Source organism: Bubalus kerabau, chromosome 12 (genome assembly GCF_029407905.1).
Source record: "Bubalus kerabau isolate K-KA32 ecotype Philippines breed swamp buffalo chromosome 12, PCC_UOA_SB_1v2, whole genome shotgun sequence".
In the NCBI taxonomy this organism is placed as follows: domain Eukaryota; kingdom Metazoa; phylum Chordata; class Mammalia; order Artiodactyla; family Bovidae; genus Bubalus; species Bubalus kerabau.
This window is the reverse complement of record NC_073635.1, coordinates 34394162-34537847: the sequence shown is the minus strand read 5'-3', so window position 1 is coordinate 34537847 and position 143686 is coordinate 34394162. Positions and strand designations below refer to the sequence as shown.

The 143686-nt window shown below is 44.0% G+C and overlaps 4 protein-coding genes and 1 non-coding gene across 11 annotated transcripts; 2 read left to right on the top strand and 3 right to left on the bottom strand.

The window, feature by feature from the left end:
* Nucleotides 1-18769: 18769 nt before the first annotated feature.
* On the bottom strand, nucleotides 18770-22173 carry AMER2 (APC membrane recruitment protein 2). Its single transcript, XM_055541853.1, has 2 exons — nucleotides 21281-22173; nucleotides 18770-20992 (listed from the first exon to the last, which is right to left on the bottom strand). The coding sequence occupies exons 1-2, from the start codon at nucleotides 22023-22025 to the stop codon at nucleotides 20109-20111; spliced, it is 1629 nt and encodes a 542-aa protein (XP_055397828.1). The 5' UTR covers nucleotides 22026-22173; the 3' UTR covers nucleotides 18770-20108.
* A 36253-nt stretch (nucleotides 22174-58426) lies between these two features.
* On the bottom strand, nucleotides 58427-78864 carry MTMR6 (myotubularin related protein 6). Of its 4 annotated transcripts, XM_055542531.1 has the most exons (15): nucleotides 78725-78864; nucleotides 75025-75141; nucleotides 73469-73631; nucleotides 71895-72052; nucleotides 71590-71718; nucleotides 70014-70148; nucleotides 69268-69381; nucleotides 67815-67947; nucleotides 66924-67033; nucleotides 66393-66518; nucleotides 63857-63906; nucleotides 63222-63422; nucleotides 62708-62839; nucleotides 62480-62606; nucleotides 58427-60627 (listed from the first exon to the last, which is right to left on the bottom strand). In XM_055542531.1, the coding sequence occupies exons 1-15, from the start codon at nucleotides 78746-78748 to the stop codon at nucleotides 60367-60369; spliced, it is 1980 nt and encodes a 659-aa protein (XP_055398506.1). In that variant the 5' UTR covers nucleotides 78749-78864; the 3' UTR covers nucleotides 58427-60366. The 4 variants fall into 4 exon arrangements, with proteins under 4 accessions (XP_055398506.1, XP_055398503.1, XP_055398504.1 ...); XM_055542528.1 differs by lacking the exon at nucleotides 69268-69381; XM_055542529.1 differs by lacking the exons at nucleotides 58427-60627; nucleotides 69268-69381 and adding an exon at nucleotides 60689-61249.
* Nucleotides 78865-84858: 5994 nt separating this feature from the next.
* On the top strand, nucleotides 84859-118916 carry NUP58 (nucleoporin 58). Of its 4 annotated transcripts, XM_055542523.1 has the most exons (15): nucleotides 84860-85195; nucleotides 89977-90116; nucleotides 93237-93386; nucleotides 94016-94153; nucleotides 95754-95864; nucleotides 97505-97529; nucleotides 98512-98577; nucleotides 98920-99094; nucleotides 99738-99817; nucleotides 101847-101965; nucleotides 102321-102403; nucleotides 104491-104692; nucleotides 110077-110175; nucleotides 111719-111814; nucleotides 113236-115338. In XM_055542523.1, exons 1-15 carry the CDS (start codon nucleotides 85089-85091, stop codon nucleotides 113403-113405), a joined length of 1761 nt encoding a protein of 586 aa, XP_055398498.1. In that variant the 5' UTR covers nucleotides 84860-85088; the 3' UTR covers nucleotides 113406-115338. The 4 variants fall into 4 exon arrangements, with proteins under 4 accessions (XP_055398500.1, XP_055398501.1, XP_055398498.1 ...); XM_055542525.1 differs by lacking the exon at nucleotides 110077-110175 and having other exon boundaries at nucleotides 84859-85195; XM_055542526.1 differs by lacking the exons at nucleotides 110077-110175; nucleotides 111719-111814; nucleotides 113236-115338 and adding an exon at nucleotides 118535-118916 and having other exon boundaries at nucleotides 84859-85195.
* A 6669-nt stretch (nucleotides 118917-125585) lies between these two features.
* On the top strand, nucleotides 125586-127610 carry LOC129624120 (craniofacial development protein 2-like). Its single transcript, XM_055541852.1, is given in 2 exon segments — nucleotides 125586-126214; nucleotides 126217-127610. Coding segments are annotated over 2 exon segments (1329 nt in total). The 5' UTR covers nucleotides 125586-125859; the 3' UTR covers nucleotides 127191-127610.
* A 5796-nt stretch (nucleotides 127611-133406) lies between these two features.
* TRNAG-CCC (transfer RNA glycine (anticodon CCC)) lies at nucleotides 133407-133479 on the bottom strand. Its single transcript has one exon. It is a non-coding gene; the product is annotated as a tRNA-Gly (tRNA).
* Nucleotides 133480-143686: the final 10207 nt, after the last annotated feature.

Genomic DNA, 143686 nt, shown 5'->3' with positions numbered 1-143686 from the left:
CCCCATAGACGGCAGCCCACCAGGCTCCCCTGTCCCTGGGATTCTCCAGGCAAGAACACTGGAGTGGGTTGCCATTTCCTTCTCCAGTGCATGAAAGTGAAAGGTGAAAGTGAAGTCGCTCAGTCGTGTCTGACTCTTCGAGACACCATGGACTGCAGCCTTCCAGGTTCCTCCATCCATGGGATTTTCTAGGCAAGAGTGCTGGAGTGGGGTGCCATTGCCTTCTCTGAGATAATGACTATAGACACATATAATTAACAAAAACAGATAAACTTGGGTGGGAGGACACAGAATAATTTCAGGATACTAATTTCCTTAAGGGCACAGAGAGAAGGATGTGGTGGCAATGAAACTGAACGCCGTGTGACAGGCAGGACAGCAGGCTCTCCTCCTGCACCTCTAAGGCTCTCTTTAAACACAGATATGACACAAACATGGAAAACTAATTAACAGTCTAAAATGGTTGTGGGCACTTCAATGTCTGTTACATTTTCCTCTGAACTTTTCTGTGTATTGAAATTTTTAATACATAAAATTTTAATTTATGTTTAAACATAAAAAATTAAGAGAGTGAAAGTGAAGTTTGAGGACAGAATTTGAGGGATGGGATCTACCATGAGATCTACCATGAACTTTCTTCTCTGGGTATTAAAAATATTGGAGCAGAGGGCAGTCTTGTCAGAGCTGTGCTCTAGGAAAGATTGTTCTACTATCCACATGGGAGTGATATGAAGGAGGAGGGCTGGAGGCAAAGAGATCTGCTTGGGAGTTATTGAAAAATGCCCACTATAAGAGATAGTGTGCAACCTACCACATTAGTTAGGAAACATACACATATTTGCTTAAAGTAGGTAAAGCATCATGCTCTCACTCTTTCTATGATACATACTTAATTCCACTCTTATCCTTTGATGTCACAGTCTCAAAGTTATTCCACAGGGATTATGGAACATTCACTGTCCCATTTCACCACCAGGATCAATGTTTCTTGACTTAGCTGTAGATCTTTGAAAGAGAAGACTTCGTTATTGTAGGGAGTGAATGAGAAAAAATGTGACTAAGGGTAGAGAGGGGATCAAGAATCTAGAAACATATTTGCTGTGATTAAAAATACCCTAAGGGGAGCAACATAAAATTAAAACTGAAAGCAGAGTTTGTGGGAATTACATGCCAATTCACTGGTGGCCCAGCTATTTTAAGCACTGGCTTTGTTAGGTGTGATTAACACGAGCACATCAAATCTAAGAAGGACTCATCCCAACACCCCCTGTTCCTCCTTGTTTGGGGATCATTGCAAAGCGTGCCACTACACTTTCCCCGGGAGTAAACGTGCCTGCACAGAAAGCCTTGAGCCATGTCTGCTCCAGTCTGATCTGTGTGTGCCCAAACAAGGCCCTCCATGAGCAGGTCGGGAATTTCCCATAAGCCAGTGCACTGTTGCTGACACAGATCACTTTATTAATACATCCTGGTAGAAGTGTCTGCAGTGGGTGTATTTCTACCAACATTTCTGCTTTCTCCCCTCAAACTCCAAGTGCTGCTAAAAAAAAAAAGAAAAAAAGTCTCATTACAGTGCCAATGGACTCAACTGGGCATTTGTGCTATCTAACCTCAGGGTCCTTGCACAATCCTTTAATTCATATTTCAGTCACCTCGTCTGGGCCCCCACTGGCTGTTTCAGACTGTAGGTCATCTGAAGTTCCTCCCACTCTCTGGTCCTGACAGCAGAAGGCTTCCCTTTCCCTTTACTAAGGACATAGGAGCCCTCTTTGTGCTAAAGCGGGCTCACCCGTACTTCACACTGATCACCTGCCTCCTCGGCATCAGCCTCCTGCTCTTCCTACCCCTTTGAGGATTTGGTTTGACGTGGCTCTTGCAGTCTTTAGGGCTGGAACACAGGACCCAGAACTGACTCTTTTTCATGCTGAAACCCCTCAGCCACATGACTGGATCAGAGGCGGTCACATGTCCTGGGGGCTGGCCAATCAGAGCCATTCAAATCCCTAGGCACAGCAATGGGTTCAAGGATGAGCTCAAGATCTGAACTGGCCTAGTCCAGGCCAACGCAGGACTGAGGCTGGACTTCCAGGAGGAAACCTCTCCTCTTGCCCTGTGCTTGATCCCAAGAGGAGGAGCAAGTTGCCAGGGACTGTCAACTGCACTGAGAATTGGAGCCAACATAAAGGAGGGAGGGAAAGAAGCCAGCTCTGATGGCCTTGTCTGAAGTCCTGATGCAGCCCTACCTGGGACTTGTTTTTTTTTTTTTTACTTTATATTGGAGTATAGTTGATTATCAAAGTTGTGTTAGTTTCAGGTGTCTAGCAATGTGACTTAGTTTTACACATACACGACATGACCAGCAGCTTTCCTTTCCACCTGAGCAGGGTTTCCTGTCCCTGTAGTTAGACAGGCCTGACTGGTCCAGCTGATCCAGGGCTCCCCCCACTCCCCAAGGTGGCCCCTGCCCTTCCTCTCCAGGCTCCACACCCCCTCCTATTCACTCCCAGCAGGCACCTGCCTCCTCCTCCTCGGAGAAGAGAAAGCACCAGGCACAAAGAAGGAAGAAAACGAAGAATAAAGGAAGGGAGAGAGAGAAATGGAGAGAGACAGAGGGAGGGGGAGGGAGGGAGTAAGGGAGGGAGGATACAGAAAAGAAATGAAGATCACTCCCCTTCTTCCTGAAGATCAAGCTATCACCCCTTTCCTTTACTTCACTTCATGTATTTGTTTCAAGAACATTCTGTATCCCCGCCCTTCTCATCTTCCATTCACTCCTCAGCCTGCTGCAATTAGGATTCTGCTCCCACTTTCCCGACATGGCCAAGTTCAGTGACCTAATTCCAACATCTCTCTACTCTGGAACAGTGATTCTGCTGATTTATCCTCCTCAGAATGGCCCCTCCAGCAGCGCCCTCCCCCCCACCCCAGAGATCTCACTGTTTCTCTCTAGGGCTCCCTCCTCCTCTCTCCACCCCTAAAGCCAATAGGGCAAAGGCTTTTAGGGATGACAAACCTGCTGAAAATTGGACAGAACCTATGGTTTTCTTTCCCTAGAAATGTGTGCTTCACACAGTATTGGTCAAGGTTGTTAGAAACAAACAAAGGGTCTTCTTGGGCTACTTTAATCAGAAAGACTTTCCTAAGAGGTGGGAGTTCCCATAAGGGTTGGGAGGGTGAAACTTCAGGAACCTGAAGCCACACCCCGAACCCCTTTGCCTCTGCCTCGGAAGAAGGAAGGCTTACAGACGGAAAGCCAACACCAAGGTGCTGGCACGAAATTGCCACCATCTCTGGCAGGAACTGTGCCAGCAAGGGGGTGCCTGCCCACCACTCTACGCTCATATCACTCTGTCCCAGATCAATCACTTGTAAGGCTCACGGGGCCCTAAAGGTGACCCAGTTTCTCATCAAGGTTGTTACAGCTCCTCTCACTGGCAGCACCTGAATCTCAACCAGAATCCAGGCTTTGACTGGGAGCAGGAAACGTTTCCATCATCCCAGCTCTGCACAGGAGGAGGGGCTGGTGGGGGAGTGTTGGCTCATCAAGCACCTGGAGCCCATGTGCGTGTACATGCAACACCCAAAGACCAGTTTGAGAACCACATTTTAACTGTTAATGCTTCCTAGTACCTTAGTCAGGATCCTGTCTTTGGTTACAAGAGTCAGATCATTATTGAAATCAACTTGAGTAAGAGAGGGGATTTATTGGCTCAGTCACAGAGCGAGCTTGGTCACACTGTGTCTGTGAACTTGGGCACCAGAATTGCTCACTCATTCAGGTCTCTGTCACCTCTCCACCGTGCTTCCCCATGTTTCTCTCAGGTATGAGCTCCCTGCCACAAATAGGAGATCTCTTCCCATGTCCCCAGCACCAGAGTAACCCTGGCAGACAAGGAGCCCCTTTCCCCAGTAGTTTTAGCAGAAGACTTAGGGTGATACCTCAAAGGACCAGGGAGCCAGGCACTCCTCCTGCACCCACCATGCAACCAGGGACTGCTGAGCTCCTGAGGAGTGTGTCTGGGCAATGTGTCCAGCCCTGGGTCCAGAATGTGGGGCTGTCTCTATATCAGTCAAGTCAGGCTGATAGGCTGGCGTGGAGATGCTCCCCTAGGAAACAGTACATTGTTACCAAAGTGGGGAGAGCAATGCTGGGAAGGCTAATTCAAGGGCTGTCCATCACACCAGAATTCTGTCTCCCGCCTCCTGTTCCACATTCCTTCTGGATAACCTCAACTACTTCTGTGATTTCGAGTGCTGCCTTGATGGAGGACCTGCTTCTCTGATCATTTTCATCCAAAATTCAAGTCACTGAAGGATATTGTCCACAGGGGATTTTTGAGAAGGGGAGGGCACTGTGGTTTCCTTTTTGGTCTAAGACAACAATAAACAACACCCAGAAATGACTCCCACCACTTCTGATCCTCTGCTGGAAATGGGATTACATGTATTCACTAGTGGATAATCCAGTTCACCTTGTCAAAAGGGTGGACATGGGTGTTTTTGTCCATATTTTTAAAATATATTCATTACTGCTTCTCCAGGAACAGAACTCATTTTTTAAATTTATTTATTTATTTTTGGTTTCACTGGGTCTTCACTGCTGTGCACGGGCTTTCTCTAATTGCAGTGAACAGGGGCTACTCTCCAGCTGCAGTGTGCAGGCTTCTCATTGCGGTGGCTTCTCTTGTTGTAGCGCATGGGCTCCAGGCAGGCAGGCTTCAGTAGCTGTGGCCTGTGGGCTCAGTGGTTGTGGTTCCTGGGCTCTAGAGCACAGGCTCAGTAGTTGTGGTGCACAGGGTTAGTTGCTCCATGGCATGTGAGATTTTTCCCAGATCAGGGATTGGACCTGTGTCTCCTGTATTGGCAGGCAGGCTCTTTACCGCTGAGCCACCAGGGAAGCCCCAGGAACAGAACTCTTAATCCTTGAGATCTTCTATTGAAATATTTAGTCATTTCTCTCACTTAAAAACATATTAAACTTGTGTGTTTATTTGTGTTCACTGTTACTCATCACATGAGAATCTGCTAAGATTTATGGTGTTGGGGATGTTACAATCTAACAGTTCATGGGGGAGGGAACAATATAAATGGATTTTTCTGATATGAAATAGAGTGGATAACTGAAATTATAGACACTTTGAGTTTCCCTAAAATATGAGTGACTCTCACCTGAGTCTGGGCACCTCCTGACTGAGGATAGCTGGACCCCATGCTTTTCCCTTTGAAGCCCCTATAGAAAATGACAACCTGTCCACGCTCCTGTCATGGAGGAAGTAGGGATAGCCTGCGGACAACCACAGGGGACTTGGTAAAAAAAAAAAAAAACATTACATTTTCATCATATTATACAGTTATGCCAAAAAAATAAGATAGGAAGTATCAGGGAAAATATGTAACGCTGATTTTCTACAAAACTTTTCAATAAAATTTCTTCAAGAACTTAGCTGAGAAAGTCCAGGTTGCTCTCCTGGATGTGGTTTGTGTCTTTCAGGGTTTCAGCCTTACTTGGCTCCACATTTCTTTTCAAACCCATGACAGTCACCATCAGGGAGAAAATGTGTTCATGCAGATGGGTGATAAAAAATTGAAAACCATTTTGCAAAGCTTTCAAACATTTATAACGGTTGAGATTAGATTTAAAAAGTCAAGAGCTCAGCCTTTTCTTTCATGATGGAAGTTCTCAGAAGAAGAGCAAGTGGCTTTTGAGCCAAATTGGACTTTTTGACACTAACAACTTTGAAATGTAGACGCTCTCCTTTGCTTGTCTCATGGGTGTGAAAGCAGCCATGCTGGGGGCAGTTACTCTGCGGAAATTGTCCTCAGTCAGAAACAGACAGAAGCACTCTAGGTGGGTGGACAGACAGCACTGGGCCCACCTTGTCTCCTCTACCCCAAATCTGACTGCACGCTGGGCTGTAGAGCCCAGCTCCCTGCCCTTTCCAGTCCAGAAATGCCACTTCATAGCTCCACCCTTTGTCCATCAAATGGGCAGCAGGTGACTGAGCCTGGGTCACCTTGCCTGCTCTTTCTATCATGGCAGGGAGCCCAGGTTTTCTCATCCACCCTCAGACCTGTGGGTACCATATGATGATGTCATGACCCCCATCCTCTGCCCCAGCCACACCCTACAGACCTCCAAACCAGAGTCTGGTGAGTCACTCCAGACATTGCCAGGCTGCCCAAGGGCTGAGGGGATCTGGTCCTCCCAGTGGATCTCTGAGGACTATCCAGTTAAAGCCATAAGCAATAAATCTTTAAAGGCTCAGAGAAAGTCTCCTAAAATTAACTCAGCATCAAGCATAGCTGGTAGATCAACTAGGTATATAAGCTATAAGAACATAGCATCAATTTTTATTTCTTTTATTATAGATAACATAATAAAGATAACTTTTGATAAGGTTTTATTTGGGGCTGATAGAATCGAGGCTTTCTTTTCATTGTGTCCTTGCAATGCTGCAGTCCACTTCTGACAACTGAGCAATTTTGTGCTCTTTCTCTGCTCACCAACCAGGAGGCTATACCAAGAAGTCCCAGTGTACAGGGATTTGATTGGGGCTCATTACATAGGTGATTCAGTCATTGGCCACGTGGTTGAACTCAGTCTCTAGCCCCTTCCCCTCCATGGAAGTCAGGAGGATAGCTCATATCATGGGGCTCAGAGCCCCAACCCCCCAATCACATGGCCAGTCTTTTTGGGTGATCAGTCCCCATGCTGAGTCAGCTCATTACATAAACTCAGGTGCAGCTGGAAGACCCACCGTGAACAACAAAGACACTCTTATTCCTCAGGAAATTCCAAGGATTTCAAGGCTATCTCCCAGAAAGGAACAAAAACTAGGCATGTTCTTTATACAACAATCCCTGACTACACTAGTTTATCAGCACAACTCTCAGGACAAGCCTCCCAGATAAAGCAGACAGTACATTGATTTTTCCCTAAAGGAGAACAAATGAATTGTTGGGAAGGTGATTCCGGGTTAAAGATCAGTAGGCAAGAAGGTTATTAAGAGAACAAAGAGCAAAGAGGATAGTAAGAAAGAAGGAAAGATTTCAACCAAAAACATAATCTGAAAAGAAGAGATCCATTAGAAGATGCAAGTCCTTGGAATGGGGAAACTTACACCATGGGGAAAGGTGGAGCCAAGTAGGGTTTCATCTGTTACTGCTGTTTAAAGACCTATAGGAGGGGGAATCACTGTTGGGAGGTCAGGACTCTCTGAAGCAAAAGTCTGGGCTTGGACTCGCCAGTGGATGGGTCCCCCACTGAGAAGAAACTCTAGGACACACACCAACCAGACACATCCTGGTGAGTGTGGCATCAGGCCAAGAGTAAGACACTCTTGGTGAGTGTGGCATCAGGCCAAGAGTAAGACAAGATGTGACAGGAGGCTTGTGAAATGCAGTCCCGTAGGCAGAAGAAAGGTTTAGACACTTGTTAAGAAGCACATTGCCATCTGGAAATAAGTATGTGACATAGATCAATGAGGAATTGGTGTCTTCCAGGAAACACTGAGGGGCTAGCTGCTAACAAAGAAAGATCTTTCTAGATTCTCACTCAGTTCTTGTGTGCCCAAGTGGAGGGCCTGGGAGATGAGCAAAGACAAGAAGCAAAGATGTCAAATGTATAGGTTCTCATTTTCTTTCAAAGTGAGAAGCTTGAGAAATAACCTTCAGTTCAGTTCAGTCACTCAGTCATGTCCGACTCTTTGCAACCCCATGAACTGCAGCACACCAGGCCCCCCTGTCCATCACCAACTCCCGGAGTTTACCCAAACTCATGTCCATTGAGTCGGTGATACCATCCAACCATCTCATCTTCTGTCATTCCCTTCTCCTCCTGCCCTCAATCTTTCCCAGCATCAGGTTCTGTTCAAATGAGTCAGCTCTTTGCATCAGGTGGCCAAAGTATTGGAGTTTCAGCTTCAATATCAGTCCTTTCAATGAGCACCCAGGACTGATCTCCTTTAGGATGGACTGGTTGGACCTCCTTGCAGTCCAAGGGACTCTCAAGAGTCTTCTCCAACACCACAGTTCAAAAGCATCAATTCTTCGGTGCTCAGCTTTCTTTATAGTTGAACTCTCACATCCATACATGACTACTGGAAAAACCATAGCCTTGACTAGATGGACCTTTGTTGACAAAGTAATGTCTCTGCTTTTTAATATGCTGTCTAGGTTGTCATAACTTTCCTTCCGAGGAGTAAGTGTCTTTTAATTTCATGGCTGCAATCACCATCTGCAGTGATTTTGGAGCCCCAAAAAATAAAGTCTGACACTGTTTCCGCTGTTACCCCATCTATTTGGCATCAAGTGATGGGACCAGATGCCATGACCTTAGTTTTCTGAATGTTGAGTTTTAAGCCAACTTTTTCACTCTCCTCTTTCACTTTCATCAAGAGGCTCTTTAGTCTTGCTGCTACTGCTAAGTCGCTTCAGTCGTGTCCGACTCTGTGCGACCACAGAGACGGCAGCCCACCAGGCTCCCCTGTCCCTGGGATTCTCCAGGCAAGAACACTGGAGTGGGTTGCCATTTCCTTCTCCAATGCAGGAAAGTGAAAAGTGAAAGTGAAGTCGCTCAGTCGTATCCGACTCCTAGCGACCCCATGGACTGCAGCCTACCAGGCTCCTCTGTCCATGGGATTTTCCAGGCAAGAGTACTGGAGTGGGGTGCCATTGCCTTCTCCATCTTTAGTCCTTACATTTGTGTCATTCTGTACAGACCATTTCCCTGAAGCTGGAGATCTTAGTTGTGTCTATTTGGCATAATCTTCACTAAATAGTAATTGCTTCCCAATGTCTGGACATTTGGCAGCTGTGTTACCAAAACACCAAAGGGCTTCCCCAGTGGCTTAGTGGCAAAGAACCCACCTGCCAATGCAGAAGACATAAGAGATGCAGGTTCAACCCCTGGGTCACGAAGATCCCCTGGAGGGAGCAAGGCAAGCCACTTCAGTACCCTTGCCTGGAGAATCCCATGGATAGAGAAACCTGACTGGCTGCAGTCCCTAGGGTTGCAAAGAATCAGACACAACTGAGTGACTAACATACACACAACCCTGTTTTACCCCAACGCCTGTCCATGTGCCCCATGCACAGTGAAGCCAAACCATTCCAAAACATGAGGAGTTGGGTGCCTGTGCCTGAAAAAGCCCAAACTCCCCAAAAGCTTTCATCAAAGCCCTTTTCTAGGAAAGGTGAGGGAGGGGCATGATTAATTGTTATAAACCCCTTGCTATCCGATCCTTTATTCTTGAGGTCAGATCATGGTCAGGTAACCAAATGTTAGTCCCTGTTTGGACAAGAAAAAGCCAGGTCCCAAGCACAGCTGTTGTCCTCCCAGGTCCCGGTCCTGACTGAGAGGAGGAAGAGCTCAGCTGGCAGCTCCCGCAGGGCAAGGTCCCCAGACCCTGCCAGCTGTCACCCCTGAGGGAGACAGGCTCCCAACCCAACAGGCCCTCGGACTCCTCAGGCAGCCATAGAGTGGAGGCCAGGTCCAGAAGGCTGCATACTATGCCTATGCTGTGAGGTGGCAGAGGCAGGGATGGGGAAAGAGTAAGCACTTCAGGGTCTGGGCCCCGGCCAGAGGGCGGCCCTGGCAAGGGCTCTGGAGCCCCGCAGAACACAGCCCCCAACCTGTTTCCTGGGCTGCCCCAGCTCACCTGCTGGCCCTAGGCCAGGTGAACCAGAAGGACCCCAGGAAGAACGCTGGGGTCCGCCTCTTACCTCACTCTCCTCTTGAGGACCACTGTTCCACTGACGATTAACAGAATGGGCTGCTAACAGTCGCTCCTTGACAGGTGGTTGCCCGTGGGAGGGGCCACTGCAGCTCCAACCAATGGCTGAGCAGGACCACTAACGGTTGCTTCTTGACAGTTGGTTGCCCGTGGGAGGGGCCTGAAGCTCCAACCAATGGTTGAGCAGGACCAGTAAGAGTCCTTAGGTAACCATTGCCTGGTAATGGGGAGGGGGTTTGTAAAGTCAAGCACCAAAGTCCACAGTGCTAAGTAAGGTCTGGGCACCACCACCGTCTATGCCGGCTGGAGACTCAACATTTGTGTATGGGTACTCAGTCAGTCAGTCATGTCCAACTGTTTGTGACCCAACATTTAGATAACTGTCTTGACCACCATGGGTCTTGAGGCTGCCAACTTAGCAACCATCCTTGATGTCCTCCACAAAGACAAGGTGTCGTCCCTGAATCTCTCCTAAACACACGTAGGCTTTTCATTTCAGAGCCATGTGTCTCAGAATAACACACTCAGACCTCTCTCCTTCTCGGCAGGCTTCACTCTCTTCATCAATTAAAGCAAGTTCTCTGTTTAAGAAAAGTTCAACTCCAACCCATCAAGTTTTAATTTTTATAAATCTCCCTTTTAGAAAAACAGAACGAGCTAAATTAACATATACAAAAATATGTATTATGTATTTGACACGTGCCTTTCTGAAAGTTAATCATGGTACAACTACAGTGTAGATTAAATCTCATTACCCTCCTTTTATAGAGCAGGAAACTGTGGCTCAGAGAAGTTCAGCAAAGTGCCTGAATTCACACAGCTGGTAATTGTCCAAAGTGAAAGTGAAAGTTTCTCAGTCATGTCCGACTCTTTCCAACCCCATGGAGGTAGCCCACCGGGCTCCTCTGTCCATGGGGACTCTCCACACCAGAATACTGGAGCGGGTAGCTGGTCCCTCCTCCAGGGGATCTTCCCAACCCAAGGATCAAACCCAGGTTTCCAGCATTGCAGGCGGATTCTTTACTGTCTGAGTCACCAGGGAAGCCTGGAATTCAAATTGGATTCTGTTTGATTCCCAAACTCTGTCTCTTTTTACCAACCTCACCACCTCAGAGACTTTAGGAAAGGCACAGCATCCCTGCGCTTTAGTTTACTTATTGCCTCACGAAAGAGGAATTTGGTTTGTTCTTGCGAGGTGACTTCTGTTGAATTCTAGGAAAAGCAGGAAGAGGAGGGTCGAGGACAGCTGGGAGAAGGGGGAGCAGACAGGACGGCGAAATGTTGTGAGTCTCAGGTCTCACTGTTTATGGCTTTGTGTCCACTTACTGTGATTCTTCTTTGTGACGAATCACAGCTCCCTTTGGAAGTGTATGCTCATTGTGTTCTATAGATAAATTTGAGTTTTTCTTCTTATTTAAGACAAATGTAAGCAACTGCAGTATGGACAAGCCCATTCTAAGAGAAGTAGACTTTCAAACAATCTAGGCAGACTTGAATTCTTATTTTTCAAAGTGGTGCAACCTCATTATTCATCACATTAAGTTTCAGAAGTCCTTGGGTTTGAATTACTAGTCAGATTCTATGAAAACATACCCCTCAAACAAAACTGAAAACAGCTCTTCAGAAAGATTCTAATTCACTACTGCCTACAGTCACACGCAGCAGGTGAGTCCAACTCACAGGGGATTATAAGGAACAGAGATTTTCCTAGTAAAGGCTCAGAAATCAGATCACAGTTAGAATAACAAACAAGCTTTCCAAAGGCATTTGCTCAAGCCAAACAGTAACGTTTCACCTGTTCACAAAGTGTGGAAAGAAATATGGGCCTCCTGTTGGTCAAACGTACACACTACACTTAGCACACATGCACCACATACCCCACACATATACACCACACACACAAACTGCACCCACACCACACACACATCACACACCACACACACACACCACACACATACACTATATACACACACCATACACACCTCACACACTTCACTCATATCACACACACCACACATACACACACACCTCACATACACACACACCTCACATACACCTCACACATATACACTACATACACACACCTCACACATACTATACACACCACACACACACTACATACACACCCATCGTACACATACCACACATACCATACACACTTCACACACACCACACACAACACCACACATACTCCCATCACATGGTCATTATTGTCATCACTAGTATAAACTCTAAAAGTTAAGAGAGTGGAAATAAAATTTATCCTGGAAAAATAACCACCAACAGAATTCATGTTTAATGTAAAGAAGCAACAAAATTTATTGACTGAATTAAACACGTTTAAAATGGCAGTGCTGTACTTTCATTTTAAGATGTTTGAATGAAGAAAAGTGCTATTAGTCCAAGCTTCTTACATTCATTAAGAGTGACTATCAAAACCAGCAACATGCACAGTGATACATTTGCACGAAATGGAATTATATCAACAAATATACAAAATACCCAAAATAAAATATTTACAGGTTTAAAAATATAAACATTGGTTCATCTATCCCATTAAACCATTGGAGAGGAGAAAAAGAAAAGACCCTATTGTTATTTAGAATCCTTTTTAAAAACAAGTCTTAAAAACATAGAGTAATTTTAGGAGACAATTTCTGATGTTGGGGGAGTTTAACATTCTATTATAAAAATAATATCTATAAACCTACTAACAACTTTCCTCCTGTGCACAAAAATAATACAGCCAAAAGCTTGTCCTCAGAGATACGTTTGACTTTCAGGAAAACTAATTTTAGAAATATGGAGTTTCTTATTTGGATTTTCTTTGTCTTTATTTTCAACAACCTGCAATTCCCTATATTACACTGAGATATTTTCTATAAATAACTTGGGAAAAACTGAAGTTAGCAATGAGCATGGTATGTAGCTGGAGTCCATTAAAAGATGACAGGAATTTATTTTGTCTATAACATCTAAACCATTTCCCCTGATATTCTTGGAAAAAAATACCACCATCCGATCCTTCATGTTCATCTAAATGTATACAATGTTAGACATTATTTTGTTAGAGTTTTTCCTCTTCTATTTAGAAATAACTCTATAGTGGGGCATATTTGAGAAGGTTTACTAATTCCTCCAGGCACCCTGGGTCCATTTCATTTTATGACATGATAACGAGTCTTTCCTGTGTGTCAATTTAATGCCCCTGTGTCATTTGATCAGTTATTTTTAGTATTTTCTTTTTTAGTGTATTAGGCAGGGATCTGAGAAAATTTATTATGCCTCTAACAACCAGTGACCTAGGTTATGTTTTATTAAAAATGATCTCACATAGTGCAGAAAGTTACTCTACCTAATTATTGAATAACTTCCAAAAATTACCCCAGTTTACTATTCAACACAATGATCACCTGTGATTAAATTCTTTCACTGCTTCTCATTAAAAAAGCATTTCATCAAGCGTGAGCAGCCCATATGTGAATAAAATAATCTCTTTAATTGTGACAGTGATGCATTTCAAAATGATTTTCCCTAAACACTGACACTTGCAACTTCACAGAATCAGAGTGAAAGAAAACAGGTTGTAACCTGCCAAATCTGCTATTGAAATTGCTTTTCTTGGTTTTCATTATTGACAAAGCAGTCATCAGATTATAAAATCTGTATGCAGTAATTGGTGGATATGGCCTAAATTTTTGACTGGCCAAGTGAGGAAAAAAACAAAAAACAACCCTGCTAGCTCCAAGATCTTCCTTTCAGACATGCGTGTACAAAGACCATCAAATAATTAAAAAAAAAAAAATCAAGTCCACTTTTAACTGAAACAGTCATCCTTTTAATGATATCCACCATCATAAAAATCTGGTTTGACTCTTGCAGTTCAGAACTTTGATCAGTTTCTTAACTAAATCATACATAAATTTAATCAGATGTCTAAAAGAGACTTATAATTAAAGCACAAGCAATAGAGTTAGATTTCGGGTCCAGAGTTTGTCAGTGGCTCGCTAAATTGCTGCCATTTTCCAAAAGGAAAAGGTATTTTACCTTTTCCTCCTCCATAGAACAGAACCAAGCCCCACCTTGCCTGATTCTTGTGGACAGAATGTCAATGAAAACGGAGCACCACCTCAGCTCATAATAAATGCACAGCATAGGTTTAGACTTAGAGGTGTGCATGAAATATTAGCTGAATTAATGAACAAATTAGAAAATCCAGGCCAGCATTCAATGAGCAGAGACAGAACGTGGGATGTACTACTTTCGAAAGAGCCAGGAGTTTGTCTCTGCAATTCAGAATCATGTTGAGGTGGGCGTCACTCCACCAGCTACTAGTTCAACAAACAACACAGGATACCCAGAACCAGCCTAGACTGGGCTTAAAGTAGAAAAACAAGTGGAACGTGCTCAGCATGACTGAAATCCTATCAGAGCAGAAGTATCACCATGACAACAGAAGAGAGGTCTGTCTACACTTTTGAAGTTAATCCCAAGAAGGTGTGGATCCCTCCCAAGCAAGGAGGATTGTCTGACTCTAAATGGTACCCAGCAGCAGCCTTCCCCCAGAATGATGCTGAATACCACCATTTCGGACACAAAACCCATTCTCAACTGCATGACATGCATGAGCTCTTTCTCTATTGAAAGTGAGCTGTTGATGAGATTTAGCAGTTCTTAGCGCTTGTATTACTGTAAATCATTAAAGAGTGTCTATCCTTGTCCTGGGTGAAGAGAGAAAAACAGAGGTATGGATGGAATGAATGGGATAGAAGTAAACCAAAAGGATGAATTAGATATGCTCTGTGAGGGAGGTAATATCTCTTAACCCACATGGCTGTGAGAGGACTGAGTAAATATTTATAAAGCTCCTGGAAGGAGCTGGCATGAAGTAAGTACTCGACAAATGTTAATTGTCTGTATAATTACTATTTTTACTTTTAGAGGAATATGTGTGTGCGTGCTAAGTTGCTTCATTCGTGTCTGACTCTTTAAGACCCTGTGGACTGTAGCCCGCCAGGCTCCTCTGTCCATGGGATTCTCCAGGCAAGAACACCAGAGTGGGTTGCCAGGCCTTCTTCCAGGAAATCTTCCCAACCCAGGGATTAAACCTGCATCTCTTATGTCTCCTGCACTGGCAGTTGGGTTCTTTACCACTAGCGCCACCTGGAAAGCCCTTTTAGAGGAATATGTTTGACTTAATCCATACTGCCCTTGTTCAATCTCACTGCATTCTGCTCCAACCCACAGACTATCAGCAAAATAAATAAATAAAAGTATAAATGAAATAAAGGTGTTTCTAATGAATATTAAAAATGTCTGATTCCAGTACAGCTATGTGTGAACTCCGAACTGAATGGGTTTTTATTAAGCACGAGATCCAGTATAAGCCCCTTGAATACGTGTTGCATTGAGTTAATATCAAAATCAGATGTGCCCACTTTGAATTCTGAAGGCTTATTGGCTATTTTAACCTTTTGTTTTTCAGTTTGAGAAAGAATTGCTTTCCATAATCATGAAATGATCATTCTGAATCAGTCCTTAGAAACATTGTCTGGGGAGATAACTTTCCTCGGAAGTGGCTAGTGTTGCAACAAATTGCCTCCTCTCCATGGTCCTCACAGTGAAAAGGCTGTGAGAGGCAATGCACGGTGGCCTTCAGACAACCTTCAGAGCAGGACAGGGTCTGCCCTGAGGAGGGACCACATGCCCAAATCACCTGTTATAGCCCCCTCCCTTCAACAAGTATTAATAAATGTTGGCCTCTGGTTTTCCCACCTGAGAAACCAGGCTGCCCTGTTAGGCTCTGGCTCCTAAACTCCTTTTAAATATTTGTGCGTACAAAATTTAAGACTCCTAAATAAGAACTGTGCTGTTCATCCCTCAGTCTGCCTGGCTAGTGGAAGGGAAGCGAGAATTGGGCAGGGGTATTTCAGTTTCTCCTCTTATTTCACCCAGGTACTTCTAATGGGCCATCCTCAATCACATATGAATGTGAGAGCTGAACCATAAAGAAGGCTGAGCACCAAAGAATTGATGCTTTCCAACTGCGGTGATGGAGAAGACTCTTGAGAGTCCCTTGGGCAGCAAGGAGATCAAACCAGTCAATTCTAAAGGAAATCAACCTTAAATATTCATTGGAAGGACTGATGCTGAAGCTGAAGCTCCAATACTTTGGCCACCTGATGTGAAGAGCTGACTCATTGGAAATGCGTCTGGTGCTGGGAAAGACTGAGGGTGGGAGGAGAAGGGGGTGACAGAGGATGAGATGGTTGGATGGCATCACTGACTCAGTCAACATGAGTTTGAGCAAGCTCTGGGAGGTAACGACGGATAGGGAAGCCTGGTGTCCTGCAGTCCATGGGGTTGCAAAGAGTCATACATGACTGAGCGACTGAACAACAACAGCAGTGGTAAGAAAAAACAGGTAACTGTGATGGTTTTCCTTATGCTTAATGGTGTAAGATTCTTGGATTAATTTTTTATCAGTGATAAGGGGAGCTGAGTATACATGTGAATGTAGAAGGCAAGCACAGGGGGCCACATCCACATAGTCTTAATGCAAGAGAGAAATCTAGAATGTGAGTGAGGACCGAGCTCCACTGTGCAAGTGTCAAAACAGGCGAACACGCTGAACAGCATCCCAGTACTGCTCCCTGAGGTCACCACGGAAACAGGATGGAAACCAAAGGAGAGATCAGAAAGCTCGCAAACCAGTCTCTTCAGCCAAAATTAACTGTAAAAGGTCGCTGAAAATTAATCTGACAAAGAACGTAAATAACAGAAACTCAAAGTTCAGCCAAAGACACCGCCAACCCTAATACCATCTTTCTACTCTGACAACTGTGAAGGTAAAGGGTTATGTGAATATTCATGCAAGGGCCAATACCTGAAAACTATTGCTGAGACTAATGAATAAACCCTTAAACTCCTGAGTCATCACTTTCATAGACATCACACAATTTGTATTTAAATAGGCAGATAATTTGTGGGAAATGGAGCTAAAGGAAGTCTTTAATGTTCTACATTCCATTGTTGTTATTAGATGACATAATGCAAATCTATTTCCTCTAGCGATGATTCAAAATGCTCTAGGGCTAATGGAAGCAAGAAAACCTTAGTAAGAAGCACAGGGGTTCGAACCACACTGCCTAGGTAACACAGATGCTGAAGTCAGGCTGTCTTTGTGCCAAGTTGTTAAAATGACTGATAAATGGAGGGGCAACAATTGATTTGGACCTAGAGGATGAGACAGTTGGATGACATCACCAACTCAGTGGACATGAGTGTGAGCAAACTCCAGGAGACAGTGAAGGACAGGGGAGTCTGGCACGATGCAATCCATGGGGTGGCAGAAAGTCAGACATGATTTAGCAAATGAACAACAAAACAATTGATTTGACTTTTTCCTACAGAATTTGGCCAACTCTTTGACTAAAGGGTCTCAACCAACTATCTTAGCATCATAGATTCACAGGAAAGGTGTCAGCAGCCCATACCCAATCCTTTCCTTTAAAAAACAGCAACTATGGCCAAATTAGGTAAGAGCATTAATAATTACTGGAATGTAAATCTACTAAAATTCTAGAATACAATCTCTATGAACATGACTAAGAGAAAGTAGCCCTTGGCACAAAAAGGCATGACAATCCCTTGTCTGTGGTTGGAAAAGGTTAAGACACAGCTCCCTACATTGGTCTTGATTTCCCATCAGTGACTGAGGCCATTTTATTCATTGCCTGAATCTTTCATTTGACTAGTGTGGATGGAATTCTTAAAGATAGTTTAAAAAAAAAAGGAAAATATATGGGAAAATAATGGAAAAAAATAGTTTAAATCCTGTAAAAATGGTTCACTGACAGGCAAAGGGAAATTAAGGTAAACTTTGCTGACATTTTTCTTTGCTAATAAAAGAAGACCCAACACAGAGGTACAAATGTAGAAACAAGTCCCAAAACTGTGAAAGCAAAACTAGTTTGTTCCAGTGCTTACAAAATAGATAAATAGGTTGTCCTCCTATTACAATATTCTCATCAGTCCTTCAGGGCTTTCTACCCTCCCTGTGCTACTGAACAAACAGAACTCTGTCAGGGATTCAGGCTGGGGAGACTATAACCCCTGCGAAGATGCACAGGAAGAAAATAAAGATCCTTTGTTTTACAGCTAGAAATAAAATTTATGTTCCCTCCCCTTCACTAGGGGGAAATGGACATATTTTGAGTCTAAGTAGTATGATCAGCATTGAATCTAATTCAAATCCCTTTCTCAAGACAAAACTAATCTCTAAGACATCTCCAAGTTCATGGTGAACGCCTTTGTCTGTTGGTTGTGCACAGCTGAGTGCGTGAGCACGTGTGAGCTGCTTTATGAATTCCTGGTGGTGTATTCAGAGTGCTTAAGGCTATGTCAGCCTACGAGAGCTCATCGACAGACATAGGAAATTAAATATTAAAACACTACTTTGAAATAACATTAAGGATCTGACACAACGCAAGAAAAGCCAGTAATCTGAATAATAAATAAATTCAGTCAATCTCTACCACCTCTTCTAATGGAGTCATTGCAGGTTTAAAATGGGGAACAACCTGCTTTGTGCTATTGGCTAGGATTTTTATCCCTTTGATGTCTGTTTATTTTGTGACTTCTTTCATATTATTAAAATAGATCTTCATATACTTGCCTTATTCTTTCTTTTATAAAACAGAAAACAAACTTAACAAGCATGTACTATCAGTTCATTACTTAGGGAACCTCCCTGGAAAATGAGAGTTGGAGAGAAGCGTGCATGTCTTTTATGTGTGTATGGTTTCACTTGAATACGAATCTCCCCGATACCATGAACCATCTCCTAATAGAAGCTCTGATCTTTTGATTAAATACACTGAAATGTTTCAAAGAAGATATTTTATAACCATTAGACCCTAATAGCATTCTAGGAAAGACTTCAGTTTATCATTCAAACTATTGAGGCATATGGTAACCCTTTCTGAAATAAATGCTTCATCTAAAATAACAGAAAACACACATATAAGTAAACCACTTTTCAAAAATAATCTTGGCACACAATGTTAACGATACATAAGTTTCCCAGTGTCATATTCTTAACATATGTGGCTCAGTCCTAAGACATAAAGAAGTCAATGAAAAAACTACATTTTCTATTGTTTTTCTTTACGTGTTCCTCGTTTTGGACTCCTCATACTGAGACACGGTTGAATCCGAAATTTTTATAACCAAGGTAAAAATCTCTGAAAACCAGGGTCCAGGGTGAGAAACAGACTTTTACCCAAGACAAGGCATTCCTTTGGGACATCAACACAATAGATTTTTTTTTTTCCCCTACACTGAAAGGCAGAGAACCCTTATAAAACAAAAAGAGAACTGCTTCTGTTTACAGTACATAAAAGAACATCAATGGTTTGGGAGCGGTTACGGTGTCTAGCTATAAAACCAGATTTTAAACTGGAGGTTACTGACAGATTATAAAAGGTTAACAGCTGGATAATCTGTAAAAGATGCGTTATCTACACATGAAAAGGTTACAGTTCATAAATGCTAAAACACTGTCTGTTGGCATTTAGTGAAATCTTGCCCTGGTCCTCATCTCTGCACTGGGTGGGGAAATAAAAAAAGAGAGAGAGAGGAAAAAAAAAACAACCCTGCTCTGCTGAGGTTTTTATTTCTCCCCAAACAAATGATCTAAATAAACCCACCAAACCCAAACTCTGTGATCATTTAGTGGTAGATATATATCTATTTGCATACCTAGCAACTGAAAGTACAGCAGGTTTTCTGCCCATCAGTCCTGCCTCTGCTCATCGGGTAAGTACCTGGCTCTTTCAGCTTTGTAGGTGTTTCCCACACAGTGATACAGCAAAGGGTGTTTTTTTGTTTTTTTGTTTTTTCTTTTTTTTCCCTGGAAAGGAAAAGGAAAATAAGGAAGTAAAGTGTCAGGAAGAGGAGGGCTCCTCTCTGGTTCTTCAGATGGTTCCTGGAGGCCCGCTGGATGGTGACACAGCCAAATATCATGGCATGATGCTTCCTTAGGTTGGGTTGTCTTATTTTCTGCAAAGGCAAGTAAAGGTGACTTCCGAACGTTCGGTGCAATAAAGAAAAAAAAGAAAGTGGGGGGGTGGGATTTTTAAAAAGGTTAAAAAAAGGGAAAAAAAGTGCTTGAAAAGAATCCTCAGGAAATTATCTGAAGGGGGAATCCCGTTGTGCAGCATTCCCCTGCCTGGGGGCAGAGCTCCTGGGTCCAGGCTCTGAGTGGAGACTGTCGGCAAGGCCTTTCTCTGGGGATGCAACATTTGTCCTAGCAGTTTCCAGACAAAGTTGTATTCCTCGACATGCGACCCCTCCACCTCGGCCTCGGAGACCTCACAACTTTTTGGCACTATCGTGGCACGCCGCGGCCCGGAGGGTGGTCCCAGCCAAGCCCCGGCTGCTGACCCGGCGGACCAGCACCTTGGACACCGGGATTTTGGTTCTGGGCAGCTCGCTCCTGGCTGGTGGCTGGTGCACCACCGGGTGGCTGGATGGCAGGTTTGCCAGATGCTTGATGCTGACCGGGATCTTGGAGTCCTTCAACAGGCTCCCCGGCGTTCGCAGGGGGCAGGTGATGGTGACCGGAGACACGGGCTTTAACCGGGACGAGCAGGATGTCTCCTCGCTGGCAGTGGGGGCGGCGGGCAGGGCCGCGGGGCTTCGATCCGGCTCGGCGGCGCAGGGCTCGTGGAGCGCGTCGCCGCTGTCGCTGTCCCTGGGGAGGCCCGTCTTCCTCGCGCCGCCGTCCTCCTCCGGCCTGGGGGTGGGGGAATCCCAGTAGCCCTCGTCGCTGTTGGGGACGCCTTCCTGCGGCTCCTTGTCCGGGTGCTTGGGCTCTTCCTTCGGGGGGAGCTCCGTGGGGACCCGGTGAAGCCTCCGGCGCTTGACCGAGGACGCGTCCTTGGTCACTTCCGCACACCTGGCTTCTTTGGGGGTCTCTGGAGCCACCTGCGCGTCGGAAGCCGCCGCCGCCGCCGGGGCCGCTCCTCCCTGGGGCCCCTCTCCCTGGTCCTCGGTCTGGGACAGCATGTCCCAGAACTCCTGCAGGTACGAGTCGTCCGCCTCGGCCGGGCTCGCCATCTCCTCCCCGCCTCCCTGGTAGGCCACCACGCCCGGCGGCTTTGTGGCGGGGCCCGGCTGGCCCGGCCCGGGGGCGTGCTTGGCACAGCCGGGCCCGGCCTCGTCCTCGGGGTCTGCGATAATATCTCCGCAGCCTGTAAGAGAGTCAAAGCTTTTCAGTGAAGTCACGTCAGAAAACATCAGACAAATACGATCGGCCGATGGGTCGGAGGGCGGATCGACCGAGGAAGGGTCGGGGGCGGCGGGAGCGCGGCCGCCTTTGGAATCTGCCCGGGGCACCGTCTCTGCCGGCGCAGCCCCGGGCCCCGCGGCGTCCTCGGCCGGCCGGCCCTCCCCGGCGCGCGGCTCGGGCTCGGGGGGCGAGCGGGGCCGCTCGGCGCGCCGCCCGGGCCCCGAGGCGCCCTCTCCCGGGGCGCAGGCCGGCTCGGGCTCCCCCGCCGCGGGCTCACCTGCTGGCTCCGGCTGGCGTGCGGCCGCGGGCGCCTCCTCCTTGACGCACTCCAGGCTGGCGGTGAGCGAGCCCGGCCGCGCCAGGCCGCCCGGAGCCCCCGCGCGCCCCGCCGGCGCCGAGTCCTGGGGCCGCCGGTCCTTCCTGCGCCAGCGCACGCCGCCCAGGAGCCCCCGCAGCCCCCGCTTTTGTCTGCCACCGGCCTTGCCCGCATCGGCCTGCTCCGCCCCGCCGCTCTCGGGCCGCCCGTTCTTCCGCAGGAGCGAGAAGAAGCTGTGAGACTTGGCCACCGAGCCGCCGGCCGCCGGGCCCGCGCCTCCCGGGGCCGCCCGGGGGGCCGCGGGGCCCGGCCGCGCCCCGTCCCCGCCGCCCGCGCGCGGCTCCTCGCGGCGGCCGCCCTCCAGCGCCAGAGCCTCGGCCAGCCCGTCGTGCGTCCGGCTGCGCACCAGCCCCGCCGGCCCCGCGCCCTTGCCGTCCCCTTTGTGTTTGACCCCGAAGATGCTGGGCATCGCGCCGCCCGGCTTCCTCTTCTTGAACAGTTTAAAGGCGGCCTTGTTGATCTTCCCCGACGGCGGCTCGGCGGCCGGCGGCTCGGCGGCGCGATCACAATGCAAGTCCATCTCTACCGCGAGGGTCCCGGCCGCGGCCCGCGCCTTCCTCCCGCAGCCCCCCGCGGCCGCGCGCCCGCCGCTGACAGCCGCGCCGCGCCCGCCCGTCTCCATGGCGACGCGAGCAGCCCGGCGTCAGCGCGGCCCCCGCCCGCCCGCGGTCACCCGCGCTCTGCATCCGCCTGCGGAGCGCGGAGAGGGCTGTCTCCCCTCCCGCCGGGGCTTATATAACGCCCTAACCCACTTCGCGGCCGGCTCGGCTTTGTCCTGCGGCTTTTTTGCGGCAGAGCCGCGAGCTGATTGCAGAAATTAAAGGCCAGTAATCTCGGAATGCAAATTCCATCCTGTCTCACCCACCTTCAGAATCCTCCTCCTGGCTCGCTCTTTCCAGAAGCCCAGTCCGAGGATCGAAACCCCCACATGGACAAAGAAAGCCACGCCAGCACAAAACGCGGATCTCTCCCATCAGCCATACTGGACTTCATGACTCTTCATGCCTTTCCCACACGCTTCATGTCCCTCTTTATCACGGGGGTACCAAGTCCGGCTGCCCAGGTGGCTCAGTGGTAAAGAATCCGCCTGCCAGTGCAGGGGATACAGGTTCGATCCCTGGGGGGGGGAAATCCCCTGGAGGAGGAAATGGCAACCCACTCCGGTATTCTTGCCTGGAGAATCCCATGGACAGAGGAGCAGTCCATGGGGTCACAAAGAGTCAAACATGACTGAGCAACTGAACAACAAACCACTACCAAGCCCTCCAGGCACAGAGGGTATCTGTTTACATCGGTCTTGTCCAGTGTGGAGCACAGTCTCCCAGGGGATATGGAGTCTGTGTTACTGCAGTTCTGATTCTTGCCCCAAAGGCATGGGCCATCAGTCAGATACCAAAAAGCAACTCTCTGCCATGCAAGTGCAAGTTCTGCGAGGTGGAAGTTGACTGGTCCGGTGGTACAACCTTGTCTTTAATCCTAGACTCCAGATACTGGGGCTGAAGTCACAGAAGCCGTTAGCCAGTCTGACCAAGCTAAGGATAGAGCACTCAGTTTGAGACTCTCAGGCCTCCTCCACAGTGCTCCATGGAGTCCAGGCTCTGCCCTCTCCTTTTCCATCCAGCAGGGCCCAGGCATGACTCCTGCTGCTGCTGCCAGCCCTGTTCACCATCTCTCAGGGCTGGTCTGTAGCCACCTCCCCTATGGGGCGAGAAAAAGCCTGGCAGGGTCCCTGAGTACCATTTGGTCTGGCTGCTTAATCTGGGAAAAGGGAAATCTTGTCCCACATAACAGCCCAATCTAGAGATCTTTGCTATGTTCTGACTTTGAAAGTGGCTGCTGATATGGTAATCTTGTCACCTGACTTGATGATCCTTGCTGAGGGATTATTAGCAAATAAAGAAGAAAACTGGAGAAATGCATGAGGAATCATTTGGGAGCCCACCACTGTCATTGCCACCATCAACACCATCAATTCTTTTCTCAGGTGTCTTCCAACTCACCTTTGCCCTGGTTCTCTATCTTAGTGGAGCCGCCAGAACGTAACGTGGAAAAGGCTGGGTGAGGTATGTTGGCTTCAAGCCACAGTGGCTGCCAGTGGCTGCCAGAGGACCTGCCCCTGCCACAGCATCCCTATTAGGGAGACTGAAGGCTCTGTCCTAAATTTGCTTCAGGTCTTTAAAGGGATAATGTTTAATCAGTGAAGTTTGAAGTGATCCTTGACCTGGGACAAACACCTCCCATCCTCTGACCATTTAGTTGCTCTGGACCCCAGCCCCATTGGAAATGCCAGCTCCCCATCCTTGCCCCCCTACAATTCCACCCCATGATGATCCTCCGAGGTGAGCATCAGAAGCCCTGTGATGTGAGAGAAGACCCTCAACTGTGCTCCCACCTGAGGTCCTTGTTCTGGGGACTCTCAAGGAGAGCCCCAACTTTGCTCTGACCCTCACCCAGGGTCCATATCCCAGGCCTGGCCCTGCCCTCCAAGAGATGTCGAGGGCCTTTTGTGAGGTGAGACCAACAAGGTGACATGCACAACTGCCAGGAGAACACGAGTGGGTGCCCCTTGCAGGAATCCTGGCCAGGGGGGTCCCCTGCCCTCATTCCTGGGGGGAGGAGGGGATGCTCTGGGTCAGGGCTGGCAGGATGAGGGCTAGAGGGGTCTTGGCACAGAGAGTCTCAAGCTAGATTGAAGTCCTTATGTTTTCTTTATCACATTTTGGTTCCTGATGGCTTCCCTGGTGGCTCAGATGGTAAAGAATTCACCTGCAATGCAGGAGATGTGGGTTCGATCCCTGGGTTGGGAAGATTCCTGGAGAAGGGAATGGCAGCCCACTCCAGTATTCTTGTCTGGAGAATCCCATGGACAGAGGAGCCTGGCAGGCTACAGTCCATGGGGCTACAAAGAGTCCGACACGACTGAGTGACCAACACTTTCACTTCACTCTCATTTTGATTCCTGACTTCCTCGAATATCAGCTTTCACTGTGGATTGATAGCTGTTCTGAGTATGTATGTATTCAGAGGAGAAACTCATTTTTAATGAGTAAATGCAGGTGTAAAAAGCCCAGCATGACTCGTGATTTTCCGCATTAACCGGGTGCACAGCTGGGGCTGCTGAGGGGACAGAGGTCAGTCTCGAGGAGCAGGAAGCCACAGGGGTTCTGGAATGGTCGGGGAGCTCAGCACACGAGCTGGTCTGGGCGCAACAGGTCTTCGCTCAGACGACGTCCCCTCAGCCCGGGCCCCATGGCTTTGTACCTGGATCCTGGAGCAAGAGTGCCCAACAGGAGACCAAATGAAAGCAAAATGAGTGCTTCTCTGCAATGCCCAGGGGCCCAGGCGCAGGAGCCAGGCGGCAGGGGGCAACGCTGCATTTGGGCAGTGGCCATGCCTCTCTGGTGGCTTCTGGTGATGGCTGCAATCATAGCGTCCCTCGGCTTCTAGACACTCTGTGCTAAACACTGCCCCCATCCACACAGTGTTGTCTGCCTCTCTTCTTATAAGGGCATCTGTCTCGTGGGTCAGGGGCCCACCTCACTCATTCCAGCAAGATCTAATCTTAATTTACATCTTAGTCACATCTACAAATACCGTTTCCAGTAAGGTCACATCCCCAGATGCCAGGGGTTACGACTTCAGCATGTCTCTGGAGGGACACGACATCCCCCGGGACAAGTGTTTTCAGCAGTGCTGACAGCACCCACCACACCTCGGTTCTTCAGCTCGGTCACCAGTACCCTGGACACAGATGTCCACGTTGGTGACTTCAAGTGGGGCCTGGGCTGCTCCCACAGGTGGGGGCCTTTGGCAGATGTCAAGGTCATGGGTGGCACTTGTGGAATTCCCAGCAATGAGGGGACAGCACCCCTGCCAGCCAGTGTAAGCAAGAAAGTGGGGCTGGGCTTGATGAGTAGGTCTTGCCATCTGTCTGTGATACCCCCGGGTTATCCAGGGGGAACTTAACCCAGTGATTCCCTTTTCCTCCTAGTCTGCTGTCTGGCTGGGGCTACTCTTACAGAACATTCAGTGCAAAACAAACACAACATTGTTAATCAACTGTACTCTTATATAAAATAAAAAGTGTTTTTAAAAAGAAAAAATATTCCACCCCAGATTGTAGGGTGGGGCAGGGTCTCTCCAGACTCTTGACACCAAGGTGGCCAAAGGAGAGGCCAAAAACAAGCAGAATGAGGTCAGGTAGCAGAGGGCAAGTGGACAGACGCCAAGCTTCATGCGTGGATGAGCGCATGTTGGGGAAGGCCAGGCTTGGCCGCGGGAACCATCTAATCCTGGTGGGGATGCAAACTAGACCAGAGTTCAAGGTGTGGGCCCACAGGTGTGCATGCAGAGGTGAGACACAGGAATTCACGAATGTGAGCCTGGAGGGGCTGCAAATGACCAGCTAAGCCCAAGCCCCTGGCTCTTCACTGAGCTTGTGCGCCTGGCAAAGGAACTCTGCTCCGAATCAGCTTCCCGCCAGGAAGCAGTATCACACATGGGGTAGGTCCAGCCTTCTAAGCAGACACAGGTCACCTCCAAGCCCAGGTACACCCTCTGCTGTCCCTCACTGCCACCTCTGCTGGGGGAATCCCCTCGTCACTACCACACGGAGGCCTTGGGTGGTTGTTGACTCCCTTTCACGTCCGTCTCAGCGATTCCAGAAAGCTCCCCTGCTTCCCCCACCCCTGCCCCATATGATACTACCTCATCCTCACCTGCCAGGATGGCATGGGGACACACACAGGGACGCTCAGCCCATGGGGTGTCCTAGCCCCACTCCTTTGGGGTTGACCTGGGTGCAGGGTTAGCCACACGCTTCAAAGTTTATTTTGCAATAAACTTAGCTTCTAAAGGTGAGTCTTCTCTGTCCTTCCGCATGTCTGCCTACCTGCTCTAGTTTGCCGGCTCTGTCCCATCCGCTATGCACAACATATAAACAGCCGCTCTCACGCTCTGTCCCAGCGCGTCTGAGCGCATCCCTGAATAGGTGCTGGCCGTCTGCATCTGAACCACTGCTGCTGTCACCTGGGGTAGTGTTGCCCCGCCCCACCCCACACAGCTTAGGATTCCTATGCACGCTTTCCACAACGGCGGGGACCCCAGGTCCTCTGGGTCTCTCTGAGCTGCCGCAGATTCCCACAACACCGTCAGGCTGTTTTCCACCCAGCATCCATCATCTTGCCCAGGGCCCACCCCCCAGAAGTGGGCTTTGACTTTGGGGAAGCGAAGGCTGTGAGGACAGTGAAGGGTGTGGTTCTTCCCCAGCAGGTATGCGGCTCTATCAACTCAATCAGAGGCTGATGAAGCTCTTTCTGGGGCCACCGTCTCCCTGTTTTGAGTCACACAGGTGAGTGGGTTACTTCCCGTGGTGTTCTAGGTGTTACTTGGAATTGTGCTGGCTTCTAAAACAAATAGCTCCCCAAATATCATGACTCAACCCTATAGAGGACTACTTCTTGCTCAGCCCCCGAGTCCTGGGCGGATGTTCAGGTCATTGGAGGAGGTCTCCTCCACAGGATCTGCAGGGTCCCAGCTGTCTTGCCCCCCTGTCTTCTCTGGGGTTTGGTTGCCATCTGCATCCGGCTGATGGGAGGAGGGGAAACACCCTGGGAGAAGCTCCGACTGAGACACAGTGCATTTCACTTCCTTTCAGGGTCTGTTGGTGACAACGAGGCATGTAGCTGCATCTAGTGACAGTGAGAGTGGGAGATCCCGTCTCAGCCATGCCTGGCTGCGTGCCCATGACTGTGGAAGGAGAGAAGAGATTCAAGCGGACAGCTGGCAGGATCTGTCACCCATCCACCCACCCCCAGCCATGCGAGGAAGGAAGCCTCCCACCCCCAGGGGTTCACCTGCCTTCCTGCCTCCTCCTCCGTGAGCCGTGTGGGAGATCCCAGGACCTCTGGGCCCACACCCAGTTCTCATGCCCTGTAGCCTTCTCCTTCAAAGAGAATATTTTCTGTTAAAAAACAGTTGTATCTAGAAAATGTTCCAAATGGGCTTCTCAGGTGGCTGAGTGGTAAAGAATCTGCCTGCCAATGGAGGAGATGTGGGTTTGATCCCTGGGTCAGGAAGATTCCCTGGAGAGGGTTATGGCAACCCACTCCAGTATCCTACCCGGAGAATTCCATGGATAGAGGAGCCTGGTGGGCTGCAGTCCAGGGGTCACAAAGAGTCGGACATGACTTAGCAACTAAGCAGCAACAACAATAAAATATTTGAAATAGACTAAACTAACCACCTGACCATGGTTATCTTAGGAAGGGTCCCCATGCCAACTTAGCTGTGTCCATTCAAGTTTATGGAGCATCTACTGTGTGCCTGGAGGTTGGCAGAAATCAAGCATGATGCCAGCCCTGGACACTGACCACAAGACTCATCACTGTGACCCTTATTCAGTATGAAACTCTCCACTTGGCCAGACTGACATGACCTGGTTCCATCTCAGTTGTGGACCAGTGATGGGGCCTTGGCAGTTTGCATGTTAGATTTCTCTCCTTTGGGGGAAAAGAAAAAAAAAAAAATCAAACCCTATGTTTACCTCCAGGGTGGGTTAATCCCCAAACAGCCCAGCCCAGTGCTTGTGCCCAGACACTGGCCCCTCCTGGGCTCCCTCGCTTGGGGCTTAGCCCCTGATCCGGCTTCACGCGGTTCCCATTTGTGTTTTCTTTGCCATCCACCACCACAAGGGTGCTTTTTTCAAAAGACAGACATCTCAGCAGATGAATTCATTCTGGGATGTTTCCCGGACACACACCAGTGAGCTCATTAGCCCAAGCTAATACCAGGAGGCTTTCCCCCCTTTTTTCCTTTTTCTTTCTTTTTTCCTTTTAGTTTGCAGCAAAGAGCAGGACCACGTGATCTCCTCCTCCGGCTCTCACTAGTTCGGGCAGCCAGGACTAAAATCACCCGCAGGAAGGGAGGGCTGGGCTTTCTAAACACGCCTGCTTCTTAGGAGTGTCTGCTTTTGTTTAGCTGATGACAGAAGCACATACAGGAGATTTCTAGGTCAGCTACTCTCTGCTCTAATGAAAGAGAAATCGAGCCAAAGAGCACAGCAAAACCGTGGCCCGGCTTTCTGGAGTGCCTTGTCTGATTACCCAATGATTACGGCTCAGACAAGGCAGGGATTAACCCCTGAGGTGGGACAGATGGGGAGCACTCTTAAAGCACCCTACGGGGGCTGCAGACTGAGTAGCAAAGTGACCACCTGTCCCCGTCTCTTGGGTCAGCCTGTCCTCATTTGGGGCCCCAGGATTGCTGTCCTTGAGGCCCATGTGTGAAGCCAGTGACTGCCCCTGGCTGGCTCAGGACCCCTGCCCTCCTGTGTCTCCGTCCCCATTTTCCACTCTACCCTAGAATGACCTAGTAGAATTGTTCAGCTGAACTGCCAGTGACTTGGGGCTCGGGGCCTTTGGGACCAGGGCTGGGACACTTTATCAGATTGTAGCGGATGGGATGGTTTCCATCCAGGCCTCCTTTGCTTTGTGAGCTTCTGAGTGGGCAGCTCCTTCCTTTCCTGCCCTCCAGGGGCCACCTGGGCTGCTTTTGTGTCTCGGAAGCTAGGGACGCGTGAACTGAGATCCGTTTCATGTTTTGGGCCTTTTTGCTCCTGCATTTGGGAGGTCAGGACAGTCCGTACAAGTCTGGGCAAGGAAGTCCAGGGTGACCGCACAGGCAGGAGGTTGCTCTTAGCAGCCCATTCAATAATCAATAAACTATCAGACTCTTTGATCCTATAGAAGTGGTGATGTGACCTCGTGAGGATGGGTCCAGGAACATTCATGCTTGATGAGAAGACATTATAGGAAATTGAACATGTTGGGTGATCTCAAATTCGTAACGATTTAGCCAGATGAATATTTCTTTCTTATCTCTCTAGCTCACGTCCGCTCGGGAGTAGTGCATGGAGCAAAATGAGGGCCTCTTCCACTGGAGACATGGGACAGAGGACCTCAACCCTGTGACCAGCAGCCCACGCACAACTGCAAGGCCCCCAGGAAAAGGGCCTCTCATTCCCCAGGCAGCTCACTCCTAGTCTGGAGATTCCATTAGAAACATTTTTAACAGAGTTGAATTATTTTGTATCTTATTATTATTATTTTGTATCTTCCATCCCTTCATCCTCATTCTACCCCAAGTTTTATGGAACAGGGATTCTCCTGTGTTAAATTATTTAATCCCAACTGTCATCACATGTTTTACAGAAGAAACTGGGAGAAAGAAGTTTCATGATTTGCTCCAGATCAAATAGCCAGAAGGTGGCCAAGCAGCTGGCTCCAGAGCCTAGCTTCCAAATCACTGTCTGGTATAGTTATTACTAAATAATGTTTCTCTCCAAAACCTTTGTTGTTTAAAACAAGGCTCATTGGATTGGCTCAGAATTCTTTGGTTCAGATATTTCAGCAGGGCTTCGCTGGGTGGATCTTCTGTCCCGCTGGTACCAACTGAGGTCCCTCGAGGACTGCAGTGTGATGGCACTAGAACTGGCAAGGACAAGCTGAAAGGTTCCACATGAATTTTGCCAAATGACAAGTGAGTGCTTCTTTTCACGACAACTGGACCCCCAAAGCAAGCATTTCAACCTGCAAAGGCAAAAGCTGTATGCTTGCTAAGACCCAGAAGTTACCTGACCCCACATCCACTGAATTCTATTGATTTAACAAGTCTCAAGGCTGCCCAGCTTCAAGGGGAAGATAACCAAACTCCACCGGTTTATCAAAGAATGGCAAGGTCATAACACAAAAGAACAGGTGAGGTGAGAGAGGCCATCTAGGGTGTGGCTGTCTAGGGAAACACCGTCTACCAAAACCATGCCACCACACTGCATCTAGAAGAGAAGTTCATGCAACTTTCAAGTGATACCTCTCCAGGTATGCAAAACTCTCTCTCAAGTCTCTCTGAGCCTTCTGTTTGTCAGCTTAGCCTTCTCCTTCCATCAACTGTTCCTTATAAGGATGGGACGCACGCTGTCCTTCTCTGACACACCCAGAACATAGTGTCTGGTTCCAGGCTGGGTCTCAGCTGAAGGACCATCATCCGTGTGTTATAGCTGTGGATGCTGCACTGGGAATTGTACACTCTCACATGGCAGTTCTGTCACCTGAAATTCTCCGTCCCCATGTTGTACTTGTGCAGTTGTTTCCAGGGACCCAAGTTAAATTCCATCTTATGAAATCCAGCCTGGCCCTCTGATTCATGCAGCCTTTCTGGATCTCCATCTTGTCTGCCACTGTATTCACGCCCCTTCCCAGCTTTCAGTCAAATGTATGTTTGATTCACAACTCACCTCCTTCTTCTACATCTTCTGCTACATGACCAACAAACCTACTGGCCTGTTCAGAGACAAGAACGAAGCTCTGAGAACCACCACTCAAGCCCATGTTACATGTTACAATCTAGCATGAATCGGCAGCTTTGCAAATGGATGGGGCAGTTGCTCGGGGAGTTTGGGCTTCAACCTGCCCTTGCTTCCAAGCCACCTCTTTCCGTCCTGGCATAAGAACCACTGCCGGCAGTTTGTTCAGGTTCCACAAACTTCCTGCTCCATGACTTCCCCCAGTGTGCAGCACACGGAGTTTAGTTGGTCGGCCTGGATGCTTTATGGAGCCCCTGTGGACTCCTGGCGATGGCAAATCCTCCCCTCCCCCAATCATCTCTTTAGTATCCCACGCTGGACCCCTGCCTCACCTTGTTCACCTGCTGCCTTGTCTGGACGTCACCACACTGTCCACCCATCTCCAGCCCTTCAGAGAGAACCTCGGGGATGCACTCATGGAATTAATCACAGCGCCACTTCAAGTCTGATCCTCTTAAGAATTTGGGTCAGCAGACATAAAGTTAGAGTAGCAGGTGCTGCCAACTCTTTTCTAGAAACGTGGGTTTCTGCTCCCCTCAATGAGAAGGGCATAGGTTCTCCCTTCAAGCTGCTTACAGCCTAGTTCAAGGGCGCATGCTAGTAACAATCATATATTTTAAAAAAGAATATAATTGCTACCTTTATGAGGGTGGAAGTGAGCCATGACAGGGTTTATAAGACAAATTACTTCTACTTGAACAGAGAAAAAGCTTATTGGAGGCAGTGGCACATGGAGTAAATCCTAAATATACGCTGAGCACTGGCAGAGATGCAGAGAGATGGCTTCTGCTCTGCTGCTTATAAGCCTATCTGTTCACAGACATTCTTGAGAATGGCCAGGTGACAATGTAGTAGATTTCTTTAACATGCTGCTACCATTTGATCTAGTGCTGGGCTCCTCTGGTGGCTCAGATGGTAAAAAATTTGCCTAAAATGCAGGAGACCCTGGTTCAATTCCTGGGTCTAGAAGATCCCCTGGAGAAGGGAATGGCTACCCACTCCAGTATTCTTGCCTGGAGAATCCCATGGACAGAGGAGCCTGGCAGGCTATATATAGTTCATAGTGTCACAAAAGAGTCAGACACAACTGAGTACAAAGTCCAAGGAACTCATCCACACACAAAGATGTTCAAAGTGTTATTAAAATGATATTGCTGTTAAATGGAAGGGCCTCCCCGGTGGCTCAGTGGTAAAGAATCTGCCTGCAATGCAGGAGACCAGGTTTGATCCCTTGGTCAGGAAGATACCTGGAAGAGGGCATGGCAACCCGCTCCAGTATTCTTGCCTGGAAAATCCCATGGACGGGGGAGCCTGGAGGACTAGTCTAGAGGGACACAAAGAGTCGGACGTGACTTAGCCACTGAGCACGCATGGAGGCTGTTGAATGGAATGCTAGGCAACCAGCAAAAGACCATGGTAGATGTAGACCTGACCTCAGCTTAGGGACTTAAGAGGCCCTTACTTGCTGACCTAGGTATCCGATTAACATGTTCTGACTCTCCACAACTGATGGAAAGGCAATGCTTTCCCGATAATTGTGTAAATGATCAAGTATTTCCTTCCTCTCAGATGCTTTTTTCTGTCTATGCCCCCTGTCTGGGGCTGCCCAAACTCAGCTTCCCCAGTCCCCCAAGCACTTCATGCTTTGGGTGACCTTACTGTCATTGTGGGGATGTGCAAAGGGGCTCAGATGAGGCCACTGGGCACCAGCCCACTCTCAATTCCCTGGCGCAACAGACAGGTCAGTCCCCATGCTTCTCCAGAGCTTTTTCCCCAAAAAGGAGGCAAATTTTTCCCTAGAAGGAATTCTTGTATCAGTTGCTAATAATATACATTTCTCTCCTTACATTAGTGTGTGAGGAATTTCTCGTGACATGGGAAAATGCTTATGATAACATGAGCTGTGTGGGTTAGTCGCTCAGTCATGTCCGACTCTTTGTAACCCCTTGGACTTTAGCCCTCCAGGCTCCTCTGTCCACGGAATTCTCCAGGCAAGAATACTGGAGTGGGTAGACATTCCCTTCTCCAGGGGATCTTCCTTATCAGTGTGTATATATAATCCCAACCTCCAAATTTATGCCTCCCTGGTATCTTGCTGTCTTTATGTATATCAAAGATATAGAAAAAGGTGCTTACCCAGTAAATAATCCCAGCATGCATGCGTTATGTGCAAAACACACTTACTAGAGACCTCAGCCTCCTTCCTGAGTAGAAGGGTGTGGTAGGACCTGGGAAGAGAGACAGAGAAGCAACCAGAGCTTAGACGGTAAGTTGTGTCTAGTTCATTCCACAGAGCAGGGCCAGCTTCGTGGCATGGCCAGAATCACAGGGCCTTTCTGGCTAATGGCCCATCGTTGCATCTTGAAATTGATAATACTTTTTGCACAGGGGAGCCCTGCATTTACATTTTGCACTGAACCCCACAGACTCTGTAGCCAGCCCTGCTGCAGAGCTCAAGGTCCCAGGAGTAACAGAGAAGGTCAGTGGGGTCTCTCCTGGAAACATTGTTGGCAGCAGCACTATGGGTCCAAGCGCCAGGATCACGGGGTGTGGCCCCCTGGGTGGCCTCCAGAGATGAGCTTGGGGAGGGCCAGGGGCTAGCCAGACGGCGGGTGAGCTCTCCTTTTGAGGCCGGCGCCTGGGAACAGCTGCTCACTCTGCCCGGTTGAAGAATTTAGCTGCAAAAAATCTAATTTGGAACTCCCTAATTAAGCTAATGAAGTCAAGTCATTTTAATCTGTTCTCGGTCCAGTCCTGTGTCTAATCCTGGAATAAATAGATAATTGAGACTTTGTGGCATATGTGTCCTTTTTTTGTGATATGTGAGCCAGGCAACATCTTATTCAATTTTTTTTTTTAAACGTTTAGAAAAGGAACTGATTTTCCTTAGCCTTGAGTGTTTGAGATGAGGTGAAATTGCAGTACCTTTAAAATAAGTCAATCATACACTCATTTTACATTTACTCATGACTACGAACCAGTTGTGCCCAAACAGTCCCTTAGTCCTGAGAGACCCTATGAGATCCGCAGGTTTTTCTTTTTTCTTTTTTAACTTTATAATATTGTATTGGTTTTGTCATATATCAAAATGAATCCACCACAGGTATGCATGTGTTCCCCATCCTGAACCCTCCTCCCTCCTCCCTCCCCATACCATCCTTCTGGGTCGTCCCAGTGCACCAGCCCCAAGCATCCAGTATCGTGCATCGAACCTGGACTGGCAACTCGTTTCATATGTGATTTTATACAGGTTTCAATGCCATTCTCCCAAATCATCCCACCCTCTCCCTCTCCCACAGAGTCCAAAAGACTGTTCTATACATCAGTGTCTCTTTTGCTGTCTCGTACACAGGGTTATTGTTACCATCTTTCTAAATTCCATATATATGTGTTAGTATACTGTATTGGTGTTTTTCTTTCTAGCTTACTTCACTCTTTATAATAGGCTCCAGTTTCATCCACCTCATTAGAACTGATTCAAGTGTATTCTTTTTAATGGCTGAGTAATACTCCATTGTGTATATGTACCACAGCTTTCTTATCCATTCATCTGTTGATGGACATCTAGGTTGCTTCCAAGTCCTGGCTATTATAAACAGTGCTGCGATGAATATTGGGGTACACGTGTCTCTTTCAATTCTGGTTTCCTCAGTGTGTATGCCCAGCAGTGGGATTGCTGGATCATAAGGCAGTTCTATTTCCAGTTTTTTAAGGAATCTCCACACTGTTCTCCATAGTGGCTGTACTAGTTTGCATTCCCACCAACAGTGTAAGAGGGTTCCCTTTTCTCCACACCCTCTCCAGCATTTATTGCTTGTAGACTTTTGGATCACCACCATTCTGACTGGCGTGAAATGGTACCTCATAGTGGTTTTGATTTGCATTTCTCTGATAATGAGTGATGTTGAGCATCTTTTCATGTGTTTGTTAGCCATCTGTATGTCTTATTTGGAGAATTGTCTATTTAGTTCTTTGGCCCATTTTTTGATTGGGTCATTTATTTTTCTGGAATTGAGCTGTAGGAGTTGCTTGTATATTTTTGAGATTAGTTGTTTGTCAGTTGCCTCTGAACAATCAATGTTCATACATACAGATGTCTCCTGAAATGGGCTGAGGTTAGCGGAAGAGAGGCCAAGCCCTTTCTCTCTTTTGGCCTGGAGTTCTACAAACTAGGAAAATTCACTCATTACCTTTAAACTGTATCAAATTATTTCTCTGAGACACACACATCTTCATAATGTCAGGAAAACCTATAAAAACCAGAGACAGAGGGACCCTTGGTTTCATCTGTCCAGCTTCCTGCCAATCACGGTTCCTCCTTATGACAAATTCCTACCTTTCCTCAAATAACAGAGATGAAGTCATTCTCTCTCCTTTAGAGCTGATTGCTTCATTTTCTGAATTTTTTAATAGGAATCCAAACACTATGCTAGTTACAGGCATCATCTATTTCTCTTTTTGTGCTCAATTGCTCAGTCATGTCTGACTCTTTGCAATCCCATGGACTGTAGCCCGCCAGGCTCCTCTGTCCATGGGATTCTCCAGGCAAGAACACTGGAGTGGGTTGTCATTCCCTTCTCCAGGGGATCTTCCTGACCCATGGATCAAACCCACGTCTCCTGTGTCTCCTGCATTGCAGGCAGATTCTTTACCTGCTGAGCCACTGGGGAAGCCCAAGGATCCCACATGCCTCCCAGCATAAAATAAAACAAGACAAAATCTCTCTGCCGGACCAGGTTTCTATCACTCCACTGATAGAAAGCAAGTAGCATAACTGTGTATTTTGGAAGGAAGATGTCTCCTGTGTGTGGATGCTCTGAACAAACAATGGCTTGTGTCCAGCCTTCTGTGTGACCCTACGCAGGCCGACGGAGGGCGAGTGGTCCCCTAAATGAGCACTGTAATCAAGACTAACCTGTTAGCTCCGAGTCCCCAAGGACCCCAAAGTGAGGAAGGGCCAATTCAAGGAAGACAAGCCCAGAGGGGGACCTTCCGAAGCCTGAGGATGGAGAGAGAAGATGGAGGGCAGAGCTGCCTGCAGGTGGGAGCACCCTATGGACTCCTCCATCATCCTGCGGCTCCCCCCAGCGACACTGGACTCTTTCAACCGTGGACAGCAGGGACCACTGCCCTGGTTGACTGATCCAGGGCACTGCATCTCCTACTGGTGACCACAGAGTCCTGGGCTACCTCCACGCTCTGCTGCCCCTTGCCGGGGATTTGGACAAAGGCTGTGAGGGTAGACAACTTGGCGAGGGACACTGGCCCCCAGGACAGAGGCTCCCTGGCCGTCTATCTCTGGAGAAGCCGCTGAGCTTCCCTTTAGGTGGACAGAACCAGAGGGTTTTCACGAAGCTTTGAGAAGGAATCCTGGGGGACCAAAAATAACAGAGAAAGACAAATAGCTTTTCTTTTCTATTTTAATATTTGTCGCTGAAGAGCCCCCTTGTTTATAACCCTCAGGGCATGTGCTCAGCTCCCATGACAATGCCACTGCGGAGCCAAAATGTGAGCTCAGACGCATTGTCAACCACAGATGTGCAGCGGGGTCTGGGCGGGGGCCGGGGGGAGGGTGCAAAAGGAGGGGCTGGTGTCAGCTGAGCACGAAGCAGTGGCACACTCTGTGCCGTGGACCCTGATCACTGCAACGGTCCAGCTGGGGGCTTTTCACGTGCGGTTGGAGAGCCCGCAACAGAGAAGATTCTGGGAGCCAAGAGGAGAAAACAGCTGAATTTGGGTGATGAATTGAGTCTGGTTTCATAGAGAGACAGGGAGCTTCTCTGCAGTCAAGGCATTTGCTGAACAAGAACGCGTTCCTGCTGTTGGCCAGTGGACACGTCGCAGTGTCCTCTGGGAGACGACAGATGCCCAGACCATATTAATATGTAAGCTGATTAAAGATTTGTAGTAGCTCAGTTTAACCATGTCACTAGACTCACATCTTTTACTTCTACTTTAATTTTGAGGTTAAAATGAGAACCGTTGTGAAAACAAGCATGGAATTAATTTCCTGTCATCTTTGAGGAGGAATGTGACATCAATACCATTGCTTGCACGGCAGGGCTGTCTGACTCGGTGAACGCCGAGAGTCAGGCACTACGTTAAGGCTTTGGAAGGGTGACTCTTCTAGTGACAGAAGCTTCCCATTTATTTTTATCCCATTTTGTTGTCTGTATTCACAGCTGAGCTGCAGATTTCAGAACAGGAATCAATTTGTCTGCATCTACGATGCCTTGCACAGTGCCCCAGAAGCACACAGTAGTCACTCAATAAATACTTGTTGAATGTACGAACATGAATGAACACAGTTCCCATGAGGCGGGGAACTACGAGGCATATTTTTAGGTCAGAGTTCCCATCTTCTGCCCTTAAAGTGAGCAACCTGGTATTCCAGATGCTTCCGTCACTAGGAGAGGTATGCTTCTAAAGGCTTAACATAGGGCCTGACACTAGGCTTTCACTGAGTCAGACAGCCCTGCCGTGCAAGCGATGGTACTGATGTCACATTCCTCCTGAAAGATGACAGGAAATTAATTCCAAATGGACATGAGTTTGAGCAAACTCTGGGAGATAGTGAGGAACAGGGAAGCCTGGAGTGCTGCAGTCCATGGGGTCACCAAGAGTCGGACACAACTGAGCAACCAAACAACAAAGGAAAGAAAGATGATTTTTTAAAAGCTCATACAAGGCTGACCGACTTAACTGACAAATAGAAGTGTCTCACATTTGCTTATGTATTCAGTTAACGGACTTCCCAGGTGGCGTTAGTGACAAAAAACCTGCCTGCCAATGCAGAAGACATAAGAGATGTGGGTTCCATCCCTGAGTTGGGAAGAGCCTCTGGAGGAGGACATGGCAACCCACTCCAGTATTCTTGCCTGGAGAATCCCATGGACAGAGGAGCCTAGAGGGCTACAGTCCACTGGGTCGTAAAGAATTAGATATGGTGAGGAAAGAAAATAAATAAAATATTTGACTGTAAAATTATTAATTTCTGCTCAGTAAATATTACTATAAATAATGTGAAATGAAAATTATAACCTTACAAAATAAAATGATAACATCATTAAAGTTTAAAAAACAAATCACTTAAAAACATGCTAAAATGTTAACATTATAACATTTATTTTCGACGTTCCAAATGTAATCTCCCCATTGTGGGGATGAAGTACTTCCATCACCACAATATTCGCTGGAACACAAGCCACCTTTCTCCAAACCACCACCGTCAGCAGGTCCTCCCGTCTCCATGGAGAGGGGAGCTGAGGGAACCAGCAGGATGCAGAGCCCATCTAGGTTGAGCTCTGCATCCTGAAGGAGTGCAGCCCTCCACACCCAGAGCCGGGCTGCCTGCTGGCTCCTCCACCCTCTCTGGATAAGCCTTTCACAAAGCTCTTCCCTCGGCTGTGGTGCTAGGAAGCTTCTATCCTGTGAGAAACGGTCCTGGAGGCAGAGGCCAGAAAGGGACAGTCTTCACTGGCTGAGATGCCAGCAGACCAGTGCCCCGGCACTGAGAATTCTGCCCCTGTCTCTCACTCAGGAGTCTATTCAGAAGGGAAAATCATCTTTAAAATGGATTCTTTTAAAGGAGAGAAACCATGTGTGACATGAACATCAAAGGACAAAAATTATGTGAGTAGAGAAAGCAGAACTTCTTTGGTATCTGGGCTGTTTTGCTCCCCCCAAAAATAATGCATTAGAGAAAAATGACCGAGAGATCGATGATGTCGACACAGATATAGTTAAGAGGAGATTTCTTACAGGAACTGGCTCCCATGGTTATGGGGGTTGAGAAGGCTCAGGGTTTCCCAAACCTACTGGCTGTCTTTGGAGGCGGATAGGACATGTGTAAATTATTCTAAAGATGGAATGTAAAGGAGAGGATTTCTTTCCTGTACAGACCGTATTTCAGAGAAAACCAGCAGCTAATGGGGGAAAATGCTTAACAGAAGAACACAGCTAATTAATACACAAGCAATTATATTCTTGGAAAATCACAATTTGGGGAAGAAACAGTAGAGCTTGGGAACAATCATCAGTGGCTGTTAAAATCCATGAGGAGTGATGTGAAGACCTGAGAGACCCATCCCACAAACAGAAGGCAAGGGGAGGTCGAGTGGGTCCTGATTTGAATAAATGAACTGAAACATTCATTTTTGAGTCAAGAGGAAAATTGAACATGAATTGCCTCCTAAATATTAGATGTTGCGGGAATATTACTAAGTGTGGTTGGGCTTGAAAACAGCATTGTGCTTATGCTTTTTAAAAAATGTCCATATGTATTAAAGACACACACTTAAGTACTATCAGTGTTGTGATGCTATGTCTGGGATTTGCTTTAAAATCCTCCAGAAGACATCGCACAGGGGAAGAGGTAAAACACAAAAGGTAGAATACTGTTGATTTTTAAACGGGGGTGGGGGCATGACTCTATTCTGTCTACCTTTGTGTACATGTGAAACCCATTTCCACAATAAATTAAAACAAATTTTTGTGAACAAGGTAAAGCTTCTTTCCAGCCAGTTCAATTCCAGCCTGAGGACAGGAGGGTCTTCCATCTCATCTGGGGATTGGGGACCGGACCCTCCTCTGGCCAACATGGCAGAGGCTTACTCTCCTTGCCCCCCTTCCTACTTCCTCAGCTGGGGAGGAGGGCCACACTAAGGGCCGTACAGCTGCCAAGCGTGGTCTGGGGTATGCACAGGAGAGAAAGCACGGTGGGAAAGGGGTAAGGTGAGGGATAGGAGGGAAAGGGGAGGAAAGAGAAGGGGCTCTTCCCTCTGTATTTGCAGGTAACATTTACAGATTTTATGATACTTCTGTTTTCTGCTGCTGAACACTTGAGCAGGTTAGACTGTGGCTTATTTTAATTAGTCTGAATATCCCTGCACTGGGTGGGAGGTTAATTTAATTTTCACCACTGTAATAGACTAATCGGATTCTCCTCCTGGGGAGTTTGAACGTGAAATACAGAGACAGAGTTAGCAGAAAAGGCTGGAAGCAAAGTGAGGAACCGACGGTACCAGGCTCTCCTGCCCTGAGAGCTGCCACACGTTCAGACTGAAAGAGTCAGGTCTGCTCTGTCCTCCTGAGACCAGGGACCCAGACCTCACATCTCCATCTCGTCCATATCTGTAACCAAGCCCTCCTCACACAAGGGAACCAGATGAGAACCTTTTTTAGCACTAGAAGAGCTCACTAAGATCATTGTTCATTACTTACTGTTTTTTAACCTTCTTCAGCTTCTCAGGTGGTGCACTGGTAAAAGAACCCACCTGTCAATGCAGGAGACAGAAGAGAAGGGGGTTCGATCTCTGGGTTGGGAATATCCCCTGGAGGAGGGCATAGCAACCCACTCCAGTATTCTTGCCTGGAGAATCCCATGGGCAGAGGAGCCTGGGGGGCTACAGTCCATGGGGTCGCAAAGAGTCAAACAAGACTGAGTGACTGAGTGCAGTTCAGTGACTTCTCAGTTTCCATCCTGAATGAATAAGTGAAATATGTCTCAGCTCTCTGCTCATGAACCACACTGTTGCCCAAGATTTGGCCTTGATGGTGTGGCCTGTGTGGCCAAAAGTGGAATTCACTCCTTCGTTCCATTAGGGAACCATTGACCAAAACTGCCCGCCTTGGCCACAGGATGACAATCACTTGCCCGAACTGTCCCACAACAGAGGGGCTCAATACAGAGTGCAGTGCTGCCCCGAAAACTAACCCAGAGAATTAACCTGGAGAAGTCGGGGTGGGGGACAGGGGGCAGGGGAAGGAGGAGGGAGGAGATGATTTGTTCTGCCAACCTCACAGAATCCTTTGTGCTGGAATCTGTCTTGGCTGAGAGATGCATGAACCACCAGGAAGGACCCTGAGTCATGAGATACAGTCCAAGCAAGATGATTGTCCAGGGAAAATCGGGAAACCAAATTCATCACCTTAAAACCAAACTCATCACCATAAAACCAAACTCATCACCATAAAACCAAACCCATTACTTAAAACCAAGCCCATCACCATAAACCAAACCCATCACCATAAAACCAAATCCACCACCATAAAACCCAAGACTGCAAGCCACATGGCAGAGCAGTCCTCCTGGGTTCCCTAACCCCAGGGGTCCCCAGACTCCAGGATCTAATGCCTGGTGATCTGAAGTGGAGCTGATGTAATAATAATAGAAATAAAGTGCACAATACATGTAATGCTCTTGAATCATCCCGAAACCATTAAACCATCCCCTGAACCCCAGTCCGTGGAATACTGTCTTCTCCAAAATCGGTCCCTGATGCCAAAAGGCTGGGGAATGCTGCTCACCCTACTGCTCTCTGTCTGGGCACATCTTCCCAATCTGCCCTGGGGGTCAGGTTAGGGGGTGTCTCAGGTGAGCAAAGTGGCATCAAGGTGTTACTGGTCTATCTGGAATATCTGACACTTTAGGAAAGAGCATGAAAAGACCGAAACCAAAAACAAGTGAACTACTGGAGAAGAAACATTCAAAAGATCCTCACTGGCTCCAGGGAAGAGGAAGAAAGGAGAAAGGGGAACGAGGAGTCTGTGTCCCGGTGGGGGCAGTCAAGGACGTGGGGGTTATCCGAGCGTGCACCTCGAGCCCCAGACAGCCGGTCCTCTCCAGACAGGCAGCCGGTCCAGGGGACAGCCTGAACTGGTCCTGCCAGCATCCCCAGTGCAGAAACGCCCCTCAGCCCCTGAGGCTCTTAGGGTTGGAAGGAGGGAGCCCGCTCTGTGTGCCCTCGGATGGGGGTGGGGTGTCCAAGGCCCAGGCAGCTGGAATGAGGCTGCATTCTGGACAAGGGTGGCCATGTGTTTGGCCGTTCAATCTGAAAGATCATGAAGGTATTTTATAAGAGCCAAGTGCTGGTCATGGGGTGTCCGCAGAGCTGCGTGGGGGAGTGAGGACACGTGTGTGCCAGCTCCCAGATGTGCTCCAAGGGAAGGGTGCGTGGCTTTCTAGATCAAGGGCCTGGGCCACGGTTTCCTGGCTACATTTTAAATCATTAAGGAGAAGGATCTTCTGAGGATAATTGGCTCCATGACTCAAGGCCAAAATGGAAGCCTGAGCACCAGGCTCGGTGGCTTCCCTGACGTGACTCCTCAGGATGTGGCATCACTCAGAGGCCCACTGGTTCTGGACCCGCTCACATCCTTCAGACCAGGCCCTGGGGCATGGGCTCTGACCACGCTTTTAGATAAGAATCACCAGAACGATTTTTCTTACTTTTAGCATCTGTTGGTCCTCACACTCAAAGAGTCTCCTGGTTCCACATAGACAGGGCAACAGAGACAGTGGTTCCCACTATCCTTTGGGGAACCTCTCATGTGCCGGGCATCCCAAGAACTGAAGGAGGGAAGCTCTGCTGACCCTGGACAGTGAACCCTGCCCCCAGGCCTAGCTTCCTCCTTCACAAACTGGGGACCAGGGCCCCTGAAAGGATGGGTAACTGAGGCTTGTCACATGTTCAGCCCAGGAAAAGCCTTGAAAGCTAACAGCGAATAGGGCGGGGGGCGGGGCATGTGGGCCCTGGAGTGTGTTTACTGATTTACACGCATCCTCTTTACATGCATCCTCGGTGGACAAAGGAGGAAACCGGATTGGCGGGTGAGGGTCACACCTAGCAGGATGTCAGCCTGGTGGCATCAGATTCTCCGAGTGTCATCAGGGTGCTCTCAGCCTGACTGTCCACCTGGCCTGTCCCCCGACACTGCGGTGATCTGAAAGAGGAGAAAACAGCCCCCTTTAGAGAGCAGCTGGGAAACGCCAGAAGCAGCTGCCCCTGGCCAGCCTCACCCACTCTCGGGAAATGGGCACCACACAGTGGGGCACAGCTCTAAGCCGGGAGCCCGGTCCCTCTGAGTGTCTGATCCTTACATCAGGTGACAGCAGGACTTCTTGCACACATCATCTACGGGTGATGATCCAAAGATGATGATGATCCAAAGATGGAAGGAGATGCTGAGCAGTACGGTTCCTGGTGAAGTTACACGGATGGTCTTGGGGGTTTGTTCTAGTTTTGCCCAGAGATAACTCTGAGCCATGGTTCCCACAGAGCAACCCCAAGGCCTCAGTCCAAATCCCCAGCATCTCCCCAACCCCACTTCCTCATCTGTGAGGTGGGCAAGAGCATGTGAGCCTCAGCAGGCTCTGCTGTGAGCCCCAGCATTTACCCAAATACCATATGTATGCCAGGATTTCTCTTTTTCTCCCTTTTGAGGCCCTGAAAATTGCATCTGTGTGTGCCCCAGAGCAAGGGGAGGATTGTTGCTGTTATTCAGTTGCTCCGTCATGTCTGACTCTTTGCAACCTCATGGACTACAGCACACCAGGCTTCCCTGTTCTTCACCATCTCTTGGAGTTCGCTCAAACTCATGTCCATTGAGTCGGTGATGCCATCCAACCATCTCATCCTCTGTTGTCCCCTTCTCCTCCCGCCTTCAATCTTTCCTAGCATCAGGGTCTTTTCAAATGAATCAGCTCTTCATACCAGGTGACCAAGGTACTGGAGTTTCAGCTTCAGCATAAGTCCTTCCAAACAATATTCAGGGTTGATTTCCTTTAGGATTGACTGGTTTGATCTCCTTGCAGTCCAAGGGACTCTCAAGAGTCTCCTCCAGCACCACAGTTCAAAAGCATCAGTTCTTCGGTGCTCAGCTTTCTTTATCGTCCAACTGTCACATCTGTACATCTCTGTGTGCCCCATAGCACAGGGAGGACTGGATCTCTACAAAGGTCGCGTGTCTGTTCAAATTCCATCGAGGACCCTTTTGCACACATCACTGGTGCTGATGAAACAGGGCAGGGTACGGGGTTTCCTTCCTGGGCCGTTCTCAGCAGAACGGCCCAGGAAGGGCATTGGCCTCCCCACTACACAAGCGTGTCCTGTGTGGCTGCACACGTGCCTCTGATCTCCCAAGAGCCACTCCAGAGAGGAAATATCTGACTGATTAAATGCTCCTGGGACAGTGATTCCACACGCTTTGATATAAAATAACATTTATGAAATACCCCAGGCTTTGGGTTGGAAGTGAAACATGAGGGTCATGAATGTTTCATCTCCTTCATTAGGCACAGCGTCCCCATGTCCCATGAAGCAGGTCTGCAGCTCCATCCATCACATTATTCTGTGCTGATCTGGAGAGCAGCCATGAGACCCTTCTGCGAGAGTCATGATTAAGGATGGAGTTTATAACCAGGAAATACAGAAGCCCATCTATCCTCTGATACAGAAGTGCTGGGGGCATGAAATAGGATGGTTTGGGGTTCGGCACCCTGGAGCTGCAGTCTGGATGAACCTGTCTTGGGCACATAGGGCCTGGGCAGGGGACCCCAAATACCTCCCTTCCTCTTCAGGTCTCCATCCCTCAGCTGCTTCCCCCAGGAGCCCCACTCTGCAGGATGGACTCTCCCTGAGCTCAGTAAATCCAGTCTGATGGGATCACTGAAGCATTACCCCCAGATCTCTGCTCAGTCTCTTCGGCAGAAGGCTGAGTCCTCAGAGACTGTCCTTTCTTCCCGCCGTCCTTCCAGGTGGTGACGAATGACAGCACCAGTGCTGGGCAGTCTCCCCGGGGGTTCCAGAGACCCTCAGAGAGGCTGATGAGCCACCCCCAGAACAGCTGAGGACTTACAGGGCCTGTCTGGATGGATGGAGAGGCATTGTGCCCATACCCTCTAAGGGGTCCTCGCTCCAGCCCCTTGTTCCATGCAGGCTTCGACCTGCCTGTGGGCTGTCCCCAGGGTAGGAGCTCACAGCTAGGTCCTGACCTCATGCCACAGTGGAAGGGGTCATATGAGGGACCAGCAGCTGGGGACCAGGCTTCACAGAAAAGGTGTCTGGCAGACGAAGCAGCAGACAAAGATCTAAGCCACCACTGGTGACATCTCCTGGTTTATCATGTGAGGTGGTGCCAACCAGGGACAAGTCAAGGGTGCTGGGGTCCTTTTCACTCTCTGAAAGGTGAGTGATCTGCTTGCCATCAAAAGGATGCTGTAAAATGAAGATCCTGGATGGGACCTCCTTCGTGAAGCCCTCCTGGATTCCCATCAGCAGGCAGCATGAGGGGAAGGAAGCCTGAGAAACTATTGCCAGAGGAGGTTGCAGGGACACGACCCCTAAATGGAACCTAGGATAGGGTCCTGGAACAGAGAAGAACATTGAGGGAGAAAATGATGAAATCTGAGAATGGAATGCGGCTTAGTGGTAATATGCGAATATTGGTTCCCGGGGCAAACCCCGCTGCAGTGAGATGCCAGCAATGGGGGAAATGGGGAAAAGTGTCTGGGATTCTCTCTGCATCTCTGCTGTAAAACTAAGGTTATCCTAAAGTCAGGCATTTCCTAAAAAATTAGATGAAACTCAACAAAAACCAGTATTAAGCCATCTGCATAAGTAAGACTGAGGAGGAAATTCTCCAATGGGCCAGTGGTTAGGACTCCCTGCTTCCACTGCAGGGGGCACTGGTTCAATCCCTGGTTGGTGAACTAAGATCCCACAAACCACATGGCACGGTCAAAGACAAACAACAACAAAATTGCCAAAACAAACAAACAACAAAAACTAAGGAATAGACAGACCAAAAAAAAAAAATCTAAGGTGAACAACACCTGCTGCTGCTGCTAAGTCACTTCAGTTGTGTCCGACTGTGCGACCCTGTAGACGGCAGCCCACCAGGCTCCCCCGTCCCTGGGATTCTCCAGGCAACAACACTGGAGTGGGTTGCCATTTCCTTCTCCAATGCATCAAAGTGAAAAGTGAAAGTGAAGTCACTCAGTCATGTCTGACTCTTAGTGACCCCAAGGACTGCAGCCCACCAGGCTCCTCCGTCCATGGGATTTTCCAGGCAAGAGTACTGGAGTGGGGTGCCATTGCCTTCTCTGGAACAACATCTGGACCCTGTTATTTCCAAGACCAGTTAAGACAACACAGATGGAATCAAATGCAGATAACTTCATCAAATGCCAATTAGCTCAGATTTGGGACTCAGGATGCTCAAATGATCGGTGACTGTACATGGAGTAATTAATTATAAAAGATTAACTAGACTATGATTCAATTTAAAGTTTGAGTTTCCAATCATGCTGCCTTTTGTCCTGGGGAATCCCAGTTGAATGTGTCTCTGAACTGTGAATTGCACTGGCAGTGACAGCCCAAGAGTCTGAATGCAATGTCCTCCTCCAGGAAGGGGTGACCAGTGGGCCCCGCTCCTCTCTGCTACCTACCAGCAGCAGCAGCTAATCCTAGGTTGCAGGAGCTGAACCAGGGTTTACATTTCAGAGGGCTTCCCTGGTGGCTTAGCTGGTAAAGAATCTGCCTGCAATGCAGGAGACCTGGGTTCGATCCCTGGGTCAGGAAGATCCCCTGGAGGAGGAAATGGCACAACACCCCAGTATTCTTGCCTGGAGAATCCCATGGACAGAGGAGTCTGGCGGGCCACAGTCCATGGAGCCACAAAGGGTCGGACATGACTGAGCGACTAACACTTCCACTTTTTTTAAAAAATATTTTAGAGCCTTAACTCTAAAAGTGCTGGTGCAGATGATGTGAGGGATGCTGAGGGGGAGGGGTCTGCACTTTCCCAGGGCCGTTTCTCCGTGGAGATGGTCCTCGCATGCTCTCTGGGCCTTGGCAACAGGGTTGTGGACTTCCAGTCCTGCTTCGTCTGACTGGCAGCTCAGTGGGAAACCCAGCTCAGCACAATGAAAGCCCTGGTCCTCCAGGCTGAGGCAGGAACACCCGCAGCTCTGTTCCCAGGCCTCCCACAGAAGGGGGCGGGGCGAGGCCAGGGGTGCTGTGAAAGTGCCCTCCTTCCGGTGCCCCGCAATTCAATTTCCCATCACCCTCCCCTCTTCCCTCCCCTCCTTAAGCAAGCAAGCACTGGAACGCTAGAAGTGGTATCGCGGTTTTGACAGTGGGTTTGATTTTGTCTTCCTAAGAAAGGATTCATAATGCAGACAAAGGCTCCTTTTATCCCATTCTGGCTCATGGCACACAAGAGGACTGATGGCAGGAAAGAGGTTACATCCCCAGTCCCCAGTGAGGGGCTGGGATTTTAGTCCCCAGCGAGGGGCTGAGATTTTATTCCCAGTGGGCCAGGGGGGCCGTTGCAAGGTGCAGTCATTCAAGAACACTGTGTGCTCAGGAGCACAAGAGGCTTGCTTGGAATGAGGGGAAAGTTTATGAGCTCTGTCTTCTCCCTCATGAATTTTCATGACAGGGGAGGAAACTGGGGTCAAAAGAAAGTGACTCTTACCTTTAAGATCAGTTTCAAGCAGAGTGACTTCCCCAACCTGCCAACTGCCCTGTTGGTTGGAGTTGTGAGGTACACATCCCAGAATGAGGAAGAGGGAAAATCACATGGGTGGGAAAATTGTTGTTCAATTACTAAGTCGTGTTCAACTCTTTGCAACCCCATGGACACAAAGCATACCAGGCTTCCCTGTCCTTCACTACCTCCCAGAGTTTGCTCGAACTCATGTCCATTGAGTCGATGATGCTATCTAACCATCTTATCCTCTGCCACCCCTTTCTCCTTTTGCTTTCAATCTCTCCCAGCTTCGAGGTCTTTTCAATGAGTCTGCTCTTTGCATCAGGTGGCCAAAGTATTGGAGCTTCAGCATCATTCCTTCCAATGAATATTGAGGGTTGATTTCCTTTAGGATTGACTGGTTTGATCTCCTTGCTGTCCAAGGGACTCTCAAGAGTCTTCTTTAGCACCACCATTTGAAAGCACCAGTTCTTTAGCACTCAGCCTTCTTTATGGTGCAACTCTCACATCTGTACATGACTACTGGAAAAACCATAGCTTTGATTTGTAACATTTTCTTAATAAAGAAGGCTCTGGCCCCACGTCTGAATTATGACAAACAATTTGTTTCAGACAAGATAAAAATGCAGCAGCTGGCTGGTGGAGAAGCAAGCTCTCAATTGTTAGTAATCTTGCATCCAGCCACTTTACTGATTCTTCATCAGGAAATGCTTCTTTAATTGATTATCTGGGGTTTTCATAGGTAGTCAACAATACTGTCTGTGATTTTCTGCTCCTTTTAATTATATATCTTATTTCCACTTGATCTAAGTGCATTGCCTAGAGATTCCAGGAAATGGTGAGCAATGATAGCCATATCAGACATCCTTGATTCAACCCCAGTATTGATGGAAATACTTCTAAGGTTTCACATTGAAGTCAGCTGCTGTTTAATGAAGCTACATATTCTGTACAAATGCGCACTTTCAAATCTCTAGTGTTTTAAGGCTTTTTCTTATCTCAGTAGGGCAAGAGCCTTGAACTTCACAAGTCTCTTCAGCCTCTAATGAGATGAACTTTTCCTTTTTGAGTTATTCATTTGATTTATTAATATATTAATATTAGTGTAGTTATTCTTGTATTCTTGTAGTCAATTTTACATGATCATAATAAATGATTCCTTAAATGTGCTGTTCCATTTAATTTGCTAGTATTGTATGTAGGATTTTCACCTGTGTTTGAAGCTGAGGTTGGTCTACAGTTTTCTATTCTGGAATTTGGGGAAAATAAATCTTTAACAAAAATTTTGATAATTTTTAATTATTGATCTATTCAAGTTTCCCATTTTATCCAGTTAAAATTTTTTCCATTTATTACCATTTACTGTATTTTATAATCTTTTCAAACTCCTCTATATGTATTTGTTCCTCCCTTCAACAACTAATGTGTTTTTAGAGTTTAGAGATCCAATTCATAAGGAGTCTGGCAGGGAGATGTCACATTTAGGTATAAAATCACTGTGCCTAGTGTTGGTTTAGGTGCTGGTGATACAGCTGTGAAAATGCCAATAGAGCTTCCATCCCAGTGGGGGAACCATAGACAAAGTAAACAAACTGACTATAGACAGTGGCATGAAGATGACAAAGGGGGGATGCGTAATGGGGACAGAAGACTGGCTGCCTGGTAGCCAGTGCTCAGAGGAGCTCGGGTTTCATGGGAGGCAGGCCTGCGAAGGCCTAGGGCCAGCACTGCCAAGGCTCCAAAGCCAGAAAAAGCACAGCAAGTTAAAGAACAAAAAGAGGGCAGGAGGGAAAGTCAGGCAGGTGATGAGAAAGGAGGCCAGAGACAGGCACAGGTGAAGTCCCTCTTGGGCATCACTGGAAGACTGGATGGCTGCTAAGGGCAATGGGAGGATACCGGGGGAGTCTCTGCATGGCTGGACAGAAATCTCATGCACACCTCAAGACGGGCAGTATGGCTGTTGTAGGGGTGTCAGGGCAGAGAACCAGAGTGGCCACGGGGAGACTCACTTGGGATTGAGTGGGTGTCCAGGCAGGAGATGAGGCTGTGACCACGTCCCTCCTCTCATTTTGTTTTAGTTCTTCTCCTACCAAGTAGTTATTCTGGAAGTTTGCCTGCTTGATCGCTTTCATCTAGGAAACAGCTCTTGGCTTTTCTGATGCACTCACTCTTCTGATGTTCTCTTGTTAATAATTCATCAGTGGTGTTCTGGGCTCTGTGAATGCTTTCTATTTATTTCTTTTGACATTCTGTTCCTTTTGCTCTTATCTGAGTCTTAGCTCATATGTGTGTTGCTTTCTTTAAAAACAAAAGCATTTAGAGACTTCAATGTATCCCATTAGCTGATAGGTAGCAAAACCTTAGTTCAGCAGACATGCCAGTTGGGATGTTAACATGGAGGGCCCAAATTTCACTATATCAAGCTCCAACGTGGACAACTGTGGTTCTTTCTGAAAGCCCCCAGGCTTGGGAAATTTCCACCCCACTGAAACAGAGCAGGACCCTGTGGTCCTTGCCCGCACATCCTCTGCCTGTCTTTCGTTTGTGAAAAAACTTCAGCCAAAGAATAAGTTTAATCAGAGAAGTGAGAAAATGCAGAAACAAGGGAAAACAGTCCAATAAGACTAAGTAATAATAGTTTAGTCAGTGGTGGTGGTCAGTTCAGTTCAGTCACTCAGTTGTGTCCAACTCTCTGCAACCCCATGGACTGCAGCACACCAGGCTTTCCTGTCCATCACCAACTCCCAGAGCTAGCTCAAACTCATGTCCATCGAGTTGGCTGTGGTGGTGGTGGTGACGGTTTATTTGCTAAGTCATGACCGACTCTTGTGACTCCATAGACTGTAGCCTGCCAGACTTCTCTGCTCAAGGATCTGCTCAAGGATCTTTAGTTCCCCCTTAAGGGCTATCGAAGAAGGCAATGGCGACCCACTCCAGTACTCTTGCCTGGAAAATCCCATGGATAGAGGAGCCTGGTAGGCTGCAGTCCATGGGGTCGCTAAGGGTCGGACACGACTGAGCGACTTCACTTTCACACATTGGAGAAAGAAATGGCAACCCACTCCAGTGTTCTTGCCTGGAGAATCCCAGGGACGGGGAAGCCTGGTGGGCTACCGTCTATGGGGTTGCACAGAGTCGGATACGACTGAAGTGACTTAGCAGCAATAGCAGCAAGGGCTATAGATAATCTGAGCCCGTCCTGTGAGCTGTCTTATAGAGACTGAAATCCCCACCAGGTGGAAGAAATTAGCTACATGATGACCACACCGTAAGTCACGGCGTAAGCTGCTACAATTCTGAGAACTAGCTCCAAGGAAATAGGAAAAAAACAACCTAGAACTGAAGATTATATTTAAAACAATCAAGATGACACTGGTCAGACCACCAATGATCAATTTCAAGATGACTGTCAGAGCTGCCTGTGGAGTCTTCCCCGCCCACTTCCTGGGTTGCCAGCATCCAAAATAAAGCAAACTTTCCTTTACACCAAACTGGCCTCTCTCTTGGCTTTTGAGCAGCGAGCAGTGGATCCCACTTTCGGTTACACTGTGGAACACCAACGGTCTACCCCAAATTAAATGGAAATCCCAGATAGATGCTCACCTCTTTAGTGCCAGGAAATGTATGTTAGACTCTAAACCAGAAGCCAGGGACAGAAGAGCCAGGGCTGCACACACCTGCTGGGACAAAGCAGCAAGGCCACCCCCACACATGGGGCCACAGAGCCGAGGGGAGCCATGCAGGAAAAGTTCCATGCAGGAAGGATGACCAATCACATCCAAGGCCCCAAGAAGACAGATGGGGGGCAAAGAGAACTGGCCGCTGGAGGTGGCAATGGGGAGGCCATGGGAGGGGAAGCCCTTTGGGATGGCGTGTGTTCTCACAGAACACACAGAAGCCAGGCCATCACCTGGAGGAAGGAGGCTGCAGGGAAGGTTGGAGATTTATAGGAAGGAGGCCCTAAGTTCTCAAAATTTTTTTAGCAAGCAACATGGCATGTGTGTGTGCTTGTTTCAGGGAATGCAGGAATACAAGTGAGATAAATTGCGCCCTAGTCTAAAGCCACTACCAGGAGAGAGAATCCTGGGTTGCCAGCAAGGTCCCTGGATCCCCAGGTCTTTGGAGTCAAATTCAGTGCCCCCTCCAGTCCAGAGCAAAGCAGAACCACCCCCTAGTTATGGCCTCATCTCCCACCAGGAAAAAACACTTCACATGCTTGGAAATTGAATTTCATTGATGTGAAATACCCAATATAACTTTCCCCTCCAATGTAACTATAAAAACTAGTGGAGACTACTTCACAAACTCGCTTCTGCTTTTACTGAACATGACACAACTCCTCCCTCCTGCTGAGCACACGTTTTTAGTGATCTCCATCCACAGCCCCTGCTTTCCGCTGTGGGTCAAGGCTCCTCTTTGAATGTACCCCCACCCGACAGGCAGGCTGGAGAGAAGTCAAGGACATAAATATTTGAGGTGGCTAAAAGCAGGTTTTCCCTGTCAAAATACTGTACTCCACCACCCAGAGTGAATCCAGACGTTAAAAGCCTTCTCTTGGAACCCGCACGCCCCCAGACGACACTTGTAACCTTATCACTGGCTTTCTGGGGACTGCTCTCTGGTGACCGACTCTCCATTACAGGAGTAAGCTTCTCCTCTCGCACACACAATGTCAAGTCCCCACAGCAGGCTGATTTTAGACAGAATCTACAGAGTGAATGCCAGATGCTAGAATCCTATTCTCATCTACAAAATAATCAGGTATTTGACTACCTGACGCTCATTCGTTTTCTTGACCATGTTAACCGTGAGTTGTGAACCTGAGAGGTTGACTGTTGGAAATAATGTTTGGTGTGGGTCCTTCGTCATTGCCACTGAGCTACTGCACAGGTTTCCTTGTTGGGACCTGCCATCCCAACCTGGGTCTCCCTTCCCTTCCCCCTGAAAGAGGCGTGATGGGCAGCTGGGTGTAGAAAGTGGCTTTGGGAGGTACTCACAAGAGTGGGGGGAAGGGATTTCCCTGGTGACTCAGCGGTAAGGAATCCGCCTGCCAAGGCAGGAGACGCAAGAGACCTGGTTTCAATCGCTGGGTCATGACGATCCCCTGGAGGAGGGCACGGCAACCCACTCCAGTATTCTTGCCTGCAGAATCCCACGGACAGAGGAATGTGGCGGGCTGCAGTCCATGGGGTCGCAAAGAGTCGGACACGACTGAAGCGACTTAGCACGCACACATGTGCTAGAGTGGGGGAGCCTGGAAGGAGGTGGGCAGAGCAAAGCCAGCACAAGGGTGAGTTCCTGGGGCCCCCTGGGCCTCTCCTACTCCTCAGGCCCAGGCAGGTCGCCTCTCTGGACTGTCCACCCACGAGGGGGCCAGGAGAGGCACTGACCCACTGGCTCCCATCCTTCACTGTGAGGGTGTGAAATTCTGTGCTTCCCAGGTGGGAGAGGGGTGTGTGTGGAGGCACCAGGGGTGTCTGACACCTGCCCAATCACACCCTTCCTTCCCAACATCTTCCTAAAATATACACTGATTACACACCTCCTCGTGTAAACTTCCCTGATCCACAGCACCCACCACCAGAGCAGAGGATAAGGGCTGTCTGCTCCAGCCACCACTGCCCTCCCCATATCTCCCCACCACCCCCTGGCTCCGTGTCAGAGCACCTGTGTCGCTTGCACTCATCACCCTTGTCCAGCCCTTGTGTTGGTTCATCCGCCCACCTCTTCTCCACCACCTGGTGGACTCCACTCATCTGAAACTCAACTTCACCACCACTTCTGTAGAGCCTTCCTGACTGCCACACAGGCCCCCAGTTAGACCCACAAAGAACCAGCTAAGGCTCCCGCCTCCTTTGTTCCTGTAACAAATAGGAGGAATAATGTACACAACTCTAATTCCACCTGTCAACTGTCTTGATTACATGCCCGTCTCTCTCCTAACATCTACCCTTGAGTGCACAAACCCCTATGTCTTATTTTTGTTTTTTTAGTGCCTTGAATAGTGTTAGACTTGTAGGTCATGCACAAAGTATTTCTTGAATGACAGCATGATTTGTCATGTAAGGAATCAACCATTTGGCTAAGTATTTGATGCAAATATCACTCAAGTGCAAGCAGGGAGGAATCAGAAACCTGCCCAAATAAAATACACCTGGAAGGCACACCATCAGGAGGTGACCCGGCAGATATAAAGAGCTGAAAATTCATCCCTCTACTGTTTGTCTTCACTGAAGACTGCAGCTTTCCACTTTTCCTATTCTACCCTTTAAAATATAGTCCTGTGAGAGCAACTGATATAAACTGTATTAGTTCAACATCCCCAAGAACTTGCAAATTCTTTGGAAGAGGCACTGGGGGGTAGGGTAAGTAGACATGATTACCATGCAGAATAGAAAATTGGATTAAAGCACTCCAGGTGACAACCAAGGAAAACAGCACCAAACACAGGGTCTTCATACAGAGGACAGTGCTTTGCAGCAGCTGCAAAGGAGGGGCATTAAACGTTTATTAATGTTGCCAATTTTCAGAAGCCATTTGGCGAACAGCCACCTGGCCTGCCTCCTGGAGCAGTGGTCCTGGCCCTGAGGCTGCCAGGTGGCTGCCAGGAGGCTGCCCTTGGAGCACACTTCCAAGGCCAAGTGGAAGCTGCCACACGGCATAAGGGCTTGGAGCGGAGCTGAAACATCCCTGCTAAGATCCTATATTCTCATTAGCTGGTATTAATATTCAAATTTTAAAATCCTAACTCACTGCCAAGCTCTGTAAGATACTAAAATATTTAGATTAAATACTCTGCTAGAATTATGAAGAAGGGAAGAGAAAGCATATTAAGAAACAGTCATCCTAGCAAATGGGGGAAATGACAGCCTAGTTGAAAATTAAAAGTATGGTTCTTGGTATGCATCAATATTTTAACATGATTCTGTTTAATTCCTTTTAATGCCATCTGAAACTAGAAAGAAATGACCCTAAAAAGGCTGGGACTATATCTCTATCCACCCACCCAATCAATAAAGCTCTCCTGTCCAACTGCTGGGAGCCTGGCCATGTGCCCTGAGCTGCGGATAAAAAGAGGAAGACGCCCAGTCATTTGAGAGGCTCGAGGTCCAGGACCAAGGGCCTTAGGAGCTGCTCTTCCTGTTCTGTTCCGTCCCCACAGGCTGTGTGTGCTCGGGTTTTAAAAGTAATGATCTTTAATATACTTCCATCCTTCTAATGGGGAAGTTATATACACAAGAATTTTATTTCCTTCCTAGTCATAAGTGCAATCTGCCTCCGTGGTCTCTACTTATGCATCTCCCTTCAATCGTAAAACCACTTAAGTTTGATTTCTGCCTGTACTTTAAGGAGGCTTATGTTAGTTACTTTCAGTGGTTTTGTTTTTTTTTTTTCAGGGAATGGGACACAAGGGAGATGGAAGGGCCGCACAGAATGAGGACAAGGTGTATGTGAGCAGCTGGTGACGAGCAGTGTGCCTGACTCACCTCCCACAGACCTCACGCAAACAGGAGTGGAAGGAAGGCAGGCCAGCCTCCCTGCTCATCAACCCCTGTTCCCAGACTCCCTCAAGTTCTCTCTCCATCTACCCACTGCTCAGAAGCCCTCCCTCTCTCCGGCTCCCATGAGCCTAAGACCCTGCACAAACCCCCTGCCTCATCTGCTATGGCTCTGCCCCAGCCCTCCTTTCCCCTCAGATGCCAAGACTGCGCATCAGTTTCTGCCCAATGTCTGATAATTTCTAAAGACAGCATCATTGCACAAACTGAAGGCTCCAGGATTTACACCTATCTGCAGGAACTGTCTTGTGTAGAAGCTTGCAGTTGGGTAATTATTTAACAACAGAGGGCAGGAAAACGATCAATTTAATCTGTGAACTTTGGGAAAGTAAACAGAGGAACAGATCTTGGGCCAAGACCCCACTGGTTATGGTTTTGCTGCCCCAGACAGCAGGCACGTGTGACTATCAAGCATGTATGATATGGCAAGCCCAGTGCAATGATATCTTCACCACACCTAAGATGTGTGTGTATATATATATATATATATACATACATACACAAATACACACATTTTGAACTGTATGGGTAAAAATAAAATAAAAAATTTGGGTAAAAATTAAATAATATATCACTGTTTTGTGATCATACAATGAAATAACTGATTCAGGCAAATATCAATGGGTAAACTGTTAGAGAACAGGATATCCATACCCTGCAGAGCATCTGCTAAATCCAGAGGGGGAAAATGTACCTTTATGTTGGAGAGATCAACCAAGTGACCAAATTCAGCATCAGCAAGGCTGACAGTCTGATGCTATACCCTCCAGAGGGATTCAATATGCAGTGCACAGCATCCTTCCTAAATTGCTTAATCTGAATCTCACCTTGTGCCTACTTTACAGGAGGTACAGCCAACGGAGGAGCAAGCTGAACTACACCCGGGGGAAGAGTTGGACAAGTGCAGAGGGCAGAGTGGTACTTCACACCTGCTCTGGTTCAAAGCATCGATGCCAAGGGGCAAAGGTCAGGTAATGTCTGAGGCTGAGACAAAAGGGCTCCAGCCAAATGCACCACCTGAACCGTTACTGGACATGAGTACAAGCATCCTAAGTAAAAGGCCATCTAGGGATGACGAGGAAGCGGTCTTCAGAGGGAGCCAGAATCGCTCCGTTCTTCGGTGTGTCAGTGGTTTCACCATTCCGGAAGGACCAGGTCATCCTCAGTAACAAACAGCCCAAACTCTCAGTGGCTCAGAACACAGGGCTCTCACTCTCACCCATGCAGCCACACACATGGAAGTTTCAGATGTTCCCCAACCTAGTGCTCTTTGTACAAGAGCGATTCAGTTTTTCTTTCAGTAATGAGAGACACTGCTTGAGGATCAGGGTAGGTGATTTAGGGCAGTGCTCCTCAGAGTGGGATTCTCCTACCATTTTGCATCAGAATCTCCAAAACATTTTAAAATACAAATGCTTTATTGATATATAAATGTTTTTAACTCCACAGTCCCAACCCACACTTGCTGAATCAGGAGCTCAAAGCCAAGACTTTAAGAGTCAACAAACTAGATTCTGAAAGTGGCTTTTAGTTACACATTCCACTATAAAATTCCCATTTTATAGAAGTTGTAGTGCAGGATATTCTACTTGCTCAGTGATGAGTAGCATTAACATTATAAAAATGGCAGAAATTCATGGGTTTTTTTTTTGTAAGATGTTCAGCGAAAAGTGTATACCTTTTTTGAGATAATCAGTCATTCTAAATTACAGGCTTTTTTCTAGTATAGGTTCTTAAAGCTTATAGTGACCTTTTGGGTTTGTTTTTAATTTTTATTGGAGTACAGTTGATTTACAATGTTGTGTTAGTTTCTGCTGTACAGCAAAGTGATTCAGTTACACATATACATATATCCACTCATTTTTAGATTTTTTTCCCCATACATGCGCATGTGTGCTAAGTTGCTTCAGTCATGTCCAACTCTTTGTGGCCCTATGGACTATAGTCCGCAAGACTCCTCTGTCCATGGGTTCTCCAGACAAGAAAACTGGAGTGGGTTACCTTGCCGTCCTCCAAGGGATCTTCCTGACCCAGGGATCAAACATTATCTCTCATGTCTCCTACCTTGGCAGGCGGGTTCTTTACCACTAGCGCCACCTGGGAAGCCCCTTCCCTATAGGTAAAGGGACATGTTTTTAAAAATAGGTTCTACATTTTACTTAGAATGTACATATTGAAGATATGCTGATGCCAACTGGATTACTACACAGAAGAGCCAACAATATAGCTCAAACCTGGGGAATGAAAATGGACCAATGTCATTAACAGTCTGCAACTGCTCTGCAGAGCACTGCAGGTGACAGCGGGCATTTCGTCTGACTTGGGATGCCAGCTGGAAAACACCCAGTATTCCAAAGCACAAGGGGGAGAAAAGCAAACACCACTGGCCACACACCTACAAGAAGGCCAGTGTCCCGATCACTGATGCCACTTACTGGGCAGGGTGTGAAGCGGCGGGAAGCCTCAAGCGCTGCCGGTGGGAATGCGGATTCCCACATGCAGAATGCAGAAATCCGTGCAGGTGGGAATGCAGATGCAGTACAGCCTCTCTGGAAGACTGACCAGCAGGTTCTTACAACACTGGGCGCGCTCCTCCCTTATAAGCCAGCGGCCATGCTCCTCAGTTCTCACCTGCACAGAAACCTGAATACAGATGCAGATGTTCACAGCAGCTTTATTCCTAACTGCCGAAATTTGGAAAGCAACCCAAATGTTCTACAGTAGGTGAATGGATAAATAACCTGTGGCCCATCTAGATGATGGAATATTACTCAGTGCTAAAAAGAAATGAGCTACCAAGCCATGGGGGAAAAAAACACAAAACCTTATATGCACATGACTAAGTGAGCAACTCTGTAACCAACCTGGAAGGTTACGCACTGTATGACTCCTGCTGTATGACATTCTGGAAACGGCGACACTATAGAGAGAGTAAAAAGATGGGTGGTTGCTGAGTGTTGGGGGAGGCGGGGATGAATGGGCGGAGCACAGAGGATTTTTAGGGCAGTGAGACTGCTCTGTGTGACACTATAAAGGTCAATACACACATTTGTCCAAATCCAAAAGATATGACACTGAGATGAACCCTAAGGTAAACTGTAGACTTGGGGTCATTATGATGTGTGTCTCATCAGTCCTAACAAATGTGCCATCTGGCGGGGATGCTGACGATGCAGGAAGCTGTGCACATGTGGGGCACAGGGAATACAGAAGAACTCTGGACTTCCCCTCCAGTTCTGCTGTGAACCTAAAACTGCCCAAAAAAGTAATGGTCTTTAAAAAAAAAAATTGAGGTTAACTACCCCCTGCCCCGTTACCCCGCCAAACAAACTGGAAAAATAAAAAAGGCCTTCCACCCATCTTTAGTGAAGATTCCCCAAGCTACTTCTAGCCTAACCAACCTGCTCAAAACACCATCATATAAAGTCACACTCTTCTGTCAGGCACCTTCTTCTTCCTGATTACATGCAGATTGGCCTCTAGGGAAGACCCTGCCCCTCGAAGGGACACACCCACTGGACACCACCTTCCATCGACGTTGAGAAGGGTGCAGTAAAATATTGATGTGACATCAGAAGTGACAGGATCGAACGGAAAATGCAGTGACATTATCAACTGTATCTGCTGACCCTTTCAGCCCTCTATGCTTATTTTAAGTATTTTGGAAATGATTTCTATATATGTTATTATTTATCAACATTCACTTTTGAAAAGTGAAATGCTCAAACCTTGCACTATGATGAATGTGTTATATGCAGGTCACTTTACCTAAGTGAGGGAAAAAACCCACCACAACTTGATCCCATTTGTTTAAAAAAAAAAAAAAAATTCAATGTAAAACATGAGCATTTAATTACCTTTAAATAACATATGTAATAATGTACATGCTATACACTCCCAAACACACTGAACACAAATCCAATCTTATAAGACATATACACAATCTACTTTTCACCAACACACACCCTGTAGGTCACTTAGGATGTTAATGGATTTCTCAGTCCACACATGAGCACATGAACACATATGTATATGCCTCAAGTTGAAGAAGAAAACAATAAACCAAAGAGCTGAAGATAGAAAGGGTGCTGTGGAAGATCCTAAAACCACAGTCAGCAACTGGAACCAGGTAACAAGGCACAACAGCTTCCCTTCTGTGGTCACAGAGATTAAGTTTCTCATCCCAGGGCTCAAATATGGAAACAGCCTTGGCTAAATCAAAACTATACGTTACAGTGTGTTTCTATTACTGTTTAAAAACAAGTATTTTTCTTATTACATAATGCGTTACAGAAAAGCACTGAAAAGATAGGATTAGATAAGCTCATACAATAAAGCCTGTTTTACCATTTGAAAAAGATATTTATGTTTAAATCAATATAGCAGATGTAGGTGTAATAAAAAACAGCAGAAGGGATCCTATGCAGATTTCCTAGTACCCCTGAATCACAGTTTGTGTCACCCACGTCGAATTTTCCATTTTAAAGCCAGCTGGGTGATACTGTCAATTGAAAGTAATTTTCTTTTATTTTTTCTTTTTCTTCTACTTTAATGATATGTACTAGTACAGAGAATAAACAGTTACCGTAACATGGCAAAATGCCACTCTTCCTAGCATTGAGTTTTTTTGTTAAACATTACCTTTGTGTTAATTTTCCTTTTTTCTCTTCTATGAAAACAGAGAAGAAAAAAATGTGTCACAGAGAAAAACTCATACAACCAAGCAAAATTTGAACTATCTGTACTCCCTTTTTTAAACCCAAAGATTCTTGAGTAAATTGAAAACTTATTCTAGGAAGAACAATTTGTTGAGAGATAAAACAGTTTGCAAATATACATATATGTCCTATTCATTGTTTCTAATAACAATTTAGAGCTTCAGCTTTGTAAACTCAAACAGTTATCCAAGGAATAAGGCCAACCACAAAATAAGAATCAATAGGATGCAGTAATCTGTTCAGAAAAGACGGTCAAATGTAAGCACAAGAAACCAACAATCGAAGCTGTGAATAATAGGTCATGAAATGTAGCACTAAACAAATAGTAACCAGAATTAAACTGCCAGTTTAGTTGTTTTGACTCCGGAAGTGGGACCAGTCACACCTGAGGTTGGCAGTGTCCCTCGACCTTGTCTCCGTAGGGCCTGCAGCTCTTGCGGGTATGAGAGCAACCCTTCACAAGCACAACCAGGCTGATGAAGCAAAACAGAACCAACCACTGCTCTCGGCTATAAAACCTAAGAGTGATGTAATGATTAATGAGTAAACTGAGGTTTTAAGGCTTTCTTAGAAATATTTTTCATGGCACTTCAACAATAAACACCACTAATAGGCAACATTTGCAAACATTCATAGTTACATAATTGAAAGTACATGCCATGTCAATTATTAAGTGAGGGATGGCTTTGTCAGTTGAGTCTTCTAGCAATCAAATTATACTTATGGACAGCTATTCATGTTTGGCTGCAATTAACATGTAAATCATATAGACAGGTCACTTTACTAGTATACTGTACAAACTGCGTCTGGAGTACATTGGCCAATGTATCACCTGCTTCTTACAGAAATGAAAGTCATTCATTCTTTGCTAGAAATGCAATTAAACTGACTTCTCTCACAAGAGTAGCTGTCACCCTGACTTCAACGATTAACCTATTAAACTCTAAGATCATTATCAGGCAAATTCCTCATGTCACGCACACAGACCACCCTCACAATAATCGCACCGCAGGCAGCCAAAAAGCCCTCTCCAAAAAGCCCTCTTCAAGCCTAGCAGGTCATCCTGGCCACGCCATACTCCAGGCTGACCACCGCAGGCTCGGCTTTGGAAAACTCATCTGCGTACTCGCTGTAGCGGTTATCTGCAGGGCTGCTGCCCTCTATAGTTCGAAGAACATCGTTCACAGGCAGCAGAGCCTGCTCCTTGAGACTCAGGGTGGCTTTGAGGGCAGGTGACTCAGGACGGACTGAATTTAACAATTCCTTGCTGAGAATTCCATCTGTTTGCTTATTTTTACGTTGCTTAATTTGCTAGAACAAAGTCAAATTTGAAAGAAATTATCAGCTGCACACCCCACATGTTCAATACATACTAGATAAAAGCTAGAAAAAGATCCTGCTTTTGCAAATGCTCTGTTTATATACAATGCAAAATTAAATCTCAAAAAACTCAAATCTAGCGTAGGTGAGACAAGACTGAGAATCCAAACTGTTCACAGTTTTTGCAATGGAAAGTATATTTGAGAGAAGAGGGTCACTAGACCTTCATATTTGAAAAGCACATACACTTCCTAGAAAGGATAAAAAGAAAGCATTTTATAATGTAAGAAATATGTATGAGACGGTCACCCTGAAATCCCAGCTGTACAATGTGACAAACACACACTCGTTTAGCTGAAGATCTGCTGGCCGGATGAGCTTTGTTTGTGGTGAGCCTGCACTGGTCTGTTACGCGAGCACAACAGGTGCTAGCACACGACAGTTTTTTATTTAACAGATTTCAAAAGAATTCGTTGGCAGAGTTCACACTCCCCAGATCCTCGGACTGATCTCCAGATAACCTTCCTGTGCCACCTAAAACTGGGGCCTCTCCGACAGGTCACTCGCGCGGTCATGGCCTCCTTACCTGAGAGCCGACCAGCAACAGCCCTGCCTGAAAGGCAGACAGGACAGTCTCACTGAGATATAGCAACTGGTTAGGCTTTTTTAAAACATGTACTTACTGATCCTTTTTGGCTACATATAATGGTAAAGAAATGTTTTAGGGTGGGGAAGGATTTCTTAAAAAAGATATTAAAAAAGGTGTAAAACAAAGACTGATGAATTTGACTATATTAAAATTTACAGTATCTATATAAAACACACCATCAAGAAAATGGAAAAAACAAAGACTGGACAAAGCCATTAGTGATATATTTAACTAAATAAAAATTAGTATCTAGTATATAAAGACTTCTTAGAAACTGGTAAGAAAAAGGCAAATACACCAACAGAACAATGAGTACAGGTTTGAACAGGCCATTCGCATGCAGAAAGGGAAAAACCAAATGGCCAACAAAAACATGAAAAGTCATCCAACTTCACCTGTTGTGATAGAAATCCAAAACTGCAAATAACCGAAATGTCTAGTGTAGCTGAACTGACAGACTGTGCCATAGTCATAAAAGAGAATAGCAGGTAGTCGTTACTGAGAAAACAGATGAACTAAAGCTACATGTACCAACATGGACAAGTTTAAGAACAATGCAGAGCCAGGTGAAGCATGAGTGTGACAGCCTTTGTATAGTTTAAAATATGCGGTTCCTGAAGTGGAGTGAAGGGACTGGGCATTCGTGTAGTCTGCTGCCCTTTATAGAAAACTGTTTTCTTCTGTGTTTTTTCAATACATAATAAAAATAATATATTAAGCCAAACAAAAGTTTGCGATAAATTGTTTGTGGATACAAGCATATATAGAGAAAGCATAAAGACATGGGCAGGAGGGACCAACACCAGGCTCAGTGCAGTGAGAGCGGGTGGGAGGACACAGCAGGGGCTCGCAGGCTCTACAAACAGATCAGTAATGCTCCTTTCTTCACAGAGAAACAGGAAAGACCTGAATCAAATACGACAAATGCTAAAATCTCACAAAGCTAGGTGGTGAATATCCTAATATTCATTATATCTCTTTTTTCTACATACTTCAAATATTTCAATATATTTTAAAATTCAGAAAATGCGATTTGAACTAACCTCTTTTCAAGGCAGAGAAGATCTGATTTTGAAGCAACCATAGGTACTGGCGAGATTTCTATATATACTGATTTAGACTGAGAGCACAAATAAGGAAATAAACTAACTTAATATTCCAAATATATCACACAAGATGCTTCAGAATACTTACAGATTCTAAGTCCTTGATATCTTTCTCTAACTGCTTATTCTGCTCATTCATGTTCATAATTATATTAAATACAGACTGCCTAGGATGCAATGTTCGATCAAACTGGTGGTACATGTTTCTCCAAAACCTTTATGACAAAAACAGACAAAAAAATAGAAAAAATTTTTTCAACAAATTGTGTCTGAGAAAAATTGAGTATAATTAAGTATTTCAATAATGCCACCTTACTTAAAATTGAAAGACACTGTATTTGGCTCCAGAACTGCCGATTTCTGAGACTGGGAACTGTAGAGAGGATTGAGGTACTTCTTCTGGTCGTCCAGAAGAAATGGCCACAGGGAATACGTCTTCTCCTTTAACCTGATGTGATGAGAAAAACATGAAGACCTTTCCCAGAGATGCTGATACTCTCCTGTAAAGCAGGTAATCATTTCCCACATAGACTTAGTTTCCCCTTTTTCTTTTTGTCACAGTTTAACAAATTCACAAATTCACCTCTGAATTTTTCACACTTAGGTTATACATACTTGTCTGCACAGACACCACACTTCAAAACAAATTTTTAACTATTAGCTGAGAACATGAGGGGTGCTCAGAGCTTACTCAGCTGCAGAAATACAGACAGCAAAATATTCATGTTAAGACCCAGTTCTATATCATATTGTCAAGATTAAGTTCAACTACAAGTTAGACTTCAGCTAAATAGGAAAAAAAAAAAGCCCATTTCAATCAACTGTCTTACTTGAGTTCTTCTCTTTCCTTCTGACAATTCCCAATAAAGTTTCCAAACTGGCATGAATGGATATGTTCATGGATCTGAAGAAGAAACGCTTCATTGAACTCGAAGGCTTGTGGAAACTGTTCGGTCAAATGCCACACACACTCCAAGAACTGAGTAAACACCGGCGAGACTTCCTTTGGGTCACCATCCAAATGGCCACACCTAACCCCCGAGAAAGTACAAGCTTTTGAAAATGCCACTGGAAGAGGTCAATTGTTTGGGTACTGTTAAATTTAAATACATATCCCCCCATCCAGAAAAAAAAGTCCTAAAACATTGTTATATTGACATTAAAAAAAAAAAACGAAATCTGTCATGTTTCTATTGAAAGAATTTATGAGTTTTTCAACCAGTTTTAAAGGATCTATTACATTCTAACCACTACAATCCAGACAAAAAGGAAGGTAATTAAACTGCCATAAGAATTAATTAAAGTATGAGACTTGAAAAAAAAAATGACAGAAAAAAAATTAAATCAGTTTTCATACAAAAACCCACACCACTCTCATTTCCCATCATGAAGAACCAGAACATTCTGGTCATCTAAACTAGTTCTATTAATTTTACAAAATAACTGAACGTACATTGTGACTTACCTCTCTGAAAACTTATGTCCAAAGGAGATCCAATCTTTTTCTATTAAAACCTTAATGAGAAAAAGTAAAATCCATTTTACAACACCCTTCAATTCCTTTTTTGTTTAGAATGGATTTAATCCTGTTATCTTAAAAATGCATTATTTTTTAAACTTATGGTGGCAAATAAAACTGTTTAAATTATAGGCAAAACCCAGCAAGAACCTGAGTTACAGGTTGGCCTAACAGAAAATGAAAATCATTTATAAAAGGAAGTATAGTGGTCTTGTGACTTAAGTTTATTTTTTTTCAGTTGCGTTTAAATACTATATTTTAAGTGGAAAGCATATTATAAAACACTATTGCATTTTGTATGAGTGATGATGATATACATACAGAAAAAGGTTAGGAAAATGCAAACCAGGAGGTTACCAGTGGTTACTGGGTGGTAGACAGGGGTGGATGGTTTAAATCTTTTGGCTTACTGTACATCATTTCCATAATATTGATACTTTAAAAAAAGAAAAAATAATGGTAAAGAAACCAACGAAAACTTTATATTCAAATTCAAATGTTGATATCTAACCTCTTGAATGAACTCTGTATGTTTTCTCTATTACAACTCTACTAAAATAATAGGCTTCCAATTATTTTCAGTCTAATCTCAACAATATTATCTTTGTAGTTTTTAACACACTTTCTAATTTCATTATATAATCACCAAGTACATCCTTTTCGATGTCAAAGTTGTCACTTTCAGCTCCTCTGACTTCGTCCTGAATCTCTCCAAGAGGCTACAGCACTCGAGGGTAAGGTGCAGACCCTGACGTCACAGTGCCCGGGCTCAGATCCCAGCTTCCCTACACTCACACCCGCAACTCCCAGCACCTGTTCTTCCGCCTGCAGCCCTGGACTTTACCGTGGGCTCCCTGCTGCCCTTTGACACACCCACCTCTGAAACTTAACTCAGTACCCTTCTCACTAAACTCACTCCCCTGCTGTCCAAGTGAAGAGCAGAATGGCACAATCCATCCTGCAACTGAGCCCTGAGGCTGCACACCATCCTAGAGGAGGACTCTTCTCTGGCACCACCTCCAGTCCCGGAACAGCTCTTACTCTGCTGTCTGGACCTCCCCGGAGGTGGACCTGGCACCCCCCCCCACTTCCATCCGTCTGTGTGGGACTGCCTTAGCTCTGCCCTCTTTTCTCCCTAAGCCATCCTAACAGCTTCCAACAAGTCTAGCCTCCATCCCCACCCCTCTGCATTCAAGACATCAAACCATTTTTTAAAAAACAGTTCTGAACACGTTACTCTTCCTGCATTTAACAGCTCTCACCACCCAGGGAGGGTGAAGTCCAGATGCCACACTTTTCTTCCTCAGGCCTGCAACCCACTCTGCTCTCCTGCACCCGGCCCACCCCTCGCACAGCCTGCAGGCCCCTGCAGGAGCCACACTTTAGTTCTCACTGGTCCTCACTGGGAGGTTCTCACACAGTCGCTGGTCACTGCTTGAGTTCATCTGGACATCAAGACAATGAAAGTGAAACACGGCCAAGGAAACATCTTGTCTCACACACTGGAGGCAGGTGGAACTGCACTTTATCAGCAGCACTTCCACTTGGCCTGTCCCCGATTCAGTATGTTGGCACCACAAATACAATGATTCTGAAAGGGGTCTGAGGGTGTCCAACCTTCCCCTGCTAAGCTGGCACTGTGTGGAGTGATTCTAAACCAAGGAAAACTGTTCACCAGCTCTTCATTTGTATACCTGCCCTGAGTTAAGATGCAAAGTTTGAAACACGAGTTAATCTGATCATATGTTAAAAAGGCAAACAAAACTCAGGAGCCAGGACTTTAGGGCCACAAAACAAAATCTGTCCAACTAGAAACTGTCTCTTCAGATTTAAAACAAGCTTCCTAATGTGTACCTGGGCTTCCCTAGTGGCTTAGAAGGTAAAGAATCTGCCTGCAATGCAGGAGACATGAGTTCGATCCCTGGGTCGGGAAGATCCCCTGGAGAAGGGAATGGCAACTCACTCCAGTATTCTTGCCTGGAGAATCCCGTGGACAGAGAAGCCTGGAGGGCTACAGTTCATGAGGTTGCAGTCAGACAAGGCTGAGCAACTAACACTTAACACTTAATGTATACCTACCACTGAGAAATGAAGGTGTGTTAAATACAAAGTTTCCTCTGGAATATAATTTATAAGGACTCTTATCTATGTCTTGTCTTACTACGTTAGTTACATTGTTAGATTAAAAACCAGGGAGAAATGCTGAATAGTTCTATTGCAATACTTTGCAGGGGAAAAAAAAGTTTAAAACTTTTTGTCAAAGAGATGGCACAAGTGGAAATTTATCTAGCCCAGGGTTTCTCAGCCTCAGCACCGCAGACATTGGGCCAGGTACCCCTCTGTTGAAGGGTTGTCCTGTGCGTTACAGGACATTACCAGCTGGTCCTCCACCAGCTGGAGCCCAGGTATACCCTGCTCTTTAGACGTAAAGATCAAAATGACTCCTGCTTGTCTCCGCTGGCCTGGCCAAGCAAGCCCTTACCATGAACCCTCTGATCGTCCTGTAGTAGGGATCCAGCAGGAGAGAGCCCAGGGAGCAGACCTGTGAGGTCCTGTCCCAGCCGTCAGAGCAGTGCACCAGCACGCTCGCACTCTCAGCCGCGATTGCCTGAAAAGACAGACCACACACTTCCATTCTACCAGGACACATTTTACGTAAGTCAGTAAGTTCTACTTACTCAAAAACCAGATTAGCAGGTATGCATTACGAAGAAGCGCTAGGGCTGCAGTGACAATGCTGTCAGAGCGCATTCTCCAAAACACAAGACCAAACACAAAACAAACAAACACCACAGACAGCATGTCATTTCAAAGTGCTGCGGATTTTCTTTTGAAGTGCCTACATTAACTGCTATATGATATTTTTAAAGCTCCAATTAAAGTAAATCTCACTACAGAGATAGAATGTAGTAACAGCGATCTGACTGTGATGGATACGAGCATCCCACAGAATGAACCCGTTCCTTCCCAACCACGGAAAGACCATGATTGAATGTGAGTGATGAAGCATTACTTTGGCTAAGAAGATTGCAGCGTCCATCACAGCTTTGATGTGACGAAGCCATCCTGAGCTCTCCAGACCAGAGTAGAAATCGTTGACGGAAAGCCCTTTGGTACCGTTGACTGCAAGGGGAGAGACAGTCCAGTTAGGGATGCAAGGGGAGAGACAGTCCAGTTAGGAAGGAGCCTGAGTCCCCACTTCTATTCAAGAGCCCCTCCAGGGAGCCAGCTGGAGAAGAAGACAAAACAAACAGGCTAGACTCTTTACACATGGAGACATGCTATTAAAAGCTCATTAATGGACTTTTGAGTACATTTTTCTGTCATTCCTTGTGCTTTGAAAAGAAAAAAAATGTTCCAATGTCCCTTTTAAAAAATCTGCAACACAAGTGTTTAATTAAAAATAGTCTGATATTTTAGTTTTTTAAATTCCATATCAGGACTGGAAAGATAGCTTAATATTTAAACAGAATACTGTTATATATTAAATCCTCATGGTACTGACTGATGAAAATATCTAAACAATAGCAATTTTTTGTAAAACCATTAGAATTATACTGCCCAATAAATATAGTAGCCACTACTGAAATATCACTATTAAACACTTGAAATGTGAGTATTCCAAACTAAGATGTGTTGCAAGTATAAAAGACACCCTAGCCAATTTCTAGGTCTTAAAGAGTTTGAAAAAACCAAAACATATTATTACTAATTTTTTATACTGATTACATGTTAGTATAATGTTTTTAATATATTGTTATTAAAATTTATTTCAATTGTTCTTTTTACACGTCTGAATGTAACTACTAGAAAATTTTTAAGCATGTAACTTTAAATTTTATACTGTGACAAGCGTTATGTTTCTGTTGAATAAAGCTGCCTAGAAGGCATGCAATAATCGTACCTTCCAATAATTTCTGAAGGCTGGACCGCATGACATGGATATTTTCAATTCCAACAAACTGAAATCTAATATTAGAATAGTTGTCTTCGTTTTCATAACCTTTTCCAGCTGCTCTGTTGGCCATTGCATTCAGCTAAAATTTTAAATTTTAGAAATTTAGAGACAAATTGCCTTTCTCTTTTAACTTAATTTACCAAATATCATGAAAACACTAAATAAACCACCTTTTAGCCAGCAGAGTTTAAAGGAAGTCATCAAACTGAATGTGCTACCATTTTTTAATAATTGAAAAGTATCATCTATATTATTCAAAATACAGAGGATCCTATAAAGTAACAACATGCTTGCTACATAAGGATCAGATAAGAAATTCCCCACGCATAATTCATGAAACTGATTCACATGTGTATTTAGCCAGTCTTCCATATGTTTGTAGTATTTCAAAATTTATAAAAGAATTATATCCCATCTAAACCCTACACGATTCAGTGTTGAGCAGAGCTGTTAGAGAATGAACTTTCAGACTCACTTCAGAATAAGCCTGGAGCACCTGATCACTCAGAAAGCCACAGGGACCCTGAAGCACAGCTGAAACATAGGTCAGGTCACTTGGGATCAGATTACACAGTACACCCCACAGTATGCAATGAGACAGCCTGATACAGCTCCAAGAACTGGGCCCCAAACAACCTGATTTCTAGGGAGAAAAGACCGCCTATGGGCCATGGTCTTAGGTTATTAGATCAAATGCTCTCAGAAGTTAATATCTGGCATGTTTAATTCTTTCAGACTGGGATTTCCTGTGGTATGTTATGACATTTGTCAACAGTCTTAAGGAGCTGGATGAAACAGAACTGGAAGAGAAAGCTGCTTTTCTTGCAGTGGACAGGGGCTCAGATTGGTGAGAAGTACAGTTACACTGTCTACTGACTCACTGGTCATTTGGGAGCTATGATAACTAAGGCAAGACTTAGGTATTTAAAAAATGCTTCCACATTAGTCCTACTCGGGTTTAACTAGGAAAACACACCAATCAAATACAGATATACATTTTTTGTGTAGTCATCAATTATATAAGAGATATTAGGGCCTGAGAAACAAATCACCCTCAGACCTCATGTTCAGAAAGACTTAAATTACAGTCATCCTTTATATCTAATATTACCTAAAAATAGTGCTATGCAATTAACCCACTCAAATTATACTAGGAAGTAAACCAAAATTTTTCTTACAAGGGATAACACCAACACTCTTGACTCCTAAGAAAGTCTCTTTTTGTTAAACAAAGATTATCAAACTAGCAATCTCTAACTTTTAATAATTTACACAAATTACTCTTTTCTTCTTTTTCTCCATTATCTTTTGTAAAACTGCATAATGATGAGAATTACTTCTAAAACAGCTACGATTCCTTTCAACAAAGCTGCCTAAAATTGTGTTTTGTATCGCTCACTCTCTTTTTCTCATCGCTTTCTCTTATTTTCTCATCATTCCAGATTTTTGAAGAAATCCTCACTATAATTCTGCCAATGTCCTTTTGTGTAGCCCACCAGCTCTGCACACGATGCTACAATAAAAATTAAAAGTAATGTTAGCTATTACTGTTGAGGATTTGAATTATTTTAGTTTCAGGATCCTACATGAATTTGTTTTACTGCATTGACAAAAGGAAAAAGGGATTCGGACATTTGTCCCAAAGATAAAAATTTATCCTGACATGATAGATACCTAACAGAACAACTGTTTATTGTTCACTAGTTCACTAGTTCAGTTCTCCAGTTCAATGTTTCTTAAGTTAGCTCACTATCTATTTTCCTTATTTTCTTGAATATTCCATATTAAGGAATGTCATTTTAACAAAGTGTTTTGCCAATTAAAAATTCAATGAAAAGAAAAGTAGTGAGAATTTCTAATTTTCACAACATACTTCACAATAACGTAATGCTGATACACCACCTAGAGCTCCCAATATAAAATTCAGCTTTCCTAAACTTGTACATGTATCAGAAGACATAAAAAATCACAACCTGGGTTACCAGGAACTGGGTCTCCTAAGTTGGTATCCTGTAAAAGATTGACTTCCTTAGCCTCAGTTCATTTAAAACTAGGATTCAGCATGTTCAACATGGACACAGCGCCTGGCTCCCACTAACTGCATCAGCAGAGACAGTGAACTGCCAGGCTGTACTGGACACATACTCTGGGTCTGGTGTCCATGACGTACATGTAGCGGTTGGCTGGGTTGGCCTTGCTGATGGCCTGAAGTAAGTGTTCATCTTCGAGGCACCGGGCACTGAACCCAGACAGTGGCTGACTACAGCGACAAATGGCAGCCTAGTTACAGAAAGAGAAAGCAGGTTATCCAGAGAAGTCTAAAATACATCCTAAAAACATGCTTAAAAGAAAGAACCCACAATTAAAATCAAATGTGCAATCTCTTTAAAAGCTGACAGGACGATTAGATTTCCTGATGACTCAGATGGTAAAGAATCTGCCCGCAATGCAGGGACCTAGGTTCGATCCGTGGGTTGGGAAGATCCCCTTGAGACAGAAACGGCAGCCCACTTCAGTGTTCTTGCCTGGAGAAGTCCACAGACAGAGGAGCCTGGGTTGCAAAGAGTCGGGCATGCCTGAGCGATTATTACTTTCACTTGCAACTTGCAAATCCTATTTGTATCCAATACTTTCCAATATGTTGACATTTACCTAAGTTTTCTCAATAGTCTCTTCTACTAAGAAACCTGAATACCTCCTTACTCAAGAGTTTGATGGAAAAAAAAGAAAAACAAACTCTCTGGTCCTAAGAAGTAACAACTGTTTGATTCCCTATCAGGTAACCTAACCAGATACCTGCATTCTGTGCTCTGGGTTACAAGATTCTTTTAAGTTCAAGTAACTGATTTAGTTAATAAATGTAGAACAGAATGTTTAAAAATAGCAACATTTGAACTTTTACTTTCCAAAGTCATTCTGATATCTAATTAGAAATCACTGATGTTTATATATAAAGAGACTTACAAGAAAAATAAGTTTCAATTCAAATTTGGTTAAAATACAGTCAATCTAAGAGGGCAAAAATATCTATAATAAGCCATGTGTGTTGGATTATTTACTGTTGTTTAAAGTCTTAAAAAAGATTTCTAAGATTTAGACCCATATACTTTTTCTCCAACCTCATTCTTATTAACTCCAACTTGACCCTACCCAAACATTACAATTATAGTATCATGAAGGAAAAAAGTACACGTAAATTCACATTCACACAGTTTAAACTCACACACAAAATAAAACCATGGATATATAAGAAAATAGTAGAAGAAAACAAGGATTGCCTGAGGATACAGACCTATTTTCTGTATTTGTTAACCTGGGCACTGAATATATATTTTCAGCCCTGTTTTCCCATTTAAAAAATGTACACAAACATGGGTGTGTCAAACAAAGGCTATAATGAGAGTGATAAAAGCCCTATGACTTTTCTGTGAAAAGCTGATGAGGAACTTCTGTTTAAAGTTTTACTTTTTACCTCGTGCTCCCTTCTAAAACCCAACTAAACTTCTAATAAAGGGGAGAGGAGGAAGACGACAAGTATGAAAGTTTCCGTATTTCAGGATAATTTTGTTTCAAAATTTCAGAAACGTGATCAAGGCCAGGTCAGCACTTCTCTGTCAGCAGCACGGCTGGTGGCCTCTCAGTGTAGAGATGGGCGTCCTTTTGGACACCTAGACCTGCAGAGGACTCGCACCCCACTAGCAAGCTCAGAGCAGCTCCTTACCTCCTTACTCTGGTGGTAGTAGGAGAGAACAGGAAACCTCCCCTTGCTCCGGAACTTGGAACTACCAACAATTATTGGTTTGCTTGCTATTCGGGGCACATACAGTTCTCTGGGATAAGTTTCACAAATCTGTAAAAATCAAACAAAACACAACGATTCTACTCACAGTTCTAGAACCAGGTTAAAAATCACCTTTAAAAACCTCTAAAACTCACTAAACGCAAGAACAATAAAAGTTACTGCTGTGACGGTCTCCGACTCCAGTACCTTGCATTCTGAGTACCTCTGGAGAGGGAGATGGGTACCTTGTACTCTCGATTGGCGTCAGACAGCTGCCAGTTGGAATTGGGCACTCCCATCCTCTTGTACTCCTCGGTGAGGTCAATGAGCTCCCACCCCCGCAGTCTTTCGGCATCGTTTTGTTTGGGATTATAAGAGAATGCGTAGAGATCTTCATATTTTGCTACAGTATACAAAACACATGAATGTTAAGAGGCAACTTCTAGGACTTAGGACGCTACAAATGAGAGTAATTTTTCAGTTTTATCTCTCTATTTAAAAAATCTTCAAAGAGACGGCTAACATCTGAACATACAACTTAACACCTCAGTTCTTTGAAATGGATGATTATACCTAAAGGCACACATATTGATCTGAGATTCAGTTTATAAAATCAACAAGAGCTAGTAAACAATACACACACATTAAATACTACACTGCAATATTTCCTTTTTCTAAAAGTAAAATTTTAAAGATACAAGGAGACATCCCCCAAATGAGATGTGAACTGGAAGCCCAGTGTGCACTTAGTGGAAAGCTAGAGGTGGCATACAGAACCGGAGGCTGCACACACCCCACCAGGGGACAGTGTGGACCCAAACCAGCAAAGGCTGTGGAGAGCTCTAGAGACCACCTACTCCTGAACAAGGCCAAGCCCCAAAGTCACAGGGCCATTCCTGGTGCAAGACAGGCTGCCCTGGGGACACTGGGATCAATGGCATAGGCTTCCAGGGCTGGGAGAGGGGAGTGAGCATGGACCTGCTCCCAGACCACTGCCACCCAGGTGTTCCACACAAAGGAACATTCAGGAATCGGCGTGCTTCACCTCTAGGAGAGAGCATGATTCCAGCATGTCCTGGAAGGAAGCCTGCAGACCCCAGGGGCATAAGCAGTGATGTGATTCCTCCTTAGGGTATGTCACACGCTCACTGCCACCTCTGCTAAAGCAGAGGTCATGCCCTCAGGCTCCACTCCCATGGATTAAATGTACTAACCCCACTGCTATCAGAGGAGGCTGACTGCCCTTAACTTAATTAGGAATCAATTTCCAAGTCATTTCTCTCGGTTGTGAGATACCCACTTTAAAAAAAAAAAATCTGTGCTTCAGGTGATCAACAGACTTTTAAAACATCCACATAAATCTATGGTTTTTCAGGGGTTTTAAATGTTTCGCTCTTTCCTTATTATCACCCCTTCTTTGGGCTCCCCTGGTGGCCCAGTGGTAAAGAATCTGCCTGCCAATGTAGGAGACCCAGGTGTGATCCCTAGGTCGGGAATATCCTCTGGATGAGGGCATGGCAACTCGCTCCATTATTCTTGCCTGGAGAATCCCGTGGACAGAGGAACCTGGCGAACTACAGTCCATGAAGTCACAAAGAGTCAGGCCCGAATGAGTGATTGAACAACAACAATACCTTCTTTGGAAACCAGTCTTATAATTTAGAAGTTTCTAACTATTTATAGGACAAATTTTTTGGAATAGAGTGCACATGACCTTAAGAGTAACTTAAAGTGCAAAATAACAATAATGAGATACTGAAAAGCAGCTTAGAGAATCCACGTCAATTGAGAAGTAAGCTTTGGTCCTGAAGAACAGCACCTTGCTTTGACAGCTGCAACAGAGAGTTGTAAATATCGTGGCAGTCTCTCTCTCTGGGAACGATGAAGTGCACGGTCCGGAAGTTCTTGCACTGGATCACCAGGGGGCACCCAGAAGTCGTCAGAGCGAGCTTCTCCACTGAGGCAATATGGTGGTGCAGTATCTACAGCATAAGAAAACATTCGCTCATCATCAAACTACAGCTTTTAAACGACCAAATGCCCACGCCAGAAACATGTCTGATACCTCCCCACCCCTGCACCCGTTCCACACACAATCACAGCTTGAGAACAGGACCTCAGAAACATCTTTGCACCCTGCACCCTCCTCTCCATCTCCACTGTCGTGGCCCTAGGTGCAATGTCCCCACTGTTCCACCTGAGCTACTGCAAAGAGCCTCCGCAGGCTCTCTCCATAGCCACTCTTGACCTTCTCTAAGCCATCATCTACAAGGCAGAGGAGTGACCATTGAAAAGCAATTAAACAGTTGACACATGACATAGCAATGACACTCCTGGGCACATACCCAGACAAAACTACAATTCGAAAAGATACACGCACTTTATGTTCACAACAGCAGTATTCACCATAGCCTCGACATGGAAACAGCCTAAATGCCCACTGACAGATGAGTGGATAAAGACATGCATATATGCAAGGGAATACTCCTCAGCCATAAAAAAGAACAAAATAATGCCATTTGTAGCAACACGGATAGACCTAAAGACTATCATACTAAGCCAAAAACAGAAAGGCAAATACCATATGCTATTTACATGTGGAATCTAAAATACGATAAAAATCAACATATCTACAAAACAAAAAAAGGCTCACAGACATAGAAAACAAACTTGTGTTTGCCAAGGGGGCAGAGGGGTAGGGGTGGAAAGGAGTGGGAGTTTGGAATTAGCAGATGCAAACTATTACATATAGGATGGATAAACAAGGTCCCACTATACAGCACGGGCAACTATATTCAATATCCTGTAACAAATCACAATGGAAAAGAATATACATATGTATGTAAACATAAAGCTGAGTCACTGTGCCGGATGACAGAAAAAAACAAAACACTGTAAATCAACAATACTTCAATACAGTAGTAAATTAAAAAAAAAAAAGGCAATTATAAAAAAACTAGACTTGTTGCCATCTAGTCATGCTATTCCCCATTCCCCTAGCCTCGCTTCAAGTCCCCCCGCATCCCTAAGTTCTGGTGATAACAGCCGACTTTCGGCTCCTCAGGACGCATCAAGCTCCTTCACACAATGCTGCGCTGCCCCAAACTACTGGGATGAGGCAGCTCTAACTCTTCACCTGGGAACTTTGCGGTTTCTGGCCTTCGCTTACAATTCACCACTGAGAAAGACTGCCACTCACTCCAGTGACACCACTGCTTTATTTAAAAAGGAGGGCAAATGTAATCACATGACTGTGAAATTTCCTCAGTTAAGACAGCCAGCCAACAGGAGCATTTTTTGCACATGTTCAGAGAAAACATGGTGCGAGTCCATCACTATAAGTACAGTGACGAGCGCAGCACAGGCCCTCCTCACCCAGGTTTCTTTCTGATGAGCATCTATGAACAGCAGATGCGTGGCTGTGAGATACAGAGTTCCTGTTAACGACTTGTTGCTGGTACTGAACCGGTCAAGTAACTTCACTTGCTCAACCTGAAAAAGAGAAAGTGTTATTTCTCATTACAAAGTCATATAAATTCTTTTTCTTTTTATCTCAGTACTTAAATGTACAGTTTCAAACTGCTTCCTCCTTTTGTTCAAAAAGATGAGATTACTTAAGGTTGAAAGTTAAATTTTACATATATTGGGTAATATATAAGCCACCAACAACATTGGTATTACTTACAGCAACAAATACAGCCTGTAGAGAAAAACTCTGTAAGAAATTTAACATAAATACGAAAAGGAATCAGGGAGGAGGGGTGTGGTATCAATAAACATAATCATTTTTCATATCCAAGAGTCAATGTATTTTGTACGTTGGCAAGTCAAGAAATAAATAACGTTATTATCCAGGGTTAGGAAAGTAAACTACGACTGCTCAGGACCACTTTTTCTTAAATAAAAATCTAACTTTATTATACCACACACTTCTCATCAAAATATAAACATGTTTAAAACAATGGAATCAACTACTGTTGACTCCTCCTTAACTGTGTGAGGCTCGGCTGAAAAAGGACACTCTGGTCAGTCAACAGTGATACCTGGATATAAAAGCTCATCTGTCTTATTTCCTGCAGCAATTAAAGCAAAGTGCTCTAAAGAAAAGAGAACTAATGCATATACATGGAAATAAAGGTTATTATAAAGTATCAATGCTACTCAAGCAAATTATCTGTCTTTAGTAATAACCTTTGCACATGCATTTACAAAAAAAATGGGGGCACGTAGCAAGCTAAGAAGAAAGCATCACTTTTGAAATAACTCAATTCGAGCCTCAATGGGATCAGATTTTCAAGGGATATTCCATTCTTTAGCCAGCTCTAGGAAGTGGTCTTTCATACACAGAGCACCAAGGAAAATCCTCTCATTCCACTTTGTAACGTTCCATTCACGACAAGCAGCACAACATCATTTGGCATAAACATATGATGTCAGCCAAAGCACTGGGGCCTGGCGGCGGGGAAAGAGGATGCATAAAAAAGGACCGTCTCTGCACAGCTCCCTTTGTTTCCTGGCAAGACTCTCATTAGGGGAAGTTAGAGCTCAAAGTAAGAGACAGCTGCTGAGCTGCTCATAAATACAGCCTGGAAATGCACTTTCAGAAATGCAAATTCAGACTTGACATCTTTATTGACACTATACAGTTAGTAAGCCAAATGTGACCACAACAGGATAATATATCTGATCCGAAATTTTAGAACTATAAAGCCATCTAATTAGTAGTCAGGTAAAATACTTTATCTGATACATCTCTGGTTAGTAAGCAATAATTTTTAAAATGACTAAAACAGCACAAAGGCAATACTATTTCTTTATTTACTTATGTCAAGAAGAAGTTTGGGGAAGAAAAAGCTCTTAGAATTATTAAGATTTCTGAATTAACACATTTGAACAAACAGACTGAAAGCAGAGAGGCAATGGAAAAGCCACTGTGTAGTTTGTGGGTGAGACAGCTTTGAGGTAAATCCTGGCTCTACCTCTCACAGGCTAACTGGGAAGGTCGCTTAAACTCTTGAAGCTGACTTCCTCCTCATCCCTAAATGGAGATAACGTCCCCAAGGGCAGGGGTAAAAGATCAGTGATGATTTTGTATAAATTAATATATTTGGGAATTGTAAATATTGTGAAATCACATTGTAGAGTTGGCTATTCTGACATACCCTTGCTCAATAACAGGTAATTATCACTTCTCAAATACAGCCAGTCTGAACAACACAGAACAAATCACTAGCTATACAGTTACTACTGACAGTCAATTCTTGATCGCGACTAAACTACACAGGTCAAAACAGCTAAATAAACTGAAAGCAATTCATTTTTAGTTTTCCAATACTTACAGTTACTTTTGCAGCAAATTAACTGTCCAGGTGAAGGCTATGTGTAATAGAAACAAAAGGTTGGAAACAAAAAATACAAACAAAAATCTTTTAGGAATAAGCTATAATTTAGGAGGCTATCCAGTTCACCAAGCAACTCTCAGAAGGTCTGTCCAGCTCACTGCCGTGGGCCCGACACGTAACAGTACCTAGAAGTACCTGTTTAACTGCAGTTCACTCACAGGCACTTAAGAGAGCAGGAGTGGTCTAAAGCTAGAAAAATAACGCAAAGAAATAAAGGAGCACACTTGAAAAGTAATGTTTATAAGAAATTAGTCAGAAATCTTTTAGTTTTTTTAAAAAATTCATAAAAAGACCTTACTAAACCACCAGTATGGGTCCACTGTGAAAAGGTAAGACAAAATTAAAAAATTAAAGTCCATCAACTGGTAGTTATGAAAGTCATGGGCAAGAAGCTTAAGAGCATGAGGGCTGCTACAACCATAGAAATAGAAACAAAGATATATAGTCATCATAAATTTCAAGTGAAAAGATTTAAAATAAGCCAAGGGATCCTAAACACTTTCTAACATTCTGTCCCCTCTAACCAATCCTGAGGAGTAGGGTTTGCTCTGATTGCTTCAATTCAGTTCACTCTTTACTATTTTTTCATTGTGTGCTCCACACTTTGGCCAGCAGGATGAAAGATGCAATGAAGAGGTGCAACTGGGCACAGAAGGAAGTCATGGTGCACACAGCTACTACCTAACACACACCTGGAACCTGGAAACCAGGACAAGACCCTGGTCTGAGGGTACGCTAGTCCTCTTCTCAACCTCTGCACCCTCTACGACTTTGCCTCTTTACTTAGGCACCCTTGTATCTTCAAACTTTAAGTGGCAGTAACTTGAATTCCAGAGTTACTTTACCTTTCCTCTCTTAAACATACAAAGAGAAATTTTTTTCCAATGGGATTACTTTTTAGCATCTTTAATTTTATTAGATAGAGCATGTGCCATGTTTTTCTTTCTTCTTTTTTTTTTTTTTTTTAAAAAGCTTTAATATAAATCCGCCTTAGGAAGGTTTGAGAAACATTTTAATGATATCCATCTCAGATTCTCCCTGGGATAGATGAAGAAGACGGATGTCTGCTCTTTTCCCTACAGGAGCTGTAACTTGAGGATGGGCCACAAGTGACTGATGGCTTCAAACCCGGAGGGAGAGTCAAGGCTCACAGGAGGTCCTTGTCCTGATTTTGTTAAAGGCTCCGGGTGGGCCATTCAATGCTTCTGATCTCGATTTGTTTTCCCCTCCCCCGCCCTAAATTGAAGATGAACTTCATTGCCGACGGTCAAGCAAGCCGCCGATATTCTGATGTCACTCCCTTCCGTTTTCTCAGCTGTCCCAGGATCACAACCCTAGTGAGTGCCCTTCACACACAACACTGAAGCGAGGGGTTTCGTGAGCTCAGCTGCAGAGCTTTTCCCTCAGACACGTTAAGACGTGGGGTCACACTCCCCTTCTCCGGACCTCGTCTGTGCACCTGACTGGACTCTAGAGACCCTCGAGGGTGAAGCGGCGCCGGAAACCGCCAGCCCCGGGAAAGTGAGGTGGAGCAGGTGATCGAGGGGAGGCCGCTGGCCCCTCGGGACTGACGGCAGGCCCCCGGCGCCCAACGCCTGACGGAAAACCCGCCCAGGCCGCCCGGCCCGCTGGGCCCTACGCCGCTCAGCCGCGCCCAGCCGCCGTGCACCCACCTTGGTCGTACGGATGTGTTCCATCCCGACGAGGTGTCCACCTGCCGCCGCCGCCGCACGGTGAACCGGAGGACCCCCGAGCCGGCGCGCACCCCCGGCGGCCCGCCGCACCCGCCGCGCATGCGCCGCCCACCCGCCGTCTCCTGGAAACACTTCCGCAAACCCCGGAGCGCCGAAAGGGCGCGGCGCGGCGCGCAGAGCGGCAGCGGACTGGCCCGGGCCCTCGGCGGGACGCACGGCGCCCCCTGCCTGTGCAGGCTCTCCGATCCCCGGGAAAGCGTGGTCCTCTCCATGGCGACTGGCCTGCACTTCTACCCCGTGGACCAGGTCGTGGGGACCGGCCGTGCAGAGCATTCGGTGGGTGAGGGAGAGACGGGGAGTCCCTGGAGCCCCTTTACCCTATCAGGGGACAGCACCAATTCTCGATACTTCCGCTTTTGTCTGCGCTGCAGTTCTTTCACGAGAATCTCAGTTCAGTTCAGTCGCTCAGTCGTGTCCGACTCTTTGCGACCCCGTGGACTGCAGCACTCCAGGCTTCCCTGTCCATCACCAACCCCCGGAGTTTACTCAAACTCATGTCCATTGAGTCGATGATGCCATCCAACCGTCTCATCTCATCTCGTCCCCTTCTCCTCCGCCTTCAATCTTTCCCAGCATCAGGGTCTTTACAAATGAGTCAGCTCTTCGCATCAGGTGGCCAAAGTATTGGAGTTTCAGCTTCAGCATCAGTCCTTCCAATGAATATTCAGGACTGATCTCCTTTAGGATGGACTGGTTGGATCTCCTTGAACTCCAAGTGACTCTCAAGAGTCTTCTCCAACACCACAGTTCAAAAGCATCAATTCTTTGGCGCTCAGCTTTCTCTGTAGCCCAACTCTCACATCCACACATGAATACTGGAAAAACCATAGCTTTGACTAGACGGACCTTTGCTGGCAAAGTAATGTCTCTGTTTTTCAATATACTGTCTAGGTTTGTCATAGCTTTTCTTCCAAGGACCAAGCATCTTTTAATTTCATGGCTACAGTCACCATCTACAGTGATTTTGGAGCCCCCCAAAATAAATCTCTCACTGTTTCCATTTTTTCCCCATCTATTCGCTGTGAAGTGATGGGACTGGATACCATGATCTTAGTTTTCTGAATGTTGAGTTTTAAGCCAGCTTTTTCACGCTCGTCTTTCACTTTCATCAAGACGCTCTTCAGTTCTTTGCTTTCTGCCATAAGGATGGTGTCATCTGCATATCTGATGTTATTGATATTTCTCCTGGCAATCTTGACTCCAGCTTGTGCTTCACCCAACCTGGCATTTTGCATGTTGTCCTCTGCATATAAGTTAAATAAGCAGGATGACAACATACAGCCTTGATGTACTCCTTTCCCGATTTGGAAGCAGTCTGTTGTTCCATGTCCAGTTCTAATTGTTGCTTCTTGACCTGCATATAGGTTTCTCAGGAGGCAGGTAAGCTGGTCTGGTATTCCCACCTCTTTAAGAATTTTCCACAGTTTGTTGTGACCCACACAGTCAAAGGCTTTGGCGTAGTCAATAAAGCAGAAGTAGATGTTCAGCTCAGGTCAGTTCAGTCGCTCAGTCGTGTCCGACTCTTTGTGACCCCATGAATTGCAGCACGCCAGGCCTCCCTGTCCATCACCAACTCCTGGAGTTCACTCAGACTCACATCCATCGAGTCAGTGATGCCATCTAGCCATCTCATCCTCTGTCGGCCCCTTCTTCTCCTGCCCCCAATCCCTCCCAGCATCAGAGTCTTTTCCAATGAGTCAACTCTTCGCATAAGGTGGCCAAAGTACTGGAGTTTCAGCTTTAGCATCATTCCTTCCAAAGAAATCCCAGGGCTGATCTCCTTCAGAATGGACTGGTTGGATCTCCTTGCAGTCCAAGGGACTCTCAAGAGTCTTCTCCAACACCACAGTTCAAAAGCATCAATTCTTTGGCACTCAGCTTTCTTCACAGTCCAACTCTCACATCCATACATGACTACTGGAAAAACCATAGCCTTGACTAGACGGACCTTTGTTGGCAAAGTAATGTCTCTGCTTTTGAATATGCTGTCTAGGTTGGTCATAACTTTCCTTCCAAGGAGTAAGCGTCTTTTAATTTCATGGCTGCAGTCACCATCTACAGTGATTTTGGAGCCCAGAAAAATAAAGTCTGACACTGTTTCCATTGTTTCCCCATCTATTTCCCATGAAGTGATGGGACCGAATGCCATGATCTTTGTTTTCTGAATGTTGAGCTTTAAGCCAACTTTTTCACTCTCCACTTTCACTTTCATCAAGAGGGTTTTGAGTTCCTCTTCACTTTCTGCCATAAGGGTGGTGTCATCTGCATATCTGAGGTTATTGATATTTCTCCCAGCAATCTTGATTCCAGCTTGTGTTTCTTCCAGTCCAGCGTTCCTCATGATGTTCTCTGCATAGAAGTTAAATAAGCAGGGTGACAATATACAGCCTTGCCGTACTCCTTTTCCTATTTGGAACCAGTCTGTTGTTCCATGTCCAGTTCTAACTGTTGCTTCCTGACCTGCATACAGATTTCTCAAGAGGCAGGTCATGTGGTCTGGTGTTCCCATCTCTTTCAGAATTTTCCACAGTTTATTGTGATCCACACAGTCAAAGGCTTTGGCATAGTCAATAAAGCAGAAATAGATGTTTTTCTGGAACTCTCTTGCTTTTTCCATGATTCAGCAGATGTTGGCAATTTGATCTCTGGTTCCTCTGCCTTTTCTAAAACCAGCTTGAACATCAGGAAGTTCACGGTTCACATATTGCTGAAGTAGATGAGTCTAGGTTAAGGAAATAATCAGATGTATTTTATATAGTCTTGTCTGAATCCAGCACAATCTCCAGTATTATGGGATTGCGATGTAAAGCGTGGTATCTCTATAGTTTAATATCATCATCTCTTAAAAATTATGTGATGAGTCCAAGCAAGTAAAAACCTTTCTCTGTATTATTTTCCCCCAAGGTTTTATCATTTTCTCCATTTCACATCCTCATACACGTGTCATCAAAACTCTATCTCCCCCTTCTCTTCTCCTGTCATTTCTCATCTTCTCTTTTTTCAGTTCTCATAGAAAGGTAACAATACTAACACTTTAATGATTACCATGTGTCAGAAAGAGTACTAAGTGCTTTATCTGTATTATGGGGAAATTACTATTATCCTTCTCATTTTAAAGATGAGGAAAGTGAAATACAATAAAGTAACTTGCCCAACATCATGCAGCAGATAAAGCCTAGATTCCAGAGGTAAAGCCAGACAGTCTGACTCTAGAGTCTGTTTTCTTAACACTGTTCTGTATTGATTTGTTTTTCAAAATCCATTAAAAGTTTCATTTGTGGTAATTTGATAGGCTAGGAGATGAGTCTGGTTTTTTTTTTTTTTTTAAGTAAAATAATATCTAAAATAGAAAATCAAGGGACTTCCTTAGCAACCCAGCAGTTAAGCTTTTGCCCTTCCAATGCAGGTGTGCAGATTTGATCCCTGGTAGGGGAGCTAAGATCCCATATGCCTCCCAGCATGGCCAAAATAAATGTATGAATGAATAAATAAAATAGAAAATCAAATTCCATAAAGTACCAAATAACTAAGAAGAGAGTGAGGACTTACAAGTGCAAAATAGAAGGGAAAGTGTGTACGCAGAAAGGTAAGCAGGATGCAGAAATTCCTGCCAAAGGGCCATTTCCAAATCAGGTGACTTTAGTACCTCTTTTGACACTCTCACAGCACCCAAAGTCCAGGAGTCAAAGCATAGGGCCCATCTCAGGTAGGGCGCACAATGGGAGATTCTACCTATGTGAAGCCAGGACCAGAAGGAGTCTCAACCAATCCAGTGCCCAGAATACTGCAGGAAATTTACCTTAACATTTTACCTTTACCTAAAAAGGTCATTGAATAAATTTATATAACCTAGATTCCTCCCACCTAAAAGACTTTCAAAAACACTTTCAGGTTGTGAATATCATTTTAAACGTTTGGGATTAGTGCCTAGAAATGTGAGGGCAATAGAGGATGAGATCATTAGATGACATCACCGACTCAAAGGACATGAGTTTGAGCAAACTCTGGGAGATGATGGAGGGCAAGGAAGCCTGACATGTTGCAGTCCATGGGGTAGCAAAGAGTTGGACATGACTTAGCAACTGAAGGACAGCAAGGAATGTTAGCATAGCAAACACAAATCCTTTCTGTGTGTGTGTGTGTGTGTGTGTGAAATGCCACTCTATAATAAATTTTAAATAACCTTCACAATTAATTTTCCAGGGAAAATCATTAGCTACCATAAAAGTAACTAGCACAAGAGGAAACAATTCTTAAAGAGAGAATTTGCAAGAACAGCATAAGTGGCAATGAGTTTATAATTACCAGGCTTAGTTTGTTAAAAAAAAATTATGCTCATTATGTTTAAAGAGATCAGACATGATGAAAATATCTGCAGTGTATGGAGAAAAAAAATAGTTTCTTAATGATCTAGCAGACATGAAGAAGAACCAAATAGAACTTTTATAAATTAAAAACAAATATTTTTTCCTTTAAAATAAATTTTCCTCTTTTTTGAAATTAATTTTTATTGAAGTATGGTTGCTTTGACTTCCCAGGTGGCTCTGTGGTAAAGTATGCAATGCAGGAGAGGCGGGTTCCATCCCTGGGTTGGGAAGATCCCCTGGAGAAGGGAATCAGAACCCACTCCAGTATTCTTGCCTGGAAAATCCTATGGAGAGGAGCCTGGCGGGCTACAGTCCATGGGGTCGCAGAGCCCAACAGGACCGATCCATTTAAACATTTCGAATATGCACATGCACAGATACATAGTTGCTTTACAGTGTTGTATCTGGTGTCTCATTATTAGGGAACCAGTCCTGTCATGATGGTCCCACTCTCACGACCTCATTTAAGCCTTCAGTTCAGTTCAGTTCAGTTCAGACGCTCAGTCGTGTCTGACTCTTTGCGACCCCATGAACTGCAGCACGCCAGGCCTCCCTGTCCATCACCAGCTCCCGGAGTTCACCCAAACTAATGTCCACCGAGTCGGTGATGCCATCCAGCCATTGCCTCCCAAAGGCTCCATCTCAAATGACTACCAGGACATTGGGGATTACGTTTTCAACATGTGAATTGCAGAGGGAAACAGTTCAGTGCATATCAGGTAGCCCAAGCTCAAGGCAGGAGAAAATGCTGCATTAACGGGAGCTTTGAGATGTCAGGTTATAAAGAGACGTGACTTATAAGCCACTGAGTGCCACAAGGAAAGAGTCATTGGGTTTCTGATCAAGGCAGTGTCCTGGTGGGAATTGTTTTGGAAAGCAAATACGGCGGTTGCTTATAAAATACATTTTACTGGAAAAAACAGCAGGTAGGAAAATCCTTTTCAAGAGTAACGTGACAACCTCTGATGGAAAAACAAGGTGCATCTACATTTGGTGCAACTCAAATGCACCACAGCCCGCAAGCCTTTCTTCATCCTCCTGCCGGAGGGAATCTCTTTAAAACCCCGTTTTTCTTATGTGTAAGATTTGCTTAACGGAACCCTTACATCGTTCTCGCTTCGGAACTTTTTTCGTACGGTCCACTGCGCATCTTCCCTGGCAGGCGGCAAAGATATAAGCAATAACCGAGATTCAAGAAAGCTGAGCGCCGAAGAATTGATGCTTTTAAACTGTGATGTTGGAGAAGACTCTTGGTGGTCCCTTGGGCTGCAAGGAGATCCAACCAATCCATCCCAAAAGAAATCAGTTCTGAATATTCACTGGAAGGACTGATGCTAAAGCTGAAGCTCCAATACTTTGGCCACCTGATGCGGAGAGCTTATTCATTTGAAAAGACCCTGATGCTGGGAAAGATTGAGGGCGGGAGGAGAAGGGGAGGACAGAGGATGAGATGGTTGGATGGCATCACCGACTTAAACTCCGGGAGTAGGTGATGGACAGGGAGGCCTGGCGTGCTGCAGTCCGTGGGGTCGCAAAGAGTCAGACACGACTGAGCGATTGAATTGAACTGAACTGACTAAAACTCAACAGAACTGAAACCAAAGCCCTATCCCAGCGGGACCTCCGGGCACCGCCCTCGTCCGTCCCAGGGCGCCTTGCGTGGCGCGCTGGTCCCGCCCCTTCCCAGCAGCCCCTGCGCGGCGGGCGCGCTTCCGGAGCTGCGTGCGCGCGACCAGCTCAGACGTGCGCGGCGCGGCTTCCACCCCGCCCTCAAGCCTGTCTTCCCGGCTGCGGGGCTCGGCGTTCGCGCCAGGTCGCGGCTCGGCGGGAGCGATGCTGCCGGGCCCACCTGGGCCTTAAGGCGGGAACGGCGTGCCGACCCTTTAGCTTGCCGACGGCGCGCGGAGCCCGCAGCCATGTCCACAGGGTTCTCCTTCGGGAGCAGCACGCTGGGTTCCTCCACCGTGGCCGCTGGCGGGAGCAGCACGGGCGGAGGTTTCTCCTTCGGGACCGGGACGTCCAGGTAACTGCGAGCGGCCTCTTTCCCGGCGGGGCTGGGGGCAGGCGGCCTCGGGGGCTGGGGCCTGAAGGCGGGGGCGAGTTGGGGTGGGGGCCTGCGGGAGGCAGCCTGAGGGCCGAGGGGCCTGGGGGACGAGGGGCCTGTGAGGGGCGACCTAGGAGACAAGTGGCCTCTGGGGGCGAGGGGTCTGTGGGGGGCGACCTAAGGGACGAGTGGTCTCTGGGGGGCGAGGGGTCTATGGGGGGCGACCTGGGGGACTAGGGGCCTGCGGGGGCGGCCTTGGGGACGAGGGGCCTGTGGGGGGGAGACTTTGGGGGCGAGGGGCCTGTGGGGGGCGGCCTGGGGGACAAAGGGCCTGTGGGGGCTCCCTAAGGGGCTGGGGACGGCCTGGGGGTCGCGGGCGGCGGGGGTGGGCGGCCTGGGTGGGGAGGCTCTGCGGCGGCATCGCGGCTTCCCTGGGCCCATCCCGGCGCTCTACTGAGGGCGCCCATGAATGTCAAGCGGCTGAGTGGATCTCAGCTTGTTGGGGTTAGAAAAAGACAATAGGAAATTTTAAGGGGGGACAATGTCAAGTCTGTCCCCGATAATTGAGACGCCGTTGCAGGATATGTGGTTTGGGTCGTTAATGATTTCCTGGTTATTTTCAATACGGTTTCAAACCTTTTGTGCTTCATGGAACCCTATCTGAGCTTTTGTGGGGTTTTTTTGTTTGTTTCAAATACTTGTTACAGCACTTATTGGTCGTAATTTCGAACAGTCTCTGCAAATTAGTATAACGCAGGTGAGGGCGTTGCGTCGACTCGCATTGTTCTTTACTTGTCTTGTAAAATGTAGGCTCCATCGTCTTCGTTTTTTGTGGAGCCTGCTACTCACCACCGCCCGCCTCCCCCCCCCCCCCCGCCGCCCCCCCGCAAAGTGTGACAACCATTTGGCTAGCTGATCTCCAGAAAGAGGCAATTAAGATAAAGATCTTTTTAATGATGTGAGATTTAATCTTAAATTCAATCTTTTGAACATAAAAGTGGAGGAGATCATTAAATCAAGAGGCGTGTGTAGAATGAATTACAAGATAGCTCCTGAAACTTGAAGAATGTGGTTGTAGATTATCAAGGCCAAAAAAACACACCAAAACAAAACCAATAGCTTTGTCTGTACCAAAAGGGAGGGGGATACAGACTATGCAGTGAGGTCAGAAATCTGGAGTTTTCCTTAATAGCTCCTTCCCTCATAATCAGTAAGGCCTGATCTTTTTAATGCTTCACTTTCCATTTGCTTTACTTCCAGAGACACCACCCTGTTGTAGGCTCTTGTCATTTGTAGAACAGGCTCCTATGTAATAGGCTCTCTTTTAGGTGGTAAAATAAGTCCTGTTCTCCTGAAGCTTACATTCTTATGAAAATACTTAAGATTCCTGCCAAGTTCTCAACCAGTGACCTTTCTCATGTTAGATGAAAACTGCTTCCATCTTCTACTTTGATTAGTTACCTGGGATCCCAATTGTCTCAGCTGCATTCACATCAGCTTTTTTTTTTTACCTAACATTATCGCCAGGGTGAGTAAAATTTTTTGTTTCCATTGCCTTTCATCAATGATTTTCTGCTGTTCTCCAAATGAAATAAAAATGAATCTTAGCATGGTCCACCAGACCCGGTCTGGAACCTCTTCAGATATCCTGAGCCCACCTCATTTGTTTGCTCCTATTCAGTAATATAGGTCCACTTAAAAAAAAAAAAAAACCACAAAAAACAAAACAAAAAAAGCCTGCAGGCACACCAATAAGTAACTGAAACAAAGTTTCAACTAAAGATACTACCCTTACACTTTGATATTTTCTATGCACTTTGATCTTTTGATCTTTTTCTTTTTTGACCTGATACTCTTATTTTCTTTTTTTTTTTCTCCTTTCTTTTTTTAAATGCTGGTTATTCCCCTGTGGTGGATCCTGATCTTAGTTTGAAAAACACAGCTTGGGTGTTTTCTCAGTTCCTCAGGTGAAGGCCAAACCCCTTCCAACTTGAGGGCAGTTCCCTCTGCTTGAAATTGTCCTGCCACCTGTGGTACTGAGCTGATGCTTGCTGTGGGCCTCAGGTGCTTACAGCCCAGGGAGGCTTTTTAAGACCTGTCAGCAGAGAGGGGTCTCCGTCCCTTACCTGATGTCAAAGCACTTAAACAGTTGTGGTCAGTTCATTTCATTTTTTGTTGACTTGTTTATTGTCAGATCTCAGCAGTACAGTGTAAGCTCCATGATGATCTTTTCATGCTGGTTTTCCAAGAGACACAATGGAGCTCAGTACATACATGGTCAGTGTTGTGCGCTAAGTTGCTTTGGTGTGTTTGTCGAAACCCTATGGACTGTATAGCCCAGCAGGCTTCTCTGTCTGTGGAATTCTCCAGACAAGAATACTGGAGTGGGTTGCCGTGCTCTCCTCCAGGGAATGTTCCTGACCAAGAAATTGAACCTGCATCTCTTACATCTCCTGCATTGGCAGGCGGGTTCTTTACCACTAGCACCACCTGCATGAATGATAAATATTTCTCTGGTTGGAAACTTCCTGAGGTCAAGGTCTTAAGCTCATTTATCACTCCAAGACCCTGTGACAGTGCCTGGCCATATAAAACGGCTTTTATAAATAATTGTTGAATGATTAATAAACTTGAAAAATTTATACACACTTTAGAAAGTCTTGGGAAATTAATAAAAGAAGAGATGGTCTAACACCTGCCTATTGAAGTACTGGTTTGGAGACCTAACATTCTTTTGGGAAATCATTTTGGGGAAGTTACTCTCCAAGCTTCAGTTCCCGCATCTGGGAAAGGGGTATGATAACATACTGTTTATCTCAAAGGGTTGCTGGGTGAAATGAGCTGGTTTACTCTGTAAATGTCACTTGTTAGTTTAGCTCTGAAGTCCACAGTAAGGCCAGCAGGGAAGGTAAGATTCCATTCCAGATCTGCCTCAGTCTTCTGGCTTTTCTACAACACATTCTGTTGAGGAATTGGCAGATAATTATATTGTTTAAGACAGTAATTGATTAGGTTTGGGGTAGCTTTTTGTTTTTCAGTGAACTTCTCTGCCACAGGGAAATTTCTCCTTTGCTTCTCTGGTGAAGTAAGATTTCACTTTGATGTATTTTCTTTGGTAATGTTTTCAACTTTGTGAAGTTGTGAAACACTTCATTGTGTCTCCACTTGTCTTAAATTGTCAAGAAATTTTAAATACTTGTCTTAAATGTACATACTTTCACTGTGTATCTTTTGTATGTTCATGGAAAAGCAGCAAAAACATGGAGTTGCTGATTTGTTTCGGAGCAAGGGGAGCATAATAAACATTTTCTTAATTTGATTCTGTTTCGTAGAATGTGATTTGATTCAGTTGATTGTGATTGTGGGTGAGGCCTTGCCGCCCTGCTCTGCCAGCCCCCTGTGCTTGTGTACCAGGGGCACGCACGCATTGCTGATGAGGACAGACACAGGGTGCACCATCTCCTTCTTCCTGCTCAGTGCTGATGACCGATTTCAAGTTCTCCTTCCTTAAAAAGTTCTTCCCTCTCTATTCCTCTCACAGTGATTTCCTGGCGTAATACCTTGTACATAGTGTGTTTAGTTGAATTTATAAGTGCTCCTTAGGATAACAGTAGCAACAACATTTATTGATTGAAGTTAATGTGCTCTTCATAATCTCTAAATCTTTATAGAAAATCCTTGTTATTCCCATTTTGCTTATGAGGAAATAGAGGCTCAGAAAGGGTATGTCACACAAGTGCCAGGAGGTTGGAGAGCTGGTACTGGAGCCTGGCCCAGTCACTGCTGCCTGCCCCTTTAGTTGAAATGCCGCAGGCTTTGAAGATTCTTTTAAAACTGACCTTGAGTTGTGTTGTGCCATTTATGTCTATGTGGAAGGGCAGAGAGAGAAGAAATAAAGATTTGGGCATAGGATGAGCGGGATTTCCCTTTATGTTATACAGGTTATAATCACTCTCAACTCTACTACATAATTTTTGAAGTCTCAGATTGTCAAGATATTTTGGCTTGTTTTCATAATTTGTTCTCCCATTTATAGATAGCAAATTTGAGCCTCTGCAGCTTGCTAAGAACAGTTGAAAAGCTGTGAACTTTGTTCACATTACTTGTCATTGTCAGCTGCTCTTTTTTAAGCTTTCAGAGGCTCTGAAGAGCTCTGACCTCTGCCAGTTTCACATTGTTGTGGTAGAGGGTAGTTTTGCTTTGCAGGTTCCTTGTGCCAGGACACATCTGTTTGTGTTCCTCACCCCCAGTCCCAGTGGTGGTAATATAGTGATAGAGAGGTGGTGGAGACAACTTAGACTTAGTTTTCTGTTTCTGGTCATGTGTTTCCTGTAGCAGTTGGGGAAGGACAAATGAGCTTAGCAGTGTGAAGTGTACATACTTAGTTCAAAAGGAGAATGATCCACATTTATAGGACTTCCTATGGTTGTTTTAAAATACGTCAGCTTTCAAACAAAAACTGGTGAGAGCAGAATATGTGTGATCCTGTTTATAACTCTTTGGGATCTGAAATCCTAGCTGCTCTAGATCCTACTTTTCTTGAAGAATGATGTTGCCTTTTTTAAAGGATAATTTTATATGTGGATTTATTATTAAAGAGATAAGAAAAATATTTGAGCTTGGTTGGTTAAAGGTAAATTGTTAGTTATTTTTGTAACCTGTGGAGATGCGTGAGATACTAACTTCGAAGAGCTAGCTTGCATTTCTCTTAAACAAGTATTGGCTCTAGTAGACTTTACCTTGTGTTTTTTATAAACAAGCAACCCTACTGTGGGGCTCAATTTTGGGACCCTTGGGAGCACCGCCACTCCAGCTACAACATCTGCTTCTGGTGGATTTGGAACCAGCCTCTTCGGATCTAAACCTGCCACGGGGTTCACTCTGGGAGGAACGACCACAGGTAAGGGGGATCATCACATTCTAGGGAGTGGGTTTGGGATATTGATTCTTTGCAGGTTCTGTCCTCTGTCTTCTCTCTTTACAAGAATCATCATTGGTGGTAGACTTAAAAAAATAGCAAATACTGATAGGAAAGGGCCAGAAATAGGGCCAGCCATTAACTGTGATTTACTTCAGTGAAGGAGGGACAACACACATATATCTAAGGATGAAATAAAATAAATCTTCTTAAATATAATGAATTAAAGTAATTCAAAAGTTTGTTAGATTACATAACACAGTGTTTTACGTTAGTGAAGATTAAGTCAGGTTTAGAGTTTGGACATTAATTTAGCATATGTGGGACAGTCAGTTTCCTATTTTGCTGTAACATTATAATTTACATCCCAAAGAGATGTCTTAGATTTTTTTTTTTTTTTTTACTGTTACAAACAATAGTTTCAGTGGGAAAGGGCAGGAGGTAAAGCTTTCTGGTAGACATTTTAATAATAATAAAAAAAAATATTTTGTTATAAGCCAAAAATAGGTTTCACTGGCGCCACCATTTAAAAGTTTGCTTCCTTGCTTACCTTTGTCCTCTGCCCACAGAGCCTCTTGGTCTCGGTTGCCGCCTTTGGTGTTGAGCTGCCAGCCTCACTGTGGCACTGGCCACGGAAGGATGTGGGAGTGCTGTGAGAGTGCCTCTTGAGGCAGTGCTGATATTCTGTTGGGAGCAGCTTTTTTTTTCTCCTTGCCTGATTTTGTTATAGGCAGTAGTTCCTTGCATTTTACAACTCAGTCCCTAATTAACCAAACTATATACAGCTTGTAATAAGGGAACCAGTGCTGTAGGAAGAACGCTAGTGTTAGTTGTGATTGTGGTGGAAGATACTGTGTTGCCCGTCAGTCTTACCAGCAGTGTTACAGCTCCCTCAGGGTGGTTTCAAATCCTCCGCTATGACAGGGCAAAGGAGTGCAGTCTTCCACTGATGCTTCAAGCTTATTTCTCTTTTTGTCTCCAGCAATAACAAAAACTATAACTCAGGATTAACTCTGGGTAAGGGTTTCTGAGGGGAGGTCCCAGATCTGTGGTTTCCTGCTCATTCTTGGTCTCTCACAGAGTTGGGCTGTAGAAGACAGCATGTGAGGACCTGATACGGATAACAGATACTGACTTCTCAAAGAGCCTTTCAGTATCTGAGTGTTTAAAAAATAAAAAAATTGATGACTGTAATCCTTTTCAAATTCAGAAAAAAATTTAAATACAGAATTTTTTTGTCAAAATTTATTTCACAGTTATATTTTTCAGTCATTTAAGCTCTTTTAATGGAAAAAAGGTACCAAACTTTAGGCCAAAAGACTTGGAATTAAGCATCGGTTGTACCTCTAAATAGTTGTGAGGCCTTAGACAGTCATGCTGCTGCTGCTGCTAAGTCACGTCAGTCGTATCTGACTCTGTGCGACCCCATAGACAGCAGCCCACCAGGCTCCCCGGTCTCTGGGATTCTCCAGGCAAGAACACTGGAGTGGGTTCCTTCTCCAATGCATGAAAGTGAAAAGTGAAAGAGAAGTAGCTCAGTCGTGTCCGACACTTAGTGACCCCATGGACTGCAGCCCACCAGGCTCCTCCGTCCATGGGATTTTTCCAGGCAAGAGTACTGGAGTGGGGTGCCATTGCCTATCTGGCAGCTAGTTATCTATCAAAGGAGGGTATTGGAATGAAAGGTTTTAGATTCCCTTCCAGCTCTATACTAATAGTTCTCCATCATGATATGCTGCTAGGAATGAGGGTAGCCAGGGCGACAGTTGCCTTGACCTTGATGCCAGGGCGTAATGCAAAAAGATGAGAGGACAGTGAGAAACCACAAAAGTTAATTCATTTAGCCAAATGCAGGTTTAAAATTGAAATAAATCAAAGATTTGTGGACTTTCTTTACTTGCATGCTGCTTGCCTGTTATCCACAGAAAGCATGTCTGTTTATCACTGAAGTTTTAGACAGGATTGGTTACATGGTCAAGCAGTTGGCTCCTCTTGTGAGATTTTAGAACCTATATGTGTCCAAAGCACATTACCCTGGCAGGGACTCCAGTTGTGGCGGGGGCAAGCCAGGAGCATGGTTTCTGGCTTCTTTTCTCTCAGTTTTCACGAGAAGCCAAAACGCAGGTCATTCATAATTTCTTTGTGTAATAATTTTGAGCTACTGCTTCTGGCTGTGGCCTTGAGTCTGCATGATGCTTTCAATATTGAGATTTAGCGGAATGTGCTGGAGGTGGTGGTATCCCTGAAGTAGAATTGACAGAATGCAGGGGAGAGAAAGTATATCATGGATGTTCATGGTCTCCGGCTTTAGCAACCCAGATGACTGTGGGGAGTTTAGGGAAGTTTTTATAGGGAGACATGTAGAGCCCAGAGGGACATAAGGCAGAGATAGCTTTGGAGACTCAGATAGATATCGACTTGGACCCATGAACCTACAGTTGAGATTCTGAATGTGGGCAAGAAGCTTTAGAAAGTGAGAGAGCAAAAATGGAGCCAGATAGAGTATGATTTAGTAAGTAAACAGAGATACACAACTGGTTTGTGTGAAGTATCAATAGACAGAACGGGGAACTAAATTCAGTGTTTCATCATAACCTGTAATGGAAAAGAACCTGAAGAAAAAAAGTACATATTTATAAAACTGAATCACTTTGCTGTACACTTGAATCATTGTTAAATCAGCTGTACTTTAAGAGAAGTGAACTGAGGAAGGAGATAGACAGGGGGGACTGGAGGAGCCGCATGGGGAGGAGAAGAGAGGCAGCTGGGCACTGGTAGAGGAGCAGAGGAGGAGAGTTGCCAGCAGCAGAGGAGGTCTTTTAATTTAGTCTTGGAGAAGGAAGACTTTTTCTGTTGAGTATAAAAGAAAGGGGAAGCGCTGTTCTGGGTAATTCTGGAGGTGGGGCAGAAGGTGAATTCCAGTATCACCACCTCAGTTGGATTTTCCTCTTCGGTGTCCACTGTGATTTGGTGAATGATTTCTCTCGTTTATAAGTGCATATATCTGTTCTATCTACACAAAGTAGAATTTTAGACTTTTAGGGTCCTGATTGATACCGGTATGCATACGGTTATGGTAAGATGGGATTCTTTTTAAAACAGGAACGGCAGCCACGACATCTGCATCTACGATAGGCTTCAGTTTAGGCTTCAGCAAACCCGCAGCGTCCGCCACGCCCTTTTCGCTGCCCATCGCCTCTACCTCGGCCAGCGGTCTCACGCTCTCGTCTGCACTGACATCCACTCCTGCAGGTGAGGCTGTTGGAGAATAGTGGCATTTTCTAGTTTTATTCTCATTTCATTCAGTTAGTGAACACAGGTGTCCACCTTTAGAAAAGGTAACTTCAGTTGGGGAAAATTTTTACTTCAGTCATTCAGCAGTGTTGACGCACTGAATTACTGGTTTGTGAAGATCTGCCTTGAGCATGAAAGCAGCAGAGGCCCTCTTGGAAGTTGGTCTCTTTACAGAGCAAAGCAGGGTACTGGATGAGAGGTCACGTGTGAACCTGTTCCTGTCTGCTTTGTTCTCAAGGAACATTCTGGTGACAGGGGAGGATAAAGCGTGCATAAACCTTGCCTGGTTAGGAGTCATCTGGTTTTGAGTGTGGAGTTGGTAGTCTGGGTTGAAAACTATTACTGTCTGTACTCTCTCAACTGATACCATGCTAGTATTAACCAAAGCTTATGCTTGTCACTGGTTTTTGCTTTAAAGGTAATATTTCTCTCTGTTATTAAGTATATGTAATGTTATCTTTAGTGAATAGTTTTCCGCAAGAGCCAGTTTTATCTTGACATCAGTTTAAGAAAATGCTTTGTATTTTCTATGATGTTCTTAGAAATGATGTTTCTTTTTGAAGTCTTACAGTTTTCACTTTTTATAGCATCCACAGGATTTACCCTGAATAACTTGAGTGGAACAGCAGCCACAACTACCACTGCCTCGACAGGCCTCTCTTTAGGGGGGGCCTTGACTGGTTTGGGAGGCTCACTTTTCCAAGGTACAAGCACAGCAACATCAGGTAAGTGTGATACCTACTCTCCAGAAGAGTGAATGATAAAGTTTTTAATACATAATTGGATATCTTTTATCCAATTTATATATTTTAGATATAAATATTTTATATTGATATTTTAGAAATAAATTTTCTCAACATAACTAGATAAGGAGACAAAGAAGGACCTGTTTCAAGAGTCAGCAAACTGTTCCAAAGAAACTTGTCTTTTGAATAAATGGCACTTGGATAGTACTGAATTGTTTAGCCTCTAAATTCACTGTGAGAGAACTTGACCTTCTGACCCTGACTGGGTTCTGGGAATGGCTTTTTGTTACAGATGTTAGAAAAGGGTATTAGAGTGCCTTGAAGGCAAGGCATTAAAAGCAAATATTAAATGATTTTATTAGTTTTTTAGGTGTCTCCTTTTTTTTTTGGTGAGTATCTTCTAATAACCAAATCACTAGGTTACTATAGCATACATTTCTTTGCAGGATAAATATTTAAACATCTTTCCCAAAGATTCCAGTGAGATCAAAACACAAAAACAATAGAAGAGTCAGGGTTGCTTTTGTATCTCTATGTTGAGTTTCGGTTGACACTATTCAATGCTTACTTTATGTTTTGTTAACCTAAAAGTGCCATTGATTTTTTAAAAAATTCATAACATTTATCCAGCTGTGTGTTTTCCACACATGGTCAGGATTTAAATCCAGTTTTCATTTATCCCATGCTCTTATCCAGTACATTCTGCTGTTTTCTGTTTTTAAAGTAAATAGAGTCTTGTCTAAAAAGAACACACTTATGTCAGCTTGAGAATGCATGGACTTAAATGATTTACTAGGGCAGGGTCTTTGAAGTTTTAACTTGATTCAAAGGTGACTTAAGTTAACTTTGATGACTTAAGATTAACTGTAGTCTAGTTCTTCCACGTCCTTTTGTCTGTGAAGTAGAATTTAAATAAGTGAAGTCTTTTTTGTTTGTTTGTTTAATCAAAAGAACTTGAGAATGTGAAATTTTGATGTTTCGACTGCAAGTTTCTATCAGTTCTTTAAATTTCATTAATAGTAAAACTGTTTGCTTTGTATTATACTAAAAACCTTATAAATTCATGCTAGATTATTTCTTTTTCCCCAGCTTTGTTGAAATATAATTGACAAGTAAAACTGTAAGATATTTAAAATGTACAACTTGAAGATTTGACTGAATACCTTATTTCCCCCATCAAGTTAATTTATACATCCAGTACTGGATGATTTTGAAGTATAGAATTCCAAAGCATGATTGGAAGACAAATAATCACCTGAAAAATGTGCACACTAAAACTACTTTGATATGCTTTAAAAACATCAAGTACAATCTAGTGTCCATGTACATCAGTTAATAGATGTATTCTGGCCCTCTTGATAAAAATCACATCATCCAAACTTCATATAGCACTGAATACAAGTGAGATTATCAGTCTTTGTCCAAAGCATGCTCTGGACTTGTTTCTTTTTATTTGTCTAAGTCAAGCATGATGATAAGCTGGGATCCAACTTAAAGGCGTTGAGTGTGTTGGTCATTCGGGGAAGTCATTATGTATTAGGGTGATGAACTTTATCAGTGATGTTTGGCTTGTTTGTAGGACTTGGACAAAGTGCTTTAGGCCTGACTCTGGGAACTACAGCAGCTACTTCAGCTGCTGGCAATGAAGGCCTCGGAGGTATAGATTTTAGTAGCTCATCGGATAAGAAGAGTAAGTAATGTTACTGTAATTTTACATTCTAACAGTCCTATTGAGGGAATTAAATTCGTGTCTGAAAAATTATTGGTTAAATATTCAACAGGGAAGTTTTTAAGTTTGCATTATATTTCACAAATTTTGTGTGTTATGCATTTAAGATTTTATTTTTGTAAAGGACTCAGATTTGTAGGTATGTTTGTCTTACGTAACTATCTGAATCCATATATTAATACACATTTAAAAATCGGGACCATGGTCCATGTGTTGTTTTGTAACCTGTTCTTTCTTGTGTAATATATCACAAGGTTTAATCAGAGTCAGTAATTCTTTACAAATATTTTAATGTGCTTGTCATCAGTTTTATGAATGGATGTATCATCATTCAGTCAGCCACCATCCTCCAGTCAGTGTTTGTCTCCAGACCTTTGCTCTGGGAAGTGTCACTGTACTGGGCACCCTTGCAGAGAGAGGCAGTGTGGTGGCCAGCCCGTTTGCTGGCTGTAGATCCTGGCTCAGCTGTTCACAAGCTCTGTGACCATATTCAACCTCTTTATCCTCTTGGTGCTTTATGAAGTAGGGGAAATAACAGTCCCTGCTTCATGGGGTAGGTTTGAGGATTGTAAAACCTTAGCAGAGCCAGGCACACAGAAAATGCTGTTTGATTTTATTATGAGTTTTTGTTCATATTTTGGTTATTTCCTTAAGGCAAATACCTAGAAATTGAATCATAGGCTTAAAGGGAGGGACATTTTGGAGTTCCATTGTATATATTGTGAAGGTGCTTTCAAAAAAGATTTACTCACTAACTAGTATGAAAATGCCCTTCTTGCTGTGCTCTTGGCATGCCTAATATTCTTTAAAAAAATTTTTCCAATCCAAATGCATTGTGAAGTTGTTTTTTTTTTTTTTTCCCCCTGTGGTTGTTGGTTCTGTGTGTGATTTGTTTTGATGAAAGCATGTTCCTCTGGAGTGCATACATACATACTGCACTGAACCTCTTTGAAGAACTTAGAATGACGTAATGCATGAAGCTGTAGGATACTCAGTGTCCTATGTCTGTATGGAATTTTTTAATTGGACATGGATTTTATTATTAGAAGATAATATTATAGGGTGAATTACTATCTTAAAAGTTGATAAAATCCTTTTAACCTTAGAAGATTTGGATTTATTTTTCTTTGAATGAAAAATTTTAAACACAAGGTCCTATCTTGTTTTTACTTAATTTTCTTTGTAGTAATTCCATAATTCAAAAATAGCCTTAGATGTTTTAGCAGCTTAGTTTTTTACTCAGATGGAACAGCCTGATAATAGGGCCTTAAAAAAGTGTCAAATAAAGCTCTCAGGAGTTAAACTCCTCAGCAAGATTTTTCAGGGAAGATAGATGAAAAAGGAAGATTCTTTCCCTTGAAAGAAATACTTGCAAATCAGCTGCATAACTGTTTATATGTACATAAAAACAGTTATATATATGTCTGTAACATGCTGTGATTAGAGTGTGACAAGTCATGATATCACATACTGTTTAAGAAGCAGTCTAAGAAATCCTTAACCATTTCTACTTTTATCTTAGTTTGTGTTAACTTAAAACTTGTATTTGGAATACACTGATAAATAGCATATTTTTACACGAAGCTTTTTCAATTTTCTAGGTGATAAAACAGGAACAAGACCAGAGTAAGTTTACAATTTGACTTCTAAAATATTTTAATTAAAGAGTTTTACTTATTAAACTGTGGGCAAATGGTATGGTTGGAAGTAAATGGAACCATACACGCATTTAGAAGAAAAATTATTTTGAAGTTTTTGTGACAAAGTAATAAACATAGGCTGTGGAGAGATTGTGAAAGGTAAGATATTTGAGAAAATTATAACTATTTCTTTCTACGAAGTAGTTGGCCTTTCATCAAATAATAAAAACAAACACAAATATATGTAAAGTGTCTCTCTGCCTTCTTATAAGTATTGAACAACTCATGGAACTTTACTCTTGGACCACTTTTTATTTATATATACAAATTAAACATGTGTATGTACCTTTTATTTTATATGTAAATTGCTGTGCCAGCACCATTCACTTCCTGCTGTTGAAGAGGGAGAAGGCCTCCATGTACTTTATGTGTATGTTTGAAGAGTTTCATTTATTCCTGTCTTTGTTAAGTAGTCGTGATTCCTTTCAGCTACCCCCAGGTCTTATTTTGTTGAAGAACAGATTGAAGTTAGAAAATAATAAAGTAAAAGTATTGTGAGCATCTCACTGTGAGAAGTTCGGCAGGCTTTCTTTCTTTAATGAATGCTATAATATTTTTGAACTGAACGAAATGTCAGTCCTGGGATTTTTGAGCTGGAGAAACTTAGTTTAATATCTCATCCCACCTGCAGTATTCTCTGATTTTGTTCTGAAACATTTAGTCAAATGCATCTATGTGTACTTGTAACAGATACCAATCTTCTTAGAACAGAAACCTCCATGTCAGTTGAATTGTTAGTTATTGTGTAGGTTTATTACTCTTTATAAGGAACTTTAAAATCATCCAGGAAGGCTATAAATAAGGAACATTTGCTCTGTTTTTCACATGCTTTAACACACACTGTAGTAGAATTCAACTGCCAGGTTCTTATGATCTCGGGTGTTAATGGCCTGTGGCATCTTTCTCAGGGACAGTAAAGCACTGAAGGATGAGACTCTGCCTGCTGTCATCTGCCAGGACGTTGACAACCTCCAGTACGTGCATCAGGTGTCATCAGGAGCTGAGTCAGACTCCAACGTGGTGGTGGTGGGGGGTGGCTGTGGATTTCAGGGGGACCATCTCCTCCTCCTCCTGAGCATTTAAACTTGGGGAACATTGGAATGCCTGTAGAAGTTAAAGAAGCAGAGCAATTGAATGAAGGAAATAAAGGAATTAAAATTCTGTAACTGCCATTCTCTGAACTGTAGATGACTTTTTTAATAGTTGCTTCTCAAAACACTCAGACTTAAAACTCTGACCTACATGTGGTAAATGTACTTTTTTTCTGTAGAAAATCAAAGGTGTATTTTTTTTTAAACTCAGTTTCCTTTTTTTAGGAAATTTGTGAAGGAACAAAAACAGGTTCAAGAAGAAATTAGTAGAATGTCTTCAAAAGCAATGCTTAAAGTCCAGGAAGATATTAAAGCTCTGAAGCAGCTTTTGTCACTGGCTGCCAGTGGATTGCAGAGGAACACGCTCAATATTGACAAACTGAAAATAGAAACCGCTCAGGTAAGCTTGAGTGTCATTTTGTTATAGTGTTTTTCATTTGTTTGTTTGTTTGTTTTTTAAATAGAAATAGGTCTTTTTAAAATTATGAAGTTTCATGCATAAGAAAACCACATAGCACATGTACTTCTAAATTACTGTAATAGTTACTGGTTTTTATTGAGTGCTTACTTGGTATGAAGCGGTATTCTAAGCAATCTAGGTATATTAACCCAGTGATTTTCCACAGTAGCCCCATGAGGTGACATTGGTTAGAGAAGTAGAACCTGCAGCGAGGGGCCTGGTGCACAGTGTGTGCTGCTGCTGTCACCATCCTCAGGTTATTTACCTTGTGTTGTGTACGGCAGTGTTCTCTATGGTTGTGTAGTACAGGTTTTAAAATAGTAATGTCTGTATCTATGGATGAATAAACTTCATGAATCCTACATAAATCCATAGTTTAAGATAGACCAGCAGCTCATTTTATATTTATTATGAAATTTGTTCATGGAACTATAGTTTGTCCTGCCTGAAAGGAGCTTTAGTCATGATATGTTCTCACAGCATATGAAGCTCTGAAGAGTGGTTTTGTTGAAATCCTGAGATGGTTGGTATTTTCAGCCTGACTTAACTGGCTTTTTCTTTTTTAAAACCTCTGTTATATTAGGAGTTAAAAAATGCTGAAATAGCTTTAAGAACCCAGAAAACACCACCTGGATTGCAACATGAAAATACAGCTCCTGCTGAGTAAGTTAAATAAATGTTTGTCTTTAAAACAGCAGAACAGTAAAAACAGTATACAGGCCATGGATTTCTTAGTTCACTTTTTAGCAAAGTGCGTTTGCTAAAAAGTGGCAAACTGGGTACTTTGTGTGAATTTTTAAAATTTAATTCTCATAATAATTCTGAGAAAGTATATCACCCCCATTTTACTGAAGGGTAAGTAAAAGCTAAGGTCGAGCTTTTAAGCACTCGTCTGCAGTTGCACTTCATATTGCTTACAGGGTCTGTTCCACTTGATTACGTTGTGCAAATAATAGAAACTTATGATTATACCATAAGTACTTTCAGTTTAAAAATATTTTTATGATAGTCTCTTCCTTAAACAGGGCATACTAAGTGTAGTTTAACCCTTTTATTTATTTCCATAAATTTATTTGTATCCATAACTTTTATTGCCTACATAACAATATTCAGGAAGAAAAATTGTGAAGTGTAGATAAGCAGCTTGAAAAATCCACCTGTACCCAGCTTGTATATTCATCTAGTTTCCATACATGTGATATTTATCTTGTTGTCTGTTTCCATATCCTTTTGTGTTATGCAAGATGATAATAGTGAACATTGTCAGGTGCTTGCCATACATCACCTGGGTGGCTTGGCTCTTTACTGCTGGATCTGACTTCGCGCAAATCCTCTCCAGCTGTCAGACTCCAGTCTAAGAGATGGGGAGCCTGAGGCACGGAGATGGGGAGTCCTGAGCTTCTGGGTGGGCAGGGTTCGTTGGACTCCTGGTCCCGTATTCCTTTTTTAAGTTTTGTTTTGATTTCAGATTTGCAAAAACATTTCAAGAATAAAACCAAGAATTCTCACATATCTTTCACCCAGATTCTCTGCATGTTAGCATTTTTATTTTGCAGTTGTTTTGTTCTTTGCTGTCCATGTTTTTAAACACATTTCCCATGTGTAGAATTGTTTGTCGAAATGATGCCCTTGAATGCTTGAGTGCTTCAGAGTCTGTTTCTTCAACATAAGGATATTCTCTTTCATAACCACAGTGTAGTGGTCAAACTCAGGCAGTGACAATGATGGTGATACTCCTGTTGCCTTATTCAGATGAGCATGGGGTGAGCTGCTTTGCCGGACTTCCTCAGTATCTTATCCTGCTGTCTTGTTCTTCATGCTGCCATCAGAGCTGATTCTGATGTCATTTTGTTGAATCATGATTTTCCACTGTAAAAGCTTTCACAGTTCCCCATTTCTTATAGAGTCAGTTCCAACTGTGTTTCATGCTATTCAAGGTCTCTTTTTTATCTTTCTAGCATTCTCTGGTTATGTTAATCAGAATAGTAATTGTAATTATATACTTCTGTAGTACCCTGTAGTGTTTTCAGCTTATAAATAGTACTTCCAATTATAATTATAAGAACTCTAAGTATTTGGCTCTAAAATCTGGTTGACAGTTGCACTTTTTAAAAAAAAACTTTTTCTTTTAAATTTTTGACTTAAAGTTGCAATACTGGTAGTATAGTACAGAGAGTTTTCTTCCACTCCTTACCTGTTTCCCTTACTGTTAACATATTGCATAATTTTATATATATAATTATCAAGAAGAGGAAATTCACACTGCTACTGTATTAACCAAAATATAGAATTTACTTGAATTTTACTGTCTTTTCCACTAGTGTACTTTTTCTGTTCTAGGATTCTTTTCACACTTTATTTAGTTGTTATTTCACTTCCAGTCTACAACATTTATTCAGTCTTTTCTTTGATGACCTTGACATTTAAAAAAAAATATTGTTATTTTGTAGATTATCACTTAATTGAGATTTTTCATGATTGGAGTAAGGATATGCATCTATTTTTGATACCTTGATAACTTACAAATTTGAGATTTTGTTTTGGTAATACTTGTGTCACTTAAAGATATATTGTGTCATCAGACTAATTCAAAGGCCATACTTAAACAGAGGCCTGTTTTTGTTGGAGTTTTGAATATGAAGGAAGCAGTGTTTTTACAACGTGGTCTGACTTGGTAAATGTTCTCGTGTAGCTACTTCAGGATCCTGGTTCAGCAGTTTGAGGTGCAGCTCCAGCAGTACAGACAGCAGATTGAGGAGCTGGAGAACCATCTAGCCACCCAAGCGAACAATTCACACATCACCCCACAAGGTAACATGCTTTCTGTGGTCATTTTTTTAATAGTGCTTTACTAGTCTTAAGCTGCCATAAGACAGTTTCCTTTAAAGTCATTGATTAGATCTTTATTTCTTACAAATATAAAATGCTATTATGAACGATTATGATATAATGGGCAGATGTCCTGGGGCCCACCTCCCCCGGATTACTGATAGAGAGAAGTCCTTCTGTCAGTCTGCTCTGCTGTCTTCTCTCTTCCTTGGAAGTATTGGTGTAATTTTTTTCATCCCACACGTTAACTGTACCAAGAAATGGACTCAAGTAATAGAAGAATATTATTGATTGTGTTATATATGTATTTGTGTGATAATATGATTTTCTTTTATAGATTTGTCAATGGCTATGCAGAAAATTTATCAAACATTTGTAGCTTTAGCTGCACAGCTTCAGTCTATTCATGAAAATGTGAAGGTGAGTTCTCATTCCGTATTCATTTATCTGGACATCTGCACCAAGTGAAGTATTTGTTCATTTGCAGGACAAAAGTGTCCATGCTCATCACAGAAATAGCTCAAATTACTTGTAAGTGAAAAAGACCAACTCTGAAATAATCTATAATATGCCCAGACACAACCGGGCAAGTGTTCTGTGCAGTGTGTTAACTTTTCATCAGCTTATTGTAAATGACTTTCCACATTCATACATGTACTTGTTTGCCATTGTTTTAGTAGTTAAGCAGGATTTTGTTGCATGTATGTGCAGTTTGTTTAACCCATTGTCTTTTGTTGGACATTTTGGTTATTTCCATCTCTTATAGCACTATAGAAGGTAAACATTCTTAGTAGCAGAATCATTTCCCACTGCTTGAATTTTATGTATGTTTTAAGTGTTTATTGGACCCTTCATAAAAAAAACTTGCTAACATTTGTCCCTTCTAAACACAGGAAAATGTATTTATCAAAGAATAAAGATAAAAAATTTGTCACTGAATATTTTGAGTATTGTGTAATATATTCATTTTTAAAAATTACTCGAGCAAAATAAATATAGGTATACTTTACCAATCAAGCAAATATAATTGGTCTTTCTTGGATTTATATATGGTCAGAGAAAACCTTTAAAATTCAAAGCATCCAAACTTGAATCTAGATAAATTCTTAACTGTATAGATGAGAATTTCATGGAGATTACCAGTGTTTCCATTTTTATTCTGATGCATGGTGATAGAATTTTTTAAAGTTAACCACTTAAATCATACTATTTTTGAAGTGATAGCATAGTTCAGACCTTTTGCTTTGATTGATTAAAAATTTTAAGCCAAATCTTTAAAATAACTTAATTTTTAAAAAATAATTTTAAAGGAGGAATTTTTATTAAATTCTCTTGAAACTTTGTAATAAGTGTTTAGTTTTTTAAAATGCTGAAGGTGGTTCTATCTTGGCACTTTGAAGTCTGTGTTGTGCAGATGTTTTTCTTTCTTGTCTTATTATCAAAGTTTTCAAATATATAAAAAGCAGTATAAAGCTGATTTATTTAAGCTAAACTCTTAAGGAAAGTATTTAATAATTCCAGGGTGAAACAGAATCATTCCTATTCATAGCCTTAATTAAGGAAGATGTTGTTTTGGGTAATCCTACCCATTTTATGAACTTGGTAATTTTTTCTTGGGCTTCCCTGATAGCTCAGTTAGTAAAGAATCCGCCTGCAACAAAGGAGACCCTGGTTCAATACCTGGGTCAGTAAGATCTGCTGGAGAAGGGATAGGCTTTACCCACTCCAGTATTCCTGGGCTTCTCTTGTGGCTCAGCTGATAATCTGCTTGCAGTGCGAGAGACCTGGGAAGATCCCGTGAAAAAGGGAAAGGCTACCCACTCCAGTATTCTCTCCTGGAGAATTGCATGGACTGTATAGTCCATGAGGTTGTGAAGAGTCAGACACGACTGAGCGACTTTCACTTTCACCATGTTATTCTCACTGTAAAATAATCAAACAGTATTGATAAAGTATACCCTCCAAGCTCTCTTTGCTTTGGTGACATTTTAATATGTGTCACCTGCACCTTTTAAAAGGTATTTAACATATATTTTATATATATATATATATATGCATATATATGTATTTAGTAAGCTTTTTTTTTTTAAAGCTGTTTACATCTAAGTTATCCAAAGGTTGGCCATTAAAGGGGAAATTGTCATGGAAAATTAGAATATTTAAAACGGAATTTTAGATACTACTCTGCTTGTCTGCAAGCTCTCTAACTTAAAGAGTGCCTCAGGAACCAGAATATGCAGGCAGTTGATTGTAAAGACATATGACTAAAAGCAGGAAGACAGTGTACAAAGGTGTGGTAGAACTCTCAAATTCACCACTTCCCACACCATGCATATGCTGGTGCTCAAGTGCTATCATAACTTGGCATTGGCAAGTTAGATGAAGTATATAATGCTGGCAGTGTTTTTGATCTGTCTTTGCTAATTTGTTGCATGGTTATATTCACTCTCATATTGTCAGAGTCAGCACAAGACATGATTAACATGTTCTATTTTTCATTCCTGTAGGTGCTGAAAGAACAGTACCTTGGCTACAGGAAAATGTTCTTGGGAGATGCTGTGGATGTGTTTGAAGCCAGGCGAGCAGAAGCCAAGAAGTGGCAGAACGCACCCCGAGTCACTACTGGACCCACCCCCTTCAGCAACATGCCAAACGCAGCAGCCGTTGCCATGGCTGCAACTCTTACACAGCAGCAGCAGCCTGCTACAGGTCTGAATGCATTCAAGTTATAGCTTCTTACTGTTAAAGTGCAGAACACTGATGTGCATTTTTATGAGTCTTCCTTTTGTGTTAGCACTGAAGAAATTTCTGAGTAACTGTTCCAGTACAGTCTAAAAATTGTGATGGACACAATTATAAACATATACCTGATAAAAACACAGGGTAGTCTTAGCAATAATTAATTATACATCAATTAGATACTGAATATTGTGAATTTACTTCATGTTATTTGCTGTGTTGCTATAAATGCCCTTTAGAACATGGTGTTTCACTACTGAATTACATTTAAGAACCGATTCTAAATTTGTGACTGTATCGTATATTGTTTTAAAGTCAGAGGTAAAGTAGCCAGAGGTTGCATTCTTCTCTCTGTGATGCTGACAGGCGGTGTGTTCTCACGTGCAATGGTTACAGAATGCCCATACTCAGGATGAAGTATGTCTTTTTTGACTGAAGGTGTGTTGAGAGCAGTAGGTTTGTATAATGACTGGAAACAGAACAGACCTTCTTAACCAAATTTAGAAGAAGGTACATGCTGGAATTGTTCATACCTTTTAAAATGAACAGAACAGTGGCAAGAGCAGGAAAAAGATGTTTTGAATTGCTCTGGATTGTGCATGAGGTATGTGCTGGAAGGAGCAGATGAAATACCTGGGGAGATACTGGAAAGCAGATAATTGTAGTCCTTGGTTTAATTTCACTTCCTATGAGAGAGACATTTCTGTGGTCCAGTTCTGCATGTTTAGTTTGGTCCTGGGTCTTTCAGAGATGATTGTCTTTTTATTTCTGCAGTCCCTGTTTTGTCAGGCTTGAAGTGTGACATATAGAAATAGTCTTAATGGATACTGATATTTTTTACTCATTCATACATTTTTGAATAGTGCTTATGAGTTACTTTGTAGCTTGTGTCTTTCTGAGAGTTCCATAGAGTCCAGTAGTAAGTTACAGTGTGCAAAAGCAAAAAATGTGCACGTCTAGATTGCATTCAGGCTGCCTCTGCAGGGGAAGCATTCTCTGGGTTTTACTGTTGGCAATTTAAAAAATTGTTCTTCACACTTAGAGATGACAGAGTTGACTTAACCATCAGTAAATGGCTGATAATGGCTTTATGTCAAATCCCCCATGTTCCGTGGCTGGACCCGTGTGGACAGTGGCCCACATAGGCACTGTGTAGTAGTTCTCCAGCTGGCTGGGGTGTAGGACTGCATTATTATATTACAGAGGGAAGAAGTCATTGTGGCATTGGTTCCCAGCGGGTCATTGTGGGCTAGAAATCGAATCAGCCCTGTACTGGTGCCTTCAGTTCTCCTGATGATTTATTTAACCAGCTCATCAAACTAACTGTAGTACCAGTTTACTTTTCAGAGCAAATATTGATTCTAAAATAGACCAGAGAAAGCAGGACTTGGTTAGGTATTCTTTAAACGTAAGAGATTTCTATTCTAATCAGTAAAACTGGAGAAAAGTCAGTTATCTAAGCTGTTACGCTATAACGGAATTATGTTCTGTGGTGTACGCTAAAATAGAGGTAAAGTCACCTGTTGGATTTTTGTTTTATATACTTTCTTATGTAGGCAGTCTTGAGAAGTTTGTAGGTTTCCTTGCATACGTTTTGGGCTTAGAAAGATACTTGTTCCTAGGAAGATACTTGTTCTTTCTTTGAGTGCCTCCTCTGTGCCAGACTCCAGGGTTAGCAAGGTAAACAGTAGAGATGCGGTCTGTGCTCTCTGTAGTGGTGGAAAATATTACCTTACTTTACAGGAACCATCCTGAAGCACCCTTTGCTCATGTGCTTGGGTTCTTTCAGACCTTTGCCAGGCTTTGGGGACACTGACTGCCTTGTACCTTCCCTGCATTTGTGAAGCCCATCTAGGGCTTTCTGATCAGGTGGCAGGAATTGTAATTTATTAACCTAAACAGTCTTACAGTGTTTTCATTTTGCATTGTATGGATTTTTGGACTGAGAAGCTGAACAATAGTGATCATTTTGTGCTGTCTTCTTGGTTCCCTCTTGTTTCTCTGAGGGTCTCCATGCTCCGTGGCCCATCCTTTTATGCCTGTCCAGGTCAGTCAGGATCCGCTGCTTTAGTCGTGTCACCCACCACTGGAGTGAGACTGAGCAGCTGTTAGATGCACGCAGCCCATTAGAAATGCCCTCTTTATTGCATTGCGCTTTGTACCTGCGTCTTGTCCCTTATGTACTGTGACTGGTGAAATCTTTAAGTGCCAGTAACAGAATTTAAAGACCACCTAGATGAAGCTGGGTGAGGCTTGTATGCTGTTTTTAGTCAACCCTGTTGGTCTGTGCAAGGTTTGAGTTGTTGGGGGGCTTTGCTTCTGTTTGCATATAGGTTCTTGACTTTATTAATGTAAAAAAAAGCAGGCTGCTACCTTCTGAAGGTGCATTCTGTGTAGTCTTTCTTGGAGGTGGAAGTATGGACGTAAGTGACTTCATGATCCTCCTTCAATGTCTTTTAATGAAAAAAAAAATATAATAGACCTAAGGCCTGTGTGATTTATGGTTATTGCTTCTGAAAACTGAAGAGAATTGATGACAAACTCCGCAGGCTATTTATGTATGAAATTAACTTCGTATGTGGATAGATTACATGCTGGCAGATCTGGAGCACACTGTTCACCTTGCTTCTGAAGCCTCTTAAAAAGCTTAAGACGTCGACATTAGGCTTTTCAGTGTAATTTTTACTTAGGATAGATTGTTTTAAGCTAATGAACTGGGAATAAGTTTTGCTGTTGTGTTTTGATGCTTTTAAAAGTTCTTGGTGTTTACATAAAAAGACTTTTCTCATGTGACTTAACTGCTGTTTTTAAGGAGAGCTGAGACATTTTGTTAGGAGTTCCTACTTTCTAGCTTTTAGTGTAGGTTTGGACATTTAAGGTGTATTGCTAAATAGGAAACTTCTTCCTTTGAGTTTCTTGTGGTTTTACAATTTTGTTGTATGTAATAACCAAAGGAGCATTCCCCACTAAATCAATGAGTAAAAATTTTCAAACGGGGGGGAAAAACAGTTTTTGTTTTTTAACAAAAATTATTACTTTAAAAGATAATGATTTAGGAATAACCATCCTAATTACGTTAGGTATTTTGAATGATCATTGAAAATTATAATTAAAAAAATTTAGCACTTTAGTCCTTTTCCTGTGAATTCAGTTTTACTTTTAAGAAAGTAGAATTTATCCTGAAAAATATGAATTAAAGTGCTAACTTGATTTTGTTATGTGTGAATATATTATACAGTAACTTTTGTAAAATGTTACTCTACATGAAGGTTTCACTTTGGGCAATCACTGGGATATGTTACTACTAACTGGGTATTATTTATGGAACTAAGAGCCTCTCGTTGAATGACTAATGACTATTCAGATTTTGAGACAGATTTCTTGAATTGTTTACGTAATCTTTGCCTGAAGGATGTAGATTCTGCTTTCTAATAGTGAAACTAATTTATATGGTGGCCAGAGTGTAATATATGCTAATACTTTGGCATGGGAGATATTTATCATGAGTTTTTACTATTAAAAAATGTTATACATTTGCCTACTAGTTTTATAAATGATGTTGCCTTCAGAATTTGTGTGAAGGTACAAAACTCAAAATATCATGTACCTGTTGTGCAATGGAAAGTCTTGTCATTCTTAGAGTTCTTGATTACCTATATCCTGAATATTAATGATTAGAGTTGCTCTTAAAAGCAGACCCGCACACAACGAAAAGCATGTTATGTGAGTAACTCTTGGGACTTGTAGGGCTGAGGGCTGTGGTGTATATTATGCTCTAGGGTCTTCCACCAGCAGTGCCTCCTATGAACACGTGACACTTAAGTCTCTCAATGTTAAAGAAACTGGACGTGTGTTTTCTACATAATACTTCTGTTAGAAATAAGAAGGTAATATGCTTAGTTTCTTTTTCATATAGTAACATTTTACAAAAGAGCTGCTAGGCAGGTATTTTATTCTCAAGTTGATCTCAAACTGGATGTAAAAATTTAAATCTTTTCTAATTTATTTTTTAATAGTAGTGTAAGAACTCTGGCTACTGTTGGTGTTTCTTTATTTTCTGGGTAGAAGCTATTTGGAAAGTCCAGTTTCTGTCCCAGTGTAGCAAAATGTAGTTTCTTAGTTTCTTTTTTCTTCTTTCTTTAATGTTTTATAATTTTACACTACCTTTTTGAATAAAGAAACCTCATTCTTCATTGAACAACTTGAAGGCTTTGATTTCTTTAAGAAGTCTAAATATCAGTTTGTATGTTACTTTGGCAGTTCCCTCAACTTTGAGATGCACTGATCACTGTGCTTGAAAAAGACAAGACTGAAGATTGTACTATGAAATTTATCAAATAATTTTCATAAATTATCAAATGAGAGATTTTTAGATTTTTGTATTCTGCTTAGTTTAAAAAAAAAGTAGTTAAAAAAGAGAGGCTAGTAAGTTTGATGCTATTCTTGCCAAACAAACTCAGCCAAAATCTTTAACAAATGGGAAAAGGATGACTTAATCGTTTTGCATCTGAGTACATTTTCCAAAATGTTGAGAAGAAACTTCTGAATTGAAATCTTGAATGTATTGAATCTGTCAAGGTACACAGCAGTGCCTTTGTAAATGTTCATTCTCTATCTTATTTAATCAGGTGATAAGTGGTGTGATGTAGCAGAGCCTAATAGTAGAACTCAGTTATCACTTTTTGTGAACAAGTTGGAATTGTCATGTTACTGTGTAATTGATTTGCTTTAAAATGAACAATAAATTTAATAAAATAAAACATTGTCTTGTTTTTTATCTATTTATTTATATCATTTATATTTTCTGTAAGAAATCCTGCCTAGTTTTTGGTACTTACACTTATGAAGTAACATGATGGTTTTGCATGTTAGTGTCAGTCTCTTTTGATCAATTGGGACTTGACTCTAACAGTAAGGAGCTTATTTTAAAAAGAAAAAAAGTAAAAACCTTTACTGATTACAGCAACTAATCTTAACAGAAAACAACTGGGGAGATCTAAAATCATTCTAGAAGTGAAACTAAAAGAACTATAATTTACAATACATTAAAGATTTCAAATTATTTAGTAGGTTAAACTAACACTCTTTTCGTATGGTAAGCCTCTTTTGTCTTAAGTGTGAACAAGTTAATTTTTTTTTTTAATTTATTTTTGAATAGGTAAATCTGCTGGGACAGATAAATTAGGCTGGGGAGACATCCTGAAAACTAAGTTTTAGCAAATAGAATTTGTTAAAAATAATGACTGTTCATTTTAAAATTAATTTCATAAAGAAATTTAATCTTGAAAGAGTAAGGCAAATTTGTTTTTTTTTCCCCCCCATTTTTTTTTTTTTTTTTTTTTTTTTTATACCAGGGCCACAGCCATCTCTGGGAGTTAGTTTTGGAGCGCCATTCGGCTCAGGTATTGGCACTGGCTTGCAGTCAAGTGGCCTAGGTTCTTCAAACCTTGGAGGTACACTTTAACTTTTCTCGTATTGCATTGCACTATGATACATTCGAATTGCTACTAGCCTGTAAAAACCTCTAAGAGGATCTGCTCTTTGGGAAGTTAAGGTTCTATCTGGCCAGAAAAAAAAGGATTCTCTAAACATATCAGTGCTTTCTAAAATTACTAAATCTAGAATTTTAAAAATCATTTCATCTCTGTGAATAGTAAATATAAAAATGTATTAAAATCAAATGGTAAGGGTGTTCATATTTTCAAAGCAATATGCTAAAATGTGAACTTGAAAATTGCTTATTTTTATTAAATTAACTTTAAAAAGTTAGTTGGAATTCAAACTACTTCTGGACAGACATTCTCCTAATCATCTTTCTTTTCTGAAAATGCAGCTCTTTAAATGGGGAAATAATTGTATCATAAATTGAACAGCCCAACTCTGTCCATTTCTAAGCACTTTTGGCCTATTTGCCTTTGTGTATACTTCTATACATAAGCAACTAAGTTTATTTCAGTAGTTTTTATAACATAACTAGTAAGGTAAGTCTTCTGCAAAATATGCTGAAGTACAAATGCATTCCCAGTTCTCTGGTGTGGGTAATTGTAGGTTGATTGTATTTTGACAGGTGCATTGTCATGTAATGAGTATTGCCATTAGAATATATCATCATAAGAGGCGAAGCCTGTTAGCTATATGGTTATGTAATATATTAGACTGTGTTAGGAATTACTAGAATTAATGGCAGATAGCATTATTCCTGTGGTTTGTATTCCAGTTTGTCACCATATTTCATAGAGTTACAGGCAATAATACTATCAAACTCAATAATTTAGATAAACTGTTACAAAGTAGCCGAAGATGATTTTGAATTTCATTTTCTGAGCACTTGAAACAAGTCTTCAAGTAAGTAGCAGACTCTGCTCCAGAACTAATGAACACATGCTCTTTATTTAAGTTGTGACTAATATTGTTAAGGGAGAAACCACGCTGCCCCTACTCCCAGTTTCTCAGTGTTGCATTGCTGGTAATGTTGCAAGAGCCTGTTCTTCCTGCGTAGAATTAGTGACTGACTCTCATGTGGTCATGCACTTTCCCAGTGCTGAACTTAAATGAAAGTGTTTTTTTAAAAAGGAAAATAAAATTACTATGCGATACATTGTATTTAAATTGTTGTGCATGTGCTTATTTATGAATTTAGTCTTTTTTCTTTCCAAAATGAAATAACCCCTATAGATAACATGTATATGTGTTTGAGGAAAGTCATACTTGGATGGTCACTGAAATTTCTAGCCTGTTTGGGAGAGAAAGTACCATTCTTATTTTTTTATGGCTTTGTTCTTTAAAAATTACTGAGGGGTTGTAAGCTTAGTCTAAACAGATGTAAATGTTTTGTTTGAGAATTGATCTAGTTCTCCCAGAAGCCTTAGACAAAAGGGTAAATAGCAGACCTCCTCAGTAGGGCCGTGGTTTTCAACACTGTTTATTGTTGGTGTGGCTTGTCAGTATCCTTCACCTGTGTTTTACCTCCATGTGTCTCTCTATCACCCCCACTAGGCTTTGGAGCTAGCTCTGGTTTTGGATGCAGCACCACAGGGGCCTCCACATTTGGATTTGGAACAACAAATAAACCCTCAGGAAGTCTTAGTGCAGGTTTGTGTGTTTTAGCCTGAATTTCAGGCCATTAGGTGCATTATTTTGAAAGTATGAGTCTTGTTACTTCCAATATCAAAAAGAGATCCCTGATTCAGTTTCTACCCCTGGATGAAGCCTACAAGCCTGATATTCATATAGCTTTCTCTCATATGCTAAAGGTCAGGTTAGTAGAACCTTTCTAACAGCTTAAGTTTGATACAATAAATAATAACATATGCTGTTAATGCTGTAGACATTATTTTGAATCCTAAGACTAGCTTTATGCTTAAACAGTTTTTCATTATTACAAAAATAAACCCACTGTGAGTTTTAACCCAGTTTTTATCATTATTCATTCAGGAGAATAGTTGTTCTCCTGAGGAGATACCGTTACATAAGTTATACATTGTTTAGTTGCATGTCCCTCTGATTTTAAGAATACCAGTCCTACAAATGATGATTAATTGAATGCTTTGCTTTTGAAGTAGGTATAATCTTTTGACACTTCTAGTAGAGAATTCCAAATTCCATCTGCTTTCGCATTTTTTCTATATTTATAAATAATGACTTGTTATATTTTATTTCCTTTTTTAATTTATTTACTTTTTGTGGTCTCGCAGCACAGCTTGTGGGGTCTTAGTTCCCCAACCAGGGCTGAGCCCAGGTCCTTGGTAGTGAAAGTGTGGTGGATTCCCAAGCACTGGACCACCAGGGAATTCCCAATAATGACATATTTTATTGTACAATGCTTAGGGATTAAAAGCATGCCTAAAATAACAATAATTTAATGTGGATTAACTTTTTAATTGAGGAAATTTTAAGGAAATTCCATTTAAATTAAGTAGTATTTAAAAATCAGTAGTTCTCAGGAAGTAAGATAATAGAATTCAGTGGTATCAGGATTATAATTTAAATATTATTTGCTAACATTAATTAGCTAGGCAGTATTTGAACTTAACTGTGTGAAGGCTCTTATAAAATAGTAACAATTGGTACTGCTCTTCCATGTATTCTTTGTCCTGAAAATTGTGGTTTGAGGCTTTCTTAGAGGACTTAGAATTGCCAGGGTAGGTCCAAAGGTCGGGAAAGTCTCTCCTCTACATTTTGATAAAGTGTATATGGATGGCTAAGGGGGAAGGCACCTTGGCATATTTAATTAACACAAAAGTGACTGCCAACTTGAAGTTTTCTGTTGATTTCAGTTACTTGTGTAAGGTTTCTCTCTTGGCCTGGATCATTCACCTTGTGTCTATAATAGGGCCACTTAGCTGTCAGCTGAATTATTTTCCTGTAAAATTCCATGTTAGAAATTTAGGGCCCTAAGACATTTGCTGTTTTCATGGGTTATATATTCTTTCAGCTAGAGAATTATCCCCATTTTTTACATTTGTTTTTGTGACTTAACTTCTGATATGAATATTTTCTTCCCTAAACATAAGGCTTTGGCAGCTCAAGTACATCTGGGTTTAACTTCAGCAATCCTGGCATCACGGCATCAGCGGGTTTGACATTTGGGGTGTCCAATCCTGCCTCTGCAGGCTTTGGGACAGGAGGACAACTCCTTCAGTTGAAGAAACCTCCAGCTGGAAACAAAAGAGGAAAAAGATAAACCTATGGGTTGATGTGCTGAGAGAACCCATAGCAGCATCATTCATTCTCTGAGTCTATTTTTCTAAAGTTGATGCAGTAAATAAATTGCATCCCAGGAGATTTATAAAGTTTTGATATTTTTCCTTACTTCTGGAATTTTGAACTCTGTTCTTGTTTGCCATGCTAAACAACTTTTCTCTTGTGAATTTGAAACCTAGTTGTATATCTTTCGTTATTTTGATTCTCAGTGTAAGAAATATTCTTATTACATCACTGATTGGTAAAACCTACTACTATTTAACCTAGTGTTTTAGCAATGTTTTTGTTGATAAGGTTTACATTATGTGAATATATGCACATTTGTTTCTTATATGGATGTTATGAACTCTAGGGCCTATATTAGAATCTGTGTTCCTTGACAAAAGGCCTTTTGAACTACACTGCAGGGCATCTTGTGAATATGTATGTAAAATATATACAGGAAAATACACACAACCGTGTGTGCATATGAAATATATATTTACAGACCTACAACTTTTGCCTCAGACTGTTCCCTTTTTCTAAGGGTGTTCCATTTTTCACCTTTTATGCTTCAAATCCTCAGTGCTTGTAGAATGAGGAGCTAGAGGTACCGGGTCTTATAGTTACTTGCTTAAAGACTTAGTGAAATGGTTACTGGTGTAAATATTGGCCAACTCAACAGCATTGCCCCCAGTCTTCCCCGTTTTTGTTTCCACCTTAATCTCAGCAGCTCCTCCTGTCGAAGGCTGCTGTGAGACTGAGCAGACATATCTGTCAACAACTTAACTCCCCTATGTATTCTTATACCCAAGATGAACCTTCAGGAGCATGTTTGAATTCCAGACTGGTGTCTGGGGGCAAAGAGCTTTGGAGCCAAATTGATTCTATGCAGGTGTAGGATGCACTATTATTTTAGTGGAAACTTTTCTAGCTATTCCAATACAGAGTTCTTTCTTACAGGGCTATTGATATTGACACCAAATGGAGTGGCTTATCAGCCTCTTTTATGTCTTAAGTAAGTGCATAATTTGAAATAGAGAAACGGTATATTTTAAGGAAAAAAGTATTCTCTGTAGCAACAGTAAACTATCCCCTGTTTTAACAGTGAACAGAAAGCTCCAGATAATAACACAGAGACATGTCAGGTTGCATCTGTGTATCATTAGTATTAGTGATAGAGAGTGGGTGAAAAAGAGAGCCCTTGGAAAGAGAACTGCCTTAGCCATGATTTCAGACAGAAACCGTTATGTAGACCTATTTATCTTTCAAGTACAGTTTTCAGGTGAGATGCTGAACATGGAATTTCATTGAAAATAGTTTAATTTTTTATATAGAAGGTTTTGTACATAATGTGCATCAAGTGAATATTTTCAGAATCATTTTCACCAAGGCACCTTTTTTTCTAAAATAGGTATTACATACAATATATATACATATATATATATTTTAGTATAATGTTAGTTGGGTTTGACAAAAGTGTTATCAAGTCTGTTTTATTTATCTGCATATATCGATGATTGGCTTTTGGAGTTGAAGTTTTTGCACTTTGATGCATTAAAATAAGGAAAATGCTTTGTTTCTGAGCACTGAAGTTGTTTTTATTTTTTGCATACTTCTCTAATACTGCAGTCCCCAGATCCAAGTTTTGGGGAAGGGTAGGAAAACATGTGTTTAATTAAATACACAATTACAGCAAACTTTTTTTTAAAAAAGGACATTGCATTGTGCTGCAAAAAATCTGGATATTTATATTTCTTGGATTTTTTCTTTGTATTTTACATTTTAATATGTTGACCATTGGGACTTTGTAATGAATCTGTTTGTGACAGGAGTTTAAATGTGTCGTCCCCGTGTTCACTGTGTCCCTACTCTGTCCAGAGCCTGTCATGATGTAAACAATAAACTTTACTGTGTCAGCTGCTTTGAATCTTTATAGGCGTCAGTAGTCGTTCTTAATACATAATTTCCTTATTATTCCTTATTATTTCCTCTTTCATTCTCTGGTTGGTTTTTAGTGTTTTGTTTTCACTGGTTTATACATCTTGCTTTTTTAAAAAACAAAAAAGGCTGAGTACAAGATAGCAAGTACTTCATCACTCGCTTTTGTGTTTGCAAAATTATAAAAACATTTAAAATTATAAACAAAAATACTGAGTGAAAAGTGAAAGTTGCCTTCAACTCCTGGGCCCCAATCTGACTCTCTTCCGCACAGTGTCCACTCTTCGTAGTTTGGTGTGTATCCTTTCAGACCCTTTAAAGAATGCCTTTCAACTTGTATACAGATGTTCGTTCTTTTTCTCTCATTTTCTCACATTTTATTCTCTTAGATCCTTTTCCTTTTTTTTTTTAACAAGTGGCTTAAAGGTCTGTGTATTCCATGACTTGCCTGTCTCTCCTTGAACGGCGAATCAGGGACATCTCTGCACGTCAGTCCATGGAGACTGACTCTTTGCTGACTGACCGTGGCACAGACACTGGGTCATCCGCTCTAGCTGCTCCCTGTTCTTCCCAGTATTTCACTTTTATAGAAAGAGCTGCAGTGAATATCCTTAAACGTGACAGTTGGTGCTCATGTTTAATGCTTCTTTGGGATCGATTCTAGAAGAGGAATTGCTAAGAGAAGCATAGAATGTATGTTTTAATGTCAGACTGCCTTCCATAAATGCTGTATAAACAGATACTCCTGCTCTGTGAGTACCCACTTCCTGTCTGCAGCCCTAGATAACCATCAGTCTTTTAAGTCCCTGTGAGCTTGAGCTTTTTAGCATAAATGTTAGTTATTTGCATATTAATGTAATTGCATATTCATACCCTGTGTCCATTTTATACCAGATGACATGGGAGTTTTTTTCTTAAAGATGTCTGTAGGTAACATAATCTAACATTTTTCTTAGGAGACAAACGACTCCTAGCTGACTTTCTGGGAATCAGCTCGGCTTCAGATCCCTGCCTGGAACCTGTGTGGTCTCTGGCAAGTGTCTCTTTTCGACCTCAGCTTCAGCACCTGCAAAGTGAGGACAGTAAAGACGTGTGGTCGTATGAGGGTTGTGTCTACATGAGGCACCTGGGTACAGTCCCTGACCCTGTAGAGCCTTTTGTTGGGCGACGGCTCTAGGACCTTTAGAATGTATCTATTTCATCAAGTTCAATTTTTTCTTAGGAAAAATACTTTTGGGATTTTTTTATTAGGTTTATACAAATAAAGTCTGTACCTGGGGAGAATCAGTGTCTTTCTGTGTACAGCCTGGTACGTGCATTTGTTAGGTCTTTTCTTTCAGCAAGGTTTTACAGTGTGTGGTAGCTCCCTGATGGTTTCCCCTAACAGCTTCTTAATTCTATTTCTCATTGAGGGTCTTCATCCTACAGTCAGTACAAGGTCATTCACATTATTACAGATGCAGATTAACTGTTCTTTCATGATAATATAGTATGCCCAAGTTAATGTACTACTAATCTCAAATAGGGGCTTCCCAGGTGGCTCAGTGGGAGAGAATCTGCCTGCCAGTGCAGGAGACGTGGGTCTGATCTCTGGGTCAAGAAGATCCACTGGAGAAGAAGATGGCAATCCACTCCAATATTCTTGCCTGGGAATCCCCATAGACAGAGGAGCCTGGTGAGCTACAGTCCAGGGGGTTGCAAGAGTCAGACACAACTTAGCAACTAATCAACAATCTTAAGTAGTGTCTGCAGCAAGAGAATCTGGTGCCTCCAGAAATTTTGCAGTGGGGATATTTCTATGTGGGACATATTCGAGTTGGAACGGTTTATCAGAAGATAGGCAGCATCACCTTCTATGAGCCTTGCTGCAGCCTCACTGGATGAGCCTGGCTGCAGTGTGCCTACTGGAGCACACACCACAAGGTGTTACTCGGTAACATTACTGCGTAATGTGGGCCAGTGTCCTGGAAGCACCAGGGAGTGCAAATCTGAATCTCACTCACACTCATGTCTTACTTGTATGTAGTCTGTTACGGGCAGCGCACTCAGAACTTTATATACTCGACCTTGTATGGCCTCGTTATTTCTCTCAAAAGCAGAAATCTTCCGTGTCTAGATAAAGGAACAGGGTTAGATTAAGCAGCTTCCACAAGGTCACACGGCTGTTTAAGTCCTGGAGCTGGGGATTTTCTGTGATACAGGATTTTCATGTCCATCCTTTCCATAACACTAAAGGTCATGTGATGATTTTTACAGTGGGCTTACACACCTGCAATAGACTAGATCACGGCAGGTGAGGTGAGAACAAAGGTCTCTGGGCTCGTGAACGTGATCATGTGTGGGGTCTAAGGAGTGTTCTGAAAACATGGGAGTGCTTCACAGCCTGACCTGTACTCCCACCCACCCCTTGGGACACCCTTGCACACCACGGCCCTTCTAGGACACCATGTCCCTTCCACCACTCGGCTTGTGCACCAGCCATTTCTGTGAAAGTGAAAGTCACTCGGTCACGTTCAACGACTCTTTGCGACCCCATGGACTATACAGTCCATGGAATTCTCCAGGCCAGAATACTGTAGTGGGTAGACTTTGTCCCTTCTCCAGAGGATCTTCCCAGCCCAGGGATGGAACCCAGGTCTCCCACATGGTGTGGAGTAAATGTTGGCCTTTCAGTGCCATCTTTTCTCACCCTGAACACATACCTCCAGTCCACGTAGACTTTGGGTCTCAGGGTGCAGGCTTCCTTACATGGTTTCCTTGATGGGTCTGTTTGTCTCCCACTTTAGATTGAGTAGTCCCAGAACAGGAACCCTGTCTTCTATTGTTTCGGTTTGGTGTTGTATCATCAATACTTACCATCTAATTGAATTTCATAAATAACCTCTGAATTAAGTAATTAGTGCAGTGGGGAAAGGTTAGTTAATTTGGTGACCCATTGCCAACCTTTCTCTGGACTTTGGAACCATGCTGCTGGTGTAGAATTTTGCTCCACCACTTAGTAGGTGTGTGATCTTTGTGAGGTTTAACATCTTTGTGTCTCTTTAGTAAAACAGTGAGCACTACTGATGTTCCAGGTTGACTGTGCAGACTAAAATGAGTTAACTTAGGTAAGATGAAAGCTAAGCATGTAATAAGTAGTATCTACATGTGTCCTAGTACAGTCTAAACTATTTTTTCTTTTTCTCTCAGGCAGCAAATCACAGGTTTTAACTGGATTTCGAAAACCCAGTATGACAGAAGTCAATGAGCTAGGAAGAAAAATCCAGTTCTGAGCAGGCACTGAGTCAGCACATGTCTACTTTGCAAGAAACTTCCAATTGTCTTCTTGGGAATCTCATTTGTCATAGAGTGAGTTTGGTCAAGATTTTTAGAATTTAGGAAAGAAAGCTCGCCCCTGTTGTTTAAGGACAACCTAATGGATTATATACCAGATCCTAGGAGTGTTTAAAGCAATTGCAAGCAGCATGCTAATCCAGTGTATGCAAGGAGTAGAGGAAAATTCACAGATGAAACAGGGAAAGCTGATCCAAAAGGTAACAGGCCAAGTACAGTGAATAAAATGTTTGTAACTTTAATTACGCAACTCATACTATTTTTTAAAAAGAGCTTCATGGAGGTATAATTTACATACCATAAAGTGAATGAAGGGTGCATTTCAGTGGTTTTTAGTGTATGGACAAAGTTGGGCAATATCACAGTCTAATGTCAGAACACATGGGTGTGTGTGCTCAGTCGCTCAGTCGTGTCACACTCTCAGTGACCCCATGGACTGCAGCCCACCAGGCTCCTCTGTCCATGGGATTTCCCAGGCAAGAATCCTGGAATGGGTTGTTGCCATTTCCTACTCCAGGGTGTCTTTCCGATGCAGGGAAGTCCTGGGGTCTTTACTGCACCTGAACATTTTTGCCACCCCAGAGAATCCCCATATACATTAGCAGTCACTTACCATCACCACCACCCCAAGCACTCGGGACTGTTCATCTACTCTCTGTTTCTACATAATTTGCCTATTCTGGCCATTTCATATAAACATGATTAGCTTCTTTCACTTAGCACAATGTTCCCTAGGGCCATCCATGCTGTAGAAGACATCACTACTTTATTCTTTTTTGTTGCTGAATAATATTCCATTGTGTGCATATAATCTATAATCACATGTATAATTTTTAAAATCAAACGTGATTAAATCTGAAGGACAGAAAAAACCTGAAAAAATATGAATAGAGTTTTAGGAACCTGTGGTATAATGTTTAAAACTCCAACCTCCGTGTGAAAAGACTCCCAGAAGGGGAAGAGATAAATGATGGAGCAGAGACTACACTGAAATAAATAACAGCCAGACACTTTCTAAACTGGATGAAATACATGCCTTTACAGACTCAAAAGGCTCACCGAACTCCAAGCAAAACAAAGTCAAAGACATTCTGCCAGATATAGTCAAACTCCATGAGACCCAAAATAGAGAAAAAGGGGACTTTGCTGGTTGTCCAGTGGTTAGGACTCTAAGCATCCATTGCAGGATTCAATCCCTGGTTGGGGGACTAAGATACCACGTCATGCATGGCAAAAAAAGAAAAAGTTAGTATAGGAAAATAATAATTAGAATAATGATGAATTTCTCCTGAGAAACCATGGAAATGTCTGTAGAGCACTGAAGGGAAATGGATACAGATGTATGCTTATGATGACTCAGAGGCCAAGGGTGTTGGGGGAGACTGGGGAAGGTTTCCAGTTACTTGATCATGGCCAAGTTTATAGCTGTGCTTTCCAACACACTAGCCTCTTGCCTTGGGTGTCTACTTAAAGGTAAATTAACTGAAAGTAAAAGTGAAGATGCGGTTCTTGAGCCAGGCTAGCCACGTGTGAAAGCCAAATGTGACAAATGACCACCATACTGCACTGCATAGATCCAGGACGTTTCCATCAACACAGTCCTACTGGACAGTGCTAAGCACGTGCCCACGGGAGTGGGTGCTGACAGAGACTCTGTGGAGGAAGGGAAGTTAAGGAACCCTGAGGCCAGGGTGCTGTGAGGACTATGTACATGGATACTGGAGTCACCCCGAATCTCCCAGGAGTAGCATTGGAGAGAGTAGGAGTCAGGAGCTAAAGTCTTCCAGGAAGGAGAGGAGGAATGACCCGGATAGCCAGTGGTGCAGCCTGATGGCCTGAACTTTGGAGCACAAGGATTTTTTGAAAGCACGAGGGAGGTTGGCTCAGAAGCAGACTCCAGCAGATACCTGTCTCCCTGCCAGGTGTAGGGGATATGAGAGCAGGCTGCCAGAAGCAGTGCCCTGGGAGAGGTGGGTTTCCGTCAAAACGAGAAGACGAGAGAATCCAGTTCTGGGGTTGTAAGGGGCTTCAATAAGAAGTGACCTCCACTGCAGACACAGAATTTAAGAACTGGGGAAGGGCGGGTGATGAGATTAGGGGTCAATGTGCAAGGGTGTAACATGTTTAAGTGTGAGGGCTGAGGGGTGGATGGGGAGTGCTGGGGTAGCATGTTGTTCAGTCACTCAGTCGTGTCCCTCTTTGTGACCCTACAGACCACAGCATGGACTCTGTGACTCTATGGACTGCATGCACGCCAGGCTTCCCTGTCCTTCACTACCTCCCAGAGTTTGCTCAAACTCATGTCTATTGAGTCAGTGGTACCATCCAACCATCTTATCCTCTGTCATCCCCATTTTTGTCAGTCTTTCCCAGCATCAGGGTCTTTTCTAGTGAGTCGGCTCTTCACTTCAGGTAGCCAAAATATTGGAGCTTCAGCTTCAGCAGTAGTCCTTTCAATGTGTATTCAGGACTGATTTCCTTTAGCATTGGCTGTCCTTTAGCATTCCTTGCTGTCCAAAGGACTCTCAAGAGTCTTCTCCAGCACCACAACTCGAAGGCATCAGTTCTTCAGTTCTCAGCCTTCTTTATGGTCCAGCTCTCTCACCCGTACATGATTACTGGAAAAACCAGTTTTGACTATATGGATCTTTGTCAGCCAAGTGATGTCTCTGATTTTAATACACTATCTAGGTTTGTCATAGCTTTTCTGAATCAAGCATCTTTTAATTTCATGGCAGTCACCATTTGCAGTGATTTTTTCCACATCTATTGGCCATGAAGTGATGGGACTGGATGCCATGTTCTTAGTTTTTTGAATGTTGAGTTGTAAGCCAGATTTTCACTCTCACCTTCATCAAGAGTCTCTTTAGTTTCTCTTCCCTTTTTGCCATTAAGGTGGTATCATCTGCATATCTAAGGTTTATTGATACTTCTCCCAGCAATCTGTTTTTTTTTTTATTTTTTTTTAAATTTTATTTTTAAACTTTACATAACTGTATTAGTTTTGCCAAATATCAAAATGAATCCGCCACAGGTATACATGTGTTCCCCATCCTGAACCCTCCTCCCTCCTCCCTCCCCATTCCATCCCTCTGGGTCGTCCCAGTGCACCAGCCCCAAGCATCCAGTATCGTGCATCGAACCTGGACTGGCAATCTTGATTCCAGCTTGTGATTCATCCAGCCTGGCATTTCGCATGATGTACTCTGCTTATTTTCAAACACATATGCATGTTTCCCAGGTGGCACTAGTGGTAAAGAATCTGCCTGGCAGTTCAGGAGATGCAAGAGACGTGGGTTTGATCCCTGGGTCGGGAAGATCCCCTGGAGGAGGGCACGGCAACCCACTCCAGTATTCTTGCTGGAGAATCCCATTGACAGAGGAGCCTGGTGGGCTACAGGCCATGGGGTCGCACAGAGGTGAACATGACTGAGCATATACTTCCCTAAACGTCTCATTTAGCTTGTTTTTGAGTGTTATAAAAATGCTACCTTGTATGTAGCCTGCAAATTGCTTATTTTCTCTCAACATTATATTTTGAGGTTTACTCATGTCATATCTAGATATATCTAGGTTCGTGAATTTTCACAATGGTGTAACATACATTGTGTAAAGCACACTGTTTCTGTCTCCTGAGGGTGGAGCTTTGTTGTTCCTACACTGTTTTTTATGATGAACCCATGAACATTACCAAGTGAGTTCCCTGATACACCATGTAAGAGGGTCTCCAAGGCAGTGACCTACTAACTGATTGTGACCGTGGCTCACAATTAGTAAGCCATGAAAACAAATTAACAGAATGCAACCAGAATCTGTAGATTTCGACCAGACCTGATACGTTTCAGTAAGCCACGGAATGAAGAACAGACTGTACAGAGGAGGGGCCTGGGTGAACATAGGGGAATCCTCAGAAAAGCCATACCGTGGACCAGGGAACATAGCCTCACAAACATTATCATGGCAAAGCTGAGAAGACTCTAGGACCTCAAATGCCAGGCTTCTGAAACTGTTGGATCAAAGATGATATTTACCAAGAGAATGAATGTGTGCTTTGAACACAATTATTTAAGCATTCTAGCAGAGAGGGTACTTCCAGAAATGTGAAGAAAAATGATCAACCACAAATGGAAGTGGAGAGAGAGGGGCACATGGATTCAGCTGGAGCATCTGTCTGCTCTGCCCAAAACAAGTCATTCGGAAAAAAGTATAAGCTTGAGACAAAAAGATGAGTGCGTGTCTTTCTACGCCACCATTCATCTTGTCTCAAAGCTATGGTTTTTCCAGTGGTCATGTATGGGTGTGAGAGTTGGACTATAAAGAAAGCTGAGCACCGCGAAGAATTGATGCTTTTGAACTATGGTATTGGAGAAGACTCTTGAGAGTCCCTTGGACTGTGAGGAGAACCAACCAGTCCATCCTAAAGGAAACCAGTCCTGAATATTCACTGGAAGGACTGATGCTGAAGCTGGAACTCCAATACTTTGGCTACATGATGCAAAGAACTGATTCATTGGAAAAGACCCTGATGCTGGGAAAGATTGAAGGTGGGAGGAGAAGGGGACAACAGAGGATGAGATGGTTGGATGGCATCACCGACTCAATGGACATGAGTTTGAGTAAACTCCAGGAGTTGGTGATGAACAATAAGGCCTGGAGTGCTGCAGTCCATGGGGTCTCAAAGAGTTGGACACGACTGAGGGACTGAACTGAATGGAAACATTTGTGGACAGGTTTTTGTGTGATTGGAGGTTTTCATTTTTCTTGGTAGATTCTTAGGACTAAAATTGCTGGGTCATATGGTAAGTTTATGTTTAACTTTTTAAGAAACTGCTAAAATGTTTTCCAAAATTATTGTATTGTTTTACATTCTCACCAGCAACATATGAGGATTTTAATTTCTATCCGCATCCTCACCAACACTTGTTATTGTCTGTCTTTTTTCATTATAGCCATTGAGGTTTTAATTTGCATTTCTCTAATGACTAATGATGTGTAGAATTTTAAAATGTGATTCTGAGCTTTTGTATATCTTCTATTCAGACCTGTTTCATATTTTTAACTTGGGTCATTTGTCTTATTGAACTGTTTTGTGTAAGTCCTTTGCCAGATATATGATTTACAAATCCTTTATAATGGTGTTTTTTGAAGTGCAAACATTTTTTTATCTCAAGGAAGTCAAACTCTTTCCCCTTTATGGACTGTGTTTTTGGTATCCTGTCTAAGAATGCTTTACTTAATCCAAAGTCACAAAGACTTGGTTTTCTTCTAGAAGTTTTATGGTTTTAGTTTTTATATTCAGCTCTATGATCTATTATGAGTTAATTTTTTTAGGTGGTGAGATGTAAGGGTTTAAATTCACCTTTGTGTATGTGGATATCCAATTGTTCCAGCATCCTTTGTGGAAACATGTTCTTTTGAGATGTGTGGAGAAAAAAGACATTTACCTTCTTTCTAGGTACTATATAGATGTGTCACAGTGTCCCTGAAGAGTTCGTACATCAGCTGGCATATCTGTAGTCATGTTCATACCTGGTTGTGTGTCTCTACTGATTGTCTCTAGTTAAAATAACCCTCACAAAGTTAACAAGTCACTTTAAAAACTGGGTGAACATTGAGAATCCTAACAGTCGCCTGTAATTACAAATTGGAAGCAAATTGGCAGTGTTTCTACAAGCTCTGCATTCATGGCCAGTTCACACCATGTCCACCCACGTGCTTCCTTTTTCGCTGGATGCTCCTGCTTTCTTTTGTATCTCCTCTTTCTTCAAGGTGGAGGGGAGAGGAAACTCTAAGTTTTCCTGAGAGACAGCTGGGGAGGATGTAGTGAGTCAGGACTGCCTTTCCAGCTGTGATGGCTGGTCGGGCAGGCAGGGGAGGGCAACTTCCTTTCCCAACCTGTTTTCCAGATAATTCTGCCTTAAGGTATGGCTGACAGAGGGGTCCAGGTCCACTCTCTGCTCAGCTGTTCCCTGGATGAGAGGTGCCCTGTGGAGCACAGACATCATGCTGTACTCCAGAGCCCATCACTCGGGGAACAAACAGCACACCTGGAGCAGACCCAGCTTCAAGACACTTCCCATCCCCACGAGCATGTGTGCATGCAGGTTACACCACACGTGCTTGTGTCCCCACCTGAGTGCCTGCCTTTCTCAGGGCCTTTGCTCACCCGCTCTGGTCACTCTCTGGGGTTCTTTCTGTCCGGGCTCAAACGGAGCAGTTCTGACTCTCAGGTCACTAGGGACAGGGCTGCAACCACAGTCAGCGATCCCGGAACTCAGAGCCTGTCCTGATGGACCATCCAGATGAAGGGCTGCTCTGTTCTCTGTTTAAGCAAAACACAGATGGTCAGATTAAATCTAAGGCAGTTTTCTCAGAATGGGGCAGAGGCCATGCATATCAGAACCACCCAGAATGCTTGTAAAAAGGTAGATACCCTTGGGACTACTAGCCACGACTTACTGAATCTGGTTGGGGGAGGGGGATGTGTAGGTCCTCAGCTCCTGGGTTTAGTAAGAGGTGCTTTTCTTTGCAGAAGCTTAACACCTACTGGTCCAGGGGATGTCGCAGAAGGACATGTAGAACTGACAATAGTTGACTGCTGTTGAATACAAGTGTGGCTCTTGATCCTTTGTACAAAATGGACTTTATTACGTTTGTAGTCATTGCATTTCAGAGTTTAAAGAGACTTACTGCTCATCTAAATAAGGCCAATGGATATGCAGTGGCTTGCCTGAAAAACCCATTTTTCTTTATTCCACTGTCTCCTTAGTGGCACGTCTGTAAAAATGCTCAAATGGGATGACAGACCTTTCACCCAAAGGTAGAATGCAACTCATAGAAAGAATTGTGAAAGGGAAACAGGGAAAAAGAATTATGTATTAGTTATCTTTCAAATTCATCTAAACATGAAAGATTAACTTCCTCTGGTGATGGAGAATATTCTGAGATAAGCAGAAAATGCTGACATAAACATGAGTCTGTCAAACTTGTTTTACTTGACCTTGTAACTGAGTTTAAATTATGAAATCAGATCTTAGTAGAAATCACATATTTAAAAGCCTTTATAAGTCTCTTTATAAGTAGGTGTTGCAAGAGGGCATCAGAGGGCAGACACACTGAAACCATACTCACAGAAAACTAATCAGTCTAATCACACTAGGACCACAGCCTTGTCTAACTCAATGAAACTAAGCCATGCCCATGGGGCAACCCAAGACGGGTGGGTCATGGTGGAGAGATCTGACAGAATGTGGTCCACTGGAGAAGGGAATGGCAAACCACTTCAGTATTCTTGCCTTGAGAACCCCATGAACAGTATGAAAAGGCAAAATGATAGGATACTGCAAGAGGAACTCCCCAGGTCAGTAGGTGCCCAATATGCTACTGGAGATCAGTGGAGAAATAACTCCAGAAAGAATGAAGGGATGGAGCCAAAGCAAAAACAATATGCAGCTGTGGATGTGACTGGTGATAGAAGCAAGATCCGATGCTGTAAACAGCAATATTGCATAGGAACCTGGAATGTCAGGTCCATGAATCAAGCAAATTGGAAGTGGTCAAACAAGAGGTGGCAAGAGTGAACGTCGACATTCTAGGAATCAGTGAACTAAAATGGACTGGAATGGGTGAATTTAACTCAGATGACCATTATATCTACTACTGCGGGCAGGAATCCCTCAGAAGAAATGGAGTAGCCATCATGGTCAACAAAAGACTCCGAAATGCAGTACTTGGATGCAATCTCAAAAACGACAGAATGATCTCTGTTCGTTTCCAAGGCAAACCATTCAATATCACAGTAATCCAAGTCTATGCCCCAACCAGTAATGCTGAAGAAGCTGAAGTTGAACGGTTCTGTGAAGACCTACAAGACCTTTTAGAACTAACACCCAAAAAAGATGTCCTTTTCATTATAGGGGACTGGAATGCAAAAGTAGGAAGTCAAGAAACACCTGGAGTAACAGGCAAATTTGGCCTTGGAATACAGAATGAAGCAGGGCAAAGACTAACAGAGTTTTGCCAAGAAAATGTACTGGTCATAGCAAACACCCTCTTCGAACAACACAAGAGAAGACTCTACACATGGACATCACCAGATGGTCAACACCGAAATCAGATTGATTATATTCTTTGCAGCCAAAGATGGAGAAGCTCTATACAGTCAACAAAAACAAGACCAGGAGCTGACTGTGGCTCAGATCATGAACTCCTTATTGACAAAGTCAGACTTAAATTGAAGAAAGTAGGGAAAACCACTAGACCATTCAGGTATGACCTAAATCAAATCCCTTATGATTATACAGTGGAAGTGAGTAATAGATTTAAGGGACTAGATCTGATAGAGTGCCTGATGAACTATGGACAGAAGTTTGTGACACTGTACAGGAGACAGGGATCAAGACCATCCCCATGGAAAAGAAATGCAAAAAAGCAAAATGCTGTCTGGGGAGGCCTTACAAATAGCTGTGAAAAGAAGAGAAGCGAAAAGCAAAGGAGAAAAGGAAAGATATAAGCATCTGAATGCAGAGTTCCAAAGAATAGCAAGGAGAGATAAGAAAGCCTTCTTCAGCGATCAAGGGAACAAAATAGAGGAAAACAACAGAATGGGAAAGACTAGAGATCTCTTCAAGAAAATTAGAGATACTAAGGGAACATTTCATGCAAAGATGGGCTCGATAAAGGACAGAAATGGTATGGACCTAACAGAAGCAGAAGATATCAAGAAGAGGTGGCAAGAATACACAGAAGAACTGTACAAAAAAGATTTATTCACAACCCAGATAATCACAATGGTGTGATCACTGACCTAGAGCCAGACATCCTGGAATGTGAAGTCAAGTGGACCTTAGAAAGCATCACTACGAACAAAGCTAGTGGAGGTGATGGAATTCCAGGGGAGCTATTTCAAATCCTGAAAGATGATGCTGTGAAAGTGCTACACTCAATATGCCATCAAATTTGGAAAACTCAGCAGTGGCCACAGGACTGGAAAAGGTCAGTTTTCATTCCGATCCCAAAGAAAGGCAATGCCAAAGAATGCTCAAACTACTGCACAATTGTACTCATCTCACATGCTAGTAAAGTAATGCCCAAAATTCTCCAAGCCAGACTTCAGCAATACGTGAACCGTGAACTTCCTGATGTTCAAGCTGGTTTTAGAAAAGGCAGAAGAACCAGAGAGCAAATTGCCAACATCCGCTGGATCATGGAAAAAGCAAGAGAGTTCCAGAAAAACATCTATTTCTGCTTTATTGACTATGCCAAAGCCTTTGACTGTGTGGATCGCAATAAACTGTGGAAAATTCTGAAAGAGATGGGAATACCAGACCACCTGACCTGCCTCTTGAGAAATCTGTATGCAGGTCAGGAAGCAATAGTTAGAACTGGACATGGAACAACAGACTGGTTCCAAATAGGAAAAGGAGTACGTCAAGGCTGTATATTGTCACCCTGCTTATTTAACTTCTATGCAGAGTACATCATGAGAAACGCTGGGCTGGAAGAAGCACAAGCTGGAAATAAGATTGCTGGGAGAAATATCAATAACCTCATATATGCAGATGGCACCACCCTTATGGCAGAAAGTGAAGAGGAACTAAAAAGCCTCTTGATGAAAGTGCAAGTGGAGAGTGAAAAAGTTGACTTAAAACTCAACATTCAGAAAACTAAGATCATGGCATCTAGTCCCATCACTTCATGGGAAATAGATGGGGAAACAGTGGAAACAGTGTCAGACTTTATTTTTTTGGGCTCCAAAATCACTGCAGATGGTGACTGCAGCCATGAAATTAAGATGCTTACTCCTTTGAAGGAAAGTTGTGTCCAACCTAGATAGCATATTGAAAAGCAGAGACATCACTTTGCCAAAAAAGGTCCATCTAGTCAAGGCTATGGTTTTTCCTGTGGTCATGTATGGGTGTGAGAGTTGGACTGTGAAGAAGGCTGAGTGCCGAAGAATTGATGCTTTTAAACTGTGGTGTTGGAGAAGACTCTTGAGAGTCCCTTGGACTGCAAGGAGATCCAACCAGTCCATTCTGAAGGAGATCAGCCCTGGGATTTCTTTGGAAGGACTGATGCTAAAGCTGAAACTGCAGTACTTTGGCCACCTCATGCAAAGAGTTGACTCATTGGAAAAGACCCTGATGCTGGGAGGGATTGAGGGCAAGAGAAGGGGACAACAGAGGATGAGATGGCTGGATGGCATCACTGACTCGATGGACGTGAGTCTGGGTGAACTCCGGGAGTTGGTGATGGACAGGGAGGCCTGGCGTGCTGCGATTCATGGGGTCGCAAAGAGTCGGACATGACTGAGTGACTGAACTGAACTGAACTGATAAGTCTCTGAAATTTCCTGTTGATGTTTGAAATTTATCTTAGGTAGAAGGCTACTGCTTGGCTACTGAGACACCGAGTCCTAAACTTCCTCTAAGAAAAGGAAATAATCAAGAAAGTGTTTGAGGAACTGTGTCATCCTTAAAGTTAGGAAGAAGTTACCTTATTTATGGAGAATTATATAAATGACAATAAGATACTGGTGGGGAATTTGTAGTGGATGGGCATTCTTTATGTCCAAGGTCTTAATTACTTCCCAGGGAGCTCACACAATGGACATAAAAAGGTCCAAACACACATAGGGTACAGGTTTAGGGATTTGCGGTTTTTGTGATGGGAACACCATGGTCAATATACCAGCTGATGCTTATAAACACATTTCATTTTTGAAATAAAAAACTATTGAGGCACTTCGAGAAGCTTGGCTGCTGCTTTGTTTTATGTTGACAAAAACAACCTATACATGGGCTTCCCTGGAGGCTCAGCTGGTAAAGAATCTGTCTGCAATGTGGGAGATCTGGGCTGGATTGGAAAAATCCCCTGGAGGAGGGCATGGCAACCCACTCTAATACTCTTGCCTGGAGAACTCCATGGACAGAGGAGCTTGGTGGGCTATAGTGCATGGAGTTGCAAAGAGTCGGACACGACTGAGAAACTTTCACTTTCATACATCTATACACAGCATTCTTTATAATAGCAGGTTCCAGGAAAATCTGATGACAAAGAACAGAAAGATTCAGAAATGGTGCAGGGATGTGTATTAATCAGTAATATTTTGGTTGCCAACAATACAAACCCTTCTGGTTTCAGGAGTGTTTGCCACACTTCAAGCTATGTTTCCTTGCTTTTTCCTCCCTAAATCCTTCCTATGTAGAACTTCCAGAGTTGCACATTATCTGAAGTAAATAAAGGAATTTATTCAATCACATAAAGTCCAGTGAGTGGTCTGGGTTTCAGAAAAAGCTGGACCAATCAGCTCACACAATATTATCAGAAATGAATATCGGGGAATTTCCTTGCAGCCCAGTGGTTTGCAGTCCATGCTTCCATTGCAGGGGGCACAGGTTCAATCCTTGGTCAAGGAACTAAGATCTCACAAGCCACTGCTGCTGCCGCTGCTGCTAAGTTGCTTCAGTCGTGTCCGACTCTGTGCGACCCCACAGACGGCAGCCCACCAGGCTCCGCCTTCCCTGGGATTCTCTAGGCAAAAACACTGGAGTGGGTTGCCATTTCCTTCTCCAATGCATGAAAATGAAAAGTGAAAATGAAGTCGCTCAGTCGTGTCTGACTCTTCACAACCCCATGGACTGCAGCCTACCAGGCTCCTCTGTCCATGGGATTTTCCAGGCAAGAGTACTGGAGTGGGGTGCCATTGCCTTCTCCGTCACAAGCCACAGGTGTGGCCAAAAAAAATGAGTCCCAGTCTTTGCTACCTACACATGGTCTCTCCCAGTGGTACTAAGATGGCTGTTGGAAGCCCCAGACTTCACATCCTTCTTTTAAGTCCCTACAGTCTCTCTGTCCTCAAGTTTCTCTCTGTAAGTCTCTCTGTAAAGCCCTCTAGTTCCCCCTACTTGCATCACCTTTTCCCCTGGAGGTAAAGCCAAGTTTCTGGGGAGACTTACTCTGGTTGGCCAGCGTGTCTCCCCTGGCCACATATTTGTGGGAGAGAGAGGCTGAGACATTGTTAATCTCTCCCCCCAAACTGCTGATAGTAAAAGATGACAAGTCACAGATGTCTGGCTACTGAGGGTTGATGAACCTCGGAGTTAGTAGAATATGAGTTTTTACTCATAATGTATATGAGAGTACATGTGTTCAAATCTGTAGTTACCTTTTTTTTTAAATTGGAATATAGCTGATTTACAGTCTTTTGTTTCAGAGTACAGCAATGAGATTCAGTTATACATATACATATATCTATTCTTTTTCAGATTTTTTTCCATTACAGGTTATAACAAGATAACAAGATATTGAATATAGTTCCCTGTGCTCTACAGCAAGTCCTGTTGTTTATCTGTTTTATTTACAGGACTGTGTAACTGTTAATCCCCAGTCCTAATTTGTCCCTCCCCCTAAAGCTGTATTTACCTTTGCTGGTCTTTGGTCAGCAGATGTGAAAGAAAATACAGAAGCTTTAGTAAAGTCCTTCATTTTGTTTATATAAAACTGTACTTCTTATTTGTACTATTACAGCTTCTAGATTTCTTTTTTTTTTTCTGTCTCTCTGTTGGAAGACCTCTTTGGAGCTCCAAGAGAGGAGAGTAATTATGAGTGTGACCCCTCGACACAGGTAACAAAGAGCTTGCTTTCTGGCTCCACGTCCTGACTACCTGTGTGATCTTGGGCAAATTATTCAGCTTCTCTAATCCTGCATTTTCTTATCCACACAACAGAGGTAATAACGTGCTTTCCTCTTTGTGTTGTTTTGAAAATGAAAAGAGAATATGCAAGCAAAGTTTTGAGCTTCTTGCTGCCATGGAGGAAGCACTCAGAAGTGCTGCTGTTATCAATATTATGAAACCAGTTCCTCTGCTTTTATGCCTGTTCACTGGTCATGGTTGCCAGGTTGCCCTGTTAGCTGTCGAATTCCCCAGCACTCAGCAGCAGGTGCTGTGTTTCCTTCAGGAGGGGCTTCATTCCCGACCCCACCGCCCTCAGGCTCAGCCTGGTCACCAGCACTTGCTCTGGTCACTGTCTTACTTTCACCCACTGCACTGTTCTTCTCTGTGGAATTCCAGCAAAGCGACACCTCTGAGCAACACCTTGTGCAAGAAGACACTTTTTCTTACTGTATTGTGAAAAATGGAAATATACCAAGAAGTATAAGAAAGAAATAAAGACCACCACCCAGAGGCAATAACAGCTAACATTTTAATACCTCACTCTTCAGATATGGGGATATGTGTGTATATATACGTATACACACACACACACACGTAATAAATGAAAGTGAGTGTTAGTTGCTCAGTCGTGTCTGACTCTTTGTGACCCCATGGACTGTAGCCCGCCAGATTCCTCTGTACATGGGATTCTCCAGGCAAGAATACTGAAGTGGGTTGCCTTTTCCTCCTCCAGGGGGTCTTCCCGACCCAGGGATTAAACCTGAGTCTCCTGCATTGCATTGTGGGCAGATTCTTCAATGTCTGAGTCACCAGGGAAACTCTATATATGTGTATTTAAAACTAGCTCACAACATATACAGTGGCATTTTCCCTTTGTTCATTTAACATTTGACAGTCACTTAACATAGTATGGTTTCTCAAACCATTAAATAGTCTTCACAATTTTTGTTTTTAAAGAGAATCATTTTCTAGAAAAGAATTTTGAATTATTTAAATACTCGTTCTTTTGTCGTTGGGCTTGCTTTTCAGGTTTTGCTGTTAGGAATAACATTATTATGTGTATCCCAGGACAAGCATCTAAAATACTCACTTCCTTTATTTAGTATTTTATTTTTTTTGGCTAGGTGGTGCAGCTCTCAGGACCTCAGTTCCCCAACCAGGAACTGAACCAGGCCACAGCAGTGAAAGCCTGGAATTCTAACCACTAGGCCACTGGGGAACTCCCTTTTATTAGTATTTTATTTTTTTGGTCACACCGAAAGTGTGATGTGCTCTTAGTTACCCAAGAGCAGAAACTGAACCTGTGCCCCCTGCAGTGGAAACTTGGAGTCTTAACCAGTGGACGGCCAGGGAATTCCCTTTATTAGCATTTTAAAAGTTGTGGTCTAGTTTCCCTGAAATATATATATACATATATTATATATATAAAACCTCTCTCTGTATGCATGTGTATGTGTATATATATATATGCTCAGTCACTCAGTCATGTCTGACTCTGCAACTCCATGGACTGTAGCCCACCAGGTTCCTCTGCCCATGGAATTTTCCAGGTTAGAATACTGGAGTTGGGTGCAATTTTCGACTCTCTCTCTCTATATATATATATATATACACACATATATACATATACATATATACACATATGTCATATATACACACCACATTTTCTATATCAACTCATCTATGGATGGGCACTTAGAGTGCTTCCATATCTTGACTGTTATAAACAATGCTGCAATGAACACAGCAGTGCCTATATCTTTTCAAATTAGTGTTTTCATTTTCTTCTGATAAATACCCAGAAGTGGAATTGCTGGATTGTATGGCAGTTCTATTTTTAATTTTTTGAGGACCCTCCATACTGTTTCCATAGTGGCTGCACCAATTACATTACCACCAATAGTACATGAGGGTTCCTTTTTCTCCACATCCTCGCAACTACCAGTTCTTTTTTTTTTTAAACAAAATATTTATTTTATCTATTTGACAGTATCCTGTCTTAGTTGCGGCACACAGGACCTTAGATCTTAGTTGTGGCATGTGGGATCTAGTTCCCTGACTAGGGATTGAACCTGGGCCCCCTGCATTGGGAGCACAGAGTCCTAGCCACTGGACCACCAGGGAAGTCCTATATTTCTTGTCTTTTTGATGACAGCTATTCTTACATATGTGAACTGATCCCATTGTTTTGATTTGCATTTCTCTGATGATTAGTGATGTTGAATACCTTGCAAGAGATTTTTATAGAGCAGAGTGAGCAGGAACAAGGAAGTGATACTGGGCATTTGCCGATGGGTTAAGTAAGGGTGGTTGTTGTTCGGTCACTACTTTCCTTGTAAGGAACAAAGGAAAGTCTTGCAGCGGACAGAAAACTGGTGCTGAGCAGACAAGCCCTGATGGGTGGATGAGGCTTTCCTTTTCTGGGAGAGTCGAGCATAGAGCGTAGAAATTTTGTTAAGTTTCAGTTTGCTGATGTGGGGCTTGGCATGAGCAACTCATCTTGGGGTTAATCTGGTTATTTTAACATTTGTTGTTGTTCAGTTGCTTGGTCGTGTCTGACTCCTTGCAACCCCATGAACTGCAGCAATCAGGCTTCTCTATGCTCCACTATCTTCTGGAGTCTGCCCAAACTCATGTCCATTGAGTCTGTGATAACCACTCTGTATCTAATCTTTTGTGTCTTGCTTTCATTCAGCTTCGCTCATAGCTCAGTTGGTAAAGAATCCGCCTGCAATGCAGGAGATCCTGGTTCAATTCCTGGGTTGGGAAGATCCCCTGGAGAAGGGATAGGCTACCCACTCCAGTATTCTTGGGCTTCCCTGGTGACTCAGTTGGTAAAGAATCCACCTGCAATGTGGGAGACCTGGGTCGATCCCTGAGTTGGGAAGATCCCCTGGGGAAGGGAATAGCTACCCACTCCAATATTCTGACCTGGAGAATTCCATGGACTGTATAGTCTATGGGGTCGCAATGAGTCGGACACGACTGAGTGAACTTCACTTTCATTCAACATCAGGCTCTTGAGATCCATCTTATTGTACACAATGGTAATTGCAAATGCATCCCTTTTACTGCTGAGTCATATCCTATTAATATATTACAATTGTTTGTCCAGTTACATGTTGGGTTGTTCCTAGTGTGAAGTTGTTCTTAGTTTGTTAAGTCATGTCCAACTCTTTGCCACCCCACGGCTGTAGCCCACCAGGCTCCTCTGTTCATGTGATTCTCTGGGCAAGAATACTGGAGTGGGTTGCCATGCCCTCCTTGAGGGGATCTTCCCAACCCATGGACTGAACCTATGTCTCCTATATCACAGGCAGATTCTCTACCACTGAGCCACCAGGGAATCCCAGTATGAAGTTATTATGAGTAAAACTACTATTAATATCCTCTTACAAGTCTTTTTGTAAATACGTGTTCATTTCTCACGGGTAAGTACCTAGAAGTAGAATCTCTGGATTTATGGAAGGTGGATACTTAACTTCTACAGGAACTGTGAGTGTTCCAGAGTAGTTATAACATTCTACACTCTTACCAACAATGTATGAGTTCTGGTTGCTCAACACCCTCCACAATAATTTGGAGTCATTTATCCTTGACATCCTGTGGGTGTATAGTGGACTACTGTTTTTTAAAAAATTGGAATATAATTGATCTACAATGTTGGGTTAGTTTCAGGTGTATAGCAAAGTGCATCAGTTGTACATGTATCCTCTTTTTTTATAAGAGTTTATTCTCATATAGGTCATTACAGACCATGGTGTAGAGTTCCCTGTGCTGTATAGTAGGTCCTTATTAGTTGTCTACTTTATATATAGCAGTGTGTGTATGCCAATCCCAGTCTCCCAGTTTATCCCTCCCCTTACCCTTTCCCTCTGGCAACCACGTTTGTTTTCTACACCAGTGACTCTATGTTTCGTAAATAAGTTCATTTGTACCACTTTCTTAGGTTCCACACATGAGCAGCATCATGTGGTATCTGCTGTGATGTGCGTTTTCCTGATGATGAACAAGTTGGGTCTATTCTTTGAGTTGTGAGCTGCGGGAATTACTTACCCGCTCTAGATCCAAGTGCTTGTCAAAAGGGTGCATTGTGAATATCTTTTCCTGGTCGGTGGATGGCCTATTCATTTTCTTGGCAGAAGAAATGACGTTTGATGACGTCCGTTTATTACTTTTTCCTTTTCTGATCAGGGCTTTTTTGTGGCCCAGCACAGAAAGTATTTTCTCCTCCGTTTTCTTCTAGGAGTTCTCTCTGCTTAGGTTTTTACTTTTAAGTCTGTGGTCCATGTTTAGTTAATCATTGCATGTGGTTAAGGGGGTCAAGTTTATTTTTTCCCTAGAACATCAAGTTGTCACAGCACCATTTATTGAAGACTACCTTTTTCCTATTGAATTGCTTCGCTGCTGCTGCTGCTGCTGCTAAGTCGCTTCAGTCGTGTCCGACTCTGTGCGACCCCATAGACTGCAGCCCACCAGGCTCTCCCTTCCCTGGGATTCCCCAGGCAATAACACTGGAGTGGGTTGCCATTTCCTTCTCCAATGCATGAAAGTGAAAAGTGAAAGTGAAGTCGCTCAGTCGTATCCGACTTCCAGCGATCCCATGGACTGCAGCCTACCAGGCTCCTCTGTCAGTGGGATTTTCCAGGCAAGAGTACTGGAGTGTACCTCTCAAAATAATTTCCCCACATGTGCAGGTATCTGTTTCTGGGCTCTGTCTACTCTCATGCCCACACTCCAGTGTCTTGAGTAGTGTTCACATTCAAGTAAACCTGAAACCAGGCAGTGTAAGTCCATCAGTCTTGTTCTTTGGGAGCCTGAATGCCTTGTTTTCAGTGTGAAGATTCCGCACATATTCCACTAATTTTTCAATAAGTATTTTATGATTTTGCTGTACTTACGACTAATACTTTATGAAAATCACCATTGCTTCCTGGTAGTTCTGATAGACTGTATTTCCCAAAATGGCTGCAACAGTTTCCAATCCTCAGGCTCTTGCAGACTCCTGCCACTCTCCCATCAGTAGATGGGGTCTCCTCTTTCCTGTCCCCTGGGACCGACTGGGCCCTTGTGGCTGCCTCAGCGAACAGGATGTGGTGGGAGAGATGGTGCATGATTTCTAAGGTCAGGTTGGAAGGGCTGACAGAGTGCCACCTGCCTCTCTTTCCTGGGACCCCTGGATCCAGCCAGCATGTTGTGAGGAAGCCGGGGTTACCAGGAGCGGCCATGTGCCGGGGCCCTGCTGCATCTGGCATTGCAGCCAGAAGTGAGAGTGAATGAATGACTGAGGGGAGGGCCTGCCACAACTGCCACTTTGTCATCAGGAAAATAGAGGGCAGTTCTACTGCAGGTTGCTTTTCCTTTTCTTTTAAAATTTTATTTATTTTTATTTTTGGCCACACTAGGTCTTCCTTGCAGCTCTCGGGCTTTTTCTAGTTTTGACAAGCGGGCTCGACCCTTCCTTGTGGTGCACGGGCTTCTCTTGTTGTGGAGCTCTGGCTCTAGGTTTCATGGGCTTCAGTAGTTGTGGTTCATGGGCTCCAGAGCACAGTCTCAGTAGTTGTGGTGCATGGGCTTAGTTGCCCTGAGGCATGTGGCATCTTTCTGGGCCAGGCATGGAACCCGTGTCCTCTGCAATGGCACGTGGATTTTTTACCATTGGGCTGCGAGGGAAGTCCCATATTGCTTTTTCTATGTCTGGTGTAGTCCACTGCTCTCTAAAAACAATGTGTAACATTGAAAAGAATCTGGAGAAGAGTCATCAAAATGCATTTGCAGAGTTCTTAAGAAGCCCACCATAGGGGAATAAAGATTTCTGTTGAATGTTCTTCCTTCCCAGTTGTTGTTCAGCCAGTAAGTTGTGTCTGACTCTGTGACCCCATGAACTGACCCTTTGCCTAATCCTGTCAGGGTTGCTCTTTGGTTTATTAGTTTGTAAATAACATCAGAGGAGAGCTGGAAAGGAAATTGGTCTGGGGACCAGAGGGAAAGGAAGGAGGTTAGGGACTGGTGGCTTTCACTGCGTCTGAATTTGTTTGTTCCCTAAACTGGGGAGTAGAGGTGTGCGTGCTAGCTATATGCTTATCTGTGCCTTTTTACATGCCATATATATGCCTTTCCTTTACAAATGTCTATAGACATGCATCATATATAAACGTGTGTTTGTGGTTAGTTGTGTCCAACTCTTTGCGACCCTATGGACTGTAGCTCGCCAGGCTCCTCTGTCCATGGGATTTCCCAGGCAAGAAAATTGGAATGGGTTGCCATTTCCTCCTCCAGAGGATCTTCCTGACCCAGGGATCGAACCTGTATCTCCTGTGTCTCCTGCATTGGCAGGTGGGTTCTTTACCACTGAGCTACCTGGGAAGCCCATCCATATATAAAAGGTAAACATGTATATGTATACCTACTATGAACATTTTTAAAAGGAAATTAGGTTTTAATTTGAGGAAAAGAAAGGGTTAAGAAGTGGCTTAAAGTCTTTTTAAAAACATTTATTTATTTATTTGGCTGCACTGGTCTAGAGAAAGAAATGACAACCTACTCCAGTATTCTTGCCTGGAGAATCCCATTGACAGAGGAGCCTGGCGGGTACAGTCCATGGGGTTGCAAAGAGTCGGACACAACTGAGCGACTAACCCTTTCACTTTTCATGAACATTTTAAAAAGGAAATAGGGTTTTAGTTTGAGGAAAAGAAAGGCTTATGAAATGGTTTAATGTCTTAAAAAAAAAAAAAAATATATATATATTTCTTTGGCTGCACTGGGTCTTAGCTGCAGCCCGTGGGGTCTTTGATGTTCCTTGAGGCAGGGAGGTTCTTTTAGCTTCAGCATGTGGGCTCTTTAGTGGCAGCATGTGAACTCTTAGTTAGGGCACGTGGGATCTAGTTTTCTGACCAGGGACTGAACCCGGGTCTCCTGCATTGGGAGCGCAGAGTATTAGCCACTGGACCACCAGGGAAGTCCCCTGAAATTTTATTTATAAATTTATAAAGATGAACTCACTGGTAGAAACTTTTAGGATCACCCCAGCAGTTGTGATGACATCCTAAGAAAACATCTTCTGCCACCCTGAAGCTTAGCCCTGCAGTTCAGAACATGTCCTCTTCCTCAACTTCCTGCTCAAGACTCATTGCTTATCAGGAACCTGTTTTGTTTTGTTTTAGGGCCCAGGATAAGCAGAATCCTACTTGAAGCTGAAATTCCCAGCTCACAGTTTTCGAAGCAAGTTGTCCATCCCTTCTGCCTTTTTTTTTCTAAGAATGGAGGCAGAGGCCAGCCAAGGGGGCGCTTGGCACCACATGGCTTTGCAACGGGGGGAGGATTCTCTGCTGAACTCTGTTCTTGACAGCCCCGATGTTTATGTTTTTTGAAGCTTAATGATCAGCAAATGCTGGGGCAGACTCTTACTTACATCGTTTTGTGTGTGTGTCTGTGTTCACTTTGAGGTCAGAATTTTATCAGCTATTAAACAGATTGCGCCCCCCTCCCCCCCTGCCCGCCCCTACCCCACCACCCCGGCCTTTATGGAACTGTGCCCAGGAGGACCAAGCCCAGTTTCAACATTAACACTAAAGTAAAAACAACCAAAAGTAGATCACGTGATCTTGGACTAGTCCCCTCACCCCTCAATGATTCTGTTTCTGCGGCAGAAGGTGTGAGTGTGTGCGTGTGTGTGTCCGGCGTTCAATGATGGCCACAATTTTTTATAGCTTTAACAGCCCACCAGCTAGAGCTGGAGGGAGGTTGTGTCATGGTTGCGGGGGCGGGGGGGCGGGTGTGGTAGAGGTCTAGAGACCCAGGACTTCACTGGTGACAAGGCCACCATCGGGCACCTTAGAAATACCTGTTCCTGTGAGGTTCCGCATAGGCCCCAGCAGACCGGACACGGAGGAAATGGAAGAAGAGAGACTGCGGGGGAGGGGGCGTAAGAAGAGAAAGCAGGCGTCCTGACCGCCTCACATCAGCGCCCCACGGCAAGTGCAGGGAAACCAGAGACAAAGTCCCGAAGGGGCGCGCGTCCCCGAGGCGAACCCCCAAAGCACGGATCCCCTGCCCCGCCCCGCGCCTTCTCCGCACCTGCAGGCGTCCCGTCCTGCGTGACGTTCGGCGGCTTCCCGGAGCCCCGGGCCGCCCCCCCCGCCCCCGCCCCGCACCCCGCAGCCCGGGCGCCGCCGCACTGGGCGCCGCAGCGGCACGGACGGCGCAGCCCCGCGCAGAGGCCGCCCGCTCCAGCCCGGCGCGCCCCCCATGGCCCTCGGGCCGCCGGCCCCGCGCCCAGCCCCGCGCAGCGCCCGCGGGGGGCGCGATGCCCAACGGCCCCGGCCGCGCCCAGGCTCTTAGGATGTCCCTGACAGGGAGGCCACGGATCCGCGCGTCCGTGGGTGAGAGCGGGGGCGCGGACTGGGGGGTTCTGGGCGGGGGCGCGGGCGGAGTGAGGGGGGGCGCGGGCGGGGCGGAGGGGCGCAGTTAGGACTCAGCGCCCCGCCCTCCGTCTGCGCCTCCGACCCCTCCCCGCGCTGCGAGGCCGGGGCTGGGGGTGGGGGCAGGTCCCTCAGGGATGGGGAAGGGGGGGTCCCGGATAAGAGCCCCGGCGCCGGCTTGCCTCCAGCTCCCGCCATCGCCTCCCCGCCCCCACCCTCGCCCCCTCCGCGGTGGGCTCGGGGCCGGCGGCGCACCAGCATCTCGCCCCTCTGGCCTCGCCGCGCGTCTTGCTGCCGCAGAGCTGGGGTGGGGGTTGGCGGGGCACTCGGCTCTGTGACTCCCTGGGGACTCCGCGGCCGCGCGCAGGGACGCCCGAGCCGCTGATCCCTCCCTTGCCCACCCCCGGGGGCCGTCCGGCGCCCCCGCGAGCCGGCAGTGCGCCTCGGAGGGCCGGTCGTTAGAGCCACACTCAGCCCAGCGCGTCGAGGGCGGCCTCGGGCCGCCAGTCCTCAGGAGCCGTGTGTGGTTTGTTATGTAAACGTGTGTAGGGACCATAGGCTTGTGGAGCTGGGTGTCACGTGATGGTGACACAGGATGCGCTATCGACACCCTTCGATCATGAAACATTGAAAGGGCGCTTCAAAACGATTAGATTTCCTGCCACTTTGGGGCTCTTGGCAAGTTTGTAGGTACATACATGCAGGTGCAGGTTTTGCAGCTTGGAGCTGGGTTCGCTGTTAGTAGTCTCCCGTGGATTTTGTCTGAGAAAATAGGCATATAAAAATAACTGACTTCCCTATTCCTGTGGCTGAATAATGTGAAAGGGAAGCAGCTTATCAGACAGTCTAGACCCGTGTTTCCGAGGCTTGAGTGATGTCGGGGCACCTTCTGAGTCACTTGCAGAGAATCCCAGCCACAGAGGATCAGGGGGCTGACAGGCTGAGACCAGACTGCGGGAGTCCCGGGTCGGGGGAGGGCGGATGGTCCCTGTATGGGTGCCAAGGGGGAAGGGGGTACAAGCTGCCTTGTGTTTGAAGGTAGGACCTGCAGCTCATGATGAGGATGAGGGTGTAAGTGAAAGAAGAGATGCAAAGATGGAGGTTTTGGGTCCAAGAAATGGTTACTGAGATGAGGAAAGGTTCGGGAAGAGCAGGGTTCTGTTTTGGGGAGGGGGGAGAGGGGGTCAGGAGTTTGGTTTTGAACCTGTGAAGTGCCAGCCAAAGGGCCCAGTGGAGAGAGGCAGGCCGGTGTACAGACCAGAGGAGAACTGTGAGGATTGCCCAGCAGGACAGGCTCTCAGGACGGGTGTGACCAGCACTCACTCAGGCCGCCATCTAGAAAGAGTCCCCAGATTGCCTTCAGGCCCTGCCCTTGCTCTGTCTGAAGACTTCCTGATTTTTGAGCCAGGGGCCTGCGCTTTCATTTGGCTCTGCGCCCTGCCGATTACATAACCCATGTATAGATGTGGCCAAAATGAGAGGGGTCCTTGCCCAGAGCCCTGGGCACTCCACATTTCAAGGTCAAGGAGATGCAGGCGGCAGCAGGGAGCTGCGAGGTTGGCCAGTGAGCTCAGAGGGAGCCAAGAGACCGTGTCCAGGAAGTGGGGTGTCCGACTGGGCCTGGCATCACCCCAGGCTCAGGACAGGTGAGGCCTGAGAACCGTCTGTTTGTTCAGCAGCAGGGAGGGGAGAGCATCGGTGACCTTGCAGAAGCTGATTCTGTGTGATCCCGGGAAGAATGTCCATAAGAGATGAAGAGGACAGGCGTTGGAAACAGCTTGACCGGAAAACTCTTTGGGGTGAACTTTGTTGCTGGGAAGCGTGGAGCAGAGGGGGAGTGGTCGCTGGAGGAGGATATGAGTTCTAGAAGGCCGTTTTAAGGCCTGTGACAGTTGTACGGTTGTTGGCATGGACGTAAAAGCTAGGGGAGAAGGGAGGGCAGGGTTCTGAGATTCAGAGAAGAGAGCACGTCATCAGGGTGGGGCAGTGGAGACACGTCCAGAGGTGGAGGATGGGGGCCTCGCTGTTGGATAGGCTGCGAGATGGGAGCTTATTTTGGGTCTATTACACTTCCCTGGAGGCTCAGATGGTAAAGAATCTGCTTGCAATGCAGGAGACCCTGGTTTGATTCCTGGGTCAGGAAGATCCCCTGGAAAAGGGATAGGCTACCCACTCCAGTATTCTTGGGTTTCCCTGGCGGCTCAGATGGTAAAGAATCCACCTGAAGTGTGGGAGACCTGGGTTTGATCCATGGGTTGGGAAGATGCCCTGGAGCAGGGAACAGTTACCCACTCCAGTGTTCTTGCCTGGATGATTCCAAGGACAGAGGAGCCTGGCAGGCTACAGTCCACAGAGTTGCAAAAAGTCAGACATGACTGAGCGACTTTCACTTTTTCACTACACACCGTGTAAGGAAGAGGGAGGCCTTGACAGTGTGGGCTCTCTGGGGCATGCATTTTAACTTGTGTAAAGGGCCTGCTGGGCCTTCCCAGGTGACGCTAGAGGTAAAGAACAAGGCTGCCAATGCAGTAGATGTAAGAGACACGGGTTCTATCCCAAGGTGAAGATCCCCTGAAGAAGAGAATGGCAACCCATTCCAGTATTCTTGCCTGGAGAATTGCATGGACCAAGGAGCCTGACAGGCTATATTCATGGGGTCACAAAGAGTCAGACATGACTGAGCATGCACCCAAAGACTAAAAGGAAAAAAAAGGATTATTCACAAATTACAGTTTAAATTGGTTTTGCTAGTGCCTAGCAAAACCTTGGGGTTTCTATATTGATTGTGTATCCAACAACCTAGTGGGGTCTCTTAAGAATTTTTTTTTTAATTAATTTTTTATTGACGGATAATTGCTTTACAGAATTTTGCTATTTTCCATCAAACCTCAACATGAATCAGCCATAGGTATACATATATCCCCTCCCTCTTGAAGTTCCCTCCCATCTCCCTCCCCATCCCACCCCTCTAGGTTGATACAGAGCCCCTGTTTGAGTTTCCTAAGTCATATAGCAAATTCCCGTTGGCTATCTATTTTACATATGGTAATGTAAGTGTCCATGTTACTGTTTCCATACATCTCACCCTCTCCTCCCCTCTCCCCATGTCCGTAAGTCTATTCTTTATGTCTGTTTTTCCATTGTTGCCCTGTAAGTGAATTCTTCAGTACCATTTTTCTAGATTCTGTATATATGTGTTAGAATATGGTACTTATCTTTCTCTTTCTGACTCACTTCACTCTGTATAATAGGTTCTAGGTTCATCCACCTCAGAACTGACTCAAATGCATTCCTTTTTATGGCTGAGTAATATTCCATCGTGTATATATACTACAACTTCTTCATCTAATCATCTGTAGATGACATCTAGGTTGCTTGCATGTTCTGCTGCTGCTGCTGCTGCTAAGTTGCTTCAGTCGTGTCCGACTCTGTGCGACCCCATAGACGGCAGCTCACCAGGCACCCCCGTCCCTGGGATTTTCCAGGCAAGAACACTGGAGTGGGGTGCCATTTCCTTCTCCAGCTTCCATGTTCTAGCTATTGTAAATAGCTACAACATTATTGTAAATAATGAACACTGGAATATATGTGTCTCTTTCAATTTTGATTTCCTTGGGGTATATGCCTAGGAGTGGAATTGCTGGGTCATATGGTGGTTTTATTCCTAGTTTTTTAAGGAATCTCCATACTGTCTTCTATAGAGGCTATATCAATTTACATTCCCACCAACAGTGCAAGAGCATTCCCTTTTCTTCACACCCTTTCCAGCATTTATTGTTTGTAGACTTTGATGAGGGCCATTCTGACCTGTGTGAGGTAATGTCTCATTGTAGTTTTGATTTGCATTTCTCTAATAATAAGCAGGTCAGGTGTTCTGGTATTGCCATCTCTTTCAGAATTTTCCACAG

Excerpts from the sequence above, each read along its gene's own strand:
- AMER2 (XM_055541853.1), bottom strand. The coding sequence starts at position 22,025 with ATGGAGACGGGCGGGCGCGGCGCGGCTGTCAGCGGCGGGCGCGCGGCC. Across the intron at positions 20,993-21,280 it reads GCCCGCGGCGGGGGAGCCCG|CAGGCTGCGGAGATATTATC; the intron begins AGCCGGCCTGCG and ends TTGACTCTCTTA.
- NUP58 (XM_055542523.1), top strand. The coding sequence starts at position 85,089 with ATGTCCACAGGGTTCTCCTTCGGGAGCAGCACGCTGGGTTCCTCCACC. Across the intron at positions 94,154-95,753 it reads TACAAGCACAGCAACATCAG|GACTTGGACAAAGTGCTTTA; the intron begins GTAAGTGTGATA and ends GCTTGTTTGTAG. Across the intron at positions 104,693-110,076 it reads GCAGCAGCAGCCTGCTACAG|GGCCACAGCCATCTCTGGGA; the intron begins GTCTGAATGCAT and ends TTTTTATACCAG.
- MTMR6 (XM_055542531.1), bottom strand. The coding sequence starts at position 78,748 with ATGGAACACATCCGTACGACCAAG. Across the intron at positions 73,632-75,024 it reads CTCATCAGAAAGAAACCTGG|ATACTGCACCACCATATTGC; the intron begins GTGAGGAGGGCC and ends CTTATGCTGTAG. Across the intron at positions 70,149-71,589 it reads ACTACCACCAGAGTAAGGAG|GCTGCCATTTGTCGCTGTAG; the intron begins GTAAGGAGCTGC and ends TTCTGTAACTAG.